This window comes from Mastigoproctus giganteus, chromosome 10 (genome assembly GCF_048544385.1).
Source record: "Mastigoproctus giganteus isolate SK-2022 chromosome 10, ASM4854438v1, whole genome shotgun sequence".
Lineage (NCBI taxonomy): Eukaryota > Metazoa > Arthropoda > Arachnida > Uropygi > Thelyphonidae > Mastigoproctus > Mastigoproctus giganteus.
This window is the reverse complement of record NC_143584.1, coordinates 32979410-33112929: the sequence shown is the minus strand read 5'-3', so window position 1 is coordinate 33112929 and position 133520 is coordinate 32979410. Positions and strand designations below refer to the sequence as shown.

The following is a 133520-nucleotide window of genomic DNA, read 5'->3' as shown; positions in this document are numbered from 1 at the left end:
ATCAACCAGTTAATATTAAAAGATTGCTTGGATCTGGTAAAAGTACTTGTACAACAAAAGCACAATCTGTTGCAGAAGTATTCTGGGGGTAGTTTCTTGGTGCTTATGCACAATAAGTGATACAGTGGTATCTGCCGAAGAACATTGGTATTTGCGGCGGAAGGTAAAGATTTGAAGATGCCCAAATGAATTAATTCTTGTGGAACTAATGGTATTTGGTATAAAATTATCTAATTACAACTAAACAGAAGTATTCATCGTCAATATCCTGAGTTAGAAATCCTGAAAATAGTTCCTCTTTTATGGCAATGTCCCATATCGTCCCGCGGTGTTCATGGAATTTATTTTTGGTTTTCCATCTGAAAGAACAAAAAAAATGAAGTTTCCTCTTTGAGACAATTGAGGACCTGTTTAAGAAGAAACCAAGCAAGTCTACTATTACTTAATTCACATCGCAAAATTGAAGCACTTGTAATACTACTCGCAAAATAATGTGACGGCTTGTATCTTAAAAATCCTATTTTGATGATTATGTGGTCAGGAAAAGCATTCGTTTTTATCCACTTCCTGAACGCTTTCTCTCTAAAAAAAAAAATAAAAAAGCAATTGTCGATCCTTGGAGGCTCATAAATAACTTCTGTAGTTGGGAAATCCTAAATTACGTTTGATGCCCCAATCTGAACAAGCTTGTTTACTTTTAGAGACCAACTCAATGGATAAGTTCTCATTCTCCTACTATTCCAATTAATTAAATGATTTATAAATTAAATTGAATAATTGATTTCAGATTAAATAGATGTCTTCAGATTTCTCGCAATGCTGTTTTCACATCCGAATGTTTTTTAATACGCCAGTAATTTAAAAAATCTGAAATTTAAAAGGCAATGTTTGAATCAACTAAAAAATAAGAAATAACTCAAATATTCTAAGTTAAATTCCATTGACTTTGTCATTTTAACCTTTAAATCAGTGGGGTTAACAGCTATATCTATAGATGAGCATAGTATTGCTATTGTACATCTTATTTACAATGAATCAAGATTAGTCATTAGTCCTATGTGAAATTTGTGCATTATGTAAATAAATTTTTAAAAATTCAAGCTGATTATTATTAATAATTTTCTTTTATATTTCTTTCCAGGGTCGACAAGAAAAGCTACAATGAACGTGGGATACTTTTTCCTCAGTAATTGCCTCTTCTTGATGCAGGATTTCTCTTCGAATGCCTTAGATTTAAGTTATCAGGAACTAAAGAACCTTAGGGTGTCGTGCTCACCTTACGATAAATGTCAATCTTCTGAAACACGAATCGTCACAAAATTTTGCCAGTGTGATGAGGCATGTGCCATACATGGTGACTGTTGTATTGACTCACCATTTCGTGACAACCTTCCTCCTAGCCACTCGGAGGTGGCGTGCATTTCTAACTACGCTAGTAGCTTCGTTATCACTTCTTGTCCAAGAGGATGGAATGGAGAAGCCAGAGTCCGTGCTCTTTGTGAGAACGAATACAACGATCCAGTGAGATCAACTCCAGTAACGAGTAGAACAAAGCGAATCACTTACAAGAATCTCTACTGTGCGGCCTGTAATGATGACTTGGATACGGTGTTCTGGAATATCAACATCGCCTGTGACACTCCGCTAGAAGAGTATACAAACATGGACAGAAAGCAGATGACCGAATATATCTTAGATACCATTTGGTACAGAGGTTATAAGTGGGGGATCTGGCTTGTAAACGAGAAACATGAAAATCAGTTTTACCAGTGCGTTATATCTTATAATATCCATGACTCTGTTCGTCATAACTTAAGGAAATGCTCTTTGGAAACCATTTCGACTTGTTCTCCAATTTGGGAGGACGATTTAGTGCGTAAAAAATGCCACGGATACCAGTCACTGGTACGCAGTACATCCTCTTTTAAACAGTATAGAAATGTTCACTGTGGCCTCTGCAATTATGAAAGTTTGGCCAGCCTCAAGTGTCCAATTGTAGGAGGAGGAGGTTATGGTCTAAGGTTCCCTTCCTTCAGAGTTTTACTTGATGTCAACAACGGTAATAATTGCTCCAGAGAAGATGTTCGTTGTGGACGCTCATTCAATGTTTTGTTTGATATCAACGAAAGCACTAAAAGCCCGAGAAGAGATATTCGCTGCCGAAGAGATCAAAAATACGATCCGTTTTTTAAGAGATGTTTAAATGTTACTTGCGGTGTAAGAAACCACATTGTAAAGAATGGAAAATGCGTTCCTTCTACCATAAAGTAAACTACTAGAAGTAATATCTCGTTTTGCAATTTTTCTTAATAGATTATTAGATAATGTTTTCTATACACTTAGCTCTATTTTAAGAGAACAATGAGGCGATCCGTGGTGTTTCGTGGATTACAACGGCGAATAAACGCAAATACTTTTCGAAATGTGCATATTTAACTTCAATTACAATGGGCTTAGAGAATAGATAAAGCGAAAGAGAAATGGTAGCAAAGGGTTGAGATATTTCGAAGTGTTGGAAAGGTTAAAAAAATACGATTTAATGTATGAGAGAGTTGAGCACGCGAGCATCAAAAAAGAGAAAAAGGGGTCAGGGTGATATAAAAGGAAGTATTGGAAAGGTATTAAAGAAATCGGAGGAATATATAAGATTGCTACATGCGTCAAGGGGGTGACGGGAGAAAGAGCAGGATGGGATAATTTTGATAATGAAGAAATAATGGATCAATGCCTATTTAGTAATAATCTTAATGGATCAAAGCAGTCAAAATAGATAAGATGTAATGGCAGCGTTAAGGAGAAATGGGTGGCAAGTATTTATAAGTTTTCAGTGGAGTTCATGGGGTTTCTGTTGGGGGTGAGACTGAAGAGAATTAATAGGTAGCAATAGGTATGGGCAGGAGTGATCAGGGGATTTTAAGACTATGGTAATGATACTAGTGGAAAGAAATGCCGTATAATGGCATAGGCATTTTTGAATTGGCATTTTTGTACTGCATGCAGCAAAGATAATGCTACGAATATTAAATAGTAAGATAGAGAAAAATGTGGGAGAGAAACAGTTTGGTTAGAAGGAGTGGGAAGAAGAAAGGGATGATGCAATGGGCGAGATAAGAGCACTGATAGAATGGAATATTGAATATACTCTGAAAAAGGCAGGGTGAATTGGAGAAACGAAAGAACCATTGGTGGATTGTATTGGGGACAAAAACTAATAGTTAGGGTAAGAAACGGTGACAGGAGTACGGAGTGGGAGGAGATGTGGAAGTGCGGTGTTATCTGTCACCGACTTTATTTAATATTGTGCAGAGAAAATGGTTAAAATGGAATTTTATGAAGGAAATATGTATGAAGAGAGTTTTATGGTGTGAAGATGGGTGAGAAGGTTACTGAGATAGTAGTAGTAATGATGGCATCGGCCAAAAAAAAAGTTCATCCATCTGAACCTTCCAAGAATTTGTCTAGTTCTTCCTCGAATTTATTCAATCCATCCACTTCCATAACAACAGATGGAAGCCTATTCCAACAATCAACCACCCGCTGGCTGAAGGAAAATTTCCCTATATATATTCTGCAACCATCTTTCCTCAACTTGAATTTATGCTCCCTCATGTATGTAGTCTCAACAAGTTGAAGAATGCCATAACATTCAGTTTACCCAATCAACACGAAACACCTCATGTACCCAATCCACTTTAAATACCTCAATTAGATCCCCCGCAGATGTCTAATGTGGAGACGCTGCGTTTTGCAAAACTAAAGCCTTTCTAGGTAAAAGCACCCTTTTTTTTCCCTTCGTGTGCGTGTCTTGTGTGTTACTTCAAAAGTCGACGTTGGCAAGACGTTCTGAAGGTGGCAACGTTTCAAACGAGCTGGAAGATAAAGCTAGGGAAATAACTTCAATGAATGTGCCAGGATGGTAAACTATAGAAGAATACTTATTCTTAACTGTGTCTAAGTCAAGAGTGTTGTTAATAAAATAGTTGAATTTAAACCCCTGCATAGGACAGCTGAGACTGACATAATAGAACTAGCAGAAACGTGGTGTCACCGGAAATTACGGATGATGAGTTCTACAATGGTGTGTACGATATATTTAGGAAAAATAGGAAGAGGGAATAGATGGTGGAGTTATACTTCTTGTCAAAAACTGCCTGAAAGAGGTAAAAACAGTTGCTGAGTCAGAAATTAAAGTTTAAAGCATAGAATCTGTGTGGTGTGAGTTAATTGGAAGCGAAGGCACAATGAGAGTGGGCGTAACCTACAGATTATATGAATGTGAAGAGTATGATGAGAGTCTCTAGGTGCAGATGGAACGGGAAAGAAAGTCTGAGTGTCTTAATAGGGGTGACTTCAAACTGTCCCTAATTAATTTGAATAAATGGGAGGGAAACTCACCATGGCAGACAAATTTTTAAATAAATTAGATGATTATTATTTGTACACTAGTGTGCAAAATTTAAGGACCAATCAAGTTTTCACCCAGGCCACTCCTATGTAGCTTCTCATAGGAGTGGCCTGGGTATGGGAAGAGCATACCAAAGGAACCTCGTGAGGTACAGAAATGACGGAGGAAACAACACCGACACAACAAAGGGAAAAAACGACAGAATTTTTAAATAAAAATGTTGCCATTTTTATTCAAAAATGGAAACAGTACTGGCTGCCATGAAAACAGATGAAAACCTGACTGGTCCTTAAATTTTGCACACATTATGGTCAAACTACTGCCTTCATAATGTTATATTGATCAATGATCATCCCTCAGTTGCAGCACTGCTTAAGATGAGGAAGCACTAAAATTCATGGTGAAATATCGCATCTCTTTATCATAGACTTGTTTCTCTGCATAGCATCTATAACCAGAGCTGTGCACTGGTTATAGACTTCCGCTGTGCATCAGATACTGATCCCTAAAAATCAGATTTTCTCAAGTCTACCAATTCATGCTTATTTCTTGTGCATCACACCTCTTAAAGAGTTTGGAAAATGCCTTATTTTTAATCATTACTTTATACCGGCTTCAAGGACATTATTAACTTAAATCCAGCTCCCCTTATTTTTTTAAACAGCATAAACGTGTTTTATGAAATAATCTGCTGCATTATACGTTTTATTCAGTTATTTTCCCCTCAGTTCATGTACAGGAGTAAACTGCGTTATTTTGAAAATAAACTCTTCAGCAATCAATGAAATATCATATTTTATTTAGCAACTTTGTAGGTGTCCTTAATTACAACCAAAGATACAGAGAAATTAAAATTCGAATGTATGAAATGAATGTAAAGTGTGCTATACAAAATAATGCGTCACTCAAGCTGAGGGGAAGAAAGATATTCATGACCTAACTACCATGAAATACTTGAAGAAAAGGTGAATCTTCACTTTGATCATTACACTCAGATGCCTAAAACGAACTCTTCAGAAATTAAAGAGTGACCTGTAATTATACAAAGATAGAAAATAAAATAATAATTTCGGATGCTTGGCTGTAGGTTAGGCATAACTAATTTTAATTCGATGCAGAATATTAAATGAAAGCGATCTTTAAAGAGATTTTGAAATTTTTTTGGAGACCCTGTGTTCTGTGGCGGCTTCCGCGACAAGTTCACTTGTAGAAGGCCATGACTGGTTGTTATCGGTTCTAGCCTGACGAAACAGTTACTCACGCAAGAGAAGATTGCCCCAAGCGTTACCCTCTAAAGGAATTTAGGGGCAGAGGCCTCATTTCACGAGAGAGCTTTAAAACATAATTTTACAAGTAGTCTGTGCTTTGCTCCATTCTGACTTCTGAGTGTCTGTAGTCCTGGAAATCTTTGCTTGCAGAGTCGTTTCAATAAATCGTTGATATTCTGAACTCTCACTCTACAATATAAACGAAGAGGACAATCCCACTACTAGCTGAAACTCACAGTTTTAGCCAGTAACAACCGCTCGAAATAACCATATAAACAAGGCTATCGCCAGTGTCAATGCTGAATTTGTTTAACTAGCAAAGACGCTGCTGCTGGTCAGCTATGTTATGATAGATAAAGGAATCTCCAGTAGTTTTAATAGCTGTAAGGGACCGGTTTTACAGCAGTTACTTGTTGCTGAGTACCATGCTGGACTCTCCACAATGCGACACTGCGTTGAACAGTCAGGCCGTGTGAGGAAGAAAAAGTCCAAACTCACAGCGAATATCGTATGGACAGATCAGAACTACTCCCACTGACGAAACCTCATATGGTGCCCCTATCCAAATAAAATATAACAGTAAACTAAAATGCATATCGGATATGTTACGTCAATGAGAGGGGAGGAAAAAGGTTTTATTTTTACTTCAAAAAAGAGGTTTAAAAAAACAGTTTCAAAGAATATAGTAACTGGCGATATAAACCAACGTTTATCTTACTACATTTACAATTTTAAAACCCACATATTAGTTCAGAATAGTTAAGCAATGCTGCAACATTCTTCATTAAAATTGCGCTATTGTAAATATTCGAAAAATCGTCGCTCAACTGAAAGGGGCTTTCGTGTATTTATTTTCGCTGAACAGAAAGAGATTACATGTCAGATATTATACCATGTTTTGGAATGCCTGTCAGACCAGGCTTGACTTCTACATGAAGGATCATGCTTGATGTCATCTAGAAACTGCTTCACAATACAATGTAACGTAAAGCGATGATTTGGATTAGATTGTGAAGGAAGTTGTTTTGTCTGACTTTTTGAATTCTCAGTTGCAGAAAGTTTCATCTTCATAAATGTAGGATCCTGTAGGATCCATCTCAAAAGAACCTTCATCACAAGCAGTTTTAAATAAGTTGAGTTTTAAACTAGTAGAAATTTTCAATTATTCTTTGTAGAAAGGATGTCCAGTACAAAGAATAGAGAATTATGCACATTATGAACATTTTCTTCATTCCAACTACAAAACACAAAAAAGTACTAATTAATTAGAATCCGTATACATGCTTGCTGTCATTATGCGCGAGATTTTTTTTCGATACGCCTGTGACATAATACATTCTGTTATTTTGGTTGCCAACCCTTTTAATTTCTGTAATAAAAAAACAGCTGTAATTCTATTATCTTATAAACCATTAATATGTACATAGAACAGCGATTTCACGGAACTTAAGAATGTCAAAGAGGTCAAGAGGAAGTTTGGTGCTTTAGGAAATAAAATCTTCCGGAAACGACTGCACCTATGATGATAAAAAGTTAATGCCCTCACTACTTAACGGGAATCCGTTGCTGCATTATGGAGAATAAATGACCGCAATCTGTTGTGGCCTTTAAAGTGTGGCAGAAATCGAAAATAGCCGTGGTATGTTTCTGGTATCCACTCTTTTCATCAGCAAGAGAAGTGAACTGACATAGGCCTTTATATAAAAATATTCTCCAGGTATGTGGACTGTGCAATTTGTTATTAAAATACTCCATAAAGAAGTAAAAAATTCTTATTTTTAATTATCCTACGAGACGCAGTGAGCGCATAAAAAACTTGTTTACTATTATGTAATCATTTTACTTTAAGTCGAAATGTTTTAATAAAACAAGTTCATTTAATATTTTGAGATAAAGACGTGGGAGTTCAGGAGTCTAGTTTTGTTTAAGGAGTTGCTTGTTATAAAGTTTAAGGAGCATTAGCAACTTAGGCCACGTTGAGAAAACGTTCCAGGAAAATTCCTAGTGCCATTGAAGGAATTCGAGCCCAGGTCTTTTATTCCCTGTATTTGGAGGACGGTGATTATAACAACTGTTCTCTCAAAGAGGGCAGGAGGGTGTTCTTAGTATTACTTGTGGAAAACTAGGCAAGAAAACAAGCTTATATAGTATTAGCCAAAAAAATAATAACAATAAACAAAGAAATTCGACAACAGGAGGTAATACTAGCTCGTCTGCGAATAGGTCACGCTAATATTACTCGTGGTTATCTTTTAAGAGGGGAGATTCATCCCCAGTGTGATCACCATAAAATAATGCTTTCAGTGAAGCACTTTATATATACTCTATAGTTATTTAACTTATTTGCTATAATTTCTGCTGAACTGCACACCATAAGCTTGGCGGTCGAAAACCAAAACATTAAGAAATACACAGAAAAAAAGAGGAGATCTATACTTTAACCATTATGATGAGATGCTTAAGACTAACTCCCGAAAAGCAGATAAGGGATGATCATATAAAGACAAAACAGTATAATAAAAATAAATAAATGATTTAGGATGGTTGTCAGTAGATCTAGAATAAATATTTGCGAGTGCATTTAGTTATTCAGATGGAAACGAAATGGTAACAGATTCTGAAAGTTTGGTACTGTTCCAAAGCCGGAAATGAGAGCTAAGTTTAGATGCAAAAAGCCGATTGTGAATTGTGTGTGTGTGTGTGTGAAACCGAGTGTGACGCTAATTGCTGAAATCTTTTCTTCTGAAGTTGCGTGAACAGTAGTTAAAATTCCCAGTTCATGTTTCGTAATAAGTAGACGCTTTAGTTTGCGTGCCAGAGTGCCGAGCAAGCCAACCAGAAAGATGTTGGTTTTCTAAGCTTTCTCTGTTACCAGAATGGGGCTCATCCCCTTCACTGCTGTAATCTAGTGACACGTACTACTCTGAGACAATTAGCCAGTAGCAACAACCTTAAATAAACATATAAAAAAGCTGTTGCACGTGCAACCTTGAGTTGCCAGTTATAAAGCGAAAACACCTGACGGAAATTGCAGTTGTTGTCTGATATTATTATGCGCTGCTCTTGTTTGCATTTGGCATGCAAACAAGAGCAGCGAACCACATTTTTATGACTGCTCCATGAGGAGCTATAACACTTAGGAGTGCCCTGCATCCTTAATGACACCTGTCGCTCTTCGAAATCAAGTAGCATTAGAACTTGCGAATGTGATGAGGCCTGTAGCATATATATGGTGACTGTTGTGCAGATTCACCAATTCGCGATGACATTCCTCCACGTCTTTCCGAAACCAACTGCAAGAATTTAAAAGGCGTCAATGTTTTCCTGATCACTTCTTGCCCTCGAGGATGGAATGGGAATTCCACGATTCTCGATCTTTGTGAGAACGATTACAATAACCTGTTGAAATTGTCAACTCCAGTAACGAGTCGAACAAAGAGCATCGCTTACAAAAGCCTCTACTGTACTATCTGCAACAACGACCGTGACACGGTGCCTTGGAATATCAACGTTACCTGTGAGAATACGGACAAGTACTATGAAAATGTTGATATCGAGAAGATCACCAATGACATTTTAAACAGTCTTTCTTACAGCGAGGGAAGGTGGAGTATTTGGCATGCAAACAAGAGCAGCGAACCACATTTTTATGACTACTCTATTGATTATACGATTCATGAATCTGTACGAAGTAACACGAGGTACTGTTACTTGGGCATCACTTCAACCTGTCTTCCCCACTGGGAGGACGCTTTAACACGTGCAAAATGTCAAGGGTAGCAGGGACTAGTTAAGATTTCATCCCCTTTTGAACGTTATAGAAATATTCACTGCGCTCTCTGTAATTATAAAGATCTGATCAACATCGAGTGTATGCTTCCGCCAGTTGAGGGTACACCTTTCAGGTTCAGAGATGTTTTTTATTTCAGAAGCACTGGCAGCTCGTTTTGGTCCGCCAGTCCTTTTGGTAATATCGTTGCAGAACTGGTCAAAAATACGATCAGTTTTCTAAGCGATGTTTCAAATCTATTTGCTGTGTAAGAAACTACGTTGCAAAGAATGGAATAATGTATTCTTTCCACCTTCATGTAAACTACCAGGTTAAAATGACTTGGTTTTACTGTTGGTCAGGAGCGAGAGTGCATAGCACGCGTTCCTTGAGTGGACAGGGTTCAAGCCCGTGACTACTAAATACGATAAATATTTGTATTGACGATTTATTGTAAACTCTACTGACTTGGTTGTCGGCGCCTGCGTAGCCAGGTGGGAAGGAGCAGCAGTGCGTAGCACCCGCTTCTTGATTAGACCGGGGTTCGAGCCCGTGACCACCAAATACGGAGGATGCGGAAAGGTCAGGGAATGACCACCGCATATCCCGGAGCAATATGGCCTTAGTTGCTAATGCTCCTAAAAACCAAATAACAACGACTTGGTTGTCCTGCCGGAGTATAAACAGAAATAATAATAATAATATATAAACAATGTCAAAGTTATTCCCTGAATCCAGCTGACAAGTGACCCTATCAAAATGGCTAACGAGATTTTAAGCATGATTTTCCCTTTACAAAACCATGCTGACTATCCTTCAGAATTCCAATTCTCTCTAAATGATCCTGAATTTCACCTTTGATCATAGTCTCCATGATTTTCTCTACTACTGAAATTAGAATAACCTGCCTGTAATTTCACTCTTAGCACTGCCATTATGTATTAGAGATACATTGGCACTTTTCCAATCCAAAATAATCTCTCCTTAGTCCAGTGATTCTCTCATAATTTGCCTTAGTGGTTCGATGCGCTCACTTGCCGCCACCCTGAAAATTATAGAGTGTATGCCACCAACCCCGGGAGCCTTACTCGCCTGTAGACTCGATCGTTTGTTCATTAAATAATCATGTGAAATTTTAATATCATTAATTACATATTTTTCAACTTCACTCCCATAATTTCTTATTGACAAAAAGGGTTTTTCTTCTGTCATCGATGCAAAGTAACTGCTGGGTTTATTTGCAACTTCAGCTGGGGTATCTAATGCAACGTCCATTACATAAAGGTCCGATCTGGTTTGTTCTGCTCCTCTTTGCATTTATATATGTGAAGAATTCCTTGTCCATTCTCTTTGCCAGCGATTTCTCATAATCTGCCTTTGCCAGCCTAACCTTTTATGTGGAACTATTACAGATCAATTTTAGCTGTTGTAGATTTCAGTACTTTTTATTGCTCTGAAACTTTTCCATGCCGTCTTTTTCTACTCAAGTAATCTGGAAACTTCATTATTCATCTAACTTGGAATTATCCGCGTAGAGTATTCCGTGATTAATGTTTTAAAGGTATACCATAATCCAGTTGTATTCGCTCTCTGTGAGATATCTCTCCAGTTAATAGAGGCCATGTAGCACCTTAAGGCATCGTAATTTCCCTTTTTGAAATTATAACCCATTCCTTTGCCTTTAAGTTCTGCTACCTCTCTCTTCATCATCCACCGTAGAATTCCATGATCACATCCTGCTACTGGTTCCTGTACTGTCAGCCCTATTATGTCATCTGGTTCATGGGTGATCATGAAGTCTGGAGTATTCTTTTCCCTAGTACTTTCCCTGACATGTTGATACAAATATCAACCATCTGGTTGATTTAAGAATTTGACCCCCATGTGGAGTTTCCTTCCCATTGGTCCAATCAGTTAGAGGCCAATTAAAATCGCCCATAATAAGACATTCACGCTTACTTGCCCATTCCATTTCCATTCACGCTTACTTGCCCATTCCTCTCATCATAATCCTCACATTCACCTGGCCTGTAGATTACTCCCACTCTCATTATACCTTTGCTTCCAACTATCTCACACCATACAGATTCTCTACTATCATGCGAAACATCTGAATCCGGGAAAGCTTTCGGGCTAAATCTCTATAGGGCAGTTTCCTATAGAGTATGTGAACTCTGTAGAGAACTCTGAATCCACTTGAAAAACTATCTTCATATGACTCCATCCATTAGTAGAAAAATTTTAAAATAAATGTGGCCCCCTAATGGAGATGATAAAATGGGCTGAAAGTAACGTGAGATTACAAGATGTGTTTGTACAATAGTCAAGCCACGTCAAAGACGGTGACGTCTCCGCTCTGCCCTGTAATCGTTATATAATCAAAACAGATTAATTTCAATACACCTCGTGCTTACAAAGGTACAAAGATTTTAAAAAATTGTCAAAAGAAGTGACATCGGCAACTTTATACACGCTTGCCACCGTGACCAGTGATAGGATTTTTTTATTCGGCAATCCAGTGACATGACACTACCAGTTATTTAGGTTTCTGACCTTGTTTATTTCTGAAGGATAAACAAAGCTGTAATTCCATCATCTTGTAAACCATTAAAATGTAGTGTACGTAGAACAGCAGCTTCACGGAATTCTGAATGAGTGAAAGAGGAAGTCTGATGCTGTAGGAAGTAAAATCGTAGGAACACGACTGCACCTGCGCTGATAAAACGTTGATCCCGCTCTACTTAACGGGAATTCATTGCTGCATTACGGAGAATAACTGAACTCGATACAACCAGTCGTCAAGAATATTTTGGATTCCGTAATACGATGTGCAGTGGCCATGGCGATTAATAAGTTAATCCGCGTGGCATGCATCTGTACCCACGCTTTTCATCAACAAGAGAAGCAACCGATGACAGATGGTGAAAGGTTGTGACTAGAAGAGACGTGGGTTTACTTGGGTTGACACACGCACGCCGGTTATATGAAGATATTCTCCAGGTATGGGCACTTTGCAAATTGCTTTTGAATGCTGTATAAAGAAGTACAGAATTTTTATTTTTAATTGTCCTGAAAGACGCAGCGAATGAATAAAAAGCTTTTTTTTATTATGTGATCATTTTACTTCAAGTGGGAATGCTTTAATAAAATGCATGAGTTTAATTTGTTGATAGATCGACAGACTCGTGGTTATGCAATAAATTACACGTTTTCAGTTCCTATCTGAAAACATGTACAATTATTTTCCGATTGGTCAACACTTACGACTAACACGGGGATATCGTCTACACTTATTTACAGTTTATAAACCTATTTATAAATTCAGACTGGAATTGCAAACAGTTTTATTGAGAGACAATAAAATATATTGTCTAGTGCCAGACATTTATTATGAAGATGCAAAACGTGCTGCAGGCTGCTTACTGGAAATTGGGCAGGAGGATGCAACCTCTTTCGTGATAAACTGGTCATCACAATTCCTTCGCTCTGTACAACATCGGAAATGATTGACGTGATGCATATAATGAACAAAAAAAGAATGTGTTAGAGACTAAACAGCGGTATGTACTGCCACTGACGAAGGCAAGAAACACGCAAATAACATCCAAGCATGCTTAGCGTCATGTTTGTAAACGAAAAGGCCTTAAAGATTTCGTAAGGGGCATGATTGTTGAAGCGCTTTTAGCAGGAGTTCGTTCACTAAAACAGCTGAATTCACTAATGTTTCACGAGGAACAGTTTCTAAGGTTGTATCTGCATGGGAATCTAAAAGGAAAACATCATCTGCAAGAGGCAACAGTGGGCGAAACCGCATACTCCACAATCAGGACATTCGAGCATTAATAAAATACGATGTGCAAAGCGAAACCGGCGGGTAATGGCTGATCAGTGGTACACGGATTTCAACGCATGACGCGAGAGGCCAGTTTCGTCAAAAACATTGACGTCGAGAACTCCATAGAGCTGGAAATGTCGGTCGAGTTGCACTTCACAAGTCACTCATCATACTTCACAGTGGGCATCGTTATATCCAGTGGTGCAGAGAGCACAAGCATTGGACTCTTGAGCAGTGGGGGTATGTGATATTGTCCGAACAATTCCCCTACACTTTTCTGAGGCAAATGGACGAGTGCACGTGTGGCACCAAACGAAGGATTCTTACAACACTGATTGCTTGTTTGATATGATGCATTTTGGCAAGTTCACATCCAATTCCTCCCCTAATATTCTGTCGCACATGCTCGCTATGTAAGGGCACGTGACCCAAACCACAACTAAATATAAATTTTGAACCGAACCGCATAAATTAACATTAAACTATTTTGTAGTTTACAAAAATATACCTATGTAAATCTAAGCAGACGCCATTACAGAATTTTTTGTGTGAACCCTCTGGAACACTTTCGCGAACATTCCCAACCAGCAGTTCCCAACTTGTGGTTCGCGTACACCCGGTTGGGAACTGCTGACCATAGCACAAGGGATAGACTCATCTTTCTCCGACCCCAGATGGAAAAGACCTCATTTCGATTCCAGTTAAATGACACGAGGAACTTTTACTATTATTTTTTTCCCCACAACGTGGGTGAGTTAGTTGGTCTCGGGTGAGTGTCGTATAGTTTTTTTTGTCTCGAAAACTGGGATATAGGCATATTACATTGACATCTCATAGCCTTAGCAGCTTTTCCACTTGACACCAACTAACCCAATCTAAAAAAAGATGCAAAGTCAAACTTCACATGAACAAAAGGAACTTAAAGTATGGTGTAAAAAATGGCACATCATGTAAGAAGGAGTGACCAGAAAATTTCAGAATGGAAAGATGGATATCATGATAAATAAATAAATGCTGTGGGATGATCGACTGTAGCAGGAGAATAAATAATTTTGATTCAATATACACGTAGTTATTAACAAACAAAAATTGAGATGAAGCGAATTAAAACCCGAGTTGGAAACATCAGACCAGAGTTCAGATGGCGAAGGTGGCACGTGGTACCAAATAACCATGTTATTGATTTCGTAAGTAGAGAGGATTCTGCTGGTTGTGGCCTGCAAAAACCTCTTTATCTACTCAAGCAAATTTTTTTGTCAATGAATCATTACAATCTCCACAATAGTTTAGGCATCTCAATGCGTCCTGTAAACAAAATAGTGGATGACGTCAATATTCCTCTCCCCTCGTAATCTAGTGACGCTTAACATTCCAAGGATGTTAGCCTGTAGCAACTGCCTAATCAACAGAAACAACCAATTGAACGAGACCATCGCTCGGGTCAACGTTATACATTTCAGTGAATAGTAAATAAACCGGCTTTGGCCAGTGTATAACGAAGATAAATGGTAAAGGAAATTATGCATTTTCTGATGTTTCAAAGCAGAAGCACTCTTCGATTTTATTCAGGTAATTTTTTTCGTTGTTTCCTTTATGCTATACTTATGATTTCAATGGTAATTTGTTACACATGGCCATAGCATTCTGCATGACAAAAAGTAAGACTCTTTGTTAAGACACGAAAAAGGGTACAGTAAAGAAAACTCCCGCATTTATATATTAGAGGCAAATAATTGTAGGCCAATAATAACTTTGCTTAACGGTTTGGCCAAGATATTGGACACTATTGTCCATCGGAAACTCTCTCAGATTTTATTTTATTTATTTATTTTTTATTATTTTATTAATAACAAGATACACAACAGGTAACCATTAACAGTGTATCTGAGATCAGATCAATAAACATAATAACAATAACATGAAATCCAACAGGACGATAAACATTGATATAGATTCAAACAATAAAAGCATATGTACAAAAGAGGATTGTATTAAGTTAAGCTACCGGTAAAACAAGTAATAATTAATCCGTTAGAGAACAGAAAAATAATATAACAAATAAAAAGCTACAATAATTAGATGTGAGCTAGTCACTTTGCAGTTTAAGTGAAGAGGCAAACTTGTGGATGGAGTTCATCAGTGATTGGGAGTTGTCAAAGAAGTCAATGCGAGAGTCATTTGCTGATTTGCTGATTCTGTTCAGTGGACTGAACTTCATTAAGTCCGTGTTGGCAGAGTCAAGGCGAAACGGTGTAAGGTTCCTGACTTGTCTACAAGGAGCATTGAAGTTTATTTTACTCAGGATATCAGATGCTTCGTAAATTCCAGTGATTACTTTGGCTAGAAGGGCGATGTCAGCAGTAACTCTTCTGGTGCATAGAGGCCTCAGAGGAAAGTAATCACACAGCGATTCATAATACACTGAGTGATAGAATAGAGGATTGCGGTACGTAAGGTAACGGACAAAGTTTTTTTGGACTGCTTCAATTTTGTTAGTTAAAGTCTTTGTGTGAGGATTCCAGATGGGTGAACTGAATTCAAGGATTGGCAGAACAATAGTTTTATAGAGGATAACCGCATATCTGTAGCTTTTGAACTTGTATGTGTTCCGTTTGATGAATCCCAGTGTTTTGAATGCTTTGCTGGTGATTTTAAGGACATGGGCATCGAATTTAGCACTGCTGGAAAAGAGAATCCCTAAGTCGTTAACTTGGTCACACCTTTCGATGATCACAGAGTTAATACTATACTCCGTATTCATTAGTTGTGGAGATCTGCATGATGAGAAAGAGATTACTTTGCACTTCGAGGGGTTAGCAGACAAGCCATTCAGAGATAGCCACAGAGAGAATTTATTGAGAGCACATTGAAGCTGTTGAGAATCGGTAGTCTCCTTCACTGCTGAGTAGATCTTAAGATCATCTGCATAGAGAGAAACTTGAACATTGGAGTTGCAGATGAAAGAAGGAAGATCATTTACGAAAACAATGAAGAGAAGAGGACCTAAGGGAGAGCCTTCTGGTACTCCGCTTAGTGGTATAAAACAGTCTGAGTTCACTTGATCTATGATAACGCTCAAGGAACGATGCGTAATGTAGCTGCGTAGCCATGAGAGCAAAGGGTCACGGATACCATATAGCTTAAGTTTTTCAAGAAGTTGTTCGTGCGGGACTTTATCAAATGCCTTGGATATGTCTGTGTAGACTGCATCAGCTTGTAGGTGGTTATCAAGAGCTTCCGAGGTGTATTGCCAGAAAGGAAGTAAATTTGTGACTACTGACTTGCCACTGCAGAAACCATGTTGATTCTGATCGATAAAAGGCTTGAAGAATTCGAAGAGATGTTTGTGCACTGCTGTGTCGAAGAGTTTAGCCAGGCTGTTTTGCAAGGTTATGGGTGTGTAATCGCATACGTCATTTTTATCACCTTTATTGAAAATAGGAACTATATTGACCTGCTTAAAGTGCTTAGGATACTTCCCCAGCCTGAGAGACAGGTTGAAGATCCGCAGTATGAGGGGTTTCAATGTAGTGACAGTCCTTTTCCAAAATAAGCCTGGAATGTCATCTGGGCCTCTAGTATAGTCATTTCTCATGCTTTTTAATGCCGAATTTAAATCTTCATCAGTGATAAAGAGATTAATGAGGATATCATCTTTAACAGGTGTGAAGTCAGGAAATGAGGCAGGTCTCAATGTATCATTTGTTTGAATTTTTCTTCTTTTTCAAGAGGAGTGTTTCCATTTACAATGGGTTTCCTCAGCCTACAAGTTATTTTTTGGTAGGATTTTTTCCCGCCATAAAGTGCGGTTCAATGTGTCTTGGTCAGTTAAACCTCGGGCTGTCATGCACTTCCGTACTCCATTCATTCATATCCACCTAGGTCTTCCTCTTCTCCTTTTTTCCTGGAGGTATCCATCCCAGGATTCTTGAAGTATCCCTCAGTTCTTTCCAAAAGTAAATTATCCCCTGTCCGTCACTAATTTCGTCACTACGAGTCTTTAGTAACGATTCCGCCTCTCCCTCCTTCACTTTATCACAACGGAGATTTACAGAGGGAATTGGGTAGATATCGTATACAAAGACACGTCTAGGGTCTTTCATTTAATTGATCACAAAATTTTTAAAATTAAACTGCAATTTTATGGCATTAGTGCGCCATTGTTGGTTAATGGATTGCATTATGAATTAGTTATATAAAATTACCTACCTCAGTCACATGTCAAGAAACATTTCTTTTTGAAGGGAAGTACGACATAGTTCATCCTTGAATTCCCTTTTATTTAATTTGTGCGGTTGATTATGTCCTTCTGAAACTGTTTATGTTCTTCAAAAATCAAACTGACTGCGTGAATTTGCAGAAGTCGTTCAATATTTTCAGCAGCTGAGCACTTAATAATAACTTTATTATTAGCAAACTTAAGTTCTGATTTTGGTAAGGATTTTGAAACAAATGATAAGAAATTCCAGATTGGAGATGGGTTTATCAAACTCATCTTGATGATTCTGAACTGAAGAAATTGTTTGTTACATCACTGGTATTGCCAAAATTTGAATTCGCATGCCCAGTGTGGATTTCAATTCCTCAAAATATAGCGAATAAACTTTAACGGATACAGATCCGTATGGTTAATTACTTTCCGAGACAGGATGAAATAGAGCATTGTGACAGTAATCGATATCGAGCTTGAAACGTTCCTCCATGAAGAATGACCACTGTTCCTGTTAAGACAGATCAACATTTATTTGAATCTATTCCACATAGAATACAAACCGTTTTAAAAGAAAGGGTGACCAAACGTCATATTTTCAGCTGTTTATGCAGCGTAAGGTTTCTCAAACTGGGAGAAAGAACCGAACCATGGTTCAGTTCTTTCTCACAGAAATCAAACGTATTATTTCTTTATTGTTAGTTGTAGCAACGTGTTGAAACATTTCCACATTGATTTCCTTCACCATGGTGACCCACAAGCTTAACTTATCTCTCAGAGTGTTGATGCTGCCAGTTGAAAATAAGATATTTTAATTCCAGTATGCAAGGCAAAGTTGAAAATAAGATATTTTCAACTTTGCCTTGCATACTGGAATTAACGTTGTTTAAAGTTTCCTAGATATCAACTATTTGGCATATCAATTATCATCTGCAAGTAACATACAAAATTCTTGTTTTTTCAATGGCAAAGAAAGAATGAATCTCATCCTTCAGTTCAAGTGCTCGTGACAATACTTTGCCTCTAAAAATCCATCTTGCTTCCGTGTGAAGAAGAAGAGTAACGCGTTTTGCGCCAACTTCTTCAGAAAGCTAGGGAAAAACGGCGATTTAACAGGCCTACTTTTTATATGGTTAATCATTTTCACAACTGTGGCTAGCACATTTTTTAGATCATTACTGAGTGTTTTCCCAACCAGCACTTCACGATGAAGAAAGCAATGTGTTCTTATGACATCACTGTTAACTTTTCTTCACTAAAGATACAAACTATGAGTCCACTATTGATGGAGCACCATCTGTACAAATTCCCACACAAGATTTCCAGCAGTAACCATGAGTTTTCAAGTAGGTATTTAATGTATTCAGAACATCTTGGCCTATCGTTTCTTAAAGTTCTTTACATTAAAAAAAAAAACTGATTCACTATTTTATCATTATGGACAAAGCGAATGAATGGTAGTAGTTGAGCCTTTCCTCCAATATCAGTTGATTCATCAACTTGGAGAGCACAAAATCTTACTTTTCTTCACAGGGTCGCTACACCTTCTTTGTCTGCTAATGGTATTACTGGAAAGAGAATTTCTTTTTTAACTTAAATTTTCTTCTTCGCTTCCAAAAAGTTTCCTTACTATAGCATTTCAAGCAAAGAAAATAAGTTTCTCTATTTCTGAGTGAGGCTTCAAATTTTTAGCGATTAACTGAGCTACTAAGTAGCTGGCCTCTTGAGCTTTATTAGAAATTTTGGTAAAACTCAGACTCTGACTTGTTGCCACAAAGTAAATTTAAAATGTTTTTATTTCCAGGAAAATAGAATATATTCAAATAAAGATTTCTTCAAAGTAGCCAAATATATCTTCAATACACGTAAGCAACTTATCGTCGTCCAGTTTAATTCAATACATAAGTCCTGGGGCACATATTTGTGTCATATCGAGTCCCACTCGAAAAGGGGCACAAAATAATATTGTACGAGGGGATATCAAGAAATTCGAACCCTGACCTAGATAAACAGGCGAACCCTGACCCACAGGCGGAGCCCGGAATCTGAGGAAGGATGCTATGGTTGACAAAGTGGAGTATCGGACAGCTACAAGTTCCTGCATTTGCAGGGCAAGAAAACTCAGTAAATTGACGAAGAAATGAAAGCTGTGTATGGGCAAAATTGTCCATCCTATGGCACTGTTAAAAAGTGGAAACAGGAGTTCCAGTGTGGTCGTACAAGTGTCTTTGACGAGCCAAGACAAGGCCTTCCTTGTCAACATCCCCATCAACGTCCACAGATAATGAGACGGTTGCAAAGGTTGAGCAGCTAGTGCTGAGTAACAGACGTGTGAAAATTCATTTCATCGCAAATGCAGTGGGAATTAGTTGTGGGTCTGCCCACAGCATTTTACATGACCAAAAAAACAAACTATTATTTTTATGCCATCCGAATAATTGAATTCTGCAGTGCTGTGTCTTATGTCTGTTAATTGCACGCGTTTTATGGGCAATTTGTTTGTTTTGCTGGACGTTAAACCCCAGTTTCTGGGGGGCGGGAACCTTGCTATCTGCGCCTGAGACTGATTAACTCAGCCACAGAAAAAGCCCATTAAAGTTCCTCGCGTCATTGACGGGATTTGAACACGGGCCTTTTCCACCCGGTGTGGGGAGGATGGTGACGATACCACTGTGCTACCGCGCAGACCATTTTACATGACCATCCACATGTCTATGGTCTCCACACGATGGGTTCCAAGATTGCTGACGCCTTTGCAGAAGCAATGTCGAATACAATTTTCTCGCCAACTGTTGGATTTGCGGATGTTGAGAACTTTTTTGATCGGTTGGTGATAAATGAAGAAGGCTGAGTGTACCTGTATGATTCGGAGACTAAAGACATGTCAAAGACATGACATGGCTTTGATTCGTCTCAGGAAGCCATCCATGAAGTGAAATCGTGGTTTCAGGTAAAAAGTGCGGACTTCTATGATTAAGGCATTCAACAGCTGATCCATAGATGGGAGAAATGTGTTACTATACATGGAGAGTACATGAAAAAGGGATTAAAGTTCCTGCCTGTGAAGTTTCACCTTTCTGGGGCTATTATTTCTAGGTAAGGGTGCGAACTTTTTGATACCCCCTCGTATATAATGAAGCTGATATCTTTTATAATGTGAGGTTTTTTGTAGTTTTTTAATTTTCGTAATGAAATAAATATATAAATTTATAATAAAAATAATAAGTTTAAGCAACTTAAACTCTAATTACGTGCACCCCGGTTGGAAATCACTGACTCGATTATTAATTCTATGAGGAATATTTTGTTTTTGTTTTTTTTTAATATTAAAAAATATACCGAAATGATAATGATAGCTGATTTCTTTTTCGATTTTTTTATAGGGTCACCGAGCAAAACTACAATGCATGTTCGATATTTGTACCTCATTGCCTTCCCCTTCCTGATGCTGCATTCTTCTTCTAATGCCTTAGATATAAATTATCAGGAGCTTCAACAGTTTGGAGTGTCCTGCCCTCCTCGTGATAACTGTCGTGTTTCAGAAACGAAAGCCACCAGCAAAATTTGCCAGTGTGACAGGTCATGTATCATATTTGGTGACTGTTGCATAGACTCGCTCTACCGCGATATCCGTCCTCCTCGTATCCCCGACCTTAAATGCAAGACGATTAACGGAACCGACGTCTTCATGATCACGTCTTGTCCTCGAGGATGGAACAGGGACCACATGATCCGTGCTCTTTGTGAAACCGAATACAACGATCCACTGAAATCGGCAACTCCAGTAACGAGTAGAACAAAGCGAATCACTTACAAGAATCTACACTGTGCCGCCTGTAATGATGACCCTGACACGGTGTTCTGGAACGTTAACATCGTGTGTGACACTCCAATTCTACGGTACGACAGTGTTGACAGAAAGCTGATGACTGATTATATCTTAGATAGCATCTCGTACAGAAAGGGTCAGTGGGGGATTTGGCTCATTAATGAAAAGAGTGAACATCAGTTTTACAAGTGCACCTTATCGCCCATGATTCACGATTCTGTACGAAGTAATTTAAGGGACTGTTACGGTGAGTCGATTTCAACTTGTGCTCCGGGGTGGAAAGACAATTTAGTACGTGCAAAATGCCACGGATACCAGGCACTAGTGCTAAGTCCATCCACTTTTAAACCATACAGAAATGCGCACTGTGCTCTCTGCAATTACGAAGATCTGACAAAACTTAAATGCGTAGCAAAGGGTGCTGTAGCTGGCATCCGATATCCTACATTTACCCTTTTATTCGATGTCAACCAAAGCATTAGGAGTCCAAAACATGACGTTCGTTGCAGAACTGGTCAAAAATACGATCCGTTTTTTAAGCGATGTTTAAATATTACTTGTGGAGTGAGAAACCATGTAGTAGTAAATGGAAAATGTGTCCCTGCTTCCAATAAGTAAACTATCACGTTTTAACACTTTCTCTATTACAATGAGTGTTACTTCAAAGAAAATATTAGGTTATTCAGTTGCCATTTATATGCATTTAGGACGCAAATTTCTCTGATTCGTGAACGCAAACGTAATGGGTCGATTTGTTTTTGCCATCTGCTCAACTTTTCTAGATCCTGTTGCAGCAGCGTACTGTCATTAGTGTCTTTATGACAGTACGCTGACAGTAACCTTCGTATCATCTGCAAATTTGGACATTAAGCTTGATATACCATCATCAATATCATTTATAAATACAGAAAACAACAATGGATCCAACACTGAACCCGGAGGGACTCCACTAATGACATTAGTCCATGATAATTAGTGTCCATTGATTACCACTCTCTGTCTTCTCCCACTCACCCATCCTTTTATCCATAGCAGCAATTTGCCTCCAACGCCACACTGCTCCAATTTGTGCAACAGTCTTCCATGTGCAACAGTATCAAAAGCCTTTCTAAGATCCAAATACTGTATATGATATCAAAGTTATTCCCTGCATCCAGTTCCTTTGTGACCACATCATAGTATCCAATAAAATTTGTTAGGCAAGACTTTCCATTAACAAAACCATGCTGTGTCTGAGTTATAACTGAAGTCTTGTCTAGATGATCCTGCAGTGCTTCTTTAAACAGTGCCTCCATTAATTTTCCTGGAACAGAAGTTAAACTAACAGGTCTATAATTACTTGTGTCGCCCTTTGATCCTCCTTTGTGAATTGGGGTCATATTTGCACATCTCCAGTCCATGGGTGCCTCTCCTGAGTCCATGGGTGCCTCTCCTGAGTCCAAGGAAGCTCTCATAATTATGGCTAAGGGTTTGCTTACTTCCTTTTCTGCCTTCTTTCATATAACTGGATAGATCCCATCCACCCCGGCTGCCTTTTTTATGTTTATCTTCAACAATTTCTCCTCCACTTTCCTCTCAGTTATTACCAAACCATCTAGCTCGCTGTCAGAGTTTAATTCACCTCTGGCAATCCCCTCCCTGAGTAACTCCTCATGTGTGAATGTAGATGCAAAATACTCATTTAGTTTGTTAGCCACCTGAGCAGGATCATCAACAGTGGAGCCATCAATATCCAGTGGACCAATCTGATTCATCCCTTTCCTTCTTGAGTTTACATAGGTAAAGAACTCTTTGCTGTTTTTCTTTGCATCCTTTGCCAAAGATTTCTCATAATCTGCCTTTGCCTGCCTAATCTTCTTTGTGACATGATTAAAGACCAGCTTATATCTATCATAGGATTCCATGTCACCCATCAATTTTTATGTATCCCATTCATTTTTCTTCTCTGCCATATGTCTCATTTGTTCATCTGACATCCATTTAGGCCTAAGCCTTGAACAATATTTCTTAGTTGGTATGTAAAGCCTAGTAGCTTCCAAGATAAATTCTTTGAATGCCTCCCATTTTGAATTTTCTTTTGGTAACATCATCAGTTGGTCCCACTGTATAGAATTTAAATACTGTCTCAGACCACCGTAGTCACCGTTACGAAAGCAAAAACTATTCCCTTTATTTACCCCTGATGGTGCCTGTCAGTCCCCTATACAGAGTACAGGCAAATAATTCAGCAAAAGATACACTCCCAATGGCAGGAGTTGTGGAATAGACAAACTGGGAATAAACTATATTGTATAAAGCCTGTAATTGAACCGTGGCAGTCTAGTCTGCGCAGGAATCGTAAGGAGGAAGTTGTTCTTGCCCGGACCCGCATAGGACATAGTCATTTGACTCATTCTTTTTTGCTGTGGGCTGATGACCCTCCTATGTGTGAGTCCTGTGGTACAATTTTATCAATCAGACACATTTTAATTGACTGTCCTGATTTTAGCAATATCCGTTTTAGCGCTTTTAATCATCTGACTGAGCCGTATACACTCAGTCAGATTTTATATGACAATGATAATGTGTCTGCTGTTTTTAGCTATTTTAAATCAATAAAGGTTTTTACTTGTATTTAAAATTGACATGTTATTGTTATTTCTTTATTGATTTATCTTTTCTGCATTTTATACATTTGTTAGTTTATGTCTTTACTTGGTGACCTAAGTAATTAAGTCAGTGAAAGTTTAAATTTTTATATATCATCTGATTTTGGCGCATTATAGCCTTAGTTGCTAATGCGCCAATAAAACCCAACAACCAACCAACCAACCCCTGATGGTAATTACCTCCTTGAGTAAATCCCACTTCAGCACACTGTGATCACTGCCACCTAGCGGTTCCTTTATTCAGATTCTTAATGCATGAAGAATCACTATTGATAATCAGATCAAGAGTATTACTCCCTCTAGTTGCCTCCCGAACATGCTGATGTAGAAAACAATCATCCAAAAAATCCAGAAAAGCCTTGTCATTGTGTGAGTGACCAGCCCCCAAATTCCAGTTAATATCTGAGAAATTAAAATCCCCCATTATAAGACTGTCTGATGTACTGGCCCACTCTATTTCCCTGTACAGTTCCTTATTATACTCATCAGAGTCATTAGGCCTATAGCACACTCCTACTCTCAATTTTGATCTCCCAATGCTTATGTCACACCAAATTGACTCGACACTGCACTGTCCAGCGATGTCGGCTGGCTTCACTTCCTTGGATTTTATGTGTTTCTTAACTAAAAGCATAACCCCTCCTCCCTTCCTATCCTTTCTGTAGACGTTGAACTCCCCAAATTCCAGTTCTGCATTCTTTATATCTGTGTGACACCACGTCTCTGATATCCCAACAATATCTGCCTTTGATGTTTTGAGCAATACCTCAAATTCATCAAATTTATTTGCCAAACTCCTAGCATTGGTGTATACGCAAATATACATGCACCTGTTCCTATCCTATTTTTAGCTACCCTAACACAACCCATGTGTTTACTTGTACCACAATGATTCCCAGCAGTCTGTGAAATACTCTGCATCTTGTTTTTCAAGTTGCTGCTCATTCCAATAGAAGCAGTGCAAGAATCATTTTCACCTCTACCAGTGGCTACTCTATTAATCTATTAGTCCTTGTATCCCCCAAGCTAACAGTTTTCCGACCCACCTAACACTGCCTCGATAACATCAGCAAATATTCTTGCACCTTTTCTATTTAAGTGCATCCTATCCCTGTAGAAGAAGTCTCTCCTGTTAACAAATACAGACCAGGCTGAAAAAAATTCTACCCCTTGAGCCTTGCACAATCTTTCCAGGTCCGAATTGATCGACAAGGCTCTCATCATATACTCCCTCCTATCTTGTCTGTACAGAATTGCAGACACTTTCAAATTCAACCCTAATTCACGGCTCTTGCGATCATTCCTATGGTCTATTGTCCTTGACGAGTTCCTGGGGCTGGATCTGGGCCGAGTCTAACCTAGCCTTCGCCGATGATCTTGTCTTTTAATACACTCTGGTAAAATAGCTGCTCTGGAAATGAAAGCAAATCAAGCACTCGGCCAGCTACAGAATTGGGCCTAACAGCCCCAATTATCCATCTCTCTTGAAAAAAACAAAGTTCATCCTGTTGAAAGGGATGCTTCAAATCCGCAGACCCCCAGTCATCAAATTAAACAACATACTAATTCGGTTATATACTGAAGCTAAATAGCTAGGACTCTACATAGATGCAAACCTCACCTTCCATCCTCTGGATCTTGGTCTTAGAAACACTGCTTATTGTCTCCTGGTCCATAGTCAACCGTTCCACCATTTTCCGTTTATTGGCTGGTACAAGGCAGGAGAGTCACCATATATGACGATCATCGATGAGGTGTGGGTGCTTGTCATTGGTACGGCAACTACAGCACTCCACGAACCGTTCACAAGATTCTCAGTTTGCAGAACACTGCCACCCTTCAATCACTGACCGATAAAAGGGATGATTATCGACTGCCGGTTGAGGTAACCGACAAGCATTCCTTTTTCCTACTCCGTCATATGAAGTTCATTGAATGTTTTATCAAATGTTTCGTTTGGACAAGACTCCAGAAATCTGCAGTATCATATTCAGCTGGTCTTACCGCGATACGTGTGCCACGAAGCGGGTCAGAACGCACGATTACTATATGGCGGTGGTCATAACGTTTTGAGTAGACAGCGTATTTGTGCAAATGACTCAACTTATTTTCTCTCTTCTAAGTTTAAATCTTAAATTTTAAATTTAAGGGACTATTTTAATATTTGCTGCTCTAATAGTGAGTGTGCTGTTTTTTGTAAAAGAATGAAAAGAATAGTAAAAATTGTGAAAAATAAATCAAACATTTAATGACGCAGAACTGAGTTAGACACAAATGCAAACTAACAGATTTTTTACTTGTTCTATTTGATTATAAACCATATAAACTGATTATGTATTTTGGTATTCAAATTAAGATTAGATTAGCTGAAGACGCATCTACCCTGCACTACTTTCTGTCCTGGCAGGCCGCATCCTACAGTTCGACATCTTTTGGAGAGTGGGTCAAACAGTTCCCCATCGTTACAAATATTTCTGCCTCCTACTCTGTCTCCATCGACTTTGTTGAAATCTATCAAGGCGGCGAAAGACAAATGCGGAACGTAGCCACGTGTAAAAATTCTAACACATGTGAGGGCCGAAGGATCGATGAAATTACAAAGTGCACAAAACAGGTTACGAAAGCAAGACGTTCCACTGTAAATAACTCCTGAGTGGTCCAAGCATTTTTCTTTTACATACGCATCATTCCAGTAAAGAGAACATTCTTTAACTTGATCTTCTTCACACTTTCGCAGATGCTTTGATAAGCCATCTGGAAACTGAATGGAGACTGTGTATTCCTCAAAGTCTTCTAAGCCCCCTTCGCTGAATGTCCGAACACCCCATGAATCTCTCTGTGGGTCATAAGAAAGTTTATCAATGATATCTTCTTCGACACTGCCTCCAATCATGAAGGGATTGTTTGCTCTAGTTAACCGTAGCAACCAGAATGTCGACTGTTCGTATTCAAAATTGCACACTGCGCAAAAATAATTGACGTAAGTACGATTGCTAAAGACATTGGTCAAGGGAAGTTTGCGCAGTGGATCGCTGTTATTGAAAGGCAACGTTTCACACATCGTTTTTATATCTTCATTTCCAGCCCATCCACTAGCACATTTGTTTATCATTAATACTGCACTATGTCTTCCATATGACACGCATGTGGCACCATCGATCTTATCTCTACTTTTCGTTAAGAATTCAGAATCGATGCAGCAGTCACCGTAAAAGTTGCATTCCTTATCACACCTGCAGTGATAAAGTTCTATGTTGGGATCGCTAGCCGCATTCTTGCAAGTTAAATTAGAAGAACAGCTTTCACAGTAGATTCTGTTTAAATCTCGTTGATCCAACGGACCTTGGCAAAGACAGGAAGCCACAGAAAAAAGTACAAATAAATATGGAATCCACAAGTTGTACATTCTTTTAGGTTTCACTTGCTGCTTTCCTACAAAGAAAAAGAAAAATTTAGAAAATGTCACGCTATTACAGAATGTTATCTCAATGTTAACATTTCAACATAAAAAATATATAATAATTACCAGGAGTGGCTAGAAATTTTCAGGTGTGATTTTATAAGTAAGTTAAAACCGAAAACATCAATTTTTTTTCTTCTGTTCTCTACAAAACGTTGTTCCTTTGGGCAGCTTTATCTGAAGGCATTCTTTTTGGCCATCATTGGTACCATTTGGGAACTCGTTTACTGAGTTTTGAGGAATTCACTGTTTGCTCTTTCTTTTTCGTATCGGAATTTATGGAAATATTATATTCCTCCCTGCTGATGACGTTTTCTAAAAGGTTTGATTCTGCATAACCTGTTTTCATTCAGTTATTGGTCATCACTCAATGTTTTTGACATCCATATTTCTTTCAAGATTCGCGATTAAAATTTGATGAATACTTCTTTATTCATCCCAACTGTTCTTCTGTCATATTCATTCTTCGATCGGTATGCAAGTTCTGCACTTTTTCGTTTTCATTAATTTTTGCCGTCGCAGAAGCTGGATTGAGAATCGTTACAGACGTTTTCTCTTCTTGCTTTTTTTTTTTTTTTTTTTTGTTTGTTGTTGGGTTTTAGGAGCATCAGCGACTAAGATCCCGTTACTCCGTGTATATTGTCTGTAAATTGCGTGTGTTCTGAGATCGATTTTATGTTTTATGGATGAAAAACGCGAGGTTCCGGGAGAAAAACATGCTATCATCTCTAACTCAACCACATTGTGTGTAAAAGGAGAGCTGTACGGAAAAACAGGACGTCCAGTGTGCAGAAAATAATCTGAATTTTAAAATAGCCCAGAACTGCCCTATATAAACTGTATCAAGCGTAGGGGATTGAAGACATTAGGTTGTTGTTGTTGTTGTTGTTGTATGTTTTACGGCGCAACGGCACCTATAGGCCATTATGCGCCAAGCAATGGTAGGAGGCAAAAGGCTTTATTAAAAGAGAGATATGTGCACTATGTGAAGATTTAAGCATTATATTCTGTCATAGCATTTTATCCTTTTTAGGAAAGTGAAAACTGCATTAATATCAGATCTGTCGCCTAATATTTGTTCCAAAGTAGGTGTGGTTTGGGCTGCATAGTTTGATAAGAAGGTGGTCTGCCGTACTCCATTATAGAGAGGGCAGTCAACAATGATGTGCTGGACTGTGATTTGAGCATGGCAGTTCGGACAAGAAGGTGGGTCTGAGGAAGAGAGAAGATAAAGGTGAGTAAGGTGTGTATGTCCTATTCGTAATCTTGCAAGTGTGACTTCTTCCTTTCGGTTCGAGCGGAAACTAGATGGCCAAGACTGGAGTTTCGGTTTAATCCGAAGCAGTTTGTTGCCTTCTTGGTTTTGCCAGATGGTTTGCCAGTGAATCATACTTCGCTTTGTTATAAGACTTTTATAATCGGTGAAAGGAATTTTGAAAGAGTCATGAATTGGTTGCACAGTAGATTTGGCTGCGTGGTCGGCACTCTCATTGCCAGGTATGCCAACATGGCTAGCGACCCAACAAAATTTTATTACTTTCGTGTTCTTAGCAAGATGAGCCAGCAAGTTTTGAATATTACCAAGTAGGTAGTTATGATGCTTTCTTGGTTGCTGTAAAGCGAGAAGGGCACTCAGAGAGTCGGTAAAAATAATACTATGGGTATACTGCTTCAGCTTTATAGTTTCTAGCGCCATCTGAATGGCATGAAGTTCAGCAGTAAAGATACTGCATTCTAAAGGTAACTGATTAGAGATTGTTGATGATGGAAGAACAACAGCAGCACCGACGTGGTGATCAGTTTTGGAACCGTCTGTGTATATCATGGTATAAGATTCATATTTCTCAAGTAGAGATTTATGAAGCTGGTTTACATTCTGTGAAGAAAGAGTACCTTTCCCCCATTCTTGAAGGGACAGATCACAGGTGGCAGGGCAAAATGCCCACGGAGGAGTCGTGAAACTAGTGGTGGCTATTTTAGAAAGATCAAGCTGCCAATTATCAAGTAGTGAGCAAAGATGTATGCCAGCGGGTCGATTTATTGATGGATAAACGGCATACAAGTTCTCCCAATCTGGTGTAAATAGATGTTTCCACGATGGATGCAGGGGTTGGCTTTTTATTTTGACGGCATAATTCAGCAGTAAAATTTGTCTTCGTAGAGAGAGTGGGGGATCATGAGCTTCAGCGTACAGGCTCTGCACAGGAGATGTGCGGTAGGCTCCAAGAGCAATGCGAAGGCCACTATGGTGAATAGGGTCCAAAGCCCTCAAAATGCTAGGTCTAGCAGAGTTGTAAACTGGTGACGCATAGTCTAACCTTGATCTTACAATAGCATGATATAAATGAAGGAGTGTTTGACGGTCAGCACCCCATGTTGTAGCTGATAATACTCTCAAAATGTTTAGTTTCTTGAAACAGGTGGTTCTAAGTTCTTTAATATGGTCAAGAAAGGTCAATTTTTTATCTAAAGTTAATCCAAGGAAACGAATGGTAGGCACAACAGGTATATCATGGTTCCCCAGCTTTAGAAGTGGGTCAGGGTGGAGATTACGTCTTCTACAGAAATGAACTGCAACAGTTTTTTCAGGTGATATGCGGAACCCGTTGTCTGTGGCCCACGTTGTAATCTTATTAAGAGCTCCTTGCAATTGTCTCTCAATCATTCTCATGTTCTGTGAGTGACAAGATATACTGACATCATCTGCATATAAGGTAGTAAATACAGTGGCTGGAATGACCTTGGTAATTGAATTGATTTTTATAGTGAATAGAGTGGCACTTAAAACTGAGCCCTGTGGAACACCTTCTTCTTGGATGAATTTTCGGGAAAGAGTGGATTGAATACGGACCTGGAAGGATCGCTGCTTCAAAAAGTTCTGTATAAATCTTGGCATATTACCTCTGAAACCTAATGCATGTAGATCACGGAGAATTCCGTATCGCCAAGCTGTGTCAAAAGCTTTCTCAACGTCTAAATAAACTGTAGTCAAATGTTCCTTCCTTAAGAAGGCATTGCGAATCTGGTTTTCCATTTGTATCAATAGGTCTAAAGTTGATCTACCTGTATGAAATCCGCACTGCGATGAATTGATGAGGTTGTATTTGCTCAGCACCCAGGTGAGTCGAGAATTTACCATTTTTTCCATTATTTTTCCCATACAGCTGGTGAGGGCAATAGGTCGATAGTGACGCGGGTTGATTGGATCCTTGCCAGGTTTTAATAATGCTATGACATATGAGTGTCGCCAGTTATCAGGGAAAGTATCTTCTGTGAAAACCCGATTATATAGCTGGAGTAAGACACAAAGCGACTTTTCGCTCAGCTCTTTCAACATGACATAGTGTATTCCGTCAGGTCCAGCAGCACTGTGTTTCGAGCTGTTAAGAGCAAGCCGTAGTTCAATTATGGTAAAGGGACAGTTGTACATTTGATGGTGGTCTGTGTTAAAATTTAGGGTCTGCTTTTCAGCAAGAGACTTTAATTTCTGAAAGTTTGGCGAGTATGAGGATACAGCAGAGGTTTCAGCAAAGGATTCTCCGAGAGTGTTGGCTATGTCTTGAGGTAGTGAAACATCATTGCCGTTTATATTCAGTATTGATAGATGCGAAGGAGGATATTTATTATACATTTTTCTAATATTTTTCCAGATGGTTTGTGTTTTAGTGGACCGTGTAATGGTTGAGGCAAAACGTTTCCATGACTCTCTTTTACTTGCACGCTGAATGCGTCTAGCATTGGCTCTGGCTTTCTTAAAGTGTACTAGATTAGCAGCGGTAGGGTTTTTGCGAAATTTATTCCAGGCTTTATTTTTCTCTCGTTTAGCTTGATTGCATTCATTGTTCCACCAGGGTTTTGGTCTTATTCTATGATCTGTGCACACTCTTGGTATTGCTGCTTCTGTGGCCAGCAATATTTGATTTGTTACATAATCAACCGCATTATTTATTGACATATTTGAAACAGTTGTTTTCTGCAGGGTGGCTAGTTGCCTATATTTTTCCCAGTCAGCTTTGGCAAAGTTCCATTTGGCAGTTTGATTATGACAAGGTGGAGAATTTGATTCTACACGGCAGACTATTGGATAATGGTCACTACCCAGTAGACTGTCATGAACAGACCAATCAAATAGCGGAAAAAGGACTGGTGAGCATATGGAGAGATCAATTGCTGAGCTTGACCCAGAAGGTAGATGAAAATAAGTGGGTAAACCAGTATTCAGTAGAGTCAGATTAAATTTATCTAAAAGCTTTTCTAGTATTTTTCCTCGTTTATCATGTATTCTATCACCCCATAGAGGATTATGTGCGTTAAAATCTCCCATGATGCAAAAGGGAGGAGGGAGCTGAGATACAACAGTTTCAAGATCAGTGTAAGAAATGTCTTGGTTAGGGGAAAGATATAAGGAAACAATGGTAAAAGAAAAAGGAAAAGATATTCGAGCAGCTACTGCTTCTAGATTTGTTTGTAACATTAATGGTCGGGAAGGGATATTGGAGTTCACTATAAGAGCAACCCCTCCATGAGCCGAATTGCTTAAATGAGAAACTCTATCTTTTCTGTAGATAACATGATGTTTAATTGAGGTAGCAAAAGAAGCTGTTAAGTTAGTTTCTTGGAGGCAGAAGGTAACTGGGTTATACTGGAGAAGGAGATCCCGAATATCATCAAGGTTGGTGCGATACCCTCTACAATTCCACTGAAGAAAACTGGGCATTATTTGGGTAAAGTGTGGTCCTCGGTTTCTGTCCGAGGTACTGTTGGCTTATGGTGACCAGATTTTCTTTTTGGGAAGTACGGTCTTCCTGTTTCCATCTCTTCTTCTGGGAAGAGATCGAGAACGGGATCTTCGCGGTCAGTGTTTTCTTCCATTTCAATCGAATCAGTTTTAGAAATATCAACACTTTTTGAGTACATTGGATTATTGGTAGAATGCGGAACAGTGATTGGTGTGTTAACAGCCTTGTTTGATTTATATGGTTTACCAGAAAGGGGCATAGCTTCCAAAATTGACCGAGCCCAATCTGACATTGATCTGTCTGGGGGAAACGTTACCTCAGTTTGAGTACCAGTCGTTATTCTTCTTTGCACAGTACTTGTTACCACAGTTGGTTTTTGGACTATTTCAGCAAAGCTGGGTCGAGTGTTAAATTGAGCCTGTACAGATTTTTTAGCTTCTTGGTACGAGATGTTTTTTTCGGCTTTGACCCGTTGAATGTTTTTTTCCTTTTTCCATAGGGGACAATCTCTGGAGTAGGTAGTATGTGGGCCATTACAATTTGAGCATTTGTGCTGCTCTGCTTTGCAGTCAGAGTGATTGTGCTCGCGTGAACCGCAGTTGGCACAAGTGGCTAAACCTCTACACACGTTTTGGGAATGCCCAAATTTTTGGCATTTAAAACAGCGTGTAGGGTTAGGAATGTATAATTTTATTTGACAATTCAGATAACCTGCTTTGATGGATGCTGGAGGTTTGGGGCTATCAAATGTTAGTATTATATTCCGTGTTGGAACTAGAGCATTGTCTCGTTTTGTGTATATGCGCTTTACATGCACAATTCCCTGGTCTTGCAATTCGTTTTTCAACTCTTCTTCTGAGAGATTTATGAGATCCCACTCAGCTATCACACCCCTGGAGGTGTTTAGAGTAGCATGAGGGGAGACAGTAATCGGTAATCCTCCAAAGGATGTCAGTTTTTGGAGCCGTTGTGATTGCCGTTCATCTGAGACCTCAACGAGCAAGTCGCCCGATCTCAGACGCTTAGTTGTTTTCGGAGATCCTATTAGATTTTCTAGGTATTTCTGAATTTTAAAAGGCGAGAGACTACCAAGAGACTTTTCTTGAGTAGAATGCAATACAAGGTGCATTGGATGCCTTCTTTGTAGTAAACTGTCAGTTTTTTGACGTTTAGCACTGCATGAGTTAGAGTCTTCTGTCTCATGAGCAGCCATATTAGGATCTTTATGTCCTGTAGAAGAGATCATTTTGCTCCTTTTAGCCCCGGAAAGATAGCTTTTCTTTCCAGGTTACCGGCCCCGCCACGGGGAGGCAGGAGCAGTGCCACAAGGGTAACCAAGCGGCTGAGTTAGTTTGGTTAGTAAGATAACAAGAAACAGAAAGGTGAATTTCCTTCCTGGAACTCTGCCTACTTTTTGTAGTGCAAAAGTTTCACAATACAAATAAATGAGGAAAACTGTGTTTAAAACCTAAAGAAAACTATTTGCTTTGCACACAATATATAGATCGCTTGGAAATCGCTTGGCTACACTAATAATCGCTTGGCACCCGGGGCCAAGACATTAGGTATTGGGAATCATCTGCCTATTAGTAAGCCACTTGTGTCAGAAAAGAAACGAAAAGTCCGCTTACAGTGGTGCTGAGAACGTTATGGAAGATAGCCATGTGTTCAGAGGAATAAATATGCACTTTGTTTTATATTGATAGTAGGCAGAGAGCGTGGCAAGATCCTCACGAAGCGATGGACACTACTTCACTTGTTAAGACAACTCAAGCATCTGGAGGTAGTATCATGGAATGGGGAATGTTTTGTTATCAAGGACCGGTATCCAGGTCCGTTAATACCGGTGGATATTCGAATGTTCAGGTACACAGATGGGGTACCTGATTTATGTATCATATCTACTGCACCTGCAATGTTATCGAGAATGTGTGGGATATGCTGGAGTGAGCTATTTGGAAAAGAACTCCTCTTCTTCAACCTTGCCGCAGCTGCGGGATATTTTGCTGGAATAATGGTCACAATTAGACCAAAACACACTAACTCACCTTATAGAATCCATGCTGCGCCTCCCACTTGCTGTTATTCAAAAAATGGCGACCGTATTCGATACTAAATAACTCTGAATCTCAATGGAGTGTTTACGTTTTGGATGGAGTATGACATCGTTATGAATATTTTAATAGCAAACTATGATAGAACAACCCAAGCAATTTAACATTTTCCTCGATTACTCCCACTTTATACTGCAAATTCTTTTCATCTTCATTAAACCCAAAAATAATGCAAGTACATCGTCTACAAATCAGCTGTAACATCATCGTCGCTATTAACATCGTCAACAAGATCGCACAGCACATAATTCTGATAACGGAATCTGTAAAATCCTTGGGAATGGTATTAAATTCCAGTCTGTCGTTCAAAAAGCTAACTCATTTCGCCAACTCCAAGGCCGAGAGCATTCTGAGTCATTAAAAGTGATATGAGTAAAAAAACTCGCAACAAGGAAAAGGCCATGAGTTGTGAAATTCCATTTTGAGCGATGCCTCAGAATCTCAGAATGGACATGTTGTAATTAATGTAAGGCTGCATCTGAATGTTATTTTAACTCTATCAAATGGCCAGAAATGAGTGTTCTGTTGTGTTTATGTACAAGAGAAGATTTTATTGTGGCAAAAATGCCCATTCAATTTGTCGTTAGTTATATTGTGCTAACAGAGTGATTATTTCCTTGGGAATGCAGTACCAATAGTGTAACCAAAAGGGTTGTTTGATTCAACTCAAAAGAGCGAAAAATATGAGACCTTTACGTCATTATTGTTTACTGTGTACTTGGTATTGCTTTAAGACGAATGATTACAATAAAGACAGTATATAAGCATTAGCTTTAAGCTATAAAATTGCGCATAATTTGCGCAACTATTGCAAACAATAGAGAAAGAAGAAGAAAGAAAGAAATAGCAAAGAATAAATGAATGAAATTATCAAAATTCTGACAATCATTATACGTTGCAAGAATCTTAATCTAAATTATAAACCATGGTTCTTCTCGACAGAGATTTTTTAAATGTGTAAGATGTTGTCTGAAATATCATAATAAACGAATATAAGTTTTATTAAGCTGTGAAATGATAAAGCATTGAAGTATCTGCCCTGAGAAGAATAATCTTACTGAGTTCTGTTCTTTGGAAAAGTTTTAAATCACGAGATGATTCTGAAGTCCATAGAAGTGTATATTAAAGATTTTATGTACATTTTTATATTAAAATCTATGGAAAATATTATAATGCGCCTAAAACAACTTAGGTTAAAGTTTACTTACCTGTGCTAACATGAAGAGCTCCGCTGATATTTTCCGATCCTGATGAACATATACGATTTACACTCGTAATTTAAGGTCCCAAATCAGGAATGGGAACTCTGTTTCACTTCAACTGAATATTCAGGCTACTCTGCATTCTTTCATTCCCGCATTCCTGCTGCCATTTCAATAGAAACATAGCATATACAACATACGCAAAATTAAAACATTTTTGGTGTCAAATAACGAACCAGAACGGCTGTCATCCGACCCCACTTTATTAACCTTTGACATATTGACATCAACAGAATAACGGCAATTCCTACAAACTCGTAACGCTACACCCCTTGTACTACAGATTAAAAAGCATCGTGACGTCTAATATTAAAATATTAACTGTAAAATTGTCAATCGAAGTGCTTCTGGAAAATTACACAGTAATAGGAGAGAAACATAAATTGGTCATTAATTAATTCTTGGTCTCTGTTGATTAAAAATTGAACTTCGATCTCTCACCGACCACAAAATTCGACCCGAATCAGTATCTGCTTATTTGAATTAAGGAAATATTAAATTAACGAAAGGCAGTGTCCTTTTTTCGCTGATTTGAAATATTTTAAGTGGTTTTTAAATGTTAATGACTCTTAAATAATAATTGATTGACTATAATATCAAAATTAACCGGTTAGGATATTTCATGAATGATGTTGACTTCCCCTTAGGTTACAATTTACTATTAACCCTTAGGTGAATAGTAAATTGTTTAGTTCCTTTTTTTTCGCAAAAGCGAAAACTGGTTAAAACACATAATAGGAATTTTTCTCAGCCGATTTACGTCTTTGACATACATAACACATTTCAGAATCTGTATTTCAAGCGCAGTTCTATTTTTTAAACTAATTTCAAGTCCAAACCTATGGAAACTGGCCCCACGAGGCAAATAAAACCTTTAAAATTTGATATTACACAATGAAATGTTATCTAATAATATCCTTAGACACGTTTTCTGCGTTTTAAGACCCATTAAAACCCCTTAATTAGCCATTTTTAACACAAAATTATAATAATGTTCTTCTAAGTATACAATTATCTACAAATCAACTTTTCCTATACGCCTATGGAACAAAAATTAATGTAGAATGGAACCACACTTCCATTCCACATTCACTCTCTTCGAATATAACAAAGAGGACTTCATTACTCAGGAAGCCAGAATTTATTTATGGATCGTGTCTTAATTATTCGGTTCATCAAGTACCTTTCCTTACACTTACCTAAATCTAAACTCTTTATGAAAATAGTTGTTTTAAACATCCACTTCTTTGCTCTGAGAACTTTCCTAGATGAAGCAAACCGGTTTTCTGAGAAAAATACCAGCGACTTTTATAATAAACTACAAAGTGTCCCCATAAAGGTGCCTCAGTTTATCTCGAGGGCTAATTTATGTGCATGTAAACGTGCCAATGAAAGCTTAACTTTTTCTACTGGACTGTGGATGGCGTTCATCAACCTCTTTATCACAGATGAAGATTTAAATTCAGCATTAAAAAGCATCAGAAATTACTATACTATACTACAAGTCCAGATGACATTCCAGGCTTATTTTGGAAAATGACTGTCACTACCTTAAAACCCCTCATACTTCGGACCTTCAACTTGTCTCTCAGGCTGAGGAAGTATCCTAGGCAATTTAAGCAGGTCAGTATAGTTGCAATTTTCAAAAAAAGGTGATAAAAATGGTGTAACTGATTACAGACTCATATCCTTGAAAAACAACCTGGCTAAACTCTTCGACACAGCAGTACGCAAACATCTCTTCGAATTCTTCAGGCTTTTCATTGATAATTTCTGCAGTGGCAAGTTAGTGGTCACAAATTTGCTTCCTTTCTGGCAATACACCTCTGAAGTTCTTGATAACCACCTTCATGTTGATGCAGTCTACACAGATATATCTAAGGTATTTGATAAAGTACCGCACGAACAACTTGTGGAAAAACTTAAGCTATATGGTATCCGTGACCCTTTGCTCTCATGGCTACGCAGCTATATTACACATCGTTCCTTCAGCGTTATTATCTATCAAGTGAACTCAGACTGTTTCATATCACTAATTGTAGTACCTCAACGCTTCATCTTAGGTCCTCTACTTTTCATTGTGTTCGTAAATGATCTTCCTTCTTTCATCTGCAACTCCAATGTTCAAATTGCTCTCTATGCAGATGATCTTAAGATCTACTCAGCAGTGAAGGAGATTAGTGATTCTCAACGACTTCAATGCGCTCTCAATAAGTTCTCTGTGGCTATCTCTGAATGGCTTGTCTGTTAACCCCTCGAAGTGCAAAGTTATCTCTTTTTCATCCTGCAGATCTTGCCAACTAATAAATACGGAGTACACTATTAAGTCTGTGATCATTGAAAGGTGTGACCAAGTTAGCGACTTGAGGATTCTTTTCTCAAGCAGTAATAAAGTCGATGCCCATTTCCTTAAAATAACCAACAAAGCATTAAAAACAGTGGGATTTATCAAACGAAACACCTAAAAGTTCAAAATCTACAGATATGTGGTTATCCTTTATAAAAACTATTTTTCTGCCAATCCTTGAATTCAGCTCACCCATCTGGAATCCTCACACAAAGACTTTAACTAACATAATTGAAGCATTCCAAAAAAATTTTGTCCGTTACCTTACGTTCTGTAATCCTTTATTCTATCAATCAGTCTATTAATCGCTGTGGGATTTCTTTCATCGGAGGCTTATGTGCACCAGAAGAGTTACTGCTGACATCACCCTTCTAGCCAAAGTAATCACTGGAACTTATGAAGCATCTGATATACTTAGTAAAATCAACTTCAATGCTTCTTGTAGACAAGTCAGGAAACTTACATTGTTTCGCCTTGACTCTGCCACCACGGACTTTAAACTAAACAGAATCAGCAAATGACTCTCTCATTGACTTATTTGACAACTCCCAACCACTGATGAACTCCATCAATAAGTCTACTCCTTCTCTTGAACTGCAAAGTGACTAGCTCTCATCTAATTATTGTAGTTTTTATTATTATTTGCTTTATTATTTTTCTATTCTCTAACAAATTAATTATTATTTCTTTTACCAGTAACTTAACTTAATGCATACTTCTTTTGTGCATATAATTTTAATGTTTAAATCTATATCAATGTTTATCTTCCTGTTGGATTTCACATTATTATTCCCCTCGACGTGGGCACCTGTACGTGGTGAGGGGACCTCCCAGTGATGCTGCTTGGTTTCCAGATTAGCATCGCTGGGAACTAACGCCCATACCTTGGTTCCAGGGTAACATCTTTGGAATCCGGCGTGTGCAGCCGTGCGCCGTGACCCGTGGAATGCGGAAAGGGGGATCCTGGTGGTTGAGGGGCCCAGCCTTAATACACCACTTTGGCTCCTGCTTCGATAAGACGGGTGGTCCCGGACCGGCCCGACTGGGATCAATCGGCGGGTGGTTTTTACTGCTAGGTTCAACTGCGTTCCAATAAGTCTCCCTCCCTTTGGTCCTGGGACGGGATAAAGACTTATTGGTAACGTGGGTATGGTGTTCTAAGCGAACTCGGCGTCCCATTCATGTACGCAGTACCTGCTAGTTCACGAGTGGGCGTCCCCTCGTAGGGCTCCGCGGTGGGTGAGGTACTTAGGCATCAGACACTTTTTCTTTACTCTTATGAGTAATTTAAATCCTTCTTCTGGGGCCCCAACAAGGCCCCTACCTAATCGATCAGATGAGAGTGAGGGCAATTCTGCAAAAAGAGCCAGAACTGAGGATAAAACACCATCTATAACACCGCTTTTCCTCATTCTCCATTCTACCGGAGAGCAGTCAATTGGGAAAATGTCACCCTTCTTTATCCAGAAAGGATTAGAAGGGCTGACAGGATCACCAAAATCTGTAAAACGGCTGCGTTCTGGCGATCTTTTAATCAAAGCTTCAAGTACAAAGCAAGCAGAAAGAATCCTGAATGCGACATCCATAGGGGAATACCGATCAGTGTAACACCCCACAACACTTTGAACTCTTCCCGAGGAGTCATTTCAGAGTGGGATCTTCTTCATGTCTCTGAAGAAGAGATTGCTCTGAACTAAGAGACCAAGGAGTGACGGCTGTCAAGAGAATATCAATGCGGAAGGATGGGAATCTCGTCCCTACCCGAGTTCTCATCCTAACATTTAACACCCCACGGCCTCCTAGTTCCATCAAGGCAGGGTATTTAAACTGCCCAGTGAGGATCTATATTCCAAACCCACTGAGGTGTTTTAAATGCCAAAAATAAGGCCACTCACATACGGCTTGTCGTGGCAACCCTGCCTGTGCTCGATGTGGTGCGAAAGACCACGAGAGCAAGGAATGTTCAGCTTCTAAACCGATGTGTGTAAATTGCCAACAAGATCAGCCTGCCTACTCCAGAGCATGCCATCGGTGGAAGGATGAAAAAGAGATCCAAAAACTGAAAACGAAGCTGAATATCTCCTACCCAGAGGCTAGAAAACGCATTCAACCAATAAATAGCGGGAAGCCTTCATATGCTCAGAAGGTTTCTGCAAAGTGCACTATCGGTACACAAACAGAGATGTCTGTACCACCAAGAGAGTCATTCACTCCGATTGCACCCTATTTATTGAATTCACAAAAGCCCACCAAAAAAATGCAGTCAGCTGCCTCTCCAATATCCGTACCTCCGAGTGTGCCACCACTAACAAAACCAAGTGGTAAATAGCTAACAGATAAAACAGAAACAATGGATGTCGAGCACAAGGAGGTACCGGATGAATCAGTCTTGGAACTCTTTGCGGAGGAACAAATGGACACGGGACAGCGTCCCTTCTTCCCTAAAAAAGATAATTCCAAGACTGACAAAAGTAAGCCCTCAGCACCTCGGAAGCCGCCTGATGGACCCACCAAGCCTAAATAATGGCTAAATTCCCACAATGGAATTGTCGTGGATTCCGGCGAAATACTGACGACATCAAGGCCCTCCTGCAAAAGCACGAGCCAGTTTGCTTTTGCTTGCAGGAGACATATCTAAAAGCAAATGATGATCCCACCATGCACAACATCACAATTTTTCGAAAGGATAGAATTGCGGATGGCTCTGCTCATGAAGGAGTGGCTATCCTTGTGGGCAATCAGACCCCAGTTCAGCCCTTGCTAATTACAACTAGCATGGAAGCTGTTGCAATTCGCCTTACGGTGGGATTTATATTAACCGTCTGCTCTATTTATTTGCCATCTGGGACTGACAACTCCCAGGAAGACCTTGATGATCTTCTAACGCAGTTGCCTCCCCCTTACTTACTTCTCGGGGATATGAATGGACATAACACCCTGTTGGGTAGTGCTAACATCAACGGAAGGGGACGAGTCATAGAGCGTATGCTCAATGACAATGACCTTTCCCTTCTAAATACTGGAACAAACACCTTCTTCCACATGCCTACCCGTACTTTTTCTGCCATTGATCTCTCTATCTGCTCCCCTTTTCTGCTCCCTTCTCTTACTTGAGAAGTGGAGGAGAATCCATACGGAAGTGATCACTTCCCTGTGATAACCTCGTTACAGTGGGAGACCACGTCCTCCTTTCAGGTTACCACGGTGGAAGATTGATCAGGCTGACTCGATTGCCTTCCAACATCAGGCAAATTTTGACCTCAGTATAGTCAGTCAGGAGCCTATCAATGATGCAGTAATGTACATCACAGAAATCATTGTCCAAGCAGCTGCGAATGCTGTCCCAAAAACATCTGCCCGGTTTCCACCATTTCCCAAACTTTGGTGGAATTCACAATGCACAGCAGCAAAAAAGGCTCAAAACAAAACGTGAGGGATATTCCGCCGATATCCAACCACTGTTAATCTAATAGCCTTCAAGCGTGCACGAGCCAAAGCACGCTACATTCGCCGTCAGAGTCAAAAGGAATCATGGATCCGTTTTACATCATCTATTAACCAGGCTACCAATTCAAAAGTAGTCTGGGATAAAATCCGGAAAATGAAGGGAAAATATACATCCCACCCTTCTTCAATCCTAGATTATATTGGATGCGCTATTGCAGATCCAACTGCAATAGCCAATTCTCTTGGGGAAACGTTTTCTAACATCTCTGCAACATCTTCGTATTCCCCAGAGTTCCTGGTCCTGAAACATAAAATTGAAAAGCAGGCCCTTAGTTTTAAGTCCAAGGGCCTTTATCCATACAACGGGGCATTCACTATAGAGGAACTGGAAAGAGCCCTCACTCTTTCCAATGCAAGTGCTGTTGGACCAGATGGCATCCATTATGAAATGATTAAGCATCTTTCACCAAAATCTATGGATTATCTGCTCATTCTATATAACAGAATCTTTATTGAAGGGCAGTTTCCGGATTCCTGGCGCAAGGCAATCATTCTTGCCTTTGCTAAGCCAAGAAAGGATCCAAAAGGCACTACTAATTATCGTCCTATTGCTCTGACTAGCTGTATGTGCAAAATTCTGAAGAGAATGGTTAAATTTCGTTTCATATGGTATTTAGAATCAAATGACCTTCTCTCCAACATCCAGTGCGGCTTCCGAAGGAACCGGTCCACTTTGGATCATCTCATTAGACTGGAAACTTCCATCCGGGATGCTTTCCTAAAACGCGAACACTTGGTGTCAGTGTTCTTTGACATGGAGAAAGCGTATGACACAACTTGGAGATTTGGCATCTTAAAAGATTTACATAACCTAGGCCTTAGAGGGATTCTCCCCTGTTTTATTCAAAACTTTTCTCACTCACTCTCTCGTTCCTTCAGCCAAGAGGAGGGAGTACCACAAGGATCAGTATTAAGTGTCACGCTTTTCGCCATCAAAATAAATTCCATCACAGAACAACTCCTCCAACTGTAAACAGTGCCCTCTATGTTGATGATTTTAGCATATTTTGTCAGTCATGCAACATGAGGGTTATTGAAAGACAACTGCAGGAAGCCATTGATCGCCTCAATTTCTGGGCACTTGCTAATTGCTTCAGGTTCTCGCCGGAGAAGACCGTTTGCGTACACTTTTGTCGTAAGCGTAATCTTCATCCTGAACCTGAATTAAGGCTCGGACAAAATGCTATTCCAGTAGCAGCGGACACAAAATTCTTGGGACTCATATTTGACAAAAAGCTGACCTTTCTGGATCATATCCGTGAACTCCACACAAAGTGCACAAGAGGCCTTAATATTCTCCGCTCGCTCTCCTCTACATCTTGGGGTGCAGACCGATGCACCCTTCTACGGCTTTACCGTGCACTTGTGTGATCGAAATTAGATTATGGGTCCGAGGTGTATTCTTCAGCCAGAGACAGTGCCCTTCGATCGCTGGACCCTGCCCATCATCAGGCTCTCCGTACCGCTATTGGAGCATTTCGAACATCTCCTGTCCAGAGTTTATACGTTGAAGCAAACGAACCACCGTTATCGCTTCGACGTAAGCAGTTGTCTCTAAACTACGCTTTTAAACTGAAATCCCTGCCAGACCATCCTACGTGGCTATCCGTTTTCGAGCCACGATGGGAAAATTTGTACAATACCCGTAAGACTGCTAATCGTCCTTTTGGTATTCGTCTCCAAGAGCTACTGAAAGAACTTAATATCAAGATAGACAAGGTTGCCCAAACACCAAAGGAACCCCGTCCACCCTGGCATGCTCAGGTCCCGGCATGTGACTTGTCCCTTAGAAATTGGGGAAAGTCGGACACTCCATCATCTGTCTACCTGCAGCTTCATTCAGCACACCGAACTGAATATTCCGACTTCGTGCCAGTCTACACGGACGGCTCGAAGTCGGAATCATATGTGGGATCTGCTGCTGTCTTTACAGACAGCACTACATCGGAGCAGATTCCCTCTGAATGCAGCATATTTACATCAGAGCTGCACGCTATAGAGTTAGCCTTGGATCACATCAGTAAATGTCAATACCAACGGTTCATTTTATATTCCGACGCTCTCCGCGTGTTACAGGCTTTAAGAACTGTGAGATATAATTCTCATCCAGTTCTGTCTAGCATTCAGCAGAAGATTCACGTTCTCCATGAACGCGAATATGATATCCGCTTCTGCTGGATTCCCAGCCACATTGGGATTAGGGGAAATGATTTGGCTGACGCCGCAGCCAAATCAACAATTCCCAATAATAACCGCTGCCTGTCAGTCCCCTATACAGACTACAGGCAAATAATATATCAAAAGATACATTCCCAATGGCAGGATTCGTGGAATAGACAGACTGAATTATATCGTATAAAGCCTGTAATTGAACCGTGGCAGTCTAGTCTGCGCAGGAATCGTGAGAAGGAAGTTGTTCTTGCCCGGACCCGCAAAGGACACAGTCATTTGACTCATTCGTTTCTGCTGAGGGCTGATGACCCTCCTATGTGTGTGTCCTGTGGCACAATTTTAACTATGAGACACATTTTAATTGACTGTCCAGATTTTAGCAATACTCGTTTTACCGCTTTTAATCATCTGACTGAGCCGTATACACTCAGTCAGATTTTATCTGACAATGACCATGTGTCTGCTATTTTTAGCTTTTTGAAATCAATAAACGTTTTTGCTCTTGTATAAAATTTACATTTTATTGCGATTTTTATTGATTTATCTTTTATACATTTTGACATAGTGACCTAACTAATTAGGTCACTGAATGTTTAAAATTTTTTATATATGACCGGGTCTGGGCGCATTATAGCCTTAGCAGCTAATGCGGCAAAAAAAATTCAAAATAAAATAAAAAAATCAAACATTATTATTATCAACTCTGTTCATTGTTCTGCTCTCAGATACACTGTTAATGGTTACCTGTTGTGTACCTTGTTTTTAATAAAAATAAAAACTGGTGTTTTGGGCAGCCCTACATAAGATACAATGCATGTCAACCTATGCTAATACGAAGTCTCATTTTTTCGCTCAGCAATAATTGCACGTGAATACTATTCTTATTTATTTTTTTATCTTTTTGTTTATCCCAAAGTTCGGATTATTAACTCCTAAAGAGAAGAGTCCTAAATATTTAAATGTTTCAAATGTTCTTAATGAGAAACCTTCAAATCGAGATCTAGAATTGCTTTTCCTACCTGATTGAACAGATTATTAGAATTCAAAAAAATTTGCTGACAAGATATACACATATCAATTTTATTGAGTAAAAAGCTCAATATTTTAGCTTAAAAACATTGCATCTTATTTGTGCATACTACATGATTCATTCAAATGTTACTCTTATTGTTTGAAACGTGTATATGTATATTTGGCTAATACTTTTTTAGTAATTGTTTTTAAGGCAATTATGCGATCATGATAATACCATTCAATCGCAAAGGAGTTCTTCATCAAAACACGCATTTACCATCCACCAATTTTTGTCCTGGAAGCCCACAAACAAACTGTCGACATTTTTTAGTAAAAGGATCAACTTTCTTCCCTCCATCACACTCCTTTTTTCCGACTTCCTCTCCGTCTGCTTTGTTAATATCCACCAGAGTACCAAAAGATCCAAAACCGCCTCCAAAGCCGCCTCCAAGCGAAACTACAGAGCAGAGAATATCTGAAGGCTCAACGAAATTGCACAAAGCACAGAATATATTTCGATAAGCAACTGTTGTTCCGTTGTAGGAAGTGTAAACAATACCCATATGCTGGGAACACTTTTCACAGATGGAAGTCTCTGTCCACTTTGGAGAGCATTCGTTCACCTGATGTACATCACACAATCGTGCATCTCCAATAGGTCCCCAAGGTCTTAGAATTTGCAAATTGTATTCAAGAAACTCGTTCCTTGTTCCCCACGCATCTCTGTCTTTATCATAAACTAACTTTGCAATGACGTTATCAGGCTGTGGTCCCAAATCGAGTCTGACATTCCAGAACACTGTGTTTTCGTAGTCATCATTACAAGCAGCACAGAAATAGTTGATATAGGTCACATTGGTTTTCGTGTTGGACACTGGAACCTTAAGCAGTGGATCACTGTTGTCGCTAGGAGGCGTTTCGCATTTTCTCTTCATATCCTCTTCTCCCTTCCATCCATCCTTGCATCTGACGACCATGTACTCAGTGTAACCACCTATCGACACGCACCTTGTATTAATCTCATGTCGACTTCTTTTAAGGTATTCCGAGTCTATACAGCAGTCACCGTAGAAATCGCAATTCGGATCGCACATGCAGGGCCATTTTGAATAGGAAAAAAAATTGTCCCTATTTGTGCACCTTAGATTAACAGCACAGCTGTTCTGATAGATTTCATTTTCGTCAATTATTTTGAATAGATGGCTTTCAGCACACAAGAACACGTTCAGACCGAGGATTAAAAGCAGGCCTTCCAAAACACTTTGCTTCTTCGTAAAGGTCATGTCTTTAGTTTTGTCTGAAAATATAAAAATTAAAAAGTAAAACAAATTCTCCCTTTTCTTTTGAAATTCGTTATATTTAAAATATTTCTGCGATGAAATCAGCCAACGCTGTTCTTAATATTACATTGAGAAAATATCCTATACTAACAGTGGACAGGTATGCAAAGACTACAAGTATTGAAGATTATAAACATCGCAGTAACTTTTAAATGCAGTTCAAAGCAAAGGGTTTATGTTTCGCAAAAATTCGGCGGTAGGTTAAGAATTTATTCATCAGATGAAAATGACGAAAAGCTTACTTATAAAGACGAGGCCGACTGTACACGGTTAAGGAGATGCGATTGTTTAAATCTAACTTTGCATGCAAAGATTGTTTAAATCTAACTTTGCATGCAAAGATTGTTTAAATCTAACTTTGCCTGTGAAGTTTCAAGTGATAAAACCCGCGTTGTTCGCACAGTTGGTAGATTCGCTATCCTCTCCACATCGGTGGAAAAGACCTGAGGTCCAGTCCCGTGAGGATCTTTTATGGGCCTTTTGCACAAAGTGGCTGAAACCCATGCTACCCTCTCATGAGAGGGTAGCATGGGTTTTGCTCCTGAAAACTCGAGTTTCTCGTTCAGAAAACAGAAAATCGACATGTACTTTGTATAAATAAACATTTCGCTAGGTTTGGTGAACAGCTTCGTCCGCTACAGCAGTGGTAATTTGAATCTGGTCGTGAAATCAAAGTGAAAAAGTAGCAGTTATGAGATGTATCAGGGAGTTTCAAAATGGCAGGATTGTGGGGCTCGTGCGGTTAGGTGCAAAGAAATCGGGAATGGCAACGTCTTGTTGGTGGCCCACGGTCCACTGTAGTTAAGGTGTACAAAGAATGATGTCGAACGAGTCAATGATTGAGGTCTATAAGGCCTTGAATGGGTTGAGCACGCTGAATTCTGATGGGATCCTTCCACTTGTTCAGATTACGAACCTACGGGGACATAAGTTCAAATTAAGAAAGGACAGATGTAGAATTAACGGCCTCCGTAGCCGAGTGGGCAGGAGCGGGAGTGCAGTAGCACACGCTCTTTGAATAGACTGGGGTTCAAGCCCCTGACTGCTGAATACGGTCGATCTGCCAACCCGCACTGGACCAGCGTGGCAGATTATGGTCCATTTCCCTCAGCATGAATTGTTGAGGAGGCTTCCATCCTGCAGTGGGTTGATAATGGCTGCACTTTACTTTTTAGATGTAGAATAGATGTGCGGAAATTTGCCTTTAGCCAGCGGGTGGTTAATTGCTGGAACAAACTTCCATCTGTCGTTGTGGAAGTTGATAGGTTAAATAAATTTAAGGAGGAACTGGACAGGCATTTGGAGGGAATGGTGTGATTTTTTTTTTTTTTTTTTTTTTTTGGCTGATGCTGCATAAGCTCCTACACTTGCTTTCTTGCATCACGTGCCACTACTACTACTACTACTACCTCCCGCCAACAGAACTGTATAGGATTACGCAAAGTGGATGCTATATATATATATATATATATATATATATATATATATATATATATATATATATATATATATATTTGACATGTTTAAATTTAGACGTGTGGGGTCATTTGCTTGCATATAGATAGAGTGGGGGGGTAGACTGAAGACTGGAGGGAAAAGACAGAAGTATGGGCACGTTAGGGAAGGCGACCCCAATCAGTCAGTGAGGCAGGCCCATGCCTCACCAGAAGAAGAAGCGGGGGGAATGAGCGCAGACAGAACTCCTCTCCTCCCCCTGCCAGGGGTAAGGGGTTACAGGTACCACGCAAGAGAGCGTGATACAAATCGCCAGATGGCGCTGGCAGCAGAACTGCAGGTTGTCAAGGTCAGTGCAGAGTCCAGATCACGTAAGTGTTGTGTCCGGTGAAGACATCGTTCCTGGCACACAGGTCACGTCCGGGTTGTACTGTCAGTTTTGGTGTGGCTTGGTTTGTTCGTGGGTGGATGTATACCTCAGTTGCTACTGGAGGGACATCCGACGTCAGAATTATGTCTTAGTTGAGTGGGAAGGTTTTTCGTCTCTCGAAGAGATCGTGGGCAAATATCTTGAAGGCATTGTAGTGCCTTTCATCACTCAGGATGTGATGTTCCTGGTCTAGTGGCAAGTAATATATTTTTGTTATTAGTTTGCATTCTGAGATCTAACCTGGTTGGCAACAAATTTATTGCCTAGAACTCCAACTGTAGTTGCGGTGATTTCAACTTGCCGATTCCTAAGCAAGAGGATGCTCTTGTGTGCCTTGAGGTTACTTTTCGGTCAAGCGCTTCATCTAGTATTCCATAACTTACCAGACGTCAAGCTCCTGCCTAGCAATTTCCAATTTCAATTAGATCACCTGACAATTGCATGCCAATTATCCATGCATGGCAATTCCCCTGAGTTACCTGATGAGTATGCCGCTGAATTGCCTAGGGTTGCCTTCTCTACTAAATATCTCAAGCCAGACATCGTTTTACAGTACTTGAACGGATTTGACAGGGGTTGTCTCTTTTCTGAGGAGTCGATAGAGGATGCCATTATGGTCTTGTCCGAACAATTTAAGTTAATTGCACTCCGTGGTGCAGCCAAGAAAGTTAGGATTTGTAGCAAGTTGAATCGGTGTTTTAATAAGGAAACTTAATTGGCCTTCATCAAGAAGCAGAAGGTCTACCGGAAATGGCAGAAATCTCAACTCTCCTCATACCTTACTATCTTTAAGAAGGAAAGAGCTTACTTTCTAAAAAAGAAAAAGCAAGTCCTAAACCAAGTTGTTCTTGATGGTTTAAGAGGGGTAGATGGATTCTCTCACACCACACAAATCATCGTGTCATTGACTAAATGTAGAGGAAACCCAGTCTGTCCCAACTGTGGGTCCACCGATCATACTCAAAATGACTGTTCAGCAACAGAAATGAGCTGTCCTAACTGTAAAGGAAACCATCCGGCCTATTCTAGGCCATGCGACAGATGGAAAACTGAAAAGAAAATTGTGAAGTATAAAATTGAAAATAAAGTAAGCTTTCAAGAAGCGAGAAAATTAATTGCTCCCAGTATTACAAAACGTACATATGCCAGTGTCACACAAAAATATCAATCAGTGGCCACTAAGACTGATGTTACAGTCCCCTCAAACAACTCAATCTCTGACTGGGCACGAACTGTTTTTTCCCAGCAACAGTCCACCGAAACAGTTGAACCAGGCAAGCAATACTGCTCTTACAGTACCAGCGAAATCTCCTTCTCCTACTCTTCCAACGAATGCTGCTGCTGCTGCATCAAATAATCGAGGTTCAAACATGAAAATGAATATTCAAGACACATCCATGGATACAATTGACTCATCCAGACAGGAAGACCCAGTCTTAGAAATACATGTGGAAGAAGATATGGACATCGGTCGGCCATTTTTCAAAAAAGACAAACCGAAACCTGAACGCCATAAAACAGTCACATCAAAAAAACAGTCAGATACAGCTTCTTTTACTAAACACCAATAATGCCTTATATTCTTCAATGGAATTGTAGAGGATTTCGTAGCAATTTTAACGATATTCAAGACTTAATTAACCGCTAATCTCCAGTTGGTTTCTGTATACAAGAAACCTATTTAACTTCCCAAATTTCTGCCAGCATAAAGAACTATACTATCTACCGACAAGATCGTAATACTTCAACTTCCGCTCGTAGGGGTGTGGCCATCTTGGTCAGTTCAAATACCCCAACCAAGCAAATTGTTTTGAAAACTGAAATTGAAGTCATTGCTGTACGTTTGGTAACACAAATTGAGTTAACGTTAGTATCAATTTACCTCCCACCAAGTCATACCTTCTCTTACCAAGATCTTGAAAACCTGCTAATACAGCTACCTTCCCCTATCTGTCTCCTGGGGGATTTCAATGGCCACCACGCCTTATGGGGATCTACTAAATTGGACAGGCATGGACGACTGATTGAAACCTTGATAGATAAGCAAAACCTTACCATTCTTAATACTGGTGCACCTACTCAAATACAATTACCAACTGGACAAACTTCTGCAATCGATCTGTCGATATGCTTCCCTATTCTGTATCCAATCATGGAATGGTCTGTTATGGACGATCCCATGGGCAGTGATCATTTTCCGATTATTTGTGATTTGCTCACTGCACAACCACCAGTAGCCAAACCCTGCAAGAAATGGAAGTTCTCTCGAGCCAACTGGGCCAAATTTCAGTCAGCTGTCAATCTGGATGAGAAATTTATAAGAACACAGTCGATAGATGAAGCCACAGATTATATTACTTCACAGCTACTATCTGCAGCTAACTGTTCAATTCCACTGTCGAATACCCAGTTCCGACGGCACATTAACTATTGGTGGAATGAAGAATGCACAAAAGCAAAGAAGTTAAAAAATAAAGCATGGAATTTATTTCGTAAATCCCCAACCACAGATAACATTATCAACTACAAGAAATTAAGGGCAAAAGCACGTCTCATTCAGAGGCAAGCCAAGAAGAATTCTTGGATCCGGTTTACATCTACCATAAATAGAAACACTAACTCCAGGTTAATATGGAAGAAAATTAGGCAGATTTCTGGCAAATTTCCAACCACCCCTTCGCCAATTCTTTCGTGAAATGGGCAAGAACTCTCTGCTCCTGAAGACATTGCAAATGACTTTTGCCGAAGTTTCTGCGGCATCAAATTATTCTCCTGATTTCCAGAAAATAAAGACCACGACTGAACAACGTGCCATCAACTTTCGAACCTCAGTTTCCCATCCGTATAACCAGCCTCTTCAATATTCTGAACTTCTACACGCCATTAAAACAACACGCATCAGTGCCGCTGGGCCAGATGGAATATCTTATATCATGTTAAAAAACCTTGGTGACAAAAACTTACAAATACTGCTGATCTACTATAACCGAATATTTCTGGAAAACTTTTATCCCAGCTATTGGCATCATGCAGCAGTTCTTGCCTTTTTGAAACCTGGAAGAGATCCTACCAGTCCGTACAGTTACAGACCAATTTCCCTCTCCAGTTGCCTCGGTAAATTACTTGAAAAAATTATCCATAATCGACTTGTTTGGATCATCGAAACAGAACACCTAATGAGTAATCACCAACATGGGTTTCGTAAGAACAGGTCCTCCTTAGATCTCATGATCAAAGCTGAGTCTGCAATTCGTAATGCCTTTGTAAAAAATGAACATCTAGTTATGGTCTCCATAGACATAGAAAAGGCATTTGATATTACCTGGCGTCGTGGCATTCTCAGTGACCTTTATGCTCTTGGTTTACGAGGCAACCTGCCTATATTCATTAGGAACTTTCTTCAGAATCATTCATTCCAAGTTCGATATAACAACTCACTTTCTGCGACATTTTCACAGGAAGAAGGAGTGCCACAAGGGTCTGTACTGAGTGCAACCCTTTTCGCCCTTAGAATCGATTCCATCACAAAAGAACTTCCAAATGCGGTTCAGACCTACCTTTACGCTGATGATCTCTCTATTTCTTGCCATTCTCAGAACATGAGATCCATTGAACGGCAACTGCAGATATCACTGAATAAAGTCCAAAGGTGGGCAAGATTAAATGGCTATCGTCTATCACAGCAGAAGACTGTTGCCATCCATTTTTGTAATCAAAGGAAAATACATACAGATCCTGAACTTCATATATCAAACTTTACCATTCCAGTGACTAACAACATCAGATTCTTAGGCTTAATCCTTGACAGGAAGCTAAATTTCCTTGAGCACATTAAATTTGTACGTACTTCCTGCCTCAAAAAACTAAACATACTAAGAGCTTTATCTGTCTTGTCTTGGGGAGCAGACCGTACATTTTTGCTGCTCTTATATAGATCACTGATCAGATCCCGATTAGATTATGGTGCTCCACTCTATGATTCTGCCCGTAAGAGTACACTACGATGGCTAGATCCTATACAGCATTTTTTTTTTTTTTTGATTTGGTAGTTGTTGGCGCCATATTGCACCTTCCAAGGTTTTTTGCAGTACTTTGATCCAAGCCCGAGGCGGGAATCGAACCCGCGACCTTTGGGTTGCCGGGCAGGTACTTTACCCACTCGGCTAGCCCGGTCGGCCCTGTACAGCATAGTGAATTGCGGATTGCACTTGGTGCGTTTAGGACTTCTCCTATTTATAGTTTATATATTGAAGCTAATGAGCCACCTCTATCTCCGCAGAAAAACGCTGCTTCTTAAGTATGCAGCCCGAATACAAAGTTGCTGGCAGCATCCTGTCGAGCCATACCTTTTTAATCCACCACTGTAAAATCTCTATAGAAACAAACGCACTAAAATAAGACCAGCAGGCTTACGCCTAATTGAAATAACACAGAGTTGGAACGTTCCAATTTTCAAAAGGCAACAAGTAATGAATTATTCTCAACCACCTTGGAGTCCGCCTCTACAATTAACCTGCGATACTTATCTTCACGAATGGGGAAAGAATTGCCTACCAATAATCAATGTGAAACAACTCCATGCAAGCCATATTCAAAAATATACTGATTTTTTACCTATCTATACTGATGGCTCCAAATCACATTCAGCGGTAGGAGCAGCAGCAATATTTCCTTCTTCAATAATTTCGGCTGCTCTTCCAGCTCAGTATAGCAGCTTCTCAGCAGAACTCCATGCAATAAAATTAGCCTTAGAAAATCTGAATCACTACCCATCTGTAAAATACATAGTATTCACGGACTCGCTCAGCTCAATTACAGCAATGCAACATTCCTCCTACAAGGAGGTTCACCCTGTTTTAGATCAAATCAGAAGTCTCCTATTGCAAATAGAAGAACGTCATCAATCAGTGACCTTTTGCTGGATCCCAGCACATTCGGGGATAAAGGGGAACGAACTCGCTGACAAAACTGCTAAAAATCCATCAACTTTTGATTTAACCTCCGTCCATGTTCCAGCCTCTGACTACAATCGCATCATTCAAACAGCATGTCTCGCGCAGTGGAAAGATCTATGGCACTCCCAAACCAATAATAAACTCTATCAGTTGAAACAGCACCCAAAGCTTTGGCACACTAGCACCAAAACAGTGCGAAGAGAAGAAGTGGTACTTGCAAGGGCACGAATAGGACATACATATCTCACTCACCTACATCTACTCACAGGAGAGGATCCTCCTCAGTGTCCACACTGTTTAACAGAATTATCAGTGAAACATATTCTAATTGACTGCCCACAGTATCAACAAGAAAGAACATCCGTCCTGTCTTCCCTGAGAAATTTGCGAGAACCAATGACACTAAATCATATTATTGGCGAGGAAGCAAATATCAATGAATTTTTCTCTTTCCTGAAAAAAATTGGACTATATCATAAATTCTGAAAGACCACTTTAACAAAAATCAAGTTATTACAACAAAAATTTGTTTTTAACAGTTTCCTATGAATAGGCGCATTATAGCCCCAGCAGCTTATGCGCCATTAAACCTCCATAACACACACACACACACACACATTGACTAAATCTTTTCCAGGAATGGCCACAGTACAACTTCCTGCAGGCATATTTTCCAGATCCTGATTCCTCTCCCTCACAGGAGGACAGGTTACCTAGGGCACGGATGAATGACAGAAATATCTAGAGAGACCCTGATTGATGTCATTAGTAAATTACGGAACAAAGCTCCTGTAGAACCAGACGATTTCCCACTATTCATAGTAAAAATATGCAGCACATACATTGTTGACCTTCTACTTCACTTTTTCAGACGAATCTTACAATCTGGAATCGTTCCATCAATTTGGAGATCTTATCTTGTCATGCCTATTTCAAAGATTAGGAAACCTAAATCTCCGAAAGATTTGCGAACAATCTCCATCAGTTGCTCTTTATTTAAAATCTTTGAAAAAGTGATTCAGCCAGCAATTGCCCAGCACTGCTTTGGTCAAAGGCCTGAGTATCTTCATACCGTTCTGCATAACAGATCAACAACTACCAATCTTCTAGATACCCTCCTCAGAAGCCAACAGGCCCTCAACAACAAATCACAGGTTGGCATCATCTTTCTGGACATTAAATCGGCATACGACAGAATATACTTTACAGTTCTCTTTACTATTCTGAAGGACTACTTCGGTCTGGCAGATACTTGCTACAAATCTTGAAGTCCATCCTACTTCTCAGACAGCTATCTATTACCGTCAACGACTTCCAGGTAACTTTCGACGTCACAAGAGGCATCCCACAGGGAAGTGTGTGTGCTTTCAACTTTTGGAACCTTTTCTAGCATGTAATTCTAACTTTGTTTCTTATGCCGACAACCTGAAGTTCTACGTGAGTTCAAATCATTCTTATCAGATCCTTGATATTAACCAACAGGCTTCTACACAGATAATAAAACTGGAACATTATCTAGCCATAATTGGGTTGCATCTGAACCCTTCCAAGTCTGCTCAACTACCGATAACCAAAAAAAAAAAAAAAAGAGTTAAAAATTATGTTCAAATCTTCGTTAGTGGGGAAAGTATGCAAAGGGTAACTTTCTACACAGACCTAGGCCTCACTCGGGATGTTACACTAACCTTTCAGCCTCACTTTGTTAGGATGAGACAGAAGGCGTACGCAGCATTTTAGGCAGTGCGTCAGGAGCTCGTTGGTGTGCATCAGCCAACGCTGCTTTGTCGGTAAATCCTGAGTTGCATTACCCCTGTCCCTCTCTACGCATCTGAAATTTGGTCATCTGCTCCTGCCTCACACCTAAACAAGTAGCTTAGTCTGGAACATTGGTTGCTCAGATGGTTGAACAGGGTGGTGGCTAACCCTTTTACTATCTCCCGATCCATCCTCCAAGGTAATCTAGGGACCACTCCCTGGAGACTTCTCCAGGGAGTGGTCCCTAGATTACCTTGGTAGAAAAAAACCATTCTACCCTCGCCTGAGACCGAATAACTGACTCACGTTTTGAAAAACACCCATAAAAATTCCTCATCTCATCGACAGGATTCGAACTCAGTTCTTTTCCACCGAGTGTGGGGGAACATGATGATCGTACCAACTGTGTACCAACGAGGACAGAATATAAGAGAAAAATATTATTTTTACTTTATAGGAATGATAAACTTAAGGTAAATGACTTCCATTAAAATGACAGAAATTGTACAAATTAATTATATTAATATTTGTAATACGCTGTAAAAGAGAAAAACTATAATCAAAACTTACAGGATTCGATAAAACTAACTTTTGCCAATATTAACTACACCAGGAGAATCTAGGTTCGTGTTCCTCTTTGAATACCCTCTATGTTACCTAGCATAACGTTTGTTGATATTATGGTAAGTAACATACAACGTATTCAATAGAGATTCTTAAAATAAATACCAAACAGTTGAATAAAATCTTAACTTACTCTCCAGATGGCCGATTTCGGACAGATGGCCGATTTCCAATCTAGATATTCAGCACAATAACATTCGACTGTACTACGAAAATCGCACCAACTGGGACGGAGCGAAATACGCTACTACTAAAGAAACCTGCTAGACTAGTGAGGCATTTACAAAACACAGTTGTGTCGCGACCCCTTTGCTGTGTCAAGGACACCGCAAAGAGGTCGCGTTGTGTGTTCATTTTTCGAATACGAATAAGGCATCGCATGGTAAGATGAAAAATCCTAACACCATTTGCACTCAAATTAACCAAGGTAATGATCAAATTGTTGTGGATCTTGTTGATCTTTTGACCCGTTTCTCTAGATAAGCGGTTCTACAGAAATCGGATTACTGCTGGTTTGAAGTGTAAATGTCCTGAGGGAGTTGTAAATAAGTATCAGTGGAGGAAGTCTCAGTGCAATTCCAGCTTACTAAATACACTTCAGTTGAGGAAAAGCAGGGAAAACAATGTCAATTTCCTTATAATATATAAGGAGGAAGAGAGCGGTAAGTGCTGCAGAAGACTACTTGCTTGAAGTGCGTGCTCCCAGGAGATTATTCCTTTATATACGACAATAATGAGACAGCACTTGAAATATTGTATTCATACAGGAAATCCGCACATAAAAAAGACAAATCCTAGGGAGGGTTATAAAGACAGCATCTAGAAAAGTGAAGGGCAATAAGCGTTGCTCTTACAAAGGACCTGTTTAGCTTTGCCAACTTGGCAGCTTAGGTAGGGGGGGCGATTGGTTGAGATCCAGAAAGCCTTGAAGTGGACCACTGAAACAAATCTAATGATGGCTAGATATTGTCGCTAGTAAAAAATATGAGTGCTATAAAGGCTGCATCTCATTAAATTTAACTTCGAGCTCAGTATTTTAGATGATTCGAATAAGTTATCTCTTCAGATAGCTGAGGCAGAAAGTCTGGTTCATTTAAAACCATATGAGTAATATTCGGAGGTAGAAGTATTCGTAATTAGAAGGGTATTTTGGCTGATGCAGAGAATGGTTCGGTTCTTTGCGTAATTCGACTATTTTAATAGTAATCTCTTCAAGAAGGTCTCTATTCCATTTTACCCAGAAATCTCAGCGAACATTTGTATATTTCCGAAATTACTGGTTCAATTCCTGAAGAAAAATGTGTGAATTGGATACAGCTGGTCCCGTTTCAGTCCATAGCATATAAGTTGGGATATACGGTGCGACGATTGTAGAAGTGCTGTTTATTAAAACACTTTTTAGGTAGTCTCACTTTTCAGTGGTGTAAGAGGAAATGGACACGCACTTTAAAAAGGAAATTTTCTTATGCTGTTCATGATGGCTGTGTTTGTAACAGAGTTTAATAAAGAGGCAAATAGTACGCAAGTCTTGGAAAGAAGAAAAAATTGTAATACCAAAATTTACTGTGGTTGCTTAATATGGAGCATGTTTTGCTGGCAAGAAAAAGGACTCGTGCTTATGGACAAAAGTTTCGTTGGTGAAACTTTGGTTCATGAGCACCAGGGGTCCTAGTCGTCCACGTTGAATTTTTTTCCTGAACAGAAACGGAATCTTCCAAGACGATATCATTGATCTGTCATCGAGCCCACACTGTGCACGAGTAGTTGAGGAACACAATGAAGATATATTACTCATTTTGATTGGACTCCACATTCTCCTGACCTCAATCCAATTGAGCACCTGTGGGATGTTCAACCCACGTGTCATTTACAGTTTTCTCTGTTCTACTTTTAGTCTACTGATGGTAAGAATCTGTTGTTTATAGCGGTTGAGGAGGTAGTTTTTGTTTTCGTTTTAAAGACCATGCTTTTATCTACATTAGATCTAAACCAGAAGGAGTGTGATCCACTATATATAACATCTGTTCTCCAAGTAGAGCGAGTCATCCCTCCTATTTCAAACACATTCCAATGGTTACTGCCAAAAATCCAAGACTAGATCTCATGAAGTTAACCTATGGGCTGTCCAACTGTAATATTAATAGTATCCGGCTAATTATCATCTAGTCTCCATTTTAAATATTGCTCCAAAAGATTTTTAAAACATAAATTTAATTCTTCACTTCAATATTTTAATGAATACAGATTAGGACAGTTTTATGTACAGAAGATCAACATTTTCATAAGCTTATCTTTGCGTATTATAACAGATCACATCTAGATCAATTACTCATGAATGCATGCGTCTCTCTTTCTCTCAAATGTTGTGCGAGAGCCTCTTTTAAGGTTTTTTTTTTTTTTTTTTTTTGCTAAATAGGGCTGAAAACAAAACTATTGTCCCACTGTTTTTCGAGCGTAAGTTTGATGTATAAAAAGTTACAAACTGTTGAAATCATCCGCTAAATTACAACCACTCCGTACAGGAAATAATTTTCTTGATTAATTAAATTAATCATCAGATAATTAACTGTTGTAAACTGTAAAGGATTACAACAATAATTTTTATTCTGTTCAAAGTTCATCAATTGAGGTAATAAAATTTTCTTTAAACTTTCATATTAAGATTTTTAAAGTTTTAACTATTAAACTTAAATTTTCTATTTTAAATTCTAAACGTTTATACAGACATTGGAAAAGAAAGGTTGCTATCGATAGCCAATATCATCTCATCTCTTCTCCGTTTACCACCAATTAATCCGATTCTTGGCAGTCAGAATGAAAGAGAAAAAAATATTTTTGCTATGCAAGAAGTTAACTGTTTCTCGGAAGAAAGTTAAGGTTTCTCGTTCTTGCATTAATATACCAACCTAAGACTTGCATTAATATACCAACCTAAGACTTGCATTAATATACCAACAATTGTACAAAATGAATTTTATTAATGTTGTGTACGACTTCAACATAACAATATTAACTCGAATTTTATTCAATACGCTGTATGTTACCTAGCATAATGTTTATTTACATTATGTTAAGAAACTTAACAATTAAGTTTCTTAACATAAACACCAAACAGTTGAAGTCATAACTTACGCTCTAATCAGTGTCGGACAGATGGTAAATATTCAGCACAATAACAGAGACTGCTCAACTGTACTACGAAAATACAACTGGAACCGAGCTACATATGCTACTACTAAAAAAACCTGCTAGACTAGTGAAGCATTCACAAAGCACAGTTGTGACGCGACCCCTCTGCTGTGTCAAGGACACCAAGGTATGTTTTTTCTTCTTCGAATAATAATAATAATGCATCGCGAGGCAAGATGGTAAATCCTTCCATCAATTACACTCATGGTAATGATCAAATTGCTGGGGATCTTTTGAGCCGTTTCTCTAGTAAGCGTTTCTACAGATTACTGCTGGTCTGAAGTTTAGATATCCTGAGGGAGTTATGAATAAGTATCAGAGAAGGAAGTCCCAATGCAATTCCAGAGTACTAAATACACTTGAAATGAGAAGAAAGCAGGGAACAATGTGAAAATTTCCTTATAATCTATATATGGAGGAAGAGGATAGTAAGTCCTGCAGTAGACTATGTTGCTTCAAATGGATACAGTAGATATAGTTGATATTGATATACACGCATTACAAATAGCGGTGGAAAAATCGGTATTGTTTTACCCCACATATCTTAAGTCATATTGAAGCAGTTATATTGCACCAGTATTACATCTGTGGAAATGCTTGCTCCCGGTAGATTATTCATTTATATACCACAATGACGAGACAGCACTTGAAATAGTGTACTCATGTAATCAGCACATAAAAATTACAGTACTCCTAGGGAAGGTTAAGCGTCGCTCTTAAAAGGAACTGCACAGCTTTGCCAACTTGGCACCCTAAGTGGGGGAAAGACTGGTTGAAATCTAGAACACGAAGTTCCCAACAACATCAAACCTCATCCGCTTTGAACAGACAAGAGGGGAAAAACATGTTAGGCAGACCAGCAAAAGGGAAGCATGGAGGCGTTTCACTTCCACAATTACAAGAACGACAAAAACTCAAACGACATGGGCCAAAATACGGCGAATGTACGCAAAAGACCCACTGTTCCATGTTCACCGTCAATGGCTATGACTATATTTCGATGACAAAACCAGTGGAGATTGCAAATACTTAGGTAGATAGTTTATGAAAATCTCAGCTACGATATCATACTTCCAACATCTTCAGATACGCAAAGCAGAAGCTGAAAAACAAGTAATTTTGAAACAGCATCAAATGATGCGTACAAACTTCCCTACACAATGCTAACGTTGCACAGTTCTGTACCCACCACGTGCTGTGCCTCCACCGAACTCAGTGCAGTAGTACCAGATGAAATACATTATACCATGATAGTAGAACTTACCGGCCATCAAGACACTTTTACTCCTCTACAACGGAATATTCAAAGAGAACACTTTCCCGAACAAATGGTGCCATGCTAATATTTATGACATATTTATCTGCTTGCGAACGCTGACCCACCACAGTTGCACAAACTTCAACATCCATATTACTGTCCAGCAAATATCGTTGATTGTCCCATTTACAACAGTGCGCGACAAATTCTCTTTGCCTCATTTTTCCCAACGAACACTCCGAGTATTGCTCACCTCCTAGCAGATACCCCACACGTGGACAAAATCTTTACTTTCCTCAAAGGGATATACTGAAACTCCATAAAGCACACTCCAAACTTCAACCGCAATTCATATTGATAAAAACAGTGCATTGAACTTTACCATGGTTGGGCGTGTTATGGACAGATTGCCCTTGAGCCTCAAATCCCACAAACAAACAAGAAAACAGAAAGAATGAAAAACTTTAACAGTTGCTCCCCTCTTTTTTAATTCATCATTTTGATATATTTTCTGTGATGAAATCTGCCATCACTGCTCTTAACGATTGCATATGGACAGTGGAGTGACATGTTTAGTGATGAATATTTTTTAAGCTGCATCTATAAATAAATTGCCTGTTTTTCTTCATCTAGACTCTAATAGAAGAAATGTAATGGGTGAAGGTCCAACGTTCATGTTGGACCTTCACCTAATAAAATATACCTAATGTCCCTTCAACTAATGAAATACGGTTGAACAGTTAAGTCAAAAAAAATTTATTTGTGCATTTAACGAGCACGGGTATGCCAAGACTGCTAAGTATTACCGGTTATGAACCTGACAGTCAGGTACAACATTTTAACGCGGTTCAACATACAATGCTTCCGTGTGTTTCACAACATATGGGTGGTACGAAAAGAATCGATTCAGGAAACGAAAACAATGAAAAAAGAATTTATAAACAACTGTCAGATTCTTCACCATTTTATGGTTGTTTAATTTTAAAAGAAATGGCTGCAAAATTTTCATTGCTAAAAAAACGAATAAGGTAAATCAAACGTATAAGAGGTCTGGGGCTGTTTGCTTTCCACTGCACCAATAAATCAAACAAACAACAACGGATCTCCCTCATACACACATGGAGTTAATAAATTGTTTGATGCATATAAAGAAACGACGGCGTATGTCCCTAAAACTATTTCTTGCGTTCCCATTTAGACTTGTTCCCAGGAAACCATGGCGTCGTGAGCAAGGAGCAGAGAACGATTCCATGATGACATTGAATCAATTGAAAATCATCGTTTTCTGGAACAAAGGTGCGTTAGTAGACTGCTGCTGAATGGGGTAACTGGATATTCCGGACAATATACACAAAAAGAAATCATCCACACGTCATTTCTAAATTGTGCATATCTTTTTCTACAACAGTGTACCGTATTGCCTTAACTATGTGTATAACGCGTACTGGATTTAAATTTTAAAAGTGATTAAAATACTGTGTAATTGTAAATCTCATGTTCTGTAATGACTTCATCTTAATTTGCTAATGATATTATTAGTAGATGGCAATTTGAATCTGTTTCTTAATCAGGTTGAGGAAGTTGTTTCCTTTCATTTAACCATCACTCCTTTAGCTGGTCCAGATCTGGACAAGCAAAAGCGTGATCCTTACTCAATATAACTTCTGTCTATCCTTGTGTAGGGATGTGGAGTATTCTCTTATTTCCAATAGCTTCCAGTTGTTCATATGTGTCGGGAAAACAGTAGAAAACTGGATTCCAAGAAGTTGGCCTATGGGAAACAGGTTATCGAACAATGAAATATCAATAGTAGGCAAGTTATTCTCCAATCCCCCTTTTAAATATTGCTCCAGAGAAACTTTACCACTCCAAAAGTTGGAAACCGATAACCCTGATTACTCATCCTTCGAATCACTCTGCTCAAGATCGAAGTATTAAACAATAGCTGCACTTTCCAAATGGCCTATCGGCTCAGGGATCGGGCCTTTCTCGTGGGTAGCACAGTTGGCAGAATCGCCGTCCTCCCTACACCGGGTGGAAAAGACCTGAGTTCGAATCCCTTCAATGATGGGAGGAACTGTTATGGGTCTTTTTCACAACGTAGCTGAGTTAGTCGGTCTCAAGCGAGGATAGCATGGTTTTTTCTCCCTGAAACTCGGTTTTTCCGTCCAGCAAACAGAAAATCGGCCGCAGAACACACGCAATATACAGACAATATCATGGAACAACATGGCCTTAGTCGTCGATGCTAATGAAAAAAAAAAAAACCTTCGGCACCCTGCAAAAAGCAGCAATAATCAAGCAAGTCTCACCTCAGTAAACTGTTCAGAAGCGAACAATAGGCTGAGTGGATGGGCCGCTCTCGGCTCTGTCTACCTCTCTGGAGACTGCTCTCCGCTTATCCTCCATTTTGACCCCCTCAGATGGGATCTTAACTATGATTCCTACTGCTCGCATCCCAGTTCTAATCTCGAGTGTAAGAAAACCTAAGCAGAATTCCAACCCCAGCAAAAGTGGGACACTTTTGGTCCCCCAATCGCAGATGTGATTCCAGAATGTCCGGTACTTACGCAACAGATTCCATACGCTGGAGCAGTTCCTTCTCTCTGACTCATTTGATTTGACTAGCTAAACTTTAATCAGAGGTATCACGTCAATTCGTTGAAAGACAATTCGTTGTATGACAGCTCAGTGCATGACAATTCGCTGTATGCGAAAATTTGGTGGATGACATTTCGCTGTATGTGACAGTTTCGTGAAAGACAATTGATGGCTACGATAATTCAGTGAGTACAACGATTCGGTGAATTCTTTGGGAGAATTCGGTGTATGGTAAAGAGGCAGAAAATGCGAACTTTTAACGTGTTGCGTTATAAATGATGAATTTAGTGATTACGATACCACTCTTAACATTTTGATGGAGCGTACCACCCACCTTCGTTTTTAATGCACAACCTAACTACCACGGACAGGTTAAAGATTGTGGTACAAGAGATCCTTGTTCGCACTTTACTTTCAATTGTGTAAGTTTTATTTTTTAGGAACTACACATGTGGTGGAGGAGTTGTTCCAGAGACCAAAAGTAGAGATCATAGATCATTAATTGAAACAGGTCAGTAGTATGCTAGTACCGTGGATGAGTTAACAGTATGTCAGTAAGCTCCCCTGGAGATTGTGGGAGTGGAAATTGCAGTCCGAGTCCCCTACATGTAAAAGTATTGTGGCTCAGTGAGAGGTCAGATTCAATTGAGTGCAAATGTTAAAAAAATAATAAATAATCTCATCCAGATTAAAAGTGTTACAATATGGACAGAGCCATGCTGGAACAGGAACATCTCACTTTCCAACCTGCCTATAAGATGGATCGGCTTGAATCCTTTATAGCAAATAAATTGATAAAAATATATTATTTTCTTTTGTGTAAATTTCTGCATTCCTCTTTTCTAAGTCGCCAAAATTCACGACTTCCTCGATGGCAAGAGAGTTAGGCAGTATTCGTCTTCCGCAGTTCATAATGTGGAGAAGAGTAGCACTCTTCTCGATAAACATGTTTACAGGATCAATATCCGACCTAACTTTTGGGATGTTTGCCTTTGGAGGATTTCCCAGAACACTCTCCGTGAAGATCCCATTTTACTAACACTCTTCAACAGGTTCTCTCTCTCTCTCAGGAAGATCTCTCCCGACTTAGATGCTTCCGTGTATCCAGTCTTTAATAACAGATCACATCTATATTAAGGATCCAACTCTCTCTCATTCTCTCTCTCTCTCTAAAGTTCCATAGCCTCAACCATCTACTCTAGAAAAACTCAAAGAATTTTTTTTTTATCTACGTTGATTAATCATCTGGCTCAATTTCACTTTTTTTGCCATCAACCTTTAGATCTGATGGCACTTTGTCTATCTCATTTTCTTCATCTAATGGACTTCAGTTCTCCATTAGGCTCCTCTAATTTATCTGTTATGTAAATGATATAAGTTCACTGTTTGTTTTTTTTTAGCCACAGATTGAATCATATTCACCTTGGGATCTCTAATATTAATAATGCAATTCTAACCATCTAGACGAGCGCCTCATTGTCGCGATGTCTTAATGGTATTCATCAGTGAATTACGCACTCTATGTACAATTCCCATATCCAGACCACTCCTATGAGAAGCTCCATGTGAAAACCTGACTGGTCCTTAAATTTTGCACACTAGTGTATGAACATTGTATTTTTATTTGCAATCAGTTTTTCTGAGAGAGTTTTAAATGCACTCCAAGTGGAGAGATTTTGGAAACCAATTTTCTTAAATCGCACTAAGGAGGGTTACTTAAATCGCAGTTAAATGCTGAGGAAATGGAGAATGAATATGGTCTCAAAGACATAAGTATTTTCTTTGGTTTAGTTTCATTTAAGGAACAAAAAAAAAAAGAAAAATATGCCTTTCAGAATTTAGAATATTGAGTTCAGCTTCAGAGAAGTGCAACCAGATTGATAAGTGGCACTAATCGGTGTCCATACGATGAACAGAGAAGAATGTGCAGTTTGCAAAGCTTGGCAAGTAGATATCTCATGGGGAGGGACAGTGACTGAAGTATATATAAGGCCCGGAAATGTCCATACTGTTTATATGAACCGATCTCATTGTTCCAGTATAGTGAAATCGATTTCATAATCTAAAGATGTCATTGAAACTTCGGGGAGGTGTGGGGTGTCTAAAGTCGAGCTGACTTCACAAATGGACCAAAATATATGGCATTTAAAAATCCTTATGGGGATCCATTAAGATTATTGCAACATTTAACACCACTCTTATAGCACGTGAAATTAATAATATAATTTATTAAGCTATTCTCCTAAACTACTATGCGTTAAGGTGAAATTTGTATTCCACAGATTTCACCTTAATATATAATAGTCCACACCGGATATTCTCACTTCACTAAATTGAATATGTTGCTTTACGAGTATTGCTCTTACCTGGAGCTGATTTTTCTTCTAGAACGCAGCCCTTGTCGTTTTTTTTTTTTTTTTTCCAAGCAATAAAACCACCGCTATTAGTGGGGACTTTTGTCTATTCCCAGAAAAGTCTTTAACTGATCGCTGCGAAATCTTGTAATGTTCTTCGCACTTCACGTGATATTCGTCTTCTCCAAACCATTTATAATTATAATCATAAAACTTGACATTTCCTGCTGCTTTGTCAAGGTTGTCCACGCTATAATACAATTCACGATTAAGATCTTAAGTTTGGTAATGTACCTCAGCAAATATGCTTTAACGTACAGCATACAGTTAGTGTTTAGAGTGAGTTTGTAAAGTTGAAGGCACGTGGCTAGAATAGATAATTTCCTCTAACAGCTGGTCGACTTTCCCTTATGCAAACACGAGAATGATTCAAACATGAATCACATTTTTTAAATATTATTGTCACTAGTTAAATATCAATAATTAATATAACTCATAATATAGTACAAGATTATCTTACCTACCATCCAGCTCTCTATCTCTATAGTTGAATCCTATATTTCTTAAATAGCGCATAATAAAAAATTCATAATCGACCTAACTTCGTATTATCATATTTTTGGATAATTCGGTCCTATTAATACAGTTCCTTAAACTATATAAAAGAGTTGAATGAGATGTAAAAATTTAGTTAAATTCCATAACGTTAAACTCTTTCAAGGACTCAAAATGACAGCTCACGAAGGCTTTTATTTTTTCAGAAATTTTCTGACTGCTGTAGTAACTTCTGAAGCCCACACCTTTGAAAAGTGCCTTTGCCTAACAAGCCACTGCCCTTCGTGTATTTCCATTTCAATTTTAATTCTCTATAGTGAAATAAGAGTGGACTTCTGGGCAAAGATACTTTTAGTCCAATTCAAATAATCCATTCAGGAATTTGTCTGTTTTCAAAGTCTATGAAACGAGCATTATTCCAAAAATCTGCATTCAATTTAAATCGTTGAATGAAATACTACTCACTTGCCACCAAAAGCAGTCTTGCACAAGCCAATCTTTTCTTTAAAACCCAGTACAACGGTTCTGATTAATACACTGGTGTGCAAAACTTAAGGACCAGTCAGATTTTCACCTGTAGCTTCTCATAGGAGTGGCCTGGATATGTGAAGAGCATACCAAAGGAACCTCGTGAGGTATAGAAATGATGAAGGAAACAACAACGGAAACAAAACGGTACAGAGGGACTTTATTCAAAAATGGCAACATAGCACTGGCTGTCATGATACAGATGCATCACTGCTAAAGATGGAACAAAGGGAAGAGTTGGTTCTCAGCAGGAGATATGGCCACCCCCTAATGTCGATGCAGGCTTTGCACCGCCTGTCCATACTTAGAACAATGTTGTTGATAAGTTCTTGCGGTAAAATCGTCCATTCCTCTGTCAGCGCCATCTTCAGCTGGTGAACATTTTCTGGCAGATGTGAACGCGCCTCTAGGCGTCTCCCCAGAGCGTCCCATATGTGTTCAATGGGAGTTAGATCGGTAGAACTGGCAGGCCAATCCATACGAACAATGTCCTCGCTTTCCGAAAGCATATCAACGCTGCAGTGCGATGGGATGTGGCGTTATCATCCATAAACACTAACTCGGGGCCAATGGCACCTCGGAACAGACGCACATGGGAAAGGATTACCTCAATACATTAGCGTGCACCGGTTGCAGTACCACCTTCCAGTATCTAGAGTTGTGTACGTCCATCCAAGATAACGCCTCTCAGACGAGAACACCTCGACCGCCATGGCGATCCCTTTCAGTGATGTTTGCGGGGTGATACCGTGTGCCAACCTCTCGCCAGATTAGCTGACATCCAGAATCGTTGCTAAGACTGAATCTACTCTCATCAGTAAATAGTACCTTGCCCCATGCGCTGCTGTCCAGTCCATGTGTTCGATGCACCACTATAAACGGTGTCTCCGATGAGCATGTGTTAAAGAGACACAGCGTACTGGCCGTCGGGCAAACAGTCCACCTTGTGGAGTCGCCTGGCCACAGTAAACGGCGATATACTGCGTCCCGTGCAGCTGGTTTGCAATGGATCCCGCTGTCTGGTATCGGTCCCTGTTGGGCTGTAGGAGTATATACCGGTCATCTTTGGGCGTTGTTTTTCATTGACCACCACCACTGGTCTTCGAACAGCTGTACCTGTCGTTCTAAAGTCCGACCACGCACGTGACGCGATGCTATGGGCGATACCGAACTCTGCAGCCACACTCCTCGTACTTCGACCTTCCTCGAACTTCCCAATTATTCGACCCCGGGTATAGTCATCCAGATGTTGTCTACTGGCCAATTCGTTGTCTGTAGTACTGTATGAAACCAATCGAACGTCTGTAATAATCGTGCTCACCATTCGGTAATTTGCACATAACTGCTACTTTTATCTGTTTACGTGAGCCCTCTTATCACGATTCAAATTTTTGCATGTGCACTAGCTTTCTACTGAACGGCCACAGTTATGCAAATCTCCACAGGCTGTTTCGTTTGATTTTGTGGTTGTAACCTTTGAAATAGTGTTGGTCCTTAAGTTTTGCACACTAGTGTATTAGGGCCATTCTGTTGAAATTTTCTCTGGTCCTCATTCAACTTCAACGGATCATTGACTTGTAATGGCTCCACATAATTTAGGAACTGTGCGACTGAATCATTGAAATGGCTTATTGAAATGTACTTCCATGTACAGGCAACGATTTTGATGTGAGCCTCTTTCTAGCATTTCAATTGTTATGCAGTATGAATCCTCTGGAGAACGGGCGCAGAGGGAATATTTCAATACATATCGTGGACCTTTTTAATATTGAAAGCTACAGATAGGCGAAGACATAAATTTCATTTCGGAATAATCCTATGAATACTTATTACGTTTTATCTTGTAATCGGGAGCGAGTGACATAATGAAATGAGAAAAAAGCAGAACCATAAAATATAATTACGTGCTTGTTTGTAGGAACCTGTGATCCCTGTGTGGTCTGCAAGCACAGTTTACTGTTTTGCACAAAAGGGGTCACTCGCATATAACTTCAGAAACAGATTAGTTGTTTTTAAATTAGTCTCTTCTGGTCCTCAACTAACTAAACTCCTTTCAGGTCAGAGACTCTTATGTTGATAGATACATCGAGACGGTGTCATAATTAAATTTCTTACTATATAGAATTCATCTTCGACGGTGAATGCTGTGGTGTCAACAACATGGAGGACTGGATGTGATGAACGGTGAAGAGCACGAACTGTTTCTCGCATATAACTTCTGTTTCTGAAGTTATATGCGAGTGACCCCTTTTGTGCAAAACAGTAAACTGTGCTTGCAGACCACACAGGGATCACAGGTTCCTACAAACAAGCACGTAATTATATTTTATGGTTCTGCTTTAGTCATCACTTTGAGGAACACTAACTGTGCTGGTCGGTGAGTTCAAATACCTGGTGCAACAAGCAGACTGACGCCTTGTGTGTTGCTTAATATGGAGCACGTTAACAACGTTATTAATTTCTGAGGTTAACGTTAACAATGTTGTTAACGTCGTAATTAGCGACGTTAATAAGTCCTTATATAAAGCATTATTACTGTAAACGTTATTAACGAAACAAAAACGTTGTTAAAGTTTCTGTTTCGTTTTTAAATGTTGTTAACATCGTTAACAAGGTGTTTGTTTCTGAAGTGAGTCAGTGGACAGAACCACTACATACTTTTTTGTATTGCTTCCGTCTGGTTTAGTACTTTCCAATACGATTTACTCACATATACACTCTAACTTTTACAATGAAGCTTATTGTTGTTGTGCCGTGTTTGAAACTTTGGCCATAATTCCAAGTTTTATTTACGGTATACAAATGTTCCTTATGGATAATAAGGAACAGACAATAAGAACAGCTTTGATATTTCCTGATAATAATATTTTCCAACAACTCCTGCTGGAATGTAATGTGTAGACTGCAGAATTGAATGCCCTATTTCTAGTCTTATGGAATGATCTTACACTTCAACAAATCGTTATATACAGTACATGGCCTTTTTCACTGCTGTTCGTGCTCTTCACCGTGCTCCCCTCGCCACTGACTCTATTCAGAAAATCAGAACCACATTAATACAAAATCAAAGCAGTACTCAAGTAATCGTGTTCTGCTGGATCCCTGGTCATGTACGAATCCCAGAAAACGAATGCACACATAATGGCAAACATGCTGTCGATCTGATTTCGCCTGTTTTTAAAATTCCATATACAGTAGTAACAATAACACAACTCCAGTATTAAACATATATGTTAAAAACAATAGTCATCACTTTGAGGAACACTAACTCTAACAAGGTTTTATTATTATTTATTTTATTTATTTATTTTATTTTTTTTTTTTTTTCAAATCAAATATACACCCTAACAGTGGGTACCTATTCGTGGTCAAATAGAAAAGAGGAGGTCACTCGTCCCCCAATCCATATTAGACACACATGCCATAGTCACAGCTACCTTCTCATAACAGATGACTTCTGATAGTGCCAGAATAGTGAAATCCCACTCACAGTTCGACATCTAACAACAGATTTCCCAATCTGTCAATCTTTATTTTTCTCTCCGACAAGAGGCATCACCGCTAAGAGACAAGCTTTTTTCTCTTAAAAGCTAACAATAAACATCACATGGTTTTACTTCGTTGCAGTTTCTGAATTGAGTTGTCATTGAATTGAGTTGTCATTGAATTGAATCATAGAACTGAGTAGCCAACATTATTATCGTTAAGTGAATATCGTTAATGTACGTCGTAAAGATACGTTAAGTGAACATCATTAATGTACGTTAAAGGACGTACGTTAATTAACGTACCCTTACGATGTACGTTTAATTAACGTGTGAATAACGGAAGTGTGCTCAATGTTAATTAACGATGTCTTTATCGTTTTTTTTTTTTACAATATTAACAACGTTAACGTTTTTGTTTCTGTTCACATTGATAATGTTTTTAAAAACGTTTTTGTTTCTTTTAACGTTGTCTGAACGTTGTTAACAAGTTCAACTTTATTATATTTTATTCAACGTCCAGAAATAACGTTGTTAACGTTTTAAAGAACGTTTTTGTTTCTGTTAACGTTTTAAAGAACGTTTTTGTTTCTGTTAACGTTTTAAAGAACGTTTTTGTTTCTGTTAACGTTGTCTGAACGTTGTTACCAGCGTTGTTCAGAAAGTTTTCTGAACGTTGAATTTTCAGGAACGTTGTTAACAACGTTCAATGATAAAGTTCAACGTTGTCTGAACGTTGTTGCGTTAACGTTGTTATTAGTAAAAACGTTATTATGTTAACGTTGTTATTAGTAAAAACGTTATTATGTTAACGTTGTTATTAGTAAAAACGTTATTAGTCAGGTTCTTATTAGTAACGATGCAAAATTAGTAAAATATCTGAAGCAGAGTCAGGAGAAAGCAAATGAAGGAACCCTAGACGAGCCTAAGATGAAAGCCTGAAACCTCCCTAGAGAAGAATACAGAAGTAGGTGAGCAATATATTATAAGTTTAAAAATGGATTAATGTATAATGCAAGGGAAACGAAGGAATGAGTAATGGAGAGAAAGAGTCCAGATAAAAAAGATTAAAGAGATGGAGAATAGGATAGTTACTAGGTTAAGAAAGCTATTAGTGGGAAAGTGATAGAAATATAGTGGGAAATTGAAATAGCTATTAGTGGGAAAGTGATTGTGTATAGGGGAACATTAAGAGTTTAAAGAAAGATTCTGAATATGCTTTAAATGATAGATAAATAAGGTAGATGAACAAATCTAAATATGATGTATTAATTGATGGAAAATTGTGTACAAGTAGTTTATTTGAATGATTAGTAACAAGGAGGGAAGTTAGAATATTGAACATTTGTCGACAAGTACAATGTAGACAGTAAATAAAGAATTGAATGATGAATGTAGCATTTTGAATATCACTGTTTTGAAACAGTATTGTATCCAGGAGGGATAAAAAGAGGTAAAGTGAAAGTATAAGTGTTAAGAGTTAATTAGGAAATATGGGAAGAAGAATGAATCGTGTTTTTTATGTGTCTAATCAGATTAACTAGTGAAACATAACTGTAATAAGATTAATATATGCAAGGTATCTCTGATTTAACTTTGTATGTCATGATTATATGATATTTAGTTCAGTTGTATATTGTGTTGTATATATCTATGTAATAAATTTCAAGTTTTATTTCCATTTCGAGTCATGTTATTCTGAGTAAAATACGCCTTGCTAGTTAGTTAAAATTTGCGCCTCCACAATTTGGCGAGACAATCCTGGAAACTGATTAAGGGGAAAGTGAAGAAATTGCCCTCATGATCCTGAAAATCTTCAGTGAGATATGCAGTGTATAGCAGTCAGGCGGCAAAAAGTGGGCCTTGAAGTGCAAGGGTGCATAAAAAATCTAAATCAGTTTTCAAGGTAAAGGAAAAAAAAGGTAAAACCCTACACAACGGTAGAAGTAGAAATAAGTTTGAAGAAAAAAATAATTTCCACAACTTTTTTTCACAAAATTTCCACAAATTTTCCACAATTTTGTTTCAAAAAATACGACTTAACAACATTGCGGCACACATTTCCCACTAATCAATTTTTGACCTGGAAGTCCACATGAAAAACGTTGGCATTGGCGAATAAATACATTAAATAATTCATTCTCATCACACCTTTTTTTTGTTCCAACCACATCTCCATTACTTTTATTAATATCAATAAGGATTGCGAAGGAAGGTGGGAGAGGATTCCCATTCACGTTTCCTTCAGGTCCATGAAAACGATCTGGTCCATGGTTTGCTTTGAATATTATGATCAAAGTTTTAGGCATCACGCAGTCCACCCTAAAATTCGTTAAATTCCATTCTGTAGTTCCGTCGACAGAATGGCACAAAGCGCAGAACACATTACGATATGTGACAACCGAAAAACCCGACTGCCTAAATACAAGACCCATGTGGTTGGCACACTTCTCCCTGGCGGTCTTTTCAATCCACCGTGGGGAACATTCAGTAATCTGATCCGGCACACAAGAACGCAAGAACTTCTTTTGACTCCGGGGTATTTCGAAATGAATTGTGCATTTGTGAAAAGTCTTCTCCATAATGCCCCACGCATCTTTGTGCTCATTATATACAAGATTTGCCGGTATTTCCTGGTTGGTGCGATCCACACCCATTATTGTTAGTTTCACATCCCAGTAGATAGTATGTGGATAAGCGTCATTGCATATAGCACAAAACTGATTGAAGTATGTTACGTGGTTACGGGTATCAGTGACTGGAACTGTAAGCAGTGGATCGCTGTTGTCAGTCGGTGGCAACTCGCACTTTCTTTTTACCTCTTCTTCTCCTGCCCAGTTATTCTTACAACGGTTAATCATGTAAATACCGATGCCTTCTGATAATGAGACACATTTTACGCCACGAATATCTTGAAAACTTCGTTTTCTGTATTTGGAGTCGATACAACAGTCGCCATATAAATCGCATTGAGGGTCACACCTGCAGTGTTGGTCCATATTGTGAGTAACAGCTTTCTTGCAAATAAGAGTAGAGGCGCAGCTTTCCTGATAAATTCTTTCGATCGTGTTTTCATCAACAACAGAATTACTCCAGTCGAACTGAACGTGAAGAAGTACGATCAAAATAAATGAATTCCACTGAGAGCTGACTTCTTCCATTGAAGAATTTTCTGAGAAGAAAAATTATTAAAAAAATTAGTAGAACTTCGCATTTAAAACGCATTTTTCATAGAAGTTAATCATTACTAGCAATATTGAACAAACGTGGTCATAAAGATAAATTCCCCATTTCTATATTGCATAAAAAACGCATAAATTTTATAAAGTATTTATGAATTGTATTAATTCATTAACGGGTTCATTATTATAACACATTTGATCAAAGTATTACTTAACGTAACATATCAAATAAATTTTTAAAAATGCTTACACCTATTTAAATTCTGTCTCAACATGTTCATATCTGATGGCCATTTCTAATAAATATTCGATCTTCATAACAAGAAGACCAATATTTACAAAAATTTAATAATTATCACACAATATATAAGTATGGCCTCCGTAGCCGAGTGGGCAGGAGCGGGAGTGCAGTAGCACACGCTCTTTGAGTAGACCGGGGTTCAAGCCCCTGCCTGCTGAATACGGTCGATCTGCCAACCCGCACTGGACCAGCGTGGCAGATTATGGTCCATTTCCCTCAGCATGAATTGTTGAGGAGGCTTCCATCCTGCAGTGGGTTGATAATGGCTGCACTTTACTTTACTTTACTTTATATAAGGCTATAAACTCGACAGGATGCATTGAATCATGTTCAATGAAGAAAGCAATGCTCTTCTCTGGGTTCTCTCTTCGCTTTATTTTGAAATATTCATAAGAGTCGGCTTGCTCTCCTCCACAGTGAATACTTTCTGCCTCAAAGAGGATAATAATATCTCCACGAGAGTATTAACACTTGAATGTTAGAGACCAACATATCAATAAATATAAAGAAATCTAAATACTCTCATTTCATATCTAATTAGCGATACGTTGGCACTTCTCCAATCCAAAGGAATCATCCCCGAGTCCAAAGGGATCCTCATAATTGAACTCAGTAGTTCAATACGCTTTCTCGAGCTCTCCCTTTTAATAAAAAGTCATCTGCAATTACGAGATCACTAATTTCATATGGCTGATCTTCACTCGCACAGCCTCTTTTCAGCATTAAGGGTCTTTCATCAGTAAAGACCGATGCATTCACTTCGTCCGCAACATCTGTGGGTTATCTAAGACTTTCCAATTCCCAGTACACAAGCATCCGATCTTGTTACTGTTATTATTGGGGTTTAATGGCGTATAAGCTGCTATGGCTATAATGCGCCTATTCCTTTTTAATATAAGGAAATGAGAAATTTTCATAAAATCAGAAAAGATTAAAAAGTCCAATCTGCTTCAGAAAGTTGAAAAATTCGGAAATATTTGCCTTATCACCAATCAGATTCTCTAAAGTTATTGGTTTATCAAGATTTACCAGTGATAGCATGGTTGATGTTCGGTCTTGTCTATAGGGGCAGTCAATGAGTATGTGTTTAGCAGTCAGATTTATATAAAAATGTGGACACTGTGGTGGATCGTCTCCTGTGAGTAATGATGGGTATGACCTATTCTTGCCCTTGATAGGACTACTTCTTATCGTCTTGATGTACGGATACTGGAACGCCAAATTTTCGGATCTTGTTTAAATTGAAAGAGTTTATTATTTGTTTGAGAGTGCCAGATTGTTGTCCATTCTGACAAGCATGCAGCTTGAATAGTTAATGCAAAGTCTGATGGCGGAACAGGGATATTAGTTAAGGTTAAGCTAGTTGGATTTTTTGCAGCTTTATCAGCCAATTCATTGCCCAAAATATCAGAATGTGCTGGAATCTAACAGCAGGTGACCTGTTGATGGCGTTCTTCGATTTTTAGTAATGCGCTTCGTATTTCGTCTAGAACAGAATGAACTTTATCTGAGGAATTACATAAAGCCACGATTGAATTGAGTGAATCTGTTTAAATAACAGATTTTAAAGAGCCATCAGAATAGAGATTTTGTAAGGCCAGTTTAATTGCATATAATTCAGCTGAGAAGATACTGAATTCACATGAAAGGGATACTGAAATAACGGTATTCGGAAACACTGCAGCTGCTCCAACATTTGATTTAGAGCCATCTGTGTATAAATTGGGTAAAAATCAATATATCTTTGAGTGTGAACTGCATAAAGCTGTTTGATGTCAGATGCTTGTAAGACGCTCTTTCCCAGTTGGCAGAGGTAAGTGTCACAAGTCACCAGAGGAAGAGAAGCCCGTGATGGTTGATAGCAGGTTTCTACCTGTTGTACGGAATGGATGGAGATATCCCAAGCCTGCGACAGTTCGAGAAGGCGAAGACCAGCTGGTTTTATTATGCTAGGTTTTCTAAAGGTGAGTTGAAAAGGTATGACTGAATGGGATGCGAGGCACAACTTTGTATCTTAACAGCATACTTTAGTAACAGTGTTTTCCTACGTAACGTTAGTGGGGGAGCGTCCGATCTGATTAGCTTTCTTCGTTGTATTCACATACATAAAAAATTCCTTGTCCCCATCCTTCGCTCTCTTAGCCAATGCTTTCTCATACGCAGCTTTGGCTTCCCTAACCTTATTGTGGGACTATTACAAATAAATTTGTAGACTTCAGTACTTTTAAACGCTTTGTAACTGTCCCATGCTCTCTTTTTCTGCTCTATTTGGCGAGCCAGCTCCACAGTCATCCATTTCGGCATCCTCCTACTCCTGCAATTTTTTAAGGTATGTTCATAGCTTCTGTGAATTTTGCTTTAAAAGTTTTCCATAATTTTAAAGCAAAATTTAAATTTAAGTGGAATACTTTTAAAGCAAAATTTAAAATTTGCTTTAAAAGTATTCCACTGCATTCGCCTTCTTGTATGGGTCCAGCCTTCTTGGCAGTCGCGACAAAAATAAAAATATAACTGGACTATAAGCGACAAAAACTGGATGATGGTTAACAGCGTTTATTGCTGTCTCCCAAAACATTTCACTCTTCACCGAGGAGAATTGAATCGCAAACGAGTATGTCTTATTCAAGTACACACACGGGAACGGGACTTCTAAAAAGCAAGGCTTCAAAAAGTAAAACTTGATAAAGAGAAACATTGCAATGTTTAATCTTTATCAATGTTTTCTCATGATCTTTATCAAGAGAATCATTGATCTTTATCAATGTTTCTCTCGATCTATATAAATTTTTCTCTTAATCTTTATCAACGTTTCTCTTTATAACTCTATTTGTTGCCTTTTCTGATTTCGGTGGAGAAAGCTAAGGCCTAACAATTAATGTCAAAAAGTCCAAACTATGGTCATAAGCAAAAAACACTTTGCGTGGAATCAAAATACGCTCTGGAAATTTTCCCATCGAACAAGTGAGTAGCTTTAAATATCTAGGGCAGTTCTTTACAAATAATAATGACCAAGGCACAGAATTTAGAAGCAGAATTGATATGACCGAAGAGGTATTTAAGAATCTGAAGAACGTACTCTGTGACACGAAACTGGATTTTCAGAAAAGACATCGAATGGCCAAATGCTACACATGAACCATTCTCCTATATGGATGTGAGACCTGGGTCATGCGGAAGGCAGAAATCAGAAAATTGGATGCCTTTGAGATGTGAATGCTCAAAATTCCGTTGACAGATCGGGTCACCAATGAGAAGGTCCTTAAATGGACAAGGATCACAAGTCTTTGCAATTGTAGTTAGTAGTGTCCAACACTACTAACTACAACTACAAAGAGAAAAGCTGCCTACCTTAAGCACATTATAAGAGGCCCACAATATGATCTTTAGAGACTAATTCTGCAAGGGAAGATTAAAGGCAAAATAGCAAAAGAAAGAACAAGAAAAAAGTGGCTTGATAACATCAAAGAATGGACAGGAGCTCTTAAGACACAAGAACTATTTCACAAAACAAGAGACAGAGTTGGCTGGAAAACGTTGGTCTCCAACGTTCAAATTGAACACGAAACCTGAAGAAGAAGAATACAGTTATATTATTGGCATCTTGAGGGCCTGATAGTTTGCAATGTATTTTAGGTATTCTTAATACAGGAATTTTAATCGGATTTGTGATATTTGTTTTCTTCTGCCTAAATATCAAATCTGATAATTAGGTTTAATATATAAACTTTTCTTTCGAACCGCGCATAAAACGCAAAGTATTGTGTGTGTTTTACGATAACAGATTGTTGTTGTTTACATATAAAACTAGCTAAAAATTTCAGATAAGTTAAACCGAATTCAAGCTTTTTCAATTACAGTCAATCGCATATATAGTCATATCAATCTATCCCTAGAAAAATAGTCTTCTATGGCCCCTGTTTACGTTATAGATATCATTCGCAACAGCTCATGTACGTTTTTGGCCTCTATTTAGAACAAAAACTCGTTTAGATGTTCAAAATTCCCTCCTCCGGCACGTGTGCATAAACATCATCTTTATTAATACTCCTACAAACGTGTCAGTTGCACAAGTCAGTTGAAATTCTCTTGTTTCTTGCAGTATCGCCAATGCTTTTGGTTTTAGAGCGTACAACTTATCTTTCAGGTATCCCTGTGCAAAGTATCCCAAGGGACTGAAGTCCCTCGGGATATTTTGCACAGGACTTCGGAAACACTCTCCCTGCGACCTATGCATTGTTGATGAAATTCCCTGTCCACATAGCCATGAACAGCAGTATGAAAATGTGCGAGTGCGCCATTCTCTTCAAAAACATCATCATATCTGAAAACACGCTTCGGATATTAAGTACCGCATAATTACTTGACATTTCAAGATAACTCACCCAGTTAAAGTGCTGTCGAATCTCTAAGGTCCGGTAATCCCACTAAAGGAGATTCCCATTCACACAGTTATCCCTGGAGGGTCTTTCAACATCTTTCTGAAGTATGAAGTGAGAGTTTTCATTGGCCCAGTACATGCAGTTTTGACGATTCAGATGTAAAATAAAATCAAATGTTTGCTCAAACCTATTACGCATTCAGTTATTGCTAGATGAGTTGACTCCTTCTTGTTTCATATTGTCTTTCCCATGTACGCTGAACATCTACGACATTTTCAAATTTCCAGGACCATTTAAGAATCGCCTTTCTCTCATCAAAATTTTTGCTCTTCATTTCTATGGGTTTCAGCTAATCTGAAAGAAAAATAATACAAATTGGAAATCTTATTCTCGAATTAGCGTGCAATAATTTTTTCATGCACTCCAAAAACATAAAGTGATATTCACTCGGGAATAGAGAGTGAGCAACGTTCAAATTTGAAGCACCAAAATGCACGCAAAATTTGATATAAACTTTGAAAAAAATAGATGAACTATGCAGATGGTGCTGAAAAGCAGCATTTGATGTGTAACATTCATAAATGCAAGATACTACGTTCAGGTAGCAGGAATTCTGGAATAAAATGCCAGATGTCGATTCCAACATTAAGTTTTCACAGCAGTGCCAACATGCTGCTCGAACAGCAGTTCATGGGCAGCTCATTCTCTCATGTATATCATCTCTCAATGATATACATGAACTCAACAGGGTCAAAGAAGTGATTATCCAGTTGTATAAAGCTATGGTTAGGTCCCATATGGAACAATGTAAAATGAGCTGTTTGGAATTTAATTTAATTAAATGGTACTGGGTTCTACACACGCAAGGGGACTTATTTTTAAATTAAAATATGGTGGTTGCAGAATTCGCATTGAGCTATGCAATAATTAATTGTTGGAATTGTAACTGAATTGTAAGTGAATTGTTTGTGAATAGTTTGAATAAATTTAGAGAATTCACAACGATTGTAAGTGAATTGTTTGTGAATAGTTTGAATAAATTTAGAGAATTCACAACGATTGTAAGTGAATAGTTTGAATAAATTTAGAGAATTTTGGTCAAATTATTAGAAGTAAATGCCAATTGAAGTGGAAGTTTTGTTGTTTTTTTGTTTGTTGATGTATGAGCTTTGTTTCGTAGTGCCATTTTGCTGACACTGAGTGCTAATACTAAATTCACCAAAAACTTCATATTTTTATCCTTATAATCATATCATAAAAAATAATCGCATTTTTATACTAATGCCCATATTTACATTAAAAATAAAGGACTCACCATTTGATGCTCCACAAACAATAAATATAAATTATAATTCCTTGCAGCGGATGCTCTCTCTAATGTACCGATTATCTTAATCCTCACGCCACTTCTTTCCTACATGCCACATATGACTGTCATTCTAACGTGGCAGCTTTTGTAGTTCCAATGCATGTCTGTAGAGAACTACAACCGTCTTAAGGGGTTTTCCGTTACTGTGATTGTATTGTCCTTTCGCGCACGTGTGTGTGCACAGCTTGCTCTGAATGAACATCGTTGAAAGATTACGGTTTTTGCGGAGAACTGAACCTTGAAAAAAAAAAAAGATTTTGATTTTGAAATTTTCCTACTCTCTAAACAAAAACATTTCCTTTTTCATAAAAATTCAAAGAAAATTTTACATTTTTGCTTTTAAATTTTCGATGTTCTTACTATCCATTTTTCATTTGATATCAATGCTCTGAACTAGTGCTTCCATACAACTGCATTTTGACCAAGGCTTTAAGCAAGTGGAATGTATAAAACATTATTGTGCATGAGTTAACAATGTTTATAGCTACTCTATGCCTTAAAATCTTTCCTCTAAGTTTCCTTGTTTTGAATATCTGCATCTCTCATATTGTAGACATGTTTAATCAGTGGACTGTGGCACCCAGGTGCCAAGCGATTAAAGTGCGTTTCATAAAGCGATCTTTTCAAAGAGATTTTGCCCCATAGAGATTCTTTCTTGTTCTGATTACCGTTTTCCTCATTTTCTACTCGAGTAAGTCTTTGACACTACAGAAAGTAGGCAAAGGCCCAGAAAGGAAAGACACCTTTCTGTTTCTTTTTCTTACCTCTCACTAACTCAACTAACAGCCGCTTGGTCACCTCGTGGCACTGCTCCTGCCTCCCCGTGGCGGGGCCGGTAACCTGGGTGGTAAAGACAAACTCCCAGGGCCAAAAGGAGCCATCATGGATAAAAATTCTTATCCACTCTTGTAGCCTACGAGCTCAAGACCTGAAACTTACAATGACTATGACACCAATCATGACCTAGGCAATGACAATCCAAAGCGACAGAAGACCAATCAGATGGAGCAACCCTGCCCATCATTTTTAATTTTCCACTCGCTCACTGGTCAGCCCATGAGCAAACTGTCTCCCTTCGTTATACAAAAACATCTGGACGGTATTCCTGGATCTCTTAAGACTGTTAAAAGACTCCAATCAGGAGATTTATTAGTGGAAACTACGAACCACAGACATTCGGGGAACCTTTTACAGCTTACGAACTTTGCTAGCATTCCAGTAAAAATATCTCCTCATTCAACCCTAAATTCATCTAAGAGTGTCATATCCAGTTGGGACCTTTTACATGGCAGAGAGGAGGAAATAACCCAAGAACTGCAGTGACAAAATGTAATTCAAGCAAAACGTATAATGACTAAAAAGAAAATCAACTTATACCAACTAGAAATATTATTCTCACCTTTAATACACCCAACTTTCCCTCCTCTGTAAAAGCAGGTTATTTACTTTGCCGCATCCGCCCCTACATTCTCAATCCTTTACGATACTACAAATACCAAAAGTATGGCCACTCACAAACTGTATGCAGAGGAGTTCCTGCCTAACCTAACTGTGGATCCTCAGATCACATATAAAGTGACTGTACGACCACAAAAATGACATTCCCAGATTGTAAATGTGATCATCCTGTATATTCCAAGACATGTGAAAAATGGAAAACTGAGAAAACAATAGTAAAATACAAGGTTGAGAACAAAGTAAGTTACCAAGAAGCGAGAAAACTAGTTGTACCTCCTATAAACAACAACATAACCTATTCCAATGCCGTAAAAAAGTATCAAACAATCTCCACTCAAACTGATGTCACGGTTCCCACTAATAAATCAATTTCTGATTGGGCTATAAATATCCTCTCTGAACAACAACCAAGTATACGTAAGCAACAACCCAAACTCTTAGATAGATCAGGCAAATAATACCCCTCTGACAATACCAGCGGCATCTCCTCCTTCAAAGGGCGCTACCACATCGCATATTACAAACTCAAATGCAATTAAAAATAATCAGGATACAACCATGGACACAGATGGCACATCAATACAGGAAGATCCTGTTTTAGAAATCTATGCTGAAGACGAAATGGACATTGGCCGGCCAGTTTTCTCCAAAAAAGATAAACAAAAATTGGAAGGTAATAAGCCTGTCACATTCAAAAAAGCAGTCAGCTACAGCTCCACCAATTAAACACAAATAATGCCTTGTATTTTACAATGGAACTGCAGAGGTTTTCGTTGCAACACAGATGATATCCATGATCTAATTAACCGATATTCTGCAGTTGCTTCAGGAAACTTACCTAACCTTGCAAATATTTCCTTCGATAAAGAACTATTGCCTTTATCGAAGAGATCGTAATACAGCTAATGCTGCCCACGGTGGTGTGGCAATCCTAATAAATCAAAAATCCAGTCTTAACGTATTCCACTTCAAACTGAAATAGGAGCTGTTGTTGTTCGTATAACTCTCCATATTGCAATAACACTAATTTCAATCTACTTACAACCAAACCATACTTACTGTTTAAAAGATCTCGAAGACCTCTTTATACAGATATCTCCACCTGTCTGTATATTAGGGGACTTTAATCGGCACAACCCGTTATGGGGCTCTTCTAAATTAGATAGACGGGGTCGACTCATTGAAAGCTTTTTAGAGGCACTGAATCTCGTCTTACTCAATACTAGAACACACACTCTCACATTCAGCTCCCAACTGGACAAACCTCAGCAATAGATATATCCATTTGTTCTCCAGTACTGGCCCCGACTATAGAGTGGTATGTTGTTAATGATCCTATGGGCAGTGATCACTTCCCAATTGTATGCAACATATTAATAGCACAGACTCCTCTAACTCAACCCTGCAGGAAATGGAAATTTGTCCGAGCAAACTGGGCAAAATTCCAGTCATCAATATCCTGTGATGAGGAAAAAAATCCGTCTCCAGCCTATTGATGATGTGACAGATTAAATCACGTCGCATTTCTTAAATGTGGCCAAAGTCACAATACCACTGTCCAATCCCCCTGGCCGAAAACATTATAATTATTGGTGGAATGAGGAATGCACAATAGCAAAAAAATAAAGCCTGGAATCTGTTTCGGCAATATCCAACCACAATCATTAAGGGCAAAAGCATGTTTCATACAAAGGGAAGCCAAGAAAGAATTCTGGACCCGCTTTGCTTCCAGCATCAACAGAAACATTGACAGCAAAATAATTTGGAAAAAAAAATTAGATAGCTATCTGGTAAATTGCCAACCCAACCATCTCCAATCCTCTCCTGGAATGGGTAAGATCTATCAAGTCTCTTGGATATATCAAATGCTTTGGGAAATACCTTTGCTGAAATATCAGCAGCATCTGCATATACTACATCTTTCCAGCGAAGTAAAAACAGTAAAGAATAGTATACTATTAACTTTCAAACGACTCGCAGTCCATCGTATAACAAACCGCTGCAATATTTTGAACTTTTACATACCATTAAAACAGCCCACAATGGTGCTGCCGGACCAGATGGGGTCTATTATGTCATGCTGCAACATCTTGATGACAAAGTTTTGCGCTTCCTTCTGCTCTTTTACAACGGCATTTTTTTTAGAAAATTTTATCCAGCTTCTTGGCATCATTCTATTGCTTTGGCGTTCCTAAAGCCTGGAAAAGATCCATCCAACCCCCATAGCTACAGCCCAATAGTTTTGGAGTGTTTCCATTCTTTCTGTGCAACAGGTAGTAAATTTCGCTAAACCACCATGGAGTCCTGCCGTTCTACCGACTTGTGACACTTACCTCTGCCAACGCGGAAAGAATATTCTACAAGCATCAAATACCAGACAACTTCATGCAATTCACACTCATAGATATATTGATTTTTCCCCAATTTATGCAGATGGCTCTAAATTCAACTATGCAGATATCTAAATATCTAAATCCAACTATGCTCTAAATCCAACAATTTATGCAGATGGCTCTAAATCCATCCGCAGTGTTTCCAAACACCACTTGTTCAGCATCCCTTCCACTTGAATTCATCATCTGCTCTGCAGAATTATATGCAATTAAGCTAGCCTTAGAAAAGATTTGTTCTGACTCTTCATTAAAATTTATCATTTACGCTGACTCCCACAGCTCAATTATGGCATTATGTAATTCTTCAGATAAAGTTCACCCTGTTCTAAACGAAATTAGAAGATTATTACTGCAAATTGAAAAGCGCCACCAACTGGTCACCTTCTGCTGGATTCCGGCACATTCCGGAATTTCTGGTAATGAACTGGCCGATAAAGCTGCCAAAAATCCAACTACCTTAGACTTAAAAAATGTCCCTGTTCCAGCATCAGACTATCCACAAATCATTCGAGGTGCATGCCTAACAAAATGGACAGCACTCTGGCACTCTCAACAAATATTAAACGTTTTCAATTTAAACAGGATCCTAAAATTTGGCGTTCCAGTGTCCGTTCATCAAGACGAGAAGAAGTACTCCGTTCAAGAGCAAGAATAGGTCATACTCATTTAACTCACCTTCATTTATTCACAGGAGATGATCCACCACAGTGTCCACATTGTTCTCTAAATTTCACTGTTGAACACATTCTAATTGACTGCCCCTATTATAAACAAGACAGAATTTCAACCCTGCAATCACTGGTTATCCTTCAACAACCAATAACCCTAGAGAATTTGATTGGTGACAAGGCCAATATATCTGAAATTTTCCATTTTCTGAAGCAAACTAGAATTTTTAATCTTTTCTGATTAAGGACTTTTCAGACAGTACGGTTTTTTCTATTTTCCTTTATTATAAACGAATAGGCGCATTATAGCCAAAGCTGCTTATGCACCATGAAACCCCCACAACAACAATAACAACAACATCAAAGGTTGTTTGTAGGGTTTGTATCTCGCTTGAATTTCGATTCCCTGTGAAAATTTCTTCCCTACAAAGAGTGGTATTACCGCCCAACCGACAGCAACTTCACAGTTAAAGAATAACTCTGATAATAAGACGAGAAAATCTTCCAAATAGACAATGCGATGCAGTATATCAATCCATAAAATACAGGACATGTACCACCACTACAACTGTGGAAGTTTCCTAATTATCTCCTTCAGGATGGAATCTCCCATCAACTCTACTCTGCTGAAGAATTAATTTGTTTTGTATGTATATGTATTAGCTGTATATGCATACATATATACATATAGCTGAACAGCCTTCAGCTCCTAGCTGAAGGCTGTTCAGGGGTGAAGCATAGGTAATAAATTGAATAATAAATAAAATAAATAAAGACATGATTTTCAATTCTCATGAGATGAGTACTTCAAGATCGATAAACAAATTTCAAGAAAGTAATCTGAGGTCGCCACGAAGAAACAAATTCATACAACAGCGACCTTCATACAACAGCTGAAATCTAAACGCGCTGCCTTCCTGGCGAAGATGAAACTTGTATATAGCGACCAACAATAAAATTGCGTGACAAAATGACGCTGAAGGCATCCCTCAGACTTGAAGGAAAGCTTCCAACAAGAAAGGCAAAACTAAAAAAACAAAGTATAAATCACATGAGAAAGAAAGGAAATGTGGTAATAACACTATTTGTATTAAGGTCGCGTGCACTACGTGGACATTCGCTGTTTGCGTGTATTAAATCTAGAAGCAACTTACTTCGCATTTAACCTGCTTGAGTTCCCGTCCAGTACTGGCAATCATATAAACCAGGCGTGCAACTCTGCGAATACTACGGTAATCCTGCCTGCGATCGATGTGGTACGAAAGAATACGAGAGCAAGGAATGTTCAGCTTCCAAACCAATTTGTATAAATTGCCAAGGAGAGCATCCTGCCTATTCTAGAGCATGCCAGAGGTGGAAGGACGAGAAAGAAATTCAAAAAATAAAAACTGAGCTGAACATATCCTGTCAGGAGGCCAGAAAAAGCATTCAACCAATAAACAGCGGGAAACTTTCATACGCCCAGAAGGTTTCTGCGAAGTGCACCGTCGGTACACAAACTGAGATGACTGTACCACCAAAAGAGTCATTTACTCCGATTGAACGCTATTTATTGCGTTCACAAAAGCTCACCCAAAAAAACACAGTCAGCTGCCACTCCTATTTCCGTACATCCTAATGCTATACCACTACAAAAACCAAGTGGTAAAGAAAAGATGCAAATATCGGAAGAGTCACCTGCAATACAACAAACAATGGATGTCGAGGATAAGGAGGTATCGGATGACCCAGTCCTGGAAATCTTTGCAGAAGAAGATATGGACACAGGTCATTGGCCTGTGTTTCCAAAGAAAGATAAAGCCAGGACTGAGAAAATGAAGCCCTCGGCCCTTCGGAAACCACCTGATGGACCCAACAAATCCAAATAATGGGTAAGTTTAAAATTTCCAATGGAAATAGTGACGACATCAGGGCGCTCCTGAGTAAGCATGAGCCTACTTGCTTTTGCTTACAGGTGACGTATTTAAAAGCAAATCAGGACCCATACTTGCATAACTTTTTAGTTATTCGAAAAGACAGGGATGTGGATGGACCTACCCACGGAGGGGTCGCCATCCTTGTGGGTAACCACACCCCATTTCAAGTTACAACCAATTTAGAGGCTGTAGCAGTTCAAGTTACTGTAGTGTTTCTCTTAACTGTTTGTTCCATCTATTTGGCACCTGGGGACGACATCCCCCAAGCAGACTTTGATGATCTCATTAGACAATTGCCGCCCCCTTTTTTGTTACTAGGGGATTTTAATGGACACAATACTCTGTTGGGTAGTGCCGACATCAATGGAAGTGGTCGGACTATAGAGCACATGCTTGAAAACAAAGACCTGGCCCTGCTAAATATTGGACTTAACACCGTTTGCCACATGCCTACCCGTACTTTTACCGCGATCGATCTCTCTCTATATGCTCACCCTCTCTCGTTCCCGTGTGTACATGGGAGGTTGAAGACAACATTTATGGCAGTGACCACTTCCCCGTGATATCCACCCTTTGCAAAGGGAGACCCTGCCACCCGTCTAGGATGCCACGGTGGAGGATCGGTCACGCTGACTGGAATGCCTTCAAATATCTAGCATCATTTGATATCAACACAGTCAGCAAGGAACCGATCAATGACGCGGTAAAGTACGTTACAGACACTGTTGTCCAAGCAGCGACAATTGCAATTCCAAAAACGTCCACTCGGTTTCCACCATTTCCAAAACCATGGTGGAATTCTAATTGCACTGCAGCAAGAAAGTCTCAAAACAAGCCGTGGGGTATTTTTCGCCGGCACCCCGCCGCAGATAACTTAATAACATTCAAACGCACACGTGCTAAAGCATGGTACGTAAGACATCAGAGTCAGAAGGAATCTTGGATCAAATTCACATTTTATTTTTTTTTGGCTGGTGCAGCAGAAGCCTTAGGCTTTCTTGCACCATGCGGCCATTATTAATACTAATACTAATCTAAGCTTGTCTGGGATAAAGTCCGAAAAATGATGGGGAAATACACATCACAACCTTCCACCATCTTACCACCCTAGGTTTCGGGCCCTCAAACAAAATGCCCAAAGGCAACATTTGAAATTGCAATCAAAGAACTGTGAAGAATACAATCAACTCTTCACAGAATGGGAAATGAAAGCGGCACTATCACTATCTCAGGCGAGTGCCTTAGGGCCAGATGACATCCATTACGAGATGATTAAAAATCTTTCGTCTGAATCTTTGGACCAGTTGCTCTGTTTGTACAACAGAGTTTATGTTGAAGATGAATTTACGGACTCCTGACATAAGGCAATCGTGCTTGTCTTTCCAAAGCCAGGAAAAGATCCAAAATTTCCGAGTAATTACCGTCCAATTTACAAGCTGCTTATGCAAGATCCTGGAAAGGATGGCAAATGCCCGTTTCATGTGGCATTTAGAAGCGAATGACCTCCTTTCCAAAGTTCAATGTGGTTTCCGAAGGAACAGGTCAACACTTGACCATCTTATAAGACTGGAAACATCTATCCTAGATGCTTTCCTAAAAGCGAACACCTGGTGTCAATTTTCTTTGATATCGAAAAAGCGTATGACACGGCCTTGAGATTTGGAATCTTAAAGGATATCTATGATCTGGGTCTGAGGGGCCATCTAGCCCTCTTCATTAAAAATTTCTTATTGAACCGGCCATTCCAAGTTCGTGTCGGCTCTGTTTTCTCTCAATCTTTTTGTCAAGAGGAAGGAGTCCCCCAAGGATCAGTATTAAGTGTTACGCTTTTCGCTATCAAACTTAATTCTATTACTGAACAACTTCCTCCAACTGTAAACAGTGCCCTCTGTGTTGATGATTTTACCATCTTCTGCCAGTCATGCAACATGAGGGTTATTGAACGACAATTGCAGCATGCCATTGACCATGTCAAAACTTGGGCAATGGCTAATGGTTTCAGGCTGTCACCTCAGAAGACCGTCTGCGTACACTTTTGTCGCAAACGGAGCCTTCACCCTGAACCAGAACTCAAACTCGGACAACACATCATTCCAGTAATACCTGAGACAAAATTCTTGGGTCTCATATTCAATAAGAAGTTGACATTTTTACCGCATATCCGTCAACTGCGAACAAAATGCACGAGGGGATTGAATCTCCTTCGTACCATCTCCTCAAATAAATGGGGGGCTGACCGATGCACTTTACTCCGCCTTTATCGTGCGGTTGTTCGTTCAGAATTAGACTATGGGTCCCTAGTGTACGCATCGGCTAGAAATAGCGTACTTCGGTGTCTAGACCCACTCCACCACCAAGCCATCCGTACTGCTACTGGAGCATTCAGAACATCTCCTGTCCAGAGTTTATATGTCGAAGCAGGTGAACCACCACTATTGCTCCGACGAAAGCAATTGTCGCTACAATATACTTTGAAACTAAAATCCCTGCCAACGTGGACTTGCGTGTTTGAGCCACGACGGGAAACGCTTTATAAAACCCGCCAGACTGCTAACCGATCCTTCGGCATCCGTGTCCAAGAGCTGCTCAGAGAGCTCAATATCACGGTAGACAATGTGGTCCAGTCACCAAGGCATCTACTTCCACCCTGGCATGCTCGCTTACCATCATGTGACTTCTCCATTAAAAGTTGGGGTAAGGCCATAACTTCATCCTCTGTCTACCAACAACTCTATGCTGCCCACCGATCCGATTACTGTGATTTTTTGCCTGTGTTCACGGATGGCTCGAAGTCAGAGTTGTCTGTAGGATCTGCTGCTGTCTTTCCAGATAGTACTACATCTGGGAAGATTCCCCACGAATGCAGCATATATACAGCTGAGTTGTATGCTATAGAGCTAGCCTTGGATCACATTAAAACCCGTAAGCACCAAAGATGTATGGTGTACACTGACTCTTCAAATACACTGCAAGTTTTATAGGGGATGAGGTATAATCCTCATCCGTTTGTGATCCAGATTCAGCAGATATTACATTCCCTTTTTGAGTGTTCATTTGACATCCGTTTCTGCTGGATCCCAAGCCACATTGGGATCGGGGGAAATGAACTGGCAGATGCTGCGGCCAGATCACCAGAACCCCATTAGTAGTCTGTATAGTCCCCTATACAGACTACAGGCAGCCAATACACGCTAAATTACTGTCCCGATGGCAACAATCTTGGCATGAGCAAGTCACAAACAAGCACTATCAGATAAAGCCTGTAATCCGACACTGGCAATCTAGTCTGCGCAGGAACCGCAAAGAGGAGTTGTTCTAGCTCGTCTTCGCATAGGACACAGTCATCTTACACATGCTTTTCTGCTGAGGGCAGATTATTGTCCTATGTGCGAGAACTGCGGTACGGAGGATGCGGAAAGGTCAGGGAATGACCACCGCATATCCCGGAGCAATATGGCCTTAGTTGCTAATGCTCCTAAAAACCAAATAACAACAACAACAACATCATGGGTTCTAGCTATCGACGCATTCACATGGATAATGGTGTCCTCTTTACTACCAAAGGTCTTGTAGATCATGACAAGACACCATGTGGCTTTCTATATCCCTGTTTATCCTGCATGAGACATTTTATATCAGAGTACATCGAAACACATAACTACTCTGTGACACTGAAATTGCAGCATCAGGAAACAGTAATCGGAAGTGGAAGCAGATCAGCAAGCGGATGAGTTCCGCCGAGATATTCAAATGATAAAATTACTCGACCAATCGGGCGGAAGCTTTGGTCATATAAAAACGAACGTGGAGATTGTGGAGTTGAAACACGCGTGTGTGATGCTTCTGCCTCTCAGGAAATGACTTCAGAATAGAGGGAGATTGTAGAGAATGGCGATACGTCACGTTCGACACCGATATCAGCATCTCAGCGACTTCGACAGAAGGCTGATTAAATTATCGATTAAATTAAATTAAGTTTATAATAGACTATGTTATATACTTTGTAGTTTGGACAGCACTAGTATAGAGTGCATTTGCTACTGCTGTCATCTGTGAACAAAGTTTTATGCCTGTATTGGTACTGGTAATTACAATAGCAGATCGAAGTTTGTGCCTTATAACCAATACTCGCTGGCTGAAAACAAAATTCCAAACATCGCTTTGGGAGCGACTAGTAAAATGAATGAAGGTGGAATTCTCACTGTATACATACACATGGATACTCACTGTATCCTCGCCTTTTCATCTTGTTCTTAAATCAAAAAATCACAATAGGGTAACCCTATAATCTCTTACATATACCTGTATTTGTGTCTGTTTATTGCGTATGTTCTCTGGTCGATTTGCTTGTTTTGTTGGACGAAAAAACTCCAGTTTTTGGGAGGGGAAAACTTTGCGAACTACGTCTGAGACCGACTAACTCAGTCACGATGTGAAAAATGTCCATTAAAGTTCGTCCCGTCACCGAGGGATTTGAAGCCTGACCTTTTCCACTCGCTATGAGGAGGATGGTGACAGCACCACTGTGCTCCCCACGCAGATTATTTGAAAATCAGAAAACTTCACGAATTTATTAGAAAGTGCAAGAGAAACGAAACGTCAATACCTTCAAGGAATTCTCACTATCGAACACGAGAGCAGCGCCATTGATGCCAAATCCAATCTTTGCAGCATGTTTTAAAAGGAAAAAAATTTAAAATTATTGACATTTACTCGAGAAAATAAAAACAGTTGAATTAGATCCCAACGTCAGCTCTTCTGATATTATTAGCATAGTACTGTAATAGTATTCGCCATATTGTTCAAGGAAGCCACAGACTTTTGCTGCACTGGCAAAAAGAAAAGAGAAATAAAAACAACCAAGTATATAAAGAAAACACTTGTAAGTATCAAGTCGACCTTTCAATTTAATCAAACTGCCATCCTCAACTACCTGCGAGGGCAACTTGTTCCAGCGATCAACTACTGATTGCCTAAAAGAAAACTTCCTACAATCTACTCTAAACCCCAACCTCTGTAATTTGAATTTATGACCCCCTAGTTCTGGAATTGTTTAGAACAGTGAGAATTCCACCTTCACTCATTTTACCAATCGCTCTCAGAGCCTTATAAACCTCAAGTAGGTCACTTCTGAGGTATCTGTAGCCAACATAATCGGAGTCTTTCCTCATACGGTCATCCTTCTGACCATCTGAACATTCTAGTTACCCACCTTTTGGACCCTTTCAAGAAGCTCGATGTCTTTGTTCAGATGAGGTCCCTATACTTGAACACAGTGTTCCAAACGTGGTCTTACAATTGCCTTATATATTGGGATTATCAGCAGAGCTATGCATTCTGCAATGAAGACCTACACGTGTAAATGGTTTTAGTTCCTGAGTCACGTTAATTATCCACTACATATTCACTATGGAAAGTATTGGAGTTCATTCCTTCCGCCATACACTCCTTCCTGCTTTTCATGTGAAACATCTTCACGTGAACCCCAATAATTTTCCAGACGGAGTAATCTCGCAGCACTTATGTCACAAAATCGGGTGAGGGTAGTAAGTACGCCATCGTCCCCAACCATCCAAACGACTGGGTGGTGGTGAGGCGATGACGCGTGCCAATCTTCTCCTGGTACTGCGTCAGTTTAGAGTAACTAGCTGGCCTCACCTAATTTCGTGACAACTGAAGTTCTATTAGACCGATTCGAAAAATTCAAATTGGTCTAATATAATTGGTCTAATGTGAAAAAAAAACATCATTTTAGAATGCAATGGCAAAGACTGGCGTTGAAAGCATTTAAGCAGCTTATGAGGTAGCTGAAATGTCTCCAAACCGAACAAGTTTGTAAAATCAGCTGCAGAACTCCAAGGGAAATAACGAGAATGTGCAAAAATAATGAAAAATTTTGTTTCGGCTAAATCAGCCATCTACAACTCAGAACCAACTATCTGCAAGCTCTACTAGTTCGGATTCACAACATATTTTCCCTCGATTAAAACGTTTGAAACGTTCTGAAGAATCCACTCCTGCGTTGCGTTATTCAAATTACAACAAACATCGTTCCACACACAAAAATAATTGAGAGATAATTTTTTTCGAACATGTTACAAATAAAGATGAAACAAATGATGATGAAACTGAAATGGAAATCCAAGAAAAAGCCCAAACAATTGAAGTTGTTTTAAAAGAATTAGAAAGTGTGGACAATAACCAACAACAGTTGGCAGAAGAAAATGGTGGGAGAAATAATATCAACATGGAACATGTAAGTCTGAATTTAATGATCCCACCATATGGAACTTTAATACCCACAAAAACAGATCTCTTATAGTCAACCCGGTCCCAAACATATAGTCTTAAATACGTATCCTGTCACTAATGGCCGATGCTTCAATAATTCGGGGAAATACAAAAATGAAAGTAAAAAAGAGAGGAAATGATTATTTTATTGCAAAAACGAAGATGCAAGATATTTTTCCGTGCCTCTTATTTGTAACTGGTACAAATAATGTTCCATTTTGCAATCAGATGGATTTAAGGATTGGAAACATCTAAATACAAATATAGTTTTTTTGAAGGCCTCAACAAAATTTCAAAAGTTGCCAACATTTCATGTTAAATTTAATATCTTCGTTGCCCTCATTTTCTTCCCCTTCTCCTCGATATTGTCACTAGTCCTTAATTTTTTTTTTTTTTTTTTTTTGAAACTGTCCAATGTCCGAGTACTCGGATATTCAACTATTCACTATGACCATGTAAACAGGGGAAATATATGGCAATGTGTGGATGAATCGCTTCCACGAAACAACAGATGACTGCTTCTCGGGATAAAGGAATCCCACTCTCTTCTAAATCTCTAAGAGGGTGCTTACAATAGAAGGCTGACCAGAGTCCATTGTCCGAATGTCTCTAACCTTGGTCTGCCCACTGGCTATGGATACACAGAAAGTAGTTGACCAGCTCGACTTCTCGGTATGTGGGATAGGTAGTCGGATAGGCCTTACGGGTCCCACTGAGTTGCAGATGGTAATCTCTTTATCTCTTAATTCGGGCGTAGCAACAGAACTATTGCTTAATTGCTTGAAGGCCATGGGTGCGAACAATATGTATAATACACAATATGAATTTTCCATATAACGACTGAATTAAGAGACTTAATTCAGTCGTTATAGGGAAAATTTAGTTCGTGCTACGAACAAAGAAAGTTTCCTTTCCATTGAACCAAGAAATAAAAAAATTCCAAAAAAAATTCGGTAAAGAATAAAATTCTATTTAGCGAATTCTAAAAAAATTCGGTAAAGGCATTTACATAAAAATAGAAATATTTGCTATAAAGAGGTTCATTAAACAGAGGTCCGACTGTACTTCTTATTATTTATTATGATTTTACCAATTATCGAAAAAGGGCGCGTAGCCACGAATTTTCCAAGTGCGCCAAAAACCTAGCTAAGCCTCTGGGTATCAAAATGTTCTTTCGTACCCTTAACTAGAAATAATAGCTCTAAAAAGGTGAAATTTCACAGTAACTTTAATCCTTTTCTATCTACTCTCCATGTATAGTAACACATTTCTCCCATCTATGGATCAGCTATTGAATGCCTTGATCATAGAAGTCTGCACTTTTTGCACGAAACCACGATTCCACTTCATTGATGACTTCCTGATACGAATCAAAGCAGCATCCACGCAATGGTGTCTTTATTTCTCGAAACAAGAAATAGTCTGACGGTGCTAGGTCAGCAGAATAGAGTGTGCGCTGCAGTAATTCGAAGCCGCACACAAATCCAACAGTTGGCGAGAATATTTGCATTTCGACATTGCTCCTGCAAAGGCGTCAGCAATCTTGGAACCCATCGTGCGGAGACCTTAGACATGTGCAGATGGTCATGTAAAATGCTGTGAGCAGACCCATAACAAATTCCCTCAACATCTGCGATGAAATGAATTGTTACACGTCTGTCACTCAGTACACCTGCTCAACCTTTGCAACCGTCTATGGATGTTGATGGCCTGCCATCTCTTGGCTCGTCAAAGGCACTTGTACGACCCCACTGGAAATCCCGTTTCCACTTTTTTGACAGTGTCATAGGATGGACAATTCTGCCCATACACAGCTTTCATTTCTTCGTCAATTTCCTGAGCTTTCTTGCCCTGCTAATCCTAGACTTGATCACTGATCGATACTCCACTTTGACAACTATAGCTTCTTTCCTCAGATTCCGGGCTCCACCTCTGGTGTACGACCACCTACGGGAATAAAATTTTCTGTGTAGACAACTTATATTAAAAACGGCATCTTCCCTAGTGATGTTTTTATCTAGGTCAACTTTTTGATATCCCCTCTTGTCATCTGTGAATTATAGACATCGCGCCCTCTCTCCCATCATCGATGTCACATTAGAAAATCTAAAACGACAGTGGTCCCAGTACTGATCCTTGGGGAACCCAACTTCTGCTCTCCAGCTAAGCATTTTCCCTGTGATTCCAACTTGTTCCACCTTATAAAGTAACCGTTCGTGTCGAACTTCACCGAGCTCATATTTTGGAGGAACTTTTACCACGAGTTTCTTCACTGTCGAATTATGCGCTTTAAATTAAAACCATTGCAATCCTTTCTTGAAATCTCGTCGATGGAGTCATTAACCAACGACCAAATTACCACCTATTGAATAAAGGGCAATATAATTCTCTATCAGAAATCAAGAGTACATTACATTTCTAATGAACTGAAGTGTACTTGTGCTATTTCAAAAATAATCGGTTAGCTTTTTTTGTTTCGTATCATAATTGCGTGCTGCTACTCACTGATGGACATGCGTTTACATTTATAACATGAGTCACTTGAGCTGGAGCAACATGTGACAAACAATCAACAATGCGTTTGTCATTTCGGTTCTGGAACAGCATACAAATACAAGCCCCCCTCCCCCTCAGCTTCCAATGACTATAGCTATCACTGATAAATCTGGCAGCTGTTGCGTGATATTTCATTAGTCTCATTTGACGTAACAAGTATATTAGTGGCATGTTCTGTACTCAAGGCCATCCGTTTGCCGGATTGAATTCTGATAAGGATTCTGTTAACTCTTGACGCTACTACAGGTGAATCCGGCTACGTTTCCGACGCATAGCTTAGAGCAATACTCGGTGAGGATAAAAGACAGAGTCTGAACTTAATAGTAATAATTCATGATGTATAAAAAAAAGATCAGAAAAGCAAAGACTTTTATGAGCGAACCGAGAAAATTCGTTTTTGTCATCCATTATATATGCCAATCATCCAGTCTTTGGTAAGAAACATAATATCCAGTGCTTCAGCTACAATACACCAACAGAATATGTGACATATATGAACAGAATGGTAAAAACATCTGACGGATTTCTATTGGCCAAATTTTAATAAATTTACGAATGGTTGGGCAAATTTCTATAAAAATCCATCCAACGGGAGTTGAGTTATTGCATTCGTGGAGGAAAAAGAAGTAAAAGTTATCGCATTTCTATTTGTTCCATTTTAATGAAAATTTGAATAGTTCTACATCTGATTCTCAGAAGTCGAAATATAAGTATCACTAATCTTAACCATTAAAAGAACCATAGTGATTGGCTAATCTTAACCATTAAAGAACCATAGTGATTGGCTAATCTTAACCATTAAAAGAACCATAGTGAACCATGAATACTATAATCAAATTCTATTACTAGAAGTAGTGAAGCAGTTATTACAAATATTCTTGAAATCTAAGAATATCGTAATAACTGGTAAAGAAACTTATTATTCCGTACTCTTATCTGTTTACAGATAGGACTCTCTAGTGCTCCATGACCTGAATTTTCTTGTTTGTACAACCACACAACTCTCTCAGACTTGCAAACAAAAAAGTAGACTACTTCTCGGAGAGAAAAACTGCATAATGCAAAACTGGATAGCCTTCCCTCCTGTCACCACAACGTATATTGCTTTTCATGAAGAAATTCAAATTCACTTCAGAATTCAAAGGGGTTGTGAGAAGCCACCACTTTTATAAGTAAGATAAGATAACATTTTCTAGTTCATCATCAGTAATAGTCTTGTGAGTGGTCAGTTCCTTTGATGAGCTGTCGCCATCTTTGTCTCTCCTGTGCTGTTTGTTTTAGGTCATCAAAGTTTTGAAGGCCTGCTTCATTCAGCAACATCCGGATGAAGGTCCTTTTTGGTCTACCCTTAGGACGTTTTTACTCCAGAATCCCATCCATTGCATCCAGAAGCAATCCATCAGGTCGAAATCCACCATTTTCTAGTTAGGCAAACTAGAAAATGTGATCACACTTTTACAACGTCGATAGGCATGTTCGGGCACATTTAATAAATAAATAAAAAACATATATATTCATTTATTGCAAATACAGCAAGCCCATCGCAACACATGGCTAGGAGCACAAATTCGGAACAAAGGAAATAAAATACACTGTTTAACTTTGTGAATGTCTTTGTAGGCTTTGGTAATAAAAAATAACTTTAAATCATCGGTATGTATACGCTAACAGATTTGGATTTTCTTGTAGAAGTGGTTGTAGATATGCTGAAAATATCGTACTGGAGAGTACACCTCCTAGAGGAATGCCTGTTGAGGTTGTGAAGAGAATATTATTGGTATTAGTGAGGAAGCGGCTATGTCTGTGTTTTAAGCTGTATTGTAGGTAGGAAATAACCATTGTGTCAACGATGAAATGATTTTTTTTAGAATTTCAAAAGCTTTCTTGTGCTCTATATTCTCGAAAGCACCTTTGATGTCTAAATAAAAGACATCGCATTGTGCCTTATCTTGAAAAGCAGTTTGGACTCGCACAATGGTGTCAGCTAAGCTAGTTGTTGTGGAATGCCCTCTAAGACCAAAATGCATGTTGACAGGTGCATTAGCGAAGATTGCCTCTTGAAGATATGGCTGCACGATTTTATAAATATTTTAGTAACTATTGATGACACAGCAATTAGTAGATAGATAGCATGTATGGTTATTACTGCTAGCTTGTTTAGGAATCAGCGTAATCCTGAAAGACTTCCATAATCTTGGAATGAATGGCTGGGAAATGCAACTGGCAATGATATGGACTAAAGAATCAACGATGTATACGCTGGACAATCTAATAATAAAAGTAGGGATGCAGTCAGGGCCTTCTCTACTATCAAGGTTTATTTCGTTAATTATTCCCTGAATTGTATTTTTGTTCAGAAGTTGGTTAATCAGCAGGACTTGACTAGGAGGCCTTTCATGTTGCACGCTATCTGCTTGTTTATAAGAACAGAATCCTTTAAATCTGTTTTGCATATCTTAAGTGTCAAAATTGCTTGTTTCCATATCGAATTTTATCCATTCTAAAACTTTATCGTGCTGTAAGGTAGCTGTTGTTTTTGTAGAAAATGTTCTTTTATAGCGCTTTAGCCTGAACATTAAATAATTTCTGTACGACTGAATTTTTTTGAGTTCAAACAGTGCTCTGCTCTTTTTATATTTAATGTGAGCTGAGGAAGTGCCGTACTTCTTCCACTGCCTGTGGCATTTTTGCTTACTTTTAAAGTATGGTTTCAGGTGGGATTTGCTCCAAAGTTTGGAATGAAAAGATAGTCTAACAAGTTGGATTCCGACTGTTTTAAGTCGATTTAACCATTTTAATAGAATAAAGGTGCCGTCCTGTATAGGTATATTTTTGAGAAAAATCCCATAGGTAATATTTCAAGAGCTGCAAAAACTTTTCTTTCTGGAGGAATTTAATTAATGGTATTCTTTTGCTGATTTCCAGAGGGGGGCGAGGATTCCCGCAGCAAATTGCTTCTTGCAGTTCTATACTTTTGTGGTCAGATCTAAATGTAATGGTACTGTTAAGTTTTTCTTGAAGTTGAAGTTTAAAGTAAACAAGATCAGAGCTTGATTACCTCTTGTAACAGGGACGTTGATTTTTATCTCCTAGAACTAATAAGGAGTTGGACAGCAACTTCACTTGTACATAATATTTGGGCAGAGGGAGATTAAAGTCGTCCATTATAATTATGTTAGTTTGAGGCCTATGAAAAGTAGTAGTCCAAGTCATTACTTCATTAATGATGTAATCAGTAGGTCCAGGAGGAATATAAATATTATAAATTTGTAACAGTGAATCTTTAACCTGGATCAGTAGAGAAATGCCTTCAAAGTTGAAGGTAGGTGTTCTTGTTTATACTCCGTAGATAAACAAAACAAACGTTAATCGTATTTAGCAGTCACGGACTTGAATCCCGGTCCACTCAAAGAGTGTGTGCTACTGCACTTGCGCTCCTGACCACTCGGCTCAGTCACTTTAATATCAGATTTAAAATAATTGCTGTCCCTCCACCTCTTCGATTAATCCATGTTAATCGAAGAGGTAAGGGTTAATCGATTTTTTGGCAGAAGGAAAACATCGTGTAGAGGTTCCTTCTTCCACGTTTCAACTAAACATATGATGCCATGAGATTCCTCAACCAATAAGGCAATAAGCGTTTTTGATTCTTATATTTTGAAGAAAAATGCTGAGATACACATTAGCAGGATGTTTGCAAACACATGACTTAGGTGGCAGTGATGAACTAGGATGAGAAATAGGCATGGTATTATCTAGATATGCAGACAGTTCAACAGATTGAGAATTAGGCGGTAACTTCTCACTAGAGCTTCTGAGAGCACCTCTAATCGTTTCGTAAAATGGCATGCCAAGAAGACCATTTGGCCAGATACCAGGATTTAGATTTTGTTGTAGGTCACAATTATGTACTGTTTTAAGACGTATATTGCATGAAACCGCTTCCTTGGGTGCCATCCTGAAGAGTTAAAAATGCCTCTGAATACCAGCAAACAGAATATAACAAACAAATATTGACACAACACAGTCAAAGCGAAGACTCAGTAAGCCTGGAGAAACAAGGCAATAGTTCGGACATAGATATGGCTAACAGCAAAATTGCTAAAGGGCTGCAGGACTTTCCCCCAACGCAGGACAGTGCCAAGGTCACAAACAACCTTATGAGAAAGAAAGCACTTCAGGTCAAGAGTAAATCAGCGTTCCTGTTTGCAGCTATGCTAAACAAAAGCTCACAGAGTAACGTTCCATACGATAAAAACGCAAACTTAAATAAAAATCCCATCTTAAAATGATACACAACACAAGAAACTTATTTTAGATGGTCTTAATTTTATTTTGTTGATATCTAGAAAAAATGCACTTTGGAACTTCATCTCTATTATAAGGTATTTGGTGAATACCTTATAATAGAGATGAACATTCCAAGGTTGAAGAGGGTCTTAACCCTCCTCAACTTTGGAATGTGCGTGTGGATAAGTAGGGTTGAAAAATGAGTTCTCATAATGGTGCAACAGGAATTTTATTTAGAAGTCGGAATTAAATGGCTGTTTCATCTTTTAGCCGTTTATCTAGAAACAATGTTGTTTACAGAATAAATTTATTTATACATTCTTTCAGCATAAGCAGCCACTTAACAATATCAGTATTCAGTGTTAAGTGTAACATTTTTACATACAGTAAAAGCAATTGTTCCAATGGAGAATAATGTGAAAAAAACACCCAAACACAAGAAATGTTTCTGAAAATCTTTAATTTTGTTTCTCTCTCTCTCGCAATGAATCTCACTATTCCCACTAGATGTTCATACCTGCAACAACTATAAAAATTGTAAAAGAGTAAGCCTTCAAAAATGTAAGATATTTATTGAGATATTTTAGATATTATACACGATAGATAACATTAAGATTGTATAGCAGTATGCATACAGAAAGGATAGACAAGAGAGGAGGATGATGTTTTTGGTTAAGAAGCATATAGATTCTCAAACAATAAAACCGAAGTTGCCATTGTAATATTGAGTCAGCCTCATGCGATAAACATTGGGAAAAATAAAGGTGACAATTGGAGTCTGTTACAGATCAAAAGACTGATGAGTATAATAGACAACCTCTTCTTCTTCTTTCTGTCCAGTATTAGGCCTGTTATGGTCTCTCTCTATCTTTGCAGAGTTTTGCCTCTGTCCCTCCTTCTCTGGGGTTTGTAGCTTAGAATATCTTTCGGATAGAGTCCGTCCTCCATTCTCTCTACATGTTCCATCTGTTTCTGTATGAGTCAACATAATTCAGTACTGAGGTTGTCTGCAGTTCTTACAGGATGTCTTGATTTCTTTTCCTGTCATGTCTGGTATAGCCTGCGGTTGTGAGCATGAAACGAATTTCTGTACCAGTCAACCTCCTGCTATTCCCTTTGTTCATTTTCCATGCCTCAGAGCCATAGGTTAGGATAGGTCTGCCGAGGGTGTTATGTATCCGTGTCCTTGTTTTTTTATGCACCATATTAGATTTGAAAATATGGTTTATAAGTTTAGTAATTCCTATGTAATTATTTACTTTTTTGCTCAATATCGTTTTCTTTATCACATGACAAGTGGTATTCTAAGTATTTGAAAGTGTTAACTTGTTCGATAATATTATTGTCAACGGAGATCTTTCTTCTTATTGAAGATTGAAACTCTTCCTTTTAATTCCATCACTTTTATCTTTGAAGATGAAATTTCCATATTAAATGATTTTGCTATTTTGTTTAATGAAAAGATGAATTTCTGCAATGAGTTCTCATCGTCTTCTGTTAGAACCTGGTCAACTGCAAAAAGCAGTGTGTCCACTCTTGCTTTGCGGCTAATTTCGATGCCTGCCTTGGAGATTTTCCTTCATTCTCTTATAATATGATTTACATGTATGTCGAATAGAAGCAGGGACAGTCCACATCCATGTCTCACCCCTGTATTTATTGTCTCCAATTCAGTTGTTTGTGATTCAGTCTTAATTTTTATTCTATTATTTTTATAGATATTTAGGATGACCTCGATCAACTGGTTTGGTACATTGTCTTATTTTAAGATTTCAAATAATTTTTTTCGGTTCACCTTGTTAAAGAATTTTTTGTAATCTATGAATAAGAGATAGGTTTCCAAACTAAACTCTCTTCTTTTTTCTATCAGGAACTTGAGTGTGAAGTAAACGTCAGCGGATGATCTTCCCCTCCTGAACCAGTTTTGTTCTTCTCCAAGGATGTTTTCGTAGTATTTACTAAGTTTCAGTTTTAAGAGGCTTGAGTATATTTTATATCCTGAGTTTAGGAGACTGATTCCTCGGTAGTTATTGCAGTCTTTTATATTATCTTGTTTGAAAATTGGCACTACAAGAGCATTTTGCCAGCTATCTGGTGGCGGGTGGCCTGCAAATGTCATATTCATTAGTTCAAGTAAGTTAATTCCATCGTCTCCAGAACATTTTTGGTTTTTACTGTTTTTAAGAACTGATTCCAGTTCTTTGTTAGTGAAGACTTCTGTTATATTATTGTTAGATGTTATTTTAACCAGGAGAGGATCAACTGTGGTCCATAGGTTTTTATAATTTATTCAGCCAATCTTCTAACGGTATTGTGTTAATTTTGATTGTTTCCTTAAGGTTATTGTTCATTTGTCTTATTACTCTGTATACTCTAGTACGTGGCTTATTAATATTCTTTTTTCTAAGTTGGGGACCAAATTGTTCCATTGATCTGTGTGTATTTTTTGTGTTTCTCTTTTGGCTGTGGCTCATGTTCCATAGCATCGGCCGAATATCGATCCCTGAGAGCACCCGCGCATAACCTGTCTTTTTAGACTATGATGTTGTGATTCACTATTATGTATCTGTAAGAGAAATAGTTTCTGTATAATAAATACAATCGATAAGGACAATCCAGTTTCCTTAGGCGGTCAAAGACGCCCTTCCACCAGAGGGAGTCAAAGGCCCCTCAAAATCCACATATATTGCCAATTCATACTTGGCATTAGAACTCCGTATATGAGAGAAAATCAGCAAGACCATCCTCACATGATCTGCCTGCAGAAACCCATATTGTTTATCAGAAATCATGTTTTTATCGACTACCATTTGTGTTGTTCGTAGGACCATTAAACGCTCTAATATTTTTCCCAGATTAGCCAGAAGTGCTATTGGTCATTTGACTTTGGATGCTGGGCCAGTTTGTTGGGCTTCATGATCAGTTTTATCAAGGCTATTGTCCATTCATTGGGAAATATGCCATCGCACACACACTTATTATATAATGCTAAACCTTCAGAAAGAATTCAAAGAACTTTAATAATATTTTCAATTGTATCTATTCTTTAGACAACAAATGGTGATAACTTCCCCACAAGCTGAGTGGAGATAGAATGTGTGTGTGTGTGTGTGTGTGTGTGTGTGTGTGTGTGTGTGTGTGTGTGTGTGTGTGTGTGTGTGTGTGTGTGTGTGTGTGTGTGTGTGTGTGTGTGTGTGTGTGTGTGTGTGTGTGTGTGTGTGTGTCATCAGAAAGTTTGGCATCTCATTGCACTGCGCTTCTCTTCGAAGCCTTTTCGGTTGATTAGCGTCTTTGACATCAGACATTTCCGCCCTTGAGCTTGAAGGCTCTAACAGTGGAAAATTATTCAAATCCATGCTTGCTCCTTTTAGCCCTGGGAGAGGGACTTTCTTCTCCCAGGTTACCGGCCCCATCACGTGAAGGCAGGAGCGTCGCATATTTGCCCACGGACAGTAAGTCGGATTATTCTATTTTGAAGGAGTAACGTGAGGAACGGTAGAGTGTCTCCCTTGATCTGATAATGGTCTGAAAGTAGCTTCAGCATTGCAGGAACGTTTATAGAGTCGAAAACTGTTTCGAGGTCTACATACATGACTGTAAGCTGCGCTTGAGATTCAAACGCAGAGAGGATAGAGCTGGTGGTGGCTACGTGGTTAGTCAGAGTGGATCTTTATGAGGAAAGAGTAATGAATTTGAGGAGGCCGATGGGGAGGAAGTTGTTTAGTTAGAAGAGGGAGAAGGGCTTTCTCAAGGAGTTATAGAAATCTTCAGGCGTTAGAGATTGGCCGGTAATGCTTAAGAAGAGTAGAAGATTGAATTTTGGGTATAGGCTTCACAACGTAGATGTTCCACTCCTGGGGAAAGAAATAACTTGAAAAAATAGCATTAAAATAGTTAGAAGGATATCCAAAATGTATGGATTAAGACATTTAATAATGAATTGGGGTATTCCATCTGCACCAGACGTAGCAGAAGCTGATGTGGAATTAATAGCAGCGATAAGCTGTTCCCTGGAGATGGATACTACAGACAGTGTGTCAGGCAGGATTCCAGTTGTTTTTGAATGAAAATCAGGACGTTGTTCCGGGTTCGAAGCAACGCTATAAATAAAATCAAGCCACTGGTCAGGTCCAAGATTTAGGGGGAAATCAGAATACCCTTCAGAATAGGGGCATTTTCCTCTACGAAGGGAAATGCCCCTATTTCCTCTCATGTAATTAAGCATTATATATCCATATAATGATTAATTACATGAGATTTCTGTTTGCTAAATGCTGTGAGTGCTCTAGAGTAAGTTATTCTGTCTTGAACACTTTGCGACTGCTTCCACATTTTGTGCAGATGCTGTTTTAACTTGAAGCTCATGTTAAGATGGGGAATCCACCATACTCTGTACCGAGGCATAATGGAAATCTTCTTGGATGCTGCAAAGGTCGCAATCGTCTTAAGCCAACTAGTAAGAAAATTCACTGCAATTTCAAGTTCACAGTTTTCTAAAACTGACCAAGAGATGGCACAGGCAGCTTCAACACATTTAGCAATACTCAAAAATATGGGACAAACTATTATGCTGGTATTAGTTGAATTCACCCCTCGACGTGGGCACCTGTATGTGGTGAGGGGACCTCCCAGTGACGCTGCTGGACTTCCAGACTAGCATCACTGGGATCTAACGCCCATACCTTGGTTCCAGGGTTACATCTTTGGAATCCGTCGTGTGCAGCCGTGCGCCGCGACCTTGGACTTCGGAAAGGGGGATCCTGGTGGTTGAGGGGCCCAGCCTTAATACACCACTTTGGCCCCTGCTTCGACAAGACGGGAGGTCCCGGACCGGCTCGACTGGGATCAATCGGCGGGTGGTTTTATACTGCTAGGGTCAACTGCGTTCAATAAGTCTCCCTCCCTTTGGTCCTGGGACGGGATAAAGACTTATTGATAACGTGGGTATGGTGCTCCTAAGCGAACTCGGCGTCCCATTCGTGTACGCAGTTCCTGCCAGTTCACGAGTGAGCGTCCCCTCGTTTGGCTCGGTGGTGGGTGAGGTACTTAGGCATCAGACACTTTCTCTTTACTCTTATGAGTAATTTGAATTCTATTTATTCTGGGGCCCCAACAAGGTCCCTACCTAATCGAGATGAAACCACAGAAACCACCTCTGCAAAAAGAGCGAGAACTGAGGATACACCTCCATCTGTGACACCACTTTTCCTCATTCTCCATTCAACCGGAGAGCAGGCACTCGGGAAAATGTCACCCTTTTTTATCCAGAAAGGATTAGAAGGGTTGACAGGATCTCCAAAATCTGTGAAAAGGCTACGTTCAGGCGACATTTTAGTTGAGGTTGCAAGCCAAAAACATGCACAGCAACTGCTGAAAGCAACATCGTTAAGGGGAATACCCATCATCGTTACCCCCCATAAAACCTTGAATTTCTCACGAGGTGTCATATCAGAGTGGGATCTTCTTCATGTTTCTGAAGAAGAAATCTGCTCTGAACTTAAAAACCAAGGAGTGACGGCTGTCAAAAGAATATCGATGCGGAAGGATGGGAATCTCGTCCCTACCCGAGTTCTCATAGTAACGTTCAACACCCCACGGCCTCCAAGTTCCATAAAACCAGGCTATTTAAACTGCCCAGTGAGGATTTATATCCCGAACCCACTGAGGTGTTTTAAATGCAAAAAGTATGGCCACTCTCAAACAGCTTGTCGTGGCAACCCTGCCTGTGCTCGCTGTGGTGCTAAAGACCACGAGAGCAAGTAATGTTTATCCTCTAAGCCAAGTTGTACTAACTGCCAAGGAGAACACCCTGCATACTCTCGAGCATGCCAGCGGTGGAAAGAGGAGAAGGAAATTCAGAAACTAAAAACAGAGCTAAACATCTCCTATCAGGAGGCCAGAAGAGGCATCCAACCTATAAATAGCGCCAAGCCCTCATACGCCCAGAAAGTTTCTGGGAAATGTACCATTGGTACTCAGACTGATATGAGTATTCCACCAAGGGAGTCATTTACCCCCATTGCGCGCTATTTATTAAGAACCCAAAAGCCCACCCAAAAATCACAGTCAGCCGCCACTGCTATATCCGTACCTCCTAGTGCTCCACCACTTCCAAAACAGAGTACTAAAGAAAATCCGAAGAAAGGGGAACAGGCATCCCCAATTCAAGAAACAATGGATGTCGAAGATAAGGAGGTACAGGACAATCCTGTATTGGAACTCTTTGCGAAAGACGAAGAAGAAGAAATGGATACAGGCCAACGTCCAGTCTTTCCAAAGAGAGATAAACCCAGGACTGAGAAAATGAAGCCCTCAGCCCTTCGGAAGCCACGAGACGGACCCAGTAAATCAAAATAATGGGTATATTTAAATTTCTCCAATGGAATTGCCGTGGATTTCGTAGAAATAGAGGTGACATCAAGGCCCTCCTGAGTAAGCATGAACCAACTTGCTTTTGCTTACAGGAGACGTATTTAAAGGCAAATGAAGACCCTTACTTACGTAACTGCTCAGTTATTCGCAGAGACAGAGCTGGGGATGGACCTGCCCACGGAGGAGTCGCTATCCTGGTGGGTAACCACAACCCCTTTCAAGCTGTGATTCTTACCACTAATCTAGAGGCTGTAGCAGTTCGTCTTACAGTAGGTTCCTTTTAACTGTTTGCTCCATTTATTTACCACCTGGGAACGACACCGCCCAGGCAGACCTTGATGATCTCATTAAGCAACTGCCACCCCCTTTCTATTATTAGTGGATTTCAATGGGCATAATCCGCTGTGGGGTAGTTCTGACATTAATGGAAGAGGTCGGATTATCGAGCGTTTGCTTGAAAACAATGATCTGGCCCTTCTAAATGTGGGATCTAACACCTTTTTCCACACGGCTACCCGTACATTTACTGCCATTGATCTTTCCATCTGCTCCCCTTCCCTCCTGCCTCTGAGTACATGGGAGGCTGAAGAAAACCTTTACGGTAGTGATCACTTCCCCGTGTTATCCACCATTTCAAATGGGAGACAATATCACCAGTCGAGGATACCACGTTGGAAGATCGATCACGCCGACTGGAATGCCTTTCGTGAATTGGTAACGTTCAATACCACTACAGTCGGCCAGGAGCCAATTAATGAGGCGGAAAACATATCACAGAAAGTATAGTCCAGGCAGCAGCAGTTGCAATTCCACGGACATCGTCACGCTTTCCACGTTTCCCAAAACCATGGTGAAATGGAGAATGCACAACAGCTAGGAAGGCCTCAAAACAAAGCATGGGGAATATTTCGTCGCTACCCCACCACAGATAATTTAATAGCCTTCAAACGTGCACGTGCCAAAGCACGGTACATTAGACGTCAGAGCCAAAAGGAATCTTGGATCAAATTTTCATCTTCCCTTACACGGGCCGACAATCCCAAAGCCATCTGGGACAAAGTTCGGCAAATGAAGGATAAATACAACTCATACCCTGCATCGATCCTGGAACATAATGGATGTACAATTGCAGATTTAACTGCAATTGCAAATACTCTCGGAGAGACATTTGCTAAAGTGTCTTCAGAAACATCGTACACCCCAGAGTTCCTCGCACTCAAACAAAGATCAGAAAAATACCACCTAAAGCTGTCCTCTAACAATCGCGAGGAATACAATCAGCCCTTTACACAGTGGGAGCTGAAAGCAGCACTCTTACTGTCCAAGGCGAGTGCTGTTGGGCCAGACGACATCCATTATGAGATGAATAAACACCTTTCATCGGAATCCATGGATCGTTTGCTCCGTCTCTATAATAGAATCTATATTGAAGAGACATTTCCGGACTCATGGCATGTGGCAACCGTCCTTCCCTTTCCGAAACCAGGAAAGGATCCAAAAATACCAAAAAATTACCGTCCTATCGCTCTGACGAGCTGCTTGTGCAAGATCCTGGAAAGAATGGTCGATGCTCGTCTTCTCTGGTATTTAGAAGCTAACGACCTCCTTTCCAGGATAAAGTTTGGCTTCCGAAGGAACAGGTCAACACTTGACCATTTAATTCGCTTGGAAACATCTATACGTGATGCTTTCCTGAAACGTGAGCACCAGGTGTCAGTTTTCTTTGATATGGAAAAAGGGTACGACACGGCTTGGAGATATTTAAAAGACATATATAACTTTGGTCTTAGAGGACACATTACCCTCTTTATCAAAAACTTCCTTACAGACCGGTCTTTCCAAGTTCGTGTAGGATCCACCCTGTCCCGGCCATTCTGCCAAGAAGAGGGAGTTCCACAAGGATCAGTTTTAAGTGTTACGCTTTTTGCAATCAAAGTTAACTCTATAACTGAACAACTTGCTCCTACAGTAAACAGTGCCCTCTTTGTAGATGACTTTAGCATCTTTTTGCAGTAATGCAATATGAGGGTCATTGAAAGACAATTGCAGCGTGCCACAGACCACGTCAACTCTTGGGCAGTGACTAATGGATTTAGGTTCTCGCCACAGAAGACCGACAGCGTGCACTTTTGTCGCAAACGGAACCTTCACCCCGAACCAGAACTTAAACTCGGACAAGACATCATTCCAGTAGCACCCGAGACAAAATTCTTGGGGCTCATTTTCGACAAGAAGTTGACATTTTTACCTTATATTCGTCAACTGCGGAAAAAGTGTACAAGAGGGTTGAATCTCCTACGCTCTATTTCCTCCAATAAATGGGGAGCAGACCGCTCCACTTTGCTCAGCCTCTATCGTGCACTTGTCCGATCTAAACTTGACTATGGGTCCCAAGTGTACGCATCGGCTAGAAACAGCGTACTTAGATGGCTGGACCCAGTTCACCACCAAGCCATCCGTATTGCTACTGGAGCATTTAGAACATCTCCTGTCCAGAGTTTATATGTTGAAGCATCTGAACCACCACTGTCATTTCGACGAAAGCAATTGTCTTTAAAATATAACATTAAATTAAAATCCTTGCCAGACAACCCTACGTGGAAGTCCGTTTTCAAGCCACGATGGGAAAACCTATATAACACTCGTCAGACTGCCAATCGGCCTTTTGGTATCCGTGTCCAAGAGCTGCTCAGAGAGCTCGACATCACTGTAGACAATGTTGCCCTGTCACCAAGGCCACCATTTCCACCCTGGCATGCTCGCATTCCATCATGCGACTCCTCCCTTAAAAATTGGGATAAGTCCATTACCCCATTTTGTGTCTACCACCAACTCTATGCTGCCCATCGGACCGAATATTCCGACTTCTTGCCTGTCTTCACTGATGGCTCCAAGTCAGAGTTGTCTGTTGGATCTGCTGCTATCTTTCCAGGTCGTTCTATATCTGGAAAGATTCCCCAAGAATGCAGCATATATACAGCTGAGTTGTATGCTATAGTGTTAGCCTTGGACCACATTAAAACCCATAGGTATCAAAAGTGTATGGTGTACACTGACTCTCTAAGTACACTGCAGGCTTTATCGGGTATGAGGTATAATCCTCATCCATTTGTGACCCGGATTCAGCAGACGCTACACTCTTTGTCTGAGTGTTCTTTCGACATTCGTTTCTGCTGGATTCCAAGCCACATTGGGATCGTATGAAATGAACTGGCAGATGTTGCGGCCAGGTCACCAGAACCCCACAACACTTATTGCCTGTTAGTCCCCTATACAGCCTACAGGCAGTTAATACACGATAAATTATTGTCCCAATGGCAACAATCCTGGCATGAGCAAGTCACAAACAAGCTCTATCAGATAAAGCCTGTAATCGGACATTGGCAGTCTAGTCTGCGCAGGAATCGCAGAGAGGAAGTTGTTTTAGCTCGCCTCCGCATAGGACACAGTCATCTTACACATGCATTTCTGCTGAGGGCAGATGAGTGTCCTATGTGTGAGAACTGTGACACCTATTTAAGTATACGTCACATTTTAACCGAGTGTCCACGTTTTAGACACGAACGTGATTTTTATTTTACCGCTTTTAGTCATCTGACTGAGCCTTATACACTCAGTCAGATTTTATCCGACAATGACAATGTGTCTGCTGTTTTTAACTTTTTAAAATCAGTAAACCTTTTTACTCATATTTAAATTGAATTGTCATTCCATATTTTCTATATTTTGTATTTTATCACCTTTTATATCTCGACATAGTGGCCTAACTACTTAGGTTACCGAATGTTTTAACTTTTAATATATGACCGGTATTTGGCGCATTATAGCCTCAGTTGCTGATGCGCCAATAAAACACAAACCAAACCTAGTTGAATTCACATCATTGAAATTTAGAGCAGGTATGTAAAAGAACAACAATTGGGTGGTGGTCCGAACTGAAATAAGTCTCTGAAAGATAATAAATGTGCAAGGAAAAGATCAAGTTGATTGTTATCTCTGGTCGGGAGATCGATGATCATTTGAAAGTATGTACAAGATAGGTTTTATAGGAACTTTTATTGCAGACTAGCTAGTTGGGAAAGAGAATTACAGTCATCACAAATAAAGTGCAAAGTTAAAGAATGAAGCTGGTTAATGATCCAGTTTGATATTTCATGGATGGCTTTATATGAAGGTGCTGTGGGTACATAAATAACAATTTCGTCTATGAGGACTCAGTTGTAGCTAAGAGTAACAGCAAAATCAAGAGCTTCGTACGATGGTGTTTGGCTAAAAGCTTGATGAACGAGCAAGGCGTGTGAGCGCCTAAAGAAAATTACAACATCGTCTCCTCTTTGCCCAATCCTTGAAGTTAAAGCAGATTTATAGCCTGCTGGAGCACAGGATATAAAAATTTTTTGGTCTTTATCAAGCCAGGTCTCGGTAATTTGTGAAATACAATGGTTTTTGGAGGTGTAATTCTTTTGTCAGGTTAGTTTTCCCTTCGTTTGTAATATAACAATTTGTGTCGCATTAATATAGATAAGAAAAAAGTTACAGTGTGTGAGTTTGTTATATCTTTCAGTGTACACATCGCAAGATATCTAAACCCCTTAACGGGGCTTTGGCAATGTCATCACTGCAGACACGTTTCTCGGACTCCCTCCAGTCACAGTTAGAAGAGTAGATCCGCTTGCGTCCTAGAGAGTTACCAGCAAGTTTGTTCCCGAGGAATATCTAGTGGCCCGCCTACAAAAATAACTCTAAAGCATTACCCACGAAGTGAAAAAACACTGGACCTTGCCATGACGCCCAGATCGCAAAGGTCAGTGTGTTTCAATAACTAATCCAAAGAGAGCTCCAATAACCGTCGCACCTTCATAACAAAAATGAGCATAAAGAAATTATCCTTTTAATTATTCTACACTAGATTTAGGAGGAACTTTCAACATTATTTGAAAGGATTTCCAGGTAACAATGCCACCAGGAAACATATCCTGTTGATATAGATCTGTGCAGACGTAGTTCTTCCTGTTAGTGCGTTAAAGGTAGTACTTCCATCGATTTTTTTCTTTTCTCTTTTAGATGGAGGACAACAAGTCTTATTTAGTAAGCCGCTAAGTGGATTTTTCTTATTTATTGATTTGAAATTATTGTTTTTCTAAAACTTTTGATTTAAATTTAGTAGTATAGCATTATTTTGTGATTTTCTGATTAATTTGGTGTATTTATTCTTTACTCGGCCTTGTAATTGCATAAAAGTGTCGGTAAGGGAATTCATGTGTTACAAGTTGCAACTCCGCTGAACGAGAAGTTATTTAGCCGCTTTATTGAACATTTTTTACATCAAATTATTTTATGTCAGTAGCTTATAGACCTAATAAGGATCGTTAGTTTATTCTGAATTGAGACAGCGAGATTTGAAAGTTAATTAATACTTAAGTGTCTGTAGATTTCCCGTTCGTTTGGTTTGGTTTGGTTTGGTTTTATTGGCGCATTAGCTACTAAGGCTATAATGCGCCAAGACCAGGTCATTTATAAAATTTTTTTTTTTTTTAATTTTCAGTGACCTAATTAGTTAGGTCACTATGTCAAAAAGGTATAACAAATATATAAAAGCACAATGTAAAAATTTTATATGAGTAAAAATATTTATTGTTTTTAAAAAGCTAAAATCAGCAGACACATAGTCATTGTCAGATAAAATCTGACTGAGTGTATACGGCTCAGTCAGATGAATAAAAGCGGTAAAACGGATATTGCTAAAATCTGGACATTCAACTAAAATGTGTCTAATTGTTAAAATTGTGCCACAGGACTCACACATAGGAAGGTCATCAGCCCTCAGCAAAAATGAATGTGTCAAATGACTATGTCCTATGCGGGTCCGGGCAAGAACAACTTCCTCCTTACGATTCCTGCGCAGACTAGACTGCCACGGTTCAATTACAGGCTTTATGCGATGTAATTTATTCGCAGTCTGTCTATTCCATGAATCCTGCCATTGGGAATGTAACTTTTGATGTACTATTTGCCTGTAGTCTGTATCGGGGACTAACAGGCAGCGGTTATTATGGGGAATTGCTGATTTGGCTGCGGCGTCAGCCAAATCATTTCCCCTAATCCCAATGTGGCTCAGAATCCAGAAGAAGCGGATGTCATATTTGCGTTCGTGGAGGACGTGAATCTTCTGCTGAATGCTAGACAGAACTGGATGAGGATTATATCTCACAGATATTAAAGCCTGTAACACGCTGAGAGAATCAGAATATAAAATGAACCGTTGGTATTGGCATTCACTAATGTGATCCAAGGCTATCTCAATTGCGTGCAGCTCTGCAGTAAATATGCTGCATTCAGAGGGAATCTGCTCCGATGTAGTGCTGTCTGTAAAGACAGCAGCAGATCCCACATATAATTCCGACTTCGAACCGTCTGTGTAGACTGGCGCGAAGTCGGAATATGCAGCTCGGTGTGCTGAATAAAGCTGCAGGTAGACCGAAGATGGAGTGTCCGACTTTCCCCAATTTCTAAGGGACAAGTCACATGCCGGGACAGGAGCATGCCAGGGTGGAAAGGGTTGCTTTGGTGTTTGGGCAACCTTGTCTACCTTCATATTAAGTTCTTTGAGTAGCTCTTGGAGACGAATACCAAAAGGACGATTGGCAGTCTTACGGGTGTTGTACAAATTTTCCCATCGTGGCTCAAAAACGAATGGCCACGTAGGATGGTCTGGCAGGGATTTCAGTTTTAAGGCGTACTTTAGAGACAACTGCTTACGACGAAGCGATAACGGTGGTTCGTTTGCTTCGACGTATAAGCTCTGGACAGGAGATGTTCGAAATGCTCCAGTAGCGATACGTAGAGCCTGATGATGGACAGGATCCAGCCATCGAAGGGCACTGTCTCTGGCTGAAGTATATACTTGGGACCCATAATCTAATTTGGATCGCACAAGTGCACGATACAGCCGTAGTAGGGTGCATCTGTCTGCTCCCCAAGATGTAGAGGAGAGCGAGCGGAGAATATTAAGCCCACGCGTGCACTTTGTGCGGAGTTGACGGATATGATCCAAAAAGTTCAATTTATTATCGAATATGAGTCCCAAGAATTTTATGTTCGCTGCTACTGGAATGGCATTTTGTCCGAGCCTTAATTCAGGTTCAGGATGAAGATTACGCTTGCGACAAAAGTGTACGCAAACGGTCTTCTCCGGCGAGAACCTGAAGCCATTAGCAAGTGCCCAGGAATTCAGACTATCAATGGCTTTCTGCAGTTGTCTTTCAATAACCCTCATGTTGCACGAATGGCAAAAAATGCTAAAGTCATCAACATAGAGGGCACTGTTTACAGTTGGAGGAAGTTGTTCTGTGATGGAATTTATTTTGATGGCAAAAAGCGTGACACTTAATACTGATCCTTGTGGTACTCCCTCCTCTTGGCTAAAGGAGCGAGAGAGTAAGGATCCCACACGAACTTGGAACGATCGATTGGCTAAAAAGTTTTTAATAAACAAAGGGAGATGCCCTCTAAGGCCTAGGCTATGTAAGTCTTTTAAAATGCCAAATCTCCAAGTTGTGTCATACGCTTTTTCCATGTCAAAGAACACCGACACCAAGTGTTCCCGTTTTAGGAAAGCATCCCGGATGGATGCTTCCATTCTAATAAGATGGTCCAAAGTGGACCGGTTCCTTCGGAAGCCGCACTGGATGCTGGAGAGAAGGTCATTTGATTCTAAATACCATATTAAACGAGAATTGACCATTCTCTCCAGGATTTTGCATAGACAGCTAGTCAGAGCAATAGGACGATAGTTGGTGGTGACTTTTGGATCCTTTCCTGGCTTGGGAAAGGCAAGAATGATTGCCTTTCGCCAGGAGTCCAGAAACTGCCCTTCAGTAAAGATTCTGTTATACAGAAGGAGCAGACAATCCATAGATTTTGGTGAAAGATGTCTAATCATTTCATAATGGATGCCATCTGGTTCAACGGCACTTGCTTTGGAAAGAGCGAGGGCTCTTTTTAGTTCCAGAATAGTGAAATCCCCGTTGTAGGGATAGATGCTCTTACATTTAAAGTTAAGTGCCTGTTTTTCGGTTTTGTATTTCAGGACCAGGAACTCTGGGGAATACGAAGATGTTGAAGAGATGTTAGAGAATGTTTCCCCAAGAGCATTGGCTATTGCAGTTGGATCTGCAATAGCGCATCCATTATAATCTAGGATTGAAGAAGGGTGGGATGTATATTTCCCCTTCATTTTCCGAATTTTATCCCAGACTACCTTAGAGTTGGTAGACTGGTTAATAGATGATGTAAAACGGATCCATGATTCCTTTTGACTCTGACGACGGATGTAGCGTGCTTTGGCTCGTGCACGTTTGAAGGCTATAAGGTTGTTCGTAGTAGGATATCGGCGAAATATCCCCCACGCTTTGTTTTGAGCCTTTTTTGCTGTTGTGCAATGTGAATTCCACCAAGGTTTGGGAAATGGTGGAAACCGGGCTGATGTTTTTGGGACAGCTTTAGCAGCTGCGTGGACGATGATTTCTGTGATGTACCTTACTGCGTCATTGATCGGCTCTTGACTGACTGTGCTAAGATCGAAATTTGCCTGTTGTTGGAAGGCAGTCCAGTCAGCCTGATCAATCTTCCACCGTGGTAACCTAAAAGGAAGACATGGTCTCCCACTGTATAACAAGGTTATCACAGGGAAGTGATCACTTCCGTATGGATTCTCCTCCACTTCCCAAGTGAGTGAAGGGAGTAGAGAAGGGGAGCAGACAGAGAGATCAATGGCAGAAAAGGTACGGGTAGGCATGTGGAAGAAGGTGTTTGTTCCAGTATTTAGAAGGGAAAGGTCATTGTCATTGAGCTTACGCTCTATGACTCGTCCCCTTCCGTTGATGTTGGCACTACCCCACAGGGTGTTATGTCCATTCATATCCCCGAGAAGTAAGAAAGGGGGAGGCAACTGCGTTAGAAGATCATCAAGGTCTGCCTGGGAGATGTCGGTCCCAGGTGGCAAATAGATAGAGCACACAGTTAATAAAAATCCCACCGTAAGGCGAATTGCAACAGCCTCTATGCTAGTTGTAATTAGTAAGGGCTGCACTGGGGTCTGGTTACCCACAAGGATAGCCACTCCCCCATGTACAGAGCCATCCGCAATTCTGTCCTTACGATAAATTGTGGTGTTATGCATCGTGGGATCATCATTTGCCTTTAGGTAAGTCTCCTGCAAGCAAAAGCAAACTGGCTCGTGCTTGTGCAGGAGGGCCTTGATGTCATCAATATTTCGCCGGAATCCACGACAATTCCATTGTAGGAATTTACCCATTATTTTGGCTTGGTGGGTCCATCAGGCGGCTTCCGAGGTGCTGAGGGCTTACTTTTATCAGTCTTGGATTTATCTTTTTTGGGGAAGAATGGACGCTGTCCCGTGTCCATTTCCTCCTCCGCAAAGAGTTCCAAGACTGACTCTTCGGGTACCTCCTTCTGCTCTACATCCATCTTTTCTTGGGTACTAGGGGGGACTTCCCCTTTCTTATTCTTTTCTTTCATAATTACCTTTGGAACTTGTGGAGCATTAGGAGGTACCGATATAGGAGTGGCAGCTGATTGGTTCTTTTGTCCAGGTTTTTGAGAGCTTAAGAGATACCGCGCGATGGGAGTGAAAGACTCCTTTGGAGGAATGGTCATGTCCGTCTGAGTTTCGACGGAACATCTCCCTGCTACCTTCTGGGCGTAGGTAGGTTTGTTGATATTCAGGGGTTTGACCGATTTCCTTGCCTCCTGGTATGATATATTTAGCTCTGCCTTCAGCCGTTGAATTTCTTTTTCTTCTTTCCACCTCTGGCATGCTCGTGAATAGGCCGGGTGTTCGCCTTCACAGTTAATACAGGTGGGTTTTGCGGCTGAACATGCTGTTGTTTCGTGGTCCTTTGCACCGCATCGAGCGCATGCAAGGACTCCACGGCAGGCCATTTGAGAATGTCCATACTTCTGGCATTTAAAACACTGTAAAGGGTTCGGAATGTATGGACGCACTGAACAGTTGATGTATCCAGCTTTAATCTCATCAGGAGGCTTAGGAGTGTTAAAAGTCAGGATAACGCTCCTGGTTTTAACAATTTTTCCATCCCTTCGCGCAGTGATTCTCTTGACAGCAATGACTCCCTGTGGTTTTAATTCGGAGCAGATTTCCTCCTCGTATACGTCGAGAAGGTCCCACCCCGAAATGACACCTCTAGATGAATTGAGTGTTCTGTGTGGTGTCACTGTTATAGGGATTCCTCCGATTGATGTTGTTCGGAGTAGGTGTTCCGATTGCCTGTCATTTTTAGTTTCAATTAAGAGGTCTCCAGAACGGAGCCTCTTAACTGACTTGGGTGAACCTGCTAACCCATCCAACCCTTTTTGGATAAAAAAGGGCGACATTTTACCAATTGGTTTTTCTCCGGTGGAATGTATGATTAGGAACCTTGGAACAGGCCCTGATGGTACTTCAGTTCGCTGCCTTTTTTTAGCAATAATGCTATCTGGATCATTGTCTATGTTTTCAGATAGGGACCGGGTTGGGGCCCCTGAAGAAGTAAGTTTATCAGGATTCATGAGTTTTTTAAGTGGTTCAGTGCCCGGGCTCCCCACCCACCACGGAGCCCAAAGGGACGCCCACTAACTGGCATGCAATAAATGCGCTCGGGAGTGGGACGCCAGGGCTACCCAGACACCATACCCGCACCGCCGCCAGCCTGAATCCTGTCCCTCGGACCATGAGGGTAGGGGCATGGCTTTGACACGGTTGACCCTCGCAGGCGAACCTACTAGCCGATTGATCCTAGCCGGGCCTTCCAGGACCACCCGTCTTGTCGAAGCAGGGGCCAAAGTGGTGTTTTGAAGCTGGGCCCCTCAACCACCAGGATCCCCCTTTCCGAATTTCCACGGGTCGCAGCGCACGGCAAACACGCCGGATTCCATTGATGTAAGCCCGGAACCTAGGCTGTGGGCGTTGGATCCCAGTGATGCTAGTCTGGAAGTCCAGCAGCGTCACTGGGAGGTCCCCTCACCACAGACAGGTGCCCACGTCGAGGGGTCCCGTTCGTAACTTCCCGCCTTTGTCATACGATACGTTATATACTGAACTAGATAGCGTTAGTATAGTATAGGTTATAATATTGTCAGTTGATCGGTAAAATCTATTAAACTTGTAGAACTTCGTTACCATTTAAATTGTACTTTTAAATTAAATACATATAACGACTTAGATTACAAACGTAACATAATTAATTAATACATAACTGATAAGGAAGTTACATAAAGGGAATCGGAGATAATTAATACTTGACACTGAAAAATATATATCCCGCTATATATTGGGAGACAAGTTAGGGTTATAAACTGAAATTGAAATTTATTGAAGTTAATAGAAATGAAGACTCAGACCAGAGCAGCAAAGCAAAAGGCTCAAGCTAATGGAAGTGCTGTGGCTCAGAGGAGAACTGAGGGGGCAGTTGCCTTCTGAATCACAGCCTTTTAAAATGCACTGCTTGCTTGATGTTTGTGGAGCATTCAGGTACGGAACATGATATTGCCATGGGGGATGTCTTTGTGTGTGCGCGATGCAAGGAGTGTATCGAAATCAGGCAACAACTCAGCGTTCTTATGGGCCTATATGAGAGCTTGAAGGACAGGGTGGATGCCCTCGAAGGAACTAAATTGAGGGGCCCATCAAGCTCTCAGCTGCCCACATCAACGCCAGAGCTTGCACTTGGTCATCGCGCAACACAGCGGCAACCCCCAAGGCAGAATGCGCTGGTCCCAAAGGAACTAGTAGTTGTTGGTGACTCTATTTTCAGGGAAACGGGGACATGCTTTGTAAAAAGGATAGGTGGAACATGACCAGGGTATGTCTGCCAGGGGCAAAGGTTGATGATGTTGTAGAGCGGATATCATCTTTTAAGGGAACAAAAGGTGATATAGTTGTACACGTTGGCACTAATGATATCAAGAGTAGGAGACCGGCAGAATTACTTAACAAGTACAGGTCACTGTTGAAAAAAAGCCGTGAAATAGGGTTGAATTTGAAAGTGTCTGCAATTCTGCCCAGACACAATAGGAGGGAGTATATAATGAGAGCCTTGTCGATCAATTCGGCCCTGGAAAGATTGTGCAAGGCTCAAGGGGTAGAATTTTTTTCAGCCTGGACTGTACTTGTTAACAGGAGAGATTGCATCTACAGGGATGGGATACACTTAAATAGAAAGGGTGCAAGAATATTTGCTGATGCTATCGAGGCAGTGTTAGGTGGGTCGGAAAACTGCTAGCTTGGGGGGAGACAAAGACTAATAGATTAACAGTAGCCACTGGCAGAGGTGAAAGAGATTCTTGCACTGCTTCTATTGGAATGAGCAGAAGCCTGAAAAACAAGATGCACGATATTTCAGAGACTGCTGGGAGTCATAGCGGTACAAGTAAACACGAGTTGTGTTAGGGTAGCTAAGAATAGAAACAGGTGCAGGTATACTTGCGTGTACACCAATGCTAGGAGTTCAGTAAATAAATTTGATGAATTTGAAGTATTGCTCAAAACATCAAAGGCAGATATTGTTGGGATATCAGAGACGTGGTGTCATACAGATATAAGGGATGGAGAACTGGAATTTGGGGAGTACAGCGTCTACAGAAAGGATAGACAGGATAGGAAGGGAGGAGGGGATATGCTATTAGTTAAGAACCACATAAAATCCAAGGAACTGAAGCCAGTCGACATCGCTAGACAGTGCAGTGTCGAGTCAGTTTGGTGTGACATAAGCATTGGGAGATCAAAATTGAGAGTAGGAGTGTGCTATAGGCCTAATGACTCTGATGAGTATAATAAGAAACTGTACAGGGAAATAGAGTGGGCCAGTAAATCAGAGAGTCTTACAATGGGAGATTTTAATTTCCCAGATATTGACTGGAATTTGGGGGCTGGTCACTCACACACTAGCAAGGCTTTTGTGGATTTATTGGATGATTGTTTTCTACATCAGCATGTTCGGGAGGCAACTAGAGGGAGTAATACTCTTGATTTGATTATCAGCAGTGATTCTTCATGCATTAAGAATCTGCAGATAAATGAACCACTAGGTGGCAATGATCACAGTGTGCTGAAGTGGGATTTACTCAAAGAGGTAACTACCATTAGGGGTAAAGGGAAGGGTTATTGCTTTCGTAAAGGCGACTACGATGGGCTGAGACAGTATTTAAATTCTATACAGTGGGACCAACTTATGATATTACCAACAGCAAATTCAAAATGGGAAGCATTCAAAGAACGTATCTTGGAAGCTACTAGGCTTTACATACCAACTAAGAAATATTGTTCAAGGTTTAGGCCCAAATGGATGTCAGATGAACTAATGAGGCATATGGCAGAGAAGAAAAATGCATGGGATACATACAAATTAACACATGACACAGAAGCCTATGATAGATACAAGTTGATCTGTAATCAAGTTACAAAGGAGGTTAGGCAGGCGAAGGCAGATTACAAGAAATCATTGGCAAGGGATGCAAAGAAAAACAGCAAAGAGTTATTTACTTATGTAAACTCTAGAAGGAAGGGGATGAATCAGATTGGTCCACTTGATATCGATGGGTCAACTGCTGATGATCCTGCTCAGGTAGCTAACAAACTAAATGAATATTTTGCATCGGCATTCACACATGAGGAGTTATTCAGCGAGTAGTATGCCAGAGGTGTATTCAACTCTAGCAGTAAGCTAGAGAATGTTGAAATAACTGAGAGTAAAGTGGAGGAGAAATTGTTGAAGATAAACACAAGACAGGCACCTGGGGTGGATGGGATCTATCCAGTTATATTAAAGGAGACAGCAAAGGAATTAAGCAAACCCTTAGGCATAATTATGAGAACTTCCTTGCACCCGGGGGAGGTACCCACAGACTGGAGATGTGCAAATGTGACCCCAATTCACAAAGGAGGATCAAAGGCTGACACAAGTAATTATAGACCTGTGAGTTTAACTTCGGTTCCCGGAAAATTAAGGGAGGCACTGGTTAAAGAAGCACTGCAGGATCATTTAAAGAAGACTTCAGTTATAGCTCGGACACAGCATGGTTTTGTTAAGGTGAAGTCTTGCCTGACCAATTTGATTGGATACTATGATGCAGTCACAAAAGAACTGGATGCAGGGAATAACTTTGATATTATATACTTGGATCTTAGAAAGGCTTTTGATACTGTTGCACATGGAACACTGCTGCACAAATTGGAGCAGTGTGACATTGGAGGCAAATTGCTGCTATGGATAAAGGGGTGGTTGAGGGGGAGAAGACAGAGAGTGGTAATCAATGGACACTGCTCATCGTGGACTGACGTTATTAGTGGAGTCCCTCAGGTCTCAGTGTTGGGTCCATTATTGTTTTCTGTATTTATGAATGATATTGATGATGGTATATCAAGCTTAATGTCCAAGCTTGCGGACGATACAAAGGTTGGCAGGGTTGTCAAGGACACTACTGACACTATGCTGCTGCAACAGGATCTGGAAAGGTTGAGCAGATGGCAAATGAAGTTTAACATTGACAAATGTAAAGTACTACACATGGGAAACAGCAATCCCAGAGCAACGTATCAAATCTATGGTACTACACTGACAATGGTAGAGAATGAAAGGAACCTGGGGGTGGTTGTGCAGGCAGATATGAAGTTCTCTGAGCAGTGCAGACGGGCTGCAAGAGTAGCTCACGGTGTATTGTCAATGATATACAGGAATTTTTCCAGCAGGGATAAGGAGGTGATTATTCCCTTGTATAAGGCAATGGTCAGGCCACACCTAGAGTACTGTATACAGGTCTGGAGGCCTCATTTCAAGAAGGATGTAGAGCTGCTGGAACGAGTACAGAGAAGGGCAACAAGATTAGTGAATGGAACAAAGGGGTGCTCTTACGAAGAAAGGCTTAAGTTTTGCGAATTACAGTGTCTGGAGACTAGGCACCAGCAAGGTGATCTGATAGAGGTGTATAAGGCCTTGAATGGTTTGAGCATGCTCAATGCTGATGGGATTCTTCCTTTCGCTCAGAATAATCACCTGAGAGGGCATAAATTCAAATTGAGGAAAGACAGATGTAGGATAGACGTGCGGAAATTTGCCTTTAGCCAGCGGGTGGTTGGTTGGTAGAACAGACTTCCATCCCTTGTCGTGGAAGTTGATAGCCTAAATAAGTTTAAGGCTCAGCTGGACAGGTATTTCGAACGAACAGAGGGGTGAAATGGGAGTGGGTTTTTTTTTTTTTTTTTTTTTGGTTGATGCTGCATAAACTTGCTTTCTTGCATCAAATCCCTCTACTAATGCTAATGCTAATGCTAATTTGAAATTTTAGGCTTTTATATTCTTTTACTGGAGAGTTACGTCCAAATTTTTTGTTCCTTTGTGTTTGTCATTTCATGTCAATTGTTTTTTCCCCACCGCTCTTCAATTGTCGCCATCTTAAAAGGCATCTTTAACAAAAAAGAACATGCGTGGGAATTTTTAGTGAAATACTGCATTTCAAGCAAACTTTTCCTGAAATCCCAGATGGGACTAATATTATATACACCCGCGTGGAATCAAATTTAATTAGAAAAAAGCTCTTGATGAAAGTTAAACATGTTGAAAAAATAGGTATGTATAAAATGAAATAATGAAGCACTGGACAGGGTAATGGTATGTGTATTAAGAAAGAAAGAACACAACAAAATCAAGGACACGCGATGTTTCAGGAATAAGAACCTATTCTTTGCCAATGTTAATTCATTAAGTTTCTACATGCGTAATTGAAGGGTTTAAGTTGTTAATCTTCGAAGAATCTTTTCCCAAAACCAGAGGTAAAATTTCATTAACGCAGCCATATTAAATTCGCCTATGGATATTCATTAATAAATGAAAGATTCGATCTTGAAAATACAATATGAAGTTGAATGCATACACATAGGCAACTGTCCAATAAATAATCGGAAATAATTCGATTTCCTCATGTCTAGATGCATACGCAGTTAGCAATATACAGTTAAGGAAAGAATTAAGATATGTGTCCATAATAAGCAATTAGATTATAGAAATAAGGTATACAGTATTCAATCCTCTGCTTATATAATCTGTTTTGAGATACAGTATTGAGAATAAATACAGAGTGTCCTAGGTTTCGTCTCCGTAGCCGAGTGGTCAGGAGCGGGCGTGCAGTAACACACGCTCCTTGAGTAGACCGGGGTTCAAGCCCCTAACTGCTAAATACGGTCGATCCGCCAACCCGCACTGGACCAGCGTGGCAGATTATGGTCCATTTCGCTCAACATGAATTGTTGAGGACGCTTCCATCCTGCAGTGGCTTGATAATAGCTGCAGTTTGCCTTTTTTTTTGTCCTAGGTTTCGTTTATCCATTATACTAGACATAAAACAAACGTTAAATGCGTTAATGGAATCACTCAGATCTTTCTAGGGATATATTTTTCCTCACTCCTTGGTCACGAAGTGTTTCTTTGCTTCCTTTCGTCCAGCTTTGGAATTCATACACGCCCAGCTTGCACAGAAGACAAACGAAAAGTGACTTTTCATATTTTCAAGGTTTATTAATTCCACAATAACTACTGCAATGAAGCGGGTTTTTGCATGAAATAAGTTGGACTGTGTATTGTAAATTACCCCTTTCTATCATGTGCAGTTGCTTTACATTTTTACTTTAGCTTTAGCTTTGTCTCGATCATTGTCAGTTTGGTGGTCATGTTTTTCTCTACGTCCTCAAACGAAGATTATTTCCTTTGAGGGTAGCTTTCACCTTGAGAAAGAGGCAGAAGTCTGCTGGTATTAGATTGGGAGAATAGGGTGGACGGCTCATCTGTACAATGCTATGTTTCGTTAGAAATATCTTCAGAATAAGTTTAGAATGGGCAGAGACATTGTCAGGCAAAAATAAGTAGCTACTTTACTCTAGAAATTGCGGTCTCACACTGGAAATGCATTTCAACAGTATTTGAGGCGCACATGTACGAGAACGCAGAGTTGTCCCTCTCCCCTTCAGGTTGAAATCCCTGGTGATTCGCACTTTGTGTGTCGAAAAACATGATCAGCTTCGTCTTAATACCGGACTTCTGTAAACGAACCCTTTTGAACCTTGGTGATGATTTTGAAGAATACTGTCATGCTCCACCGCTTCGTCTACGGATCGTACTGAAACACCCAACACTCATCTCCAGTGAAAAAGTCCAGGAAATTACACTTGTCTATACACGTCTGGTTGAAACTTTCGCATGCTTTCTTCCTTGCTTCTGCTCATCCGTAAAACTGGGGGGAACAAATTTTAAAGAGACCTTCCTTTTCTCTAAATCTTCATGCAGAATTTAACGAATATTCTCCTTATTCTTATCCAAATCATCGGCCACCATACTGAGAGTCATTTCCCTAACTTTTGGAACTCTATCCTCATTTCGAGAGGTTGATGGATGTGTGTAATGTTTAGGACATAGCAAATATCCACACATCCATCTTTCAACCGCTTTTAATTTTTTCCTTTCAACCACACATCCATCTTTCATTCAAGCACGCCGGTACGACTTAACGTTATATCACCATAAACAATTAGCATTTCATACGTTTTTGTGGCAGATTTTCCCAGTTTAAAGCAAAATTTGATATTTATTCGTTGCTACACTGCAAAATTGTGACACGAAAATTTAACGCTAATAAAGAATAAACTTATTCTAACTTGCCCTATCAACCTCCTGTACAATCTATGTACCGACACACACAGAGAATTATATACGTTGTTCGGACGAATTTGGTGGCAAGTCAAGATGGGTGATATCTTCACTGTGTTCCTCGAACCATTAGGGCACAATGCGGGCCCAATGACACGACGCATTATTGTCTTGGAAAATCCCGTTTCTGTTCGAGAAAAATGCAACAGGGCAACCACACAGGGTCTGCTAAGAGCTGCTGTTAGATTATCAAGGTTGAACGTTAGTTCATACATACTAGGGGTCGCAGGTCTTTGCAGCTAAACATGACTCCTATTAAGCAACCAGCTTCAACTGCATGGACAGTGAGTACCATGCGCGATGGATCCACGGGCTCCTGTTACTTGCGACACACACAAAGCTTCCACCAGGTATTTGAACTCATCTGACGAGCACACTTCTTTCTATTCCTCCAGTCTCCACCTAGAGTTTTGCAGACACGACAGCATTCGCTGTCAACGATCATCAGTGGCAATGAATGAGTGTCTCATCGGTCGTCTGCTGTAAAATCCTTCACTGCTGAGTATGCGGCGCATTGTCATTTGGGATACTGTTCTATTGGGATGTCAACTGCCGCAAAGTGACCTGCCATTGAGGCCGTACAATGTGCTGAACCATTCGTTCACTACGATCATCCATCTCGCATAATCCGTTACAGTTCTCAGCTGGAGGTGGTTTCGCCCGTTTCACACCATTCTTTGTACACCTCAAATACAGTGCTCCGTGAGCAACTGACAAGACATGCAATTTCAGATATGGAAGCACCCGTCGCACGAGTTCTCACCATCATGCCCTTTTGACACCTGATATCTTTATTACTTCCAATAACTGCTACTTTATCACTTTGACTTGAACGAACAGATGCAGATTATAACTGCTAACCGTAGAAAGCTGTTCGGTTTCTTATACTGCGAACTCTGTGGTATAGTCCATTATGAATGGGGTGGTCATAATTCAATGGTAACTTAGTGTATAAACGTGTCAACATTTTATTCATAATAGCAATTTTGAGGATATGCTGAGTGGAATTTTGTTTCGTACTTTTGAAATTAATAATTTATATAATTTTTTTTTGAATTAGCTTTGTAATATTTGTTTTAAAGTACGGGGTCACTTTTTGCCTCCAAGTTCTATCGAACTGATCTGCCTGAACCGTCCATCTTCCTGAACAGTCCTTTGTTGACATAACGGGTGCATAGCTTCGTGCAGCTTCCGCCAAATACATGCTCTCCCGTCCGGTCGGAATAACTAGAAACGGGACTCGTCGGACCAGAAGACGTGTCTCCAATCATCTAAGGTCCAGTGCTGATATTCTTTCGCACAGTTCTGTGTCTTGGTGTTAGCAATTGGTGCCTGGTGGGTCGGCAGCTCCCATAATCTACTGCATCTAATGATTGCCTGATGGTCTTGGTGGAAACGCTTCTGGGCACCTCCCTCGTTGAAGTCGGCCGTAATTTTTGCCACTGTCTCTCTCCGATTGACCGAAACAATGCGAGACAGGCGTCGACGGCCACTCTCATCCACCACCTTTCTCCACCCACAGCACTGTCCACGATGAGATGTTATTCCGGAAATGAGGTATTCCCGATACGCCCTTGATACGGTCGTACGGGGAGAGTCAAATTTCTGTACCACCTCTGTGATAGAGTGACCGATGCGTCGGACATCCACTATCATCCCTCTTTCAAAGTCTGTTAACTCCCGACGTTTAGCCATACTGACATCGAATTATCGTCTATACGTGAATACAGTGATGCAGTGTACCTATATACTTGCCAAGCGGTGGGTTCGTCCAATAGCGAGAGGGGTGACAGCATCGCATTGCCCACGAACCAGGTATCCTATGAATTCTGTCCTTTCAGTGTACTTTAAAACAAATGCAGTTGAATTATTTATTTAATGTAAAATTCCCAGTTTAATTTTATGAAAGATAAATTATCAGTAAAATATAGATAAAATAAACTGATGATTAGTTTCGAAATTAATTTAAATAATTATACCTCTGAATGCACCAATTTTTTTAAAACACTACTGATGTGTTTTTTTTTTTCTGTTGCAGACCTGTGACGCCATCCTGGATTATTAAGGAACATCTTCCAGCAATTATTTTTTTGGACTGGTATTACAGAGACGCAGAAAATTAAATAGGAGAAATGCTTCATTTTGGAGAGCCGTTAATTATCATCTTTGTCCTTATCGTTCCACGTACACTCTGCCAAGATAATGCGACCACTGACGTGCCTGGAGAGACACCAGTTCCATTTAGTGATGAGTTGAAAACCTGTAACCATACGGAACTTGAAGAAGAAGAATATGTTCTTTTAGGAAACAAAAGTGTATCTGTGCCTGCTTATAAACGAGTTTATATTCCCGGAGACTATTACATAAACGAAGTCCGCAATCTTGTGGTGTGTTTCCCCACTCTCAATTTCACGGGGAACTTCAGTATAGAAGAATTACCGGAAAAGTTTACTGTGGATCATGGCTACATTACCTTCATCGGTTTTATAATCTCGATATTATTTCTGACGTTACATTTGATAATATTTTCGATCGTCAACGAAGTCAGAAACCTACCTGGATATTGTCTGGCCTTCCTCAGCGGCTGCCTGTTACTAGGATATGTAACATTTCTTAGCAAAGAAGAAATAAAATTGGTAAACGCGTGCTCGTGGTTTGGATACATTGTAATGTACTTTTTCTTGAGTTCTTTCTTTTGGATGAACACTATTGCGTATGATATGTTCAGGACTTTAAGACTGGCCACAATGCAATTAAGAATTCTGACGAATGGGCTCCCAAAGAAGAGGTTAGCGGCCTATTGTTCATATGCCTTTGGAATGCCATTAATATTTGTCGTTAGTGCTTTGGTAGTGAATTCTATTGAGGGCGTACCAAAACTTTATCGACCATCATTCGAAGAACAGTGTTGGTTTAAATACAGGGATGCTCTGATTGTGTTTTTTGCGGCTCCGCTCATTATAATCCTGATCTTTAATGTTTTATTTTTCGTAGGATGTGTGTACATCATCCAGAAGTCTTCTATGAAAACAAGCCTAAATCAATCGATGGTGTTGAAAAGCCGGTATTTCATGTTCATGAAGTTGGCTTGCATAATGGGATTCACGTGGCTATTCGGTATATTGAGCGGTGCTACAAATACTCTTGCTTTGTTTTATATCTATTTGCTTTTGAACAGTTTACAGGGACTGTTTATTTTCATAGGTTTTTCGTGCACAGCCAAAGTAAGAGGACTTTTGTTAGAAAAAATGAAAAGACAACTTTCCTCAGTTGTTTAAATTAGTACAATTAGCAGGTCTAACACAACTTTATGAATAGGGGGGAAAATAATTAATGTACGCTGTTCACGATATTTCAGGAGCCTTAGCAAATAATAATAATTCATGATGTATAAAAAAAAATATCAGAAGAGCAAAGCCTTTTATGAGCGAACGAAGGAAATTTGGTTTTGGCATCCATCACAAATGCCATTGGTCCAGTCTATGGTAAGAAACCTAATATCCAGTGCTTCAGCTACAATACACCAACAGAATATGTAACATATAAGAACAGAAAGATAAAAACATCTGACGGATTTCTATTGGCCAAATTTTAATGAAATTTTTAATGGCTCGACAAATATTCCTAAAAGAACCAAATAAAATTTCTATAAAAATCCATCCAACCGAAGTTGATTTATTACATTCGTGGAGGAAAAAGAAGTAAAAGTTATCGCATTTCTATTGAGTCTATTTTAATGATGATTTGAAGTTCTGTAGATATTTTTCTCAGAAGTCGAAATATAAATTTTCCCGAAAATCCATTCTCTGTAGTCGACTTATTACACTATAAGAAGGAATAAAAACAATAATTTGTCATATTTCTGTTAATCCTATTTTAATGAACCTTGAATGACTCGATAAATCGTTTTAAAAGATCCAAATATAAAATTTCATGAAAATCCATCCACTGGAAGTGTACTTCTTGCATGCAGATGGAGGACAATCTAATAATAATGAATTTCTTGACGGTTATTTAAGGAGCACTACACCAGATTTTCGAGGTATAAGACAGAATGGGAAAGATGCATTTCTCAACTTGATTTATTAGTTTTGTTTTGAATCGCTGCTGTTTCTTGATTAGACATTTTACTTTTTGAATTTTTTGAGCAACATATGTATAACAAGAATTAGAGGAAAGATTTTTGTCAAAAACAACTCCAAGGTCTTTCTGAGCATAGACATTTGGAATTGGGACATGTCCACTTTTAATTTCTATGTGGTTTGGTTGTTTCTGTAAGGAATAAGTTATTTGAGCAGATTTTTTTGCATTTATAGTCAGATTGGCATCTTCCAGATACTTGATGATTCCACGCATCTGTAAATTCGCATCATGGTTAACTTTTCGACTGTCATTGCAGGCTTCGGAAATAATAAATAATTTGAAATCATCGGCACGCCAGCAGATTTGGATTTTCTTGTAGAAGTGTGCAGTAGTTTCTTGTAGTTTGCAAACAGATGAATTAAGTGCTAGGTTAAATGACGAAGTAGGATGAGAACCAGCCATGGTATTGTCTAACGATGCAGACAGCTGAGATTGAGAATTAGACCGTAACTTGTCACTAGAGTTGTTGACAGCATCTCTAGTCCAAAAAGACTATTTGGCCAGATATCAGGATTTAGATTTTGTTGTAGGTCGCAATTATGTGGTTTTAAGACGTATATTGCATGAAACCGCCTCCTTAGGTGCCATTCCGAAGAGTTAAAAATGGCTCCGAATACAGCAAACATAATATAACAAACAAGTAGGTGGGACGTTATTGACACAGCAGAGTATCAAAGTGAAGAGTCAGTAAGTCTGGCAGAAAAGGACGATAGTTCAGAAATAGATGTGACTGTGTCAGAGGGCTGCAGTTCTTTCCCCAACGCAGAAACAATGCCAATGTCACAAACAGCCTTATGACAAAGAAAGCACTTCAGGTCAAAAGTAAAGCAACGTTCCTGTTTGCAGCTAGACTAAACAAAGCTCACAAAGTAACGTTCCACACTATAAAAACGCAAACTTAAATAAATAGTAATTATCTTTATGAAAACTTCATAAATTCCATCCACGCTGCCTGATCTAAGGAATATGTCAGTACATAAATTTCACAAAAATGCCATATTAAAATACATAAATTATAATAAAGCAGGAGATAAATTGCAGACGTCTAATACCTAGGCCACCTGGCTGATTTCTTAAATACTTGATTATAGTTACTTACATTGCTGGACTAAGAAAGAAATATTATGCTTCGTTAAAATAAGAAAAGCCTTCCATAGTTGCAAATATTTACATTCGTTAAATGCCTGATGCCAGAGTGGTTATTGTTTTTGCTATTGGGTTGAACGACACAAGGGTTACTAAGGCCAAATTGTAAGAATCCTTTATACACAAGAAGCATATCGTTAAAGATGTTAAATTATATGCTTCTGTACAAGCGAATATGTTTTAGATACAATAAAAGTCCACCGATATTTCCTTCATTTCCTAAGAAATGAAACAAATCAGGTGACATATTCAATGTGGAGAGAGATTGAAATGTGTTTGACCGGATGGTTGAATGTAAGGGATAATCAACCAGTAAATGATGGACCGTAAGTTGCGTCTGACAGGATGGAAACTGAGGTGGGTTTTCTCCCAATTAGAAAGAGATGTATCCAATTCTGAGTCTTGCCAGTACCATTTCCTCTCGTCTGTTTTATCGGAAGCAAAAGAGAGCTGCAACTTGGACCTTCTTTTAGGTGGTAAGGTTTATTATTGGTATCACTTTACCAGATCTGTGATCATTTATCGTAGCAAGTTCCTTAGGTTCCTTACTCTGACTTATAATTAGAATAAGGAACCTCAGGATGTTTAGCGACAAAGTCAGCACTTTCATTTCCCGGAATGCCAGAATGGCCAGAGATCCAGCAAAAAGTGATTGGACATACAGACCCGAGTGGCATCTGGGAAGAATCTTGAAAGATAGCATTGGGATCCCCGATCTGCTAGAGTGAAGAACTCGATCCATTTGGACAACTCTAAACTGTTCAATGTCATATCAATCTTTTACACATGACAAGCCACCCCAGGATTAGTCAATACACAGTAGCAAACTCGCTGGTAGATGGGAATCCAGGTTAGGTTCAAGTGAACAATAATTTTATAGAAAAACCGGTTTTCTTTTTCTTATTTTTAGATCTCAAGAAGTTATAGGTCGTTGCTTTTTAAACTCGGTTATTGATATTGCACGATGAACAGTATGAAATAGCACTGGTACAACCATTTCTCTTGCTCTAATTCGAAATTTATTAAAATCAATATTCTTGAAGGAATGCTTAAAATTTAAAAATTATGCGTGTGGGAAGGCTTTCTTAAAATTACCTCCAATCTGGCAAAAACACATGTATATGTTATATACACATATTTCGTCTTGATAAAAACGCTGTCTTATTTTATCTATGAAAAAAGGGATGTTTTTGTTGTGGACGTAGAGGATATTAAATTTACCTTCATTCACACATTTGTAAAAAGGCCCATTCTATCCAAAAAAGGTTACTGTAGATGAACGTTCACTGCCCTATTTATCTGCCATGTTTAAATACAGCCGCCCATTTTTTTTTTTTTTTAAGTTACAAATGGTAGAGCAGATTCTTCTAATGTACTTACCACGTCTTCATGTTATATTCTTTTGTTAAACCCTGTTTTTTTTTTTTTTTTTTTTTATGGCTTGATGTTCAATATTTTTCATTTATGCAGGCTCTAAATTCAGTGATCTAAACTCTAAACAATAAGATAAGAAATGGAACTTTGCATGTTTATGTAAAGGAACGAATTATAGCAATAAATATATGTACTGAATGAAGCTACCTTCTATGGGAGGCTATAAACTTGTCAAACAGACCTATCTGTTTCATGAAAACGAGTTGCTAATCGTGAAGTTGATTTATTTGGTGCTCATGAATTAGGATATTTTTATTTCGAAATTCGGCCTTGACTTTCACATACGATTCTGGACACGAATATTGTTCGTGTTCAGAAATTCTATGTACTGTATTTTCTTAGGTACTGACTGTTGATGGATAATGGCATCCTCCTTACTAACAAAGCTCTTGTATTCTTTGAGAAATTCATGACAGAGTTAATTGACATACCTAAGTACTCTGTGACATTGAAATTGCAGCCCCAAGAAGCAATGATCAGAAGTGTATGCAGACCAACAGGTGGACGAGTTGCGCCGAGAAAATCAAATGATAAAATTACCCGACCAATCGGACGGAAGCTTTGGTTATATAAAAATAAAAGTAGAGATTGTGAAATTCAAAGCAACGCGTGCGTGACGCAATTAGCCACCTTCTACTCTCAGGAAATGACTTCAGAATACAAGGGGACTGTAGAGGATGCCACAACGTCACGTTCGACACCAATATCAGCAACTCACCGACTTCAACGGGAGCTGATTATCGCTCTTTGAGAAGTTGGATGTCTCTTTGCCGTTAGCGGAACGTGTGGACCGTCACAGTGCAGAGACGTTGACATTAGCTGCGAAAAGGTATGGGAATGCTTAATGCAGAACGAAGGTCTACAGAACGGGAGGAGCGTCTTATCCCTCGATAGGTTTACACCGCACTTTGCTGATTCTCTAGCGTCACCTTTTTCAGAAAATCCAAATATATCAACGCTGTTTGACTTGATCAAAGCTTAAATTCAAGTAATTTTACTTTAGTTTTTCTCCAGAGCAATGCTCTGGAGAAAAACTACTTAGTGTATTTCAATGCTTCTGATAACTTTGACACTCCTCCCTTGCAGTTAATCAAAATTAATTTTTCCATGTTGTCTTAGATTGTCGGTGGATTTAACGTCAACCATTTTCCTTAATTTGGTTCATTAAGTAGGATTTCCTTCATTTCATATTCTTCACCTAAGATATTTAATATTTATCTTAAATATTAATATATAAAGAAACCCCCCCTTCTACGTGGTATGGAGAATAAATACCACGTAGAAGGCACTAATCTTATAGAACAATCTGGATTTAACAGGTTTTTATTTCATGTGGACTCGACTTACTTTTCTTTTGGTAAGTCAAGAGCAGAGTATTTTGAAACCCCGCTGAGGGGAAGGAAAATACAAGTAATACTGTATTCTATAAATTTTTGATAAATATTCTTTTTTTTTTTTAAGTTTTGGCAGGTCTTTAGCATATTAATGATGTACAACATGTCAGATGTAGGTTTTGTAGGTTGGATACCACCGGTATCCAGTGAATTTGCTAGTGCCGCCATCTACGAACAACGTTTTATATTAATATTATTAATTGCACGTGAATCAGTCAACAGTATTCGCGCATGCGTAATGTTTCTGCCCTACCTATGAGACCTTCCTCAGTTAGTACGGAATCACTGACAGCGTCTATAAATAGAAGCCTTTAAACCGTGCCAATTTTGTTTTAAAAATTCTCCTTTTAATCTTTGTCTTTTCAAATTGAACTCACCATCATCAGTCATTTTCAATCCACTATAGGATGAAGGCCTCTCCAGCAAATTTCCAGTTTCTTCTGTTTTGTGCAATGGCTATCCATTTAATGCCCATGAACGCTTGAATTTCATCTATCCATCTCTGTTGTTGTCTTCCATGTTTTCTTCTAGCTCTTCTTGGGTACCATTCTTTTATTTTGTATAGTTAAAGTATATCTTGGGTAGTGGATTTTTTTTTTTTGAGGGAATGAAGCTTGTAACGAGCACCTCTTCTAAAGTATTTAAGTAGCCATGTTGTATCAAAAGAGTCATGAGAAAATTAAGAACTCCTGATGCAGATATTATCTTCCTCAAAAAAGATAATTGCCTTCTGAGCACCTGGAAGAATATTTACAAGCTAAATCCAAAAATTGTCTTCACTACTATCATAATAGTGTGCATAGTACTATTATGATAGTAGTGATGACATTTTAGGATATTGATGAGGGTTTGAAGAATAATTTCATCTGTATAGGTTTATCATACCTCTCTCGAGTGGACGAAGGATATGAGAATGTCAGTGAACAATAATCCGGTTGGAACGCCACTTTGGGGCCAATGTCTATCATAAACGAAATGTTTATATCTATCAATACTATCATATATATCTATCATACTATATAAATGAAATTTTTTTGTCCAAACGTAGGATATGTACTTATTTGAACCCACTAAATCAGTATCCATGGATCCTCTTGGGTAGCAATCGCCACTCACCCCATGCCAGATGGAGATTTAAATTTAAAAATTTAGGTCCTACCTCAAAACGCTTGTTCTTATATATACGGTGCTTATGTATAGTCAGCACAGATTATTGATATTCTTAAGAAGCATTTGTTTCTGTTGGACAAAGCTGGATTTGGCATCAAATACTTACACCTATATCTTTATGACTCATAATTGTAGAAATTATTTTGGCTTTTAGCGATGGTTTGAGTATGATTGGCGTTAGCTTAAGAAATCATTATCATCACAGTTTCATGCAAGTTCAAGAAGAGAGTAAACCTTTTTAAATATTCAGCCAAATCATTAAGTTTGCGGCTGAATTGGCACACTGCATTTCTGAGATTTAGTGACTGTGAATGGAACTTAATATCTCAGCATACACATCACCTCAATGCTGTAGAAATGTGATCGGTTTACAAAAGCATATTTATTGAAATGTGTTCACTTATGATTAGTAAAATTTTCTACTAGTTCTAGAGGAAAGTGCAGTGTTCTACATTGAAATTCCTTGACTTGGCACCACAAATAAACACAATACATAATCGTATATGCTTTTATTAAAGAGAATATGGATTACAAGTGTTATTTACATATTAGTAGTTAGAAATTTAACATTTAAAAACTGTTAGTATCTATATAGAAATCAGTGCTATTAATTTTTCCTTATATTTAAAAGAAACAGTTAACCATAGTATGTTATCGATTACAATAATCTACACATTCCTTCATGTTTCAAGAGCATTTGTTTAAGAAACAATCTACTTACTACATTCAAACAGTGTTTACCAAATCTTCACCACTTGAGGTGAATTTATGTTGCATTTCTTTTCCTTGAGGGAGAAGATTGCAGAGCACATAAGTAACCTATTGACATGATATTTGGTACAATGTGGAATATCCTAATAGCGTTCTGAAATTTTGAAAAAGGTTGCAACTGATGATCCACTTAAATGGGAAGATATTTAGGAGTCAGATTGGGCTTAAAACCTTCCTAAGGAATTACAAAACGTACTTTTGAAATCTGGCAATGAGCAACTATTTCTTTTCTAGTAATGCAGGACCATTCAAATTACAAATGATTTCCGTGGAAGGAGGTAGGATTGTCAAACTGGTGTTGATCTCCACAACCTTCCCTCCTTTTAAAGCAGAGTAGTTACCTTGGGGGTCTCTATTACTCGAAACAACTGATGGATCTCGTCTTTTCACTTTCTGCGAGACAGGTACCGATGCTTTTTTTGTATCCGAGAAGCTCATAAAAATGAATAGCCATTGAAAACAATTCAAAAACAAATAGACGTAAAACACAGCTGAGGTACTTGTAATACCATTTACCATGCTGTACATCCATGTCAATTCTATAATGCAAATTAACTTCATAAACATGAAGCACCACCGTTTCGGCATCTTTGTCTGTTGATATGGCTTCCTCGAAGGAGCCCACATCATGTGCGCGCATCCTATAAGTAAGAAAACATTAAATGCCATGAGTGCAACTACAGGAGCAGAAAAAAACACAAGCAAAGCATCATCATTCTTTAACCGGCACTTCTCATCGAACGATGCACGATAGCTTTCTGGGACACCCTCAACAGAATTCACAATGAAAGCAGCAGAGGTAATCAGTAGTGGGTTTCCAAAAGCATATAAACAATACCCTACTAAGACCCTCTTTGATGAGCTATCCATAGAAACTTTTAAGTTCATCGTGCCAAGTCTTAAACACCTGAACATGTGATAAGCTATCCTGTTGGTCCAGAAGAAGCAGCTCAAGATAAAGAACATTAGGAAGTATCCAAGACACGTACATGGTTTGGAGGGTTTTTTTACTGATATAACGAGAAATGCTACGTATACTAGTAGCAAGCAACCACTGAGGAACGCCAGACAATATCCAAACAGATTTCTCACATCGTCGACATTTACAAATATCATTAAAACGAATGTCAGAAATACTATAGCGATCATGAAACTAATCTGGTTGATGTAGCCACGATCTTTAGTACACTTTTCTGGTAATTCGGCTGCAGTGCAGTTCGCCGTAACATTGGCAATTGGAACGCAGATCACAAGTTTACGATCATCGTCGATGTAGTAGTCTCCAGGATTATAAAGTCGGGCATCATCTGAGACAAATACACTTTGGTTATCTAAAAGCAAGTATGTCTCTTCAGGGAGCACGTGGACACAACTTTGATTTTCTTGGCTAAACGTAACTGCTTTC

General features: G+C 39.4%; 2 protein-coding genes across 3 annotated transcripts; one reads left to right on the top strand and one right to left on the bottom strand.

The window, feature by feature from the left end:
• Positions 1–13351: 13351 nt before the first annotated feature.
• On the top strand, positions 13352–125633 carry LOC150078955 (uncharacterized). Its single transcript, XM_090382900.1, has 5 exons — positions 13352–13517; positions 20871–21930; positions 62627–62697; positions 84862–85230; positions 124179–125633. The coding sequence occupies exons 1-5, from the start codon at positions 13352–13354 to the stop codon at positions 125333–125335; spliced, it is 2823 nt and encodes a 940-aa protein (XP_090239026.1). The 3' UTR covers positions 125336–125633.
• On the bottom strand, positions 26315–58330 carry LOC150078956 (uncharacterized). 2 transcript variants are annotated; one of them, XM_090383481.1, is made up of 3 exons: positions 58271–58330; positions 44857–45876; positions 26315–27396 (listed from the first exon to the last, which is right to left on the bottom strand). In XM_090383481.1, exons 2-3 carry the CDS (start codon positions 45860–45862, stop codon positions 26327–26329), a joined length of 2076 nt encoding a protein of 691 aa, XP_090239607.1. In that variant the 5' UTR covers positions 45863–45876; positions 58271–58330; the 3' UTR covers positions 26315–26326. The 2 variants fall into 2 exon arrangements, with proteins under 2 accessions (XP_090239607.1, XP_090239606.1); XM_090383480.1 differs by lacking the exon at positions 58271–58330 and adding an exon at positions 55272–55378.
• Positions 125634–133520: the final 7887 nt, after the last annotated feature.

Excerpts from the sequence above, each read along its gene's own strand:
- LOC150078955 (XM_090382900.1), top strand. The coding sequence starts at position 13,352 with ATGACGCGAGAGGCCAGTTTCGTCAAAAACATTGACGTCGAGAACTCC. Across the intron at positions 13,518-20,870 it reads TGGACTCTTGAGCAGTGGGG|GGTCACCGAGCAAAACTACA; the intron begins GTATGTGATATT and ends ATTTTTTTATAG. Across the intron at positions 21,931-62,626 it reads TGTGTCCCTGCTTCCAATAA|GAACTACACATGTGGTGGAG; the intron begins GTAAACTATCAC and ends TTTATTTTTTAG.
- LOC150078956 (XM_090383481.1), bottom strand. The coding sequence starts at position 45,862 with ATGACCTTTACGAAGAAGCAAAGTGTTTTGGAAGGCCTGCTTTTAATC. Across the intron at positions 27,397-44,856 it reads AGGACAAAAATTGGTGGATG|GAAAGCAGCAAGTGAAACCT; the intron begins GTAAATGCGTGT and ends TTTTCTTTGTAG.